The following is a 144,179-nucleotide window of genomic DNA, read 5'->3' as shown; positions in this document are numbered from 1 at the left end:
CAACCCGTAAGGAGCAGTGGTCGACCCGTAAGGAGCAGTGGTCGACCCGTAAGGAGCCGTGGTCGACCCGTAAGGAGCCGTGGTCGACCCGTAAGGAGCCGTGGTCGACCCGTAAGGAGCAGGTCAACCCGTAAGGAGCAGTGGTCGACCTGTAAGGAGCAGGTCAACCCGTAAGGAGCAGTGGTCGACCCGTAAGGAGCCGTGGTCGACCCGTAAGGAGCCGTGGTCGACCCGTGAGGAGCAGTGGTCGACCCGTGAGGAGCCGTGGTCGACCTGTAAGGAGCCGTGGTCGACCTGTAAGGAGCCGTGGTCGACCCGTAAGGAGCCGTGGTCGACCCGTAAGGAGCAGGTCAACCCGTAAGGAGCAGTGGTCGACCTGTAAGGAGCCGTGGTCGACCCGTAAGGAGCCGTGGTCGACCCGTAAGGAGCAGTGGTCGACCCGTAAGGAGCCGTGGTCGACCCGTAAGGAGCCGTGGTCGACCTGTGAGGAGCAGTGGTCGACCCGTAAGGAGCCGTGGTCGACCCGTAAGGAGCAGTGGTCGACCCGTAAGGAGCCGTGGTCGACCCGTAAGGAGCCGTGGTCGACCTGTGAGGAGCAGTGGTCGACCCGTAAGGAGCCGTGGTCGACCCGTAAGGAGCCGTGGTCGACCCGTAAGGAGCCGTGGTCGACCCGTAAGGAGCAGGTCAACCCGTAAGGAGCAGTGGTCGACCTGTAAGGAGCAGGTCAACCCGTAAGGAGCAGGTCAACCCGTAAGGAGCAGTGGTCGACCTGTAAGGAGCAGGTCAACCCGTAAGGAGCAGTGGTCGACCCGTAAGGAGCCGTGGTCGACCCGTGAGGAGCAGTGGTCGACCCGTGAGGAGCCGTGGTCGACCCGTAAGGAGCCGTGGTCGACCTGTAAGGAGCCGTGGTCGACCCGTAAGGAGCCGTGGTCGACCCGTAAGGAGCCGTGGTCGACCTGTAAGGAGCCGTGGTCGACCCGTAAGGAGCCGTGGTCGACCCGTAAGGAGCCGTGGTCGACCCGTAAGGAGCAGTGGTCGACCCGTAAGGAGCAGTGGTCGACCCGTGAGGAGCCGTGGTCGACCTGTAAGGAGCCGTGGTCGACCCGTGAGGAGCAGTGGACGACCCGTAAGGAGCCGTGGTCGACCCGTAAGGAGCCGTGGTCGACCCGTAAGGAGCCGTGGTCGACCCGTAAGGAGCCGTGGTCGACCTGTCAGGAGCCGTGGTCGACCCGTAAGGAGCCGTGGTCGAGGGCAGTGCCGCGCCCGGGGACCCGTCTCCATGATGTGAAGCCAGGCTGATGGTCAGAATCACATGGCTGGAGGATTCACCTATTGTACATGTTTTTAGTGGTAGAGGAAACCGGAGTACCCGGAGGAACCCTACGCAGACACGAGGAGAACATGCTCCACACAGGAAGGCCCCGTCCAGGTGGGAATCTAACCCGGGACCTGTGGAACTGAGGAGCAAACCTCTGGGCTGCCGTACCGTTGAGGACAATGTGGCAACAACGTGAGGTAAAAAAGCTCCATTTAGAGTAATTCTGTAGGTCTTAGCTTTCAAACGAGGCCTATAAATGTTAAGGATTATTATGCAAATTGTGTTTCAGTGCAATAAAGGTAAAAAAAACGTATTTTGGTTGGAGGTGCTGAGGGACAGGATTTCCCCCTGTGCTTATTTCATTTATTTTAATAATATTGCTTGCAAAACACAAACTATCCACCAGGGGATGCTGCAGCCCCCTCAGCACCCTGGGTTCTCACGGCCTTGCTGACATCACTCTCAGGTTAAGCCCAGTTAAGGGAAAAACTGTTGAAAAAGGACGTTCCACATTGTTAAGCAGATCATCATTTTCAAGCAATAAGAGAAAGAAAATGGATCAGAATTCAATGAACAGTTTAGGGGAGGCCGGACAGAAGGTTTATGCACAACTGCAGCCTCTGGAGGGTCCGACACCTTCATGTTCAGAGACTCCAGAGGCACCAGCAGCTTCAAACACCTGTATGCTGCTTTGTAGCTGCTGTTCTCCTAATCTGATGTGTTTGTCTGGCAGAAACCGTCCTCATTGTGCCTTTATCTGCACAAACCCGAGTGTGTCTGAATCATCCACAAATCTCTTATCAGTTCGATGATTACGCTTCATCTTTCATGAAATATCGAAGGTTTTCACACCTAGACCAAGACATTCAACTATTTCACGCTTTTCATCAGCAGAAAGATCCTTTTTCTTTCCCTTATTGCTTGAAGATAGTGATAGTGCTTAATAATGGTGAACGCCCTTTTCAGTCATTTTTCCCTTAACTGGGCTTAACCTGAAAACTAGTCGTCACAGGTAGGGCTGCTCGATTATTGGAAAAATAATAATCACGACTATTTTTGTCATAATTGAAATCACGATTATTCAAACGATTATTTGTTGCCTTTAAAAAAAATCCATCAAAAAAGTGACAAAAATCCAGCAAAAAAAAAAAATAAAACATCAAAAAAATCCAAAAATTAGAAAAAAAAAATTGAAAAAAAAAAAAATTTGAAAAAAAAGTGTATAATCGATTTTTTGCGATTATGCTAATTTTGTAATCGTTTACTGTTGTAATCGAAATCGTAATCGAATTTTGATTAATTGCACAGCCCTAGCCACAGGCGTCTGAGATTAATGTCAGTGATTCAAAGCTTTACCTTAATGGCCCTGAAAAACAATTTGCATAATAATTCTTACCATAGTGCTAGCTGTAACCTTTAACCTCTTAACTGCAGGAGTCTAACATGCCAGGAGTGTGTTGTGACTGCACCCTTAAAATCTATCAGCCCACTTGTTTTTGTCGAGCCGTGATGACATCAGCCCCTTGGATTCCTGCCCATAATGAAATCTTATGTAGCATTTCCCATTAAAGTATTATTCAACGATTTGCCTCTGGGATTATATCGAAATATTCAATACGAGTTCAGTGCGGAGAAGCCTTTCAGCGTCGGGCCTTGGGAGGGTCGCGTCACACAAGCCTTTTCTTTATCCTCCCGGTTTTACCCATAAGGCCTTGAGCACAGGAACGCTCTGTGTAGCCTCGAGTCGCCATGTGTTTCTCATGTTCCGTATCTGCTGCAGGAACGTCGCGTCAATGATGAGATTTGCAGATGCCGCTTCACATGACCACAGTTTATGTTTCCATCCCACAACTGCTGCTGGTCCCAGAGCCAGGACTAAAAACAGTGAGGTCTGAAGATACGGGACGGGCCTCAACGACCACCGTGTGCAAATCCAGGCAGAAAATGGTTCTAAGATCACATGATGAGTAAGAGATAAGAGCTTCTATTTCCTCGTATTCACATTGAGATTCCTTGAACAACTCCGGAGGAAAATAATAAGAAAAAGACGGTAACCAGGCCATTTATTGTGTCTGTGGATCATGGCGACAGAAACGCTGATCACTGTGTCAAATGTGTCAAATCAATCATGAATGTTGAAACGATTAAGTATCTACGAGCATAACGTAAACTTAAATGAAATAGTCGGGCAAAAGGCCTATAGGCAACACTGGCCGATCCTTTGTAAAAGTAAAGATCTACATTGCAAGGGAGAAGAAGTGAACTGAACTTTTCTGGATAATGAGTCGTCAGATGACTCCACATGTAGGTTAAGGTTAAGGTTAAAGGGACTATAGGGAGTTTAAAAATGTATAAACTAAGTATTTTCCTCCCCTCCATGTTCCTCCATGTCCTGATGTTGTGAATGAGCCCAGACCTGTTCACCACAACTGCCTCTAAAATCCTGCTCTGTCAGGAAGGTGTTACTTCAGGTCTGAAGTGCCGTCATGCACGAGCTTAATATAGAAACTGCAGTTACACATATGGCCTGAGGCGGCAGTAGTGAGTATAAAATGGCAAACTTGCATCTAGCCCCTTTAAGTAAAAGAACGGGGGAAAAGAGCAGTGCAGTGTGGGCCATCTGCTCGCTCAGTGGGAAGTTTCAGTTTCGTTTTCCACACGGCAGCTGAGAAACTGACAGAGCGTGGCGTTCACGGCGTTCACGGCGTTCACGGCGTTCACGGCGTTCACGGCGTTCACGGCGTTCACGGCGTTCACGGCGTTCACGGCGTTCACGGCGTTCACGGCGTTCACGGCGTTCACGGCGTTCACGGCGTTCACGGCGTTCACGGCGTTCACGGCGTTCACGGCGTTCACGGCGTTCACGGCGTTCTGCCTGGACACACACGCATGACGCGCCACAGGCTGAAATATTCAGATATAGAAGAGACTGAAGCTGTGACTTCCGTACGGCACGGAGCCTTGTTCCAGCCCTCGCTGTCGTGCAGGAGCGGCTCATTCTTGTTGTTTTCTGACAGACACCTGCCCTTTTAACACCGTAACCACGACGACATGGAGACGCTTTTACTACCGTGATATCGCCATCACATCCCTATCCTCAAACACCATTATCTCTCACAGGCTGGGATTACACACGTGTGTCGCGATCCAATACGTATCACCATACTGTGGGCCTGATACAACAGAACAGACTGAACGAGCTGGTCAGGGGGGCCAGCTCCGCCCTGGGGCCCCCTGGGGGACAGGAGGGTGTTAGCCAAGCTCACCTCCATCATGGACAACACCTCCCTCCCACTGCACAGGGCTGTAGAGGAGCTGAGCAGCTCTCTCAGTGGCAGGTCCTTCATCCCCACTGCTGTCAGACTGAACATGTGCAGTAACATGTGCAGTAACATGTGCAGTAACATGTGCAGTGACCCCTTTGCAGAATACATGAAATAATCCCTGTATTTGCATCACTGACCTGCGTTTCTTTATCAACCACTTGCACTATGATAAACCTGCACTAACACGGACTATAACATGTTTTGTTGTAGTCTGTTCACTTAACTTCTCTACAGAGATTAATAAAGAATAACTTCACTTAATTATTTACTGTTTATACTTGTGTGCCCACAAAGTCCTTGGTAGTCATTGTACATAAGATACCACATAAGATACCACATAAGACACCCTATTTTACTATTTAATAATTTTTTGTTTATTTTTCTCACATTTTCTGCCTGTCTGCAAACCCTGAGTGTTTCTAAGAGCTGAAAGTAACAAGTACATTTCTCCATTGTCAGATCAATAAAGGCTACGGTATCTCCTCTTCTCTATTAACCTCTTAACCCCCGCCTAAACCAAGCAGATCTCCTCTAGTTTGCCATGACCCAGTGATGAAAAAGCCACATAAAAGAAAACAAAAACCTTTATAGGTCTTAGCTTTCAAATGAGGCGTTCTTCTGGCCAATAGGCTGTAAAGTCCAGTGAAGAAGCTTTAAGATTTGGGTAAAGCCGAACTGGAGAAAGTGAGCTTGGTTTAGGCGAATGGTAATTTTACAAGTCTGGCTCTTTTGTTCAAACCAATCAGCTCCAAATCTGGATTTTAACAAAACTATCATGTTTTCAATCCCTGAGATCAGAATCAAATAGTTTCCACTTCCGATGATACACGTGTCACAACAGAGAAGTATTGCAATACTTTGTACACACTACAGAACAGACGGGGCAAGTGAAAAAACAAACTACACCAACAGACGCACATTAGCAACAATCCTGCAGTACCACCACAAATACTCCCCTGGTCCCTTTGCAAAACATTTCCAACGAGCACCGGCGGCGTTTTTTAAACCAATCCACTGTGGCACACGCTCACCGAGGGCAACGGCAAACACGGCGGCAAACGGGTAAATGTGAACAGAGAGAGGAGTTTCCACCTGTAGACGCCGCGAGTACAAACACACTTATGTCGCGATTTAAACGTATAGTGCAGTTTCCTATATTTCCAATATCTTCATGGCTCAATATATGGAACTTCACATACTGTCATCATGACCGGGTTAATGCCAAACACCGACACCGAGGTTGTGGCTTTAATGAAAGGAGAGCTGTGATATGGAAATGAGTGGTTGCAAATCTCTCACGTATTGGCAACCGTCTCTAGGAAGCAACAAAGGAAAAGTACAGAAAGAGGAAGTGGCTAAACAGTGGTGGTACCACAGTGGAAAGCAAAGAAAGCCCCCAACTGAAAACAAAAACAAAGGGTGACGCACAATCAACAGTAGGGCCGGTACCGTGAACGATGCCAGTTAGAATATCGGAAAAAAGGTTTAGGTTCTACTGGTATCGACAAAAGTACAGCCACGTCAAGAACATTTAAAAAACAATTCAATTCAATCTTCAGAACTTAGGACGTTTCTGCTGCTGTGGTGTCTCGCATATAGAATATTGCTTTACAAATAAAACCACTTTTAGACACTTTTAAAAAAAACGTTTGCCCGGAAACCGGTTTCGAGCCACCACTTCTCGTACAATCTTCTGAACTTTGAACATTTTAAATACCTAAAATTTGCTTGCATGGGTTATAAAATACTCGATGGACTTGCACCACCGCCATTAAGGGCATTCATGAAACTGAAATCCTCTTCTGGCAGAGCCACTCGGTCTACGGTTCGACTGAAGAGCCTTCAGACCTCAGGACAGAGGTCGGGGTCTGTAACATCTGGACCAGCATTGCTCTCACTGTAAGAGAATGCTCCACGTTTAACACATTCAGGACTCAATAAAAAACAACGTGCTCATCAGCCCCTAAAGGTCTCCTGGTGCAGGACTGAGATCCTGTTGCTTTGTAAATAATAACTGTACAAATTTATCCTAATAATGTTTGAACTGTATGACCTGCCCTTGCACGAAGTCTGTTTCAGACGTCGTCAATGTCTGAACAGTTGAATAAGTGCCATGTTATGTAAGTCTGTAGCCTCAACTGTTACATTGTTTTATGTTTTATGAAATGTTGTTGTCATTATACACAAAACCCAGGGACAAAAACTAGCTCTGCAGCTAATACTGCAAATAAAATAAAATAAAATTAAATAAAATTAAATTAAATATCGAAAGCAGGAACCAAAAAAAATCATATCTTTAGATCCAAGTTGTGATGCTGTTGGCCCAGGGACAGCATTAAAGTTAGTGACTTTTTCAGCTCAAATAAAAAAATAAAATAATATTTTTTCCGCATTTTGGCTCAATTTTATTTATTCTTTCCTCTATTTTTTGCCCAATGTTTGCCCCATTTTACCATTATTTGGTAAAATAGTTTAACTTTTTTTGCTAATGTCTCCACTATTTTTTTTGGCAAATTTTTTATTACTAATGTTTTCTCTATGTCGCCCAATTGTGCCTCTCTTTTTTTTTTTTTTTTTTTTTTACAAAATGTGTCCTTAACTTTGCCACAATTTGTCCTCAAATGATTCCCTATTTTTCACACATACAGATCTGTAAATGCGCAGATCTCCCGCACGTTATCGTTTTCTGGTTCTCGATGACAACAAATATTTTTGTTTAGGCATCGGGAAAAAGTATCGTTAAAGTATCAGTAACAAAAAACCAGTATCGTTAAAGTACTGGTATGGAAAAAAGATTCCCGGTACCCGGCCCTAAACAACAGTACAAAGCTCTGCGCAATACTCAGACCTGACCTTCAGTCGAATGTGCAATAATAGGGTTATTGCAGTATTTATATCTGTTCTCTGTCCAGTCCGTGGGCAAACTGCAGATCTTACCCGGGGATTTTCTTGTAACGTTCACGCTAACCGCTAACAAACTGTGCGGAGACAGTCAATGGATTTACCCATAAAACGCCTGATCAAACAGCCCATAGAAAACCACCATTTTGCTCCCAATTAGCCGCCTTTATAGCTTTCAATTATTCAACCCCGTCTCTGCTAAACAAGTCGCCGGCGTAGAGTGAAGGCACTTTAGCATCTGCGTCTTTGGGGCGACGCTCGGCCCTGGAGTGTTGGTTTAACCTTGCAAAAAAAAAAAAAGAAATGACACATTGCGAAGCAGCTAAAAACAACCCCGGGCCTGGAGGAGATGCATGTGACCAGCAGCAGATCTCAGGTCAAAACTGCAAACGCTTTCACTTAACAAGACGGAGCGACTCTTCCTCTTTCTGACGTGCTTCCAGTTGTTTGACCTTTGCTCTGATTTTTAATAGGAGGCGGCTTACGATACAGAAGAACTGCTACGACTGCTGAAAGTCGCTGCATCTGAAAGGAGCTGGACTTATTGGATGCTGTGAATCTCAGTAAGGGTCACAGTGGGAGGGCACGTCAGGGGCGGGAGGAGACGGACGGTGCCCATAATCTGACCACCTGATCTCGTGCTTCGTCCGACTTCCTGTCCAGATCAGGAAAGGGGGTCAGATCGCCTCGACATTGACCGTTCTAAGGACACCTTGAAAGCTGGAGTGGGAGGTGTTGCGGCGAACTGGCCTTTCACCCGCCCCCCCTCTGCAGAGCCCAGGCGGAACTAATGTGGCAATTAGTGGAGCTCGCCCGGGCCGCGTTAAAGGAACAGGCCACCATTTTCACATACTGACAAATGTTCTTACTAGGGCTGTCAACATTAATCGCGATTAATCGCAAAAATAATTCGCGATTAATTTAATTATCCTACTTCAACAAAAAATATTTTAATTTTGTCCTTATATTCTACTTCATGAACCTAAGAGTTGCAGTTTCTGTCCAAAAGGTTCAGCACAAAAGAAAATGTCTCTAAAAGTGAGTTATCGATCCCGGGATCTTCAGAAATGGCTGAAGATCCCGGTGATCGGCTGTTGGGCTCTTGACATAAATATGAAACTGTGGATTTGGTCAATGAAATGTGCAATCAGTGCTTTAAATGTAAGTGTTTTATGTGGGATAAGAATTAAAAATGAATATAATTATTAGAAAAAACTGCAATAATCGCGATTAATCGCATTTCATGGATGCGATTAAAAAAAATTAATATATTGACAGCCTTAGTTCAGCGTTAGCATTTAGCCGCTCCTCCTCTCCTCTATAGCTCCAAACGAGGTGAAGATAGAAGCCAAGCTCTTCCAGTGATATGTTCACTGCGCAGATGCCAAACTACTCCTGGTATTATTACGCCTTACAATATAGTTCCCCTTTTATCCGCTTAGAAAATCCACATTGTTTAATTGTGTGTAATTATACTTTGTAGTGGAACACTTCACATACCCATATTTAAATAGGGAAAACGTGGAAGAGCTCGGTCGCTTCCATCTTCAGCTCGTTTGGAGCTATAGAGGAGAGAGGGAGAGGCTAAATGCTAACGCCGTCTGCGCTGTGTTTACGTGACTGAGGCGCGTGTGTAGACCAGACAGGTCCTGTTAGAGAATTAACAATGGTGTTGCAGAGGATAGATGAAGAAAAGGCAGCAGTCTGGATGTCTTATACAGGAGATGTTTATTTACCATCGGTGCGGGACCCGGAGACACGAACTCGAGACATTGCGCTCGTCCTACCATTAAGTCTGTCTATGCTTCTACAGAAAAGGGATAAATACCCTCTCAGATACTGATATGCAACAGTCAGTGGCTGAGAGTCTGAGCCCCACAGTCAAGGCTATGACACAGATAGTACGACTGTACAGCCTGACCCAGTGTGATAAATAGTGATTTAATGCTAACCTCTAACAGGTACAGATGAACTCGTCTAAGCTAAGAACATATGTCAGTATGTAAACATGGCCTATTCCTTTAAATGACGCACCCACTCAAATGTGGAGCTTGTTTTTGCTGCTGCTCAACAGCGCTCGCCGCAGTTTTCAGTCCGGCTGCAGCATCTGTTTTACCGTCCAGGACAGTCCACATTTATTGTTTTCATCATTAAAAACAAAAAAATCAAATCGAAAATCGAGATCGATCGATATGGGGAAAGACATCGAGATTCATTCAAATAAATGGGAAAATTGGAGGAATGTCATTTCCTGTGGAGGTGTGGGGCTGAACTGATCACGTGACTCTCCGCCGCCTGCATTTTATTCATTTTTTAATGTATTAGTCTTGCATATAATAGCAAACAATCCATTATAACATTAAGACTCATAAAAGTGCAGGAAGAGGCAGAAAACCCAAATGGGCTTAAAATGACGCCTCCAGCCATCAGTATATATAAAAGTGAGCATGAAATTAGTTTTTAAAAAGTGAACAAAGATACAGAGCCTCTTGGTGCTAACCGCTGTGCCACCGTGCCGTCTGCAGTGTAAACGACCATTCAAAAGTGTGGGGTCACTTAAAGCAGCACTAAGTGACTTGTTTAGCTTAATAAATCCTTTCCGTCGTCCCTCTGGGGTGATACAAGTGTTAATGGGATGATTGGGGGGTCTTTCAGAATCACGAAGAAGCTAACAGGCTAACGGGTAAAGCTAACTGCGCCAACTTAAAAAGTATTTACAGCCAAGTTTGAGTGAAAAAATGTATTTCCATTGTGTAATTGGATGTTTAATATCCCTCTGTCCCGTTGTCTTTTCTGTCAGCGTTTACTCTCACGAACAGTTAATAAGTAAATACATTCCAACTTGCGACGACACCTGCAGTTACTTAGTCCTGCTTTAAAATGCCCTTATTCTTTAAAGAAAAGCACATTTTCCTTTTGTTTTTTCAGTCTAGACCTTGTTAATGTGGCGATGGCTGGAAGCTGGTGTAGTTTGGGAGTTTAGACTGAAAAAAAAAAAAGTTGTTGAGACATTTACAGAGATTTTATTACACAACTCTCTCAGTGGTTCTAAAATTTTACATGTTTCTCATTTCCTTTCGCAGCTCGACTCCAAATCCCTTAAAGACCTGGATGGTATCTGACTCTCCCGTCTTCATTGAACCTCATTCCGATGCTTTATGAAGCCACATTGTTCCCGCGGCGCTGTCAGGAGGAGGCAGTCGCTCTACAAAAAAAAAATCAATATGGCCACTTCCAATGACAGACATATCACGCAGAAACACGCAGTGGAAAAAGAGGGAACATTGAAGAGTGGAAGAAAGAGCGAAAAAGCCTCCACGAGCCAAAAAGTCAATGTGTATCGATCTATTTTGTTCTCCTCAATGAAAGGAGGGAGGAGGGAACATGGGGCAAGTGGAGCCCACAGGGGAGGAGGGAGGGAAGCCGGTGACAAGAAAGGGCATGTTGTTGAAAAAGCCCATCTACCGGCGGTGACGCTGTGGCAAGCACTAAAGCAAAAGAGGAATTCAGACGTCGAAAGAACACTGGACGATGTGCTGAACCTTTAGTTTAGAGCTTTGTACATTTTCAGACATGCATTAGCTCATGAGCTTCAGCTTGAAACTTCTCTCAGGACCGAGGCTAAAGCATGACAGAATCAAGGCTAAAGTAGACTTGAATCAAAGGCTAAAGTAGACTTGAATCAAAGGCTAAAGTAGACTTGAATCAAAGGCTAAAGTAGACTTGAATCAAAGGCTAAAGTAGACTTGAATCAAGGCTAAAGTAGACTTGAATCAAAGGCTAAAGTAGACTTGAATCAAAGGCTAAAGTAGACTTGAATCAAAGGCTAAAGTAGGACTGAATCAAAGGCTAAAGTAGACTTGAATCAAAGGCTAAAGTAGACTTGAATCAAAGGCTAAAGTAGACTTGAATCAAGGCTAAAGTAGACTTGAATCAAAGGCTAAAGTAGACTTGAATCAAAGGCTAAAGTAGACTTGAATCAAGGGCTAAAGTAGACTTGAATCAAGGGCTAAAGTAGACTTGAATCAAGGGCTAAAGTAGACTTGAATCAAAAGCTAAAGTAGACTTGAATCAAAGGCTAAAGTAGGCTTGAATCAAAGGCTAAAGTAGACTTGAATCAAAGGCTAAAGTAGACTTGAATCAAAGGCTAAAGTAGACTTGAATCAAAGGCTAAAGTAGACTTGAATCAAAGGCTAAAGTAGACTTGAATCAAAGGCTAAAGTAGACTTGAATCAAGGCTAAAGTAGACTTGAATCAAAGGCTAAAGTAGACTTGAATCAAGGCTAAAGTAGACTTGAATCAAAGGCTAAAGTAGACTTGAATCAAAGGCTAAAGTAGGCTTGAATCAAAGGCTAAAGTAGACTTGAATCAAAGGCTAAAGTAGACTTGAATCAAAGGCTAAAGTAGACTTGAATCAAAGGCTAAAGTAGACTTGAATCAAAGGCTAAAGTAGGACTGAATCAAAGGCTAAAGTAGGACTGAATCAAAGGCTAAAGTAGACTTGAATCAAAGGCTAAAGTAGACTTGAATCAAAGGCTAAAGTAGACTTGAATCAAGGCTAAAGTAGACTTGAATCAAAGGCTAAAGTAGACTTGAATCAAAGGCTAAAGTAGACTTGAATCAAGGCTAAAGTAGACTTGAATCAAAGGCTAAAGTAGGCTTGAATCAAAGGCTAAAGCAGGGTTATATCATGACTAAAGTGGGTTAAACCAAGGCTAAAGTAGGAACCAGGACTAATTGCACGATTTCCTTGAGTGGGCGCCACGCTGGAAGAAATGATTAATAATAGTCGACAATTTCGGCCAATCAAAATGAAAGTTCAATGTTCATACAGCGTGGAGGAGAAGTCATTTGAGTAAACAGGTTTGGTTTGAGAAAGTCAGACATCCAGGATATCAAAACAACGTTGTCTGCCGTAAAGATTGAGATTAGATAAGTGTTTGTGAACGACTTTGCCCCGCGTGGCTCTAGCACAGCGCCAAAGTTCCTTTATCAGGAGGTCAAAAGCATTGGGTTCATCAGCTGCTCAGTGACTAATCCTTTCGGTACACAACCACTGAACACACTGTGCCTGATGTTTAAAAGACCCACATTGTAAACAGGAAAGGCCGGATTTTCAAGTTAGGCCAACCTTTATCTGAACGGCATCATCTTCAATGTTCCACAGTCTTGTCTAAGGCAAACAACTCCATATTGACTCAACCTACTGCTCTTCAGCACTAATTAGTGAGCACATGAAACGCCTGGACTTATTCGACTCGCACACGTTCTGCTGGTCCACTTGAGATGAGAAGTGGGGGGGCAGCTGTTCTGAGGCGGACTGAACATTTAGAACTACTGGAACATGCTTGAACGAAACATAAAAACAACTTCTTTTTTTTGTGAGGAAATAATAAAAAGCTGAAAAAAGTATGTTGCATATTCGCCCTTGAAACTGCATGTTTCCGTTTATCAATAGCTTTAATTACCATGAACATTGAAGAGAACGCTAGTACGCTGGAGTGAAAGTGCATGAATGGTGCAAAAACAAACCATTGCAATAATAATCTGGAGATACACAAATAGATCATGTTTAGCTAAAGAAATCTCACGTACCGACATATGAATACTACTCATTTTTGCAGTTTGACCAATATTTGGCATAATTAGTTTTAACATTGATACAAAGTAGGTTGTGAGGTTTATTTATATCAAATTGCAATTGAGATTTTGAATATCGCAACAACCAACAACCGTTTTGTTTTTTTACTTCTGTCTCTGGCGTTTGAGTGACAGATGTTCAGTCAGAATTGTCTCGGGTTCAGCTGCAACAGAACAAAGGTCAGTTTCGATGAAGCAGATGCTTAAGTGTTTAGGTTCTTTTGTTTCTTTTATTCCTTTCATGAAAATGGCGAGTTGTACAAACACAGTTCACACTTTCAGTGTTTTATACATTTCCATAATCAGAAAGGAGCAGATGGAAGAAAAATATTCTTATGTTTATCTAACCCTGTTTTTACACAAACACAACAGCTTTGTGATTCCATCCCGGACTCATGTGAGTCAGGTGGCTGTCCCCCAGAGCTACTCTGAATGTCCAGGAAACTCCTCCAGAAGAGGGCGCTGTCGCATAAAACCAAATATCAGGGCCTAATAATCTACTCCACGCTCGACTCTAAAATCGCACAACACGAGCACTCGCCTTCCCTCAAACATACCCACACACACTCCCTAACCCTAACCCTATTGGAAAAATGAACAAGGAGTAACATAAAGCAAAAAATCACTGTAATCGCCATAAATATTACATTCCAAACAAAAAAACAAAGACCCTTAAAAAACAAGCAGACAAACCAAGGCAGTAGCTCTAGCCGTACTCTGAGACTGAGGGACTTTCTTTGGGCCGATCATCGCCACTTTGAGGTTATTTGTGTATTGTTCTAATGTGGGGCAATTTGACAGTGTTGTTTGTTTCAATGTTGTTCGACTGTCTAAAAAGAACTTGACTTCCTTAATATTAGCAGCTTCAAAAATAAAAATCACTAATTGAATTGCAATATTTGACTGAAAAACTCATTTTTTTTGGTGCAGCCCTAATACACAGCTTTCATCCCACCAGTTAAACCGCTTGTATAAACTCTCGGGTTACAGTCCACCCTGTCATACATGTTAAGCTAACATGTATTTTTCTTAATGTTCTTCTGAAAATGAAAGACTGAATAAGCCCAACCCTATGTTTGGTTCTTAATAACACACATGATGTTCTTTTTAAAGCAGCGTAACCACTGCCGAGCGCCTCCACTAAGCCACAGGGCTTTTTCATGTATGACACACGCATGACATGAGAAAGGAGGGTGAGTCGCAGCACACTCTGCACCGGCCACACAACGTGCCACTCTCTCCTCCTGATGTTTATCTGACTCACAGCTGACTCACCTTCTGACCATGGACTGTCCTGCATTCTGCATGGCAGACCTAGAATAATGTATTCATTAAGTGTGTCTCTGGCTCCGGGGATGTAGCTACTGTCAGACATCAGTGCTCGTGTCTGTAGCTACTGTCAGACATCAGCGCTCGTGTCTGAAGGGGTCGGCAGTGTGTTGTAGTCGTGAGGTTATGCAGTGTGTTGTAGTCGTGAGGTTATGCAGTGTGTTGTAGTTGTGAGGTTATGCAGTGTGTTGTAGTCGTGAGGTTATGCAGTGTGTTGTAGTTGTGAGGTTATGCAGTGTGTTGTAGTTGTGAGGTTATGCAGTGTGTTGTAGTTGTGAGGTTATGCAGTGTGTTGTAGTCGTGTGTTGTAGTCGTGAGGTTATGCAGTGTGTTGTAGTTGTGAGGTTATGCAGTGTGTTGTAGTCGTGAGGTTATGCAGTGTGTTGTAGTTGTGAGGTTATGCAGTGTGTTGTAGTCGTGAGGTTATGCAGTGTGTTGTAGTTGTGAGGTTATGCAGTGTGTTGTAGTCGTGAGGTTATGCAGTGTGTTGTAGTTGTGAGGTTATGCAGTGTGTTGTAGTTGTGAGGTTATGCAGTGTGTTGTAGTTGTGAGGTTATGCAGTGCCGCGAGGGGGGTCACAGATGAACTGGGCGGCTATTTACGAATAACCCAAGGTTGGCATCACTTGTCACATTGTGGATGCCTCAGACGACGCCTGTAGGGCTGGGTACCGTTTGTTTTAGATACCACTACTTTAACGATACCTGCTTTTCGGTACCGGTGCCTAAAATAATGTTTATAAAAGTATCGTTCAGGAAAACAAACAGCTCAGCGGCACAAACACGGAACATCAGCGTCACCTGGAACTTCATGCTTTGAGCAGAATCCCCATTAAAGCAAAAAGTAGAATTATGCAACACTACAACATGAAACAATATCTCTACTCAGGATGAAAAGGAAAGACGACTGATCGTAATCATTGCTCAAGAAGAAAACAAATGCTCAGACGTAGCAGCTCCGTCTGTGGAGCTGCAGCAGGATTTACTAAAGATCTGCTTCACTCTGAAGACTAAATGAAGACATCAAAGAGGACACAGTGATTTCTCTGTGATTTCTCATGTTGACAGAGTCTCAGTTTGAGGCGTTAGCATGCTACCGGTTAGCAAGCTACCGGTTAGCAACTGTCAATGGCTTTAACACACATTAAACATGTGTGGCTCACATGTAGGAACACTGAGGGAAAACTACAGAAACAGCATGTTGTAGGCAAGGCCAGATGTTTGTAGTCCAGGGCTTTCTCTTGGAGAGGTCAGAGCTGTTGAAGCTAAATGCTAACCAGTAGCATGCTAACATCTTAAACACTGACTCACTGGTGTCTTCTTGAGCAATGATTCCGAGTACATACAAATGCCACTGTCAGTCAGTTGTTACATGTTGTAGTACTGCATAATTCTACTTCAGTATTCAAAATGGCCGCCAGAACAACAAAAGTCACATGACTGAAAGGCATGTATAGGAGCCGACAGGTATTTTTTATACAAAGCACACATTGGGAAGTGTCCGAGGGGTTCAAGGGTTGCGGGAAATAAAAGCACTACCATGTAACTTAGTTCTAGACGCCTGCCAAAGGGACTACCGACGGAAATGAGCCTTTCCTGCTAACTCGGGCACATTTACATGGTATAATGTTGGTTAATGTGCACTGTCCTTTTTCAAATACATAAACATTCCTGTTCTAAACAACCCAAAACACAGACTTACATGAAAGTTGCAGTAAATAAAGTCTCATTTGATGAATCATAGCGTGTGGAGGGAGTGAGGGCTGAGGGTTTATTGACCTCTTTGGGAAAAAATTGTCAAATTGATGCTTACTCAAAACTACACTGCGACTACGATATATACATTGACAATTTGTTTATGTTGCCCTGTCACGGAGAAAAAGCAGATGATGTTATCCAGCTGTGCTCTGAGCAGAAGACACTGGTGCTTAGTCAGATACTAAAATGACGCTGGCAGCAATTTCTTCAGTGGTTTAGTTTTCTGAGAAGACACATTTCAGTGCTGCATTTCCTTCTTACTGAAACCTGTTTGTCTTTCATTCAAGTTCATTCATTGCTTGACATGAACCTTACAATATGTTTGGCATTGATAGAGAGCAAGAGTGACGATGAGACAATGACACAGTTTGACCATATTTTACTTGTCATTTCTGGTGTATTCTTGTACAGAGAAAAGAACAGTAGCCGTGTATCTTCCACTGAAAGGCACTGACTGTCTGCACATGTGTCTCCGACGCTTACTCAGAAACAAAAGTGGCACCGGCAGCAATTTCTTAAAAGTACTGTTCCTCTCAAAGCAACAGCACGAGCCGTTTCAATGAGCGCAATCACAGAACACAGAAGCAGCATTGTTTGCCCTTTATCGAACCATCAGAATGTGACGTGCTCACTGTGGAAGGACAGCATTTACCGACATCAACTCTAGTTTTAAAAGTACCATAAATAATAACTGGAAAGCTGTGTGCAGACGCTAAACCAGGACTAAACTCTACACGGATGTTCCACGACAGCGAGCTCTGAAAGGTTGTCCAGCTCTGGGGCCGGGGTCGCCGTATAGGCCTCTCTTTGTGTTTGGGGACGGCTGTGATTCGAACCTGCTGTTGCACACATCACATGACTGCTTTTACGGCGCACTGGGGGCAGACAACACTTCACTGCATGGACCTACAATTACACAGTGCATGGACTGAACACGTGGCGATCCGTCATGGCTATGTAGATTTAAAAGGCCTGAGGTTTTGTTTTTAATACTATGCGCTTTTCAAGTCGAAAACTGAAATGACAGGATAGATTTTACCAGTATTGTTACAGACTTAAGATTGTGCACAGTTTCCTCTTTTTTGTTTATTTCATTCTGTTCCTTTTTGGACACGATATGCATAAAACTGTACATAAGTGAGTCCCAGTTCTGTCCTTGGAATGAGGAACTCTCACTGTTTCTACATCAAAGTTTAAGAGAAATATGTAACTTTTTTTAAACTTTCCTTCATAAAAATTAGACTTCACTGGTGCAAAGCTGTCATACACGGTGAGGTTCTGAAGAGGGTTTACTGATGTTGAGGATGGTCCCAGTGGGGGGAGTGAGGGCTCGGTGGAAGAGGCTGGATGGGTGTTTTTACCCGTGATGCCCGTTTCAGTCGCCAACATGCTGTGGTTGCCTGAGGGAGCGGCGTGATTCTGCCACAGAGGCGTGTTTTTCCAACGGCTACTCTGTCTCCATAACCAACACACCTTTCGTCGTCACGTTGAAACTCCCTCCACAAGGCCATGTTCCTGATTGCAGATCCGTTTTATTGTGGGGGCTTTGAGGGAAACAGGGATTGTGTCCAAAATGCACCGATCCAGCTGTTTTGGTTCCAATACCGATACAGGGGTTTGAACATCTGCCGATATCCAATACTAACCGATACCAAGAGACTTTCTTAAAAGTGTCTTTCTCTGGGTGAAAGGTCCTTTTCTCTCCAGCGTGTTTTCAATGATAGGCTATTCATTAATAAACTGTGATGGACTTATATACGGGACGGGTATATGACAAGCTATTGACTCCTACAAGTCGCCCCAGTGGCATCGAGAATGGGTCAAATGCAGAGAAGGAATTTCCCTACAAGGATTAATAAAGTCCTGGAGCTCTGTGGTCGGGGGCTTCGTGCCCCTGTAGGGTCTCCCAGGGCAAACAGGTCCTATAGGTGATGGGTCAGACGCTCCTTTTGAGAGACCAACAGGCCTGAGAACCATGTGGCCGTCCTTCTGTGGACCCACCACCTGCAGGAGGCGCCATGAGGGGCTGGTGCAATGTGATCCCACCCCCCGGAAACGGAGAGGTGGAAACAGAGAGATGGATGGACGGACGGACGGACGGACGGAATGACCAGACGTGCCGACTCCCAGTAATGTTTACGGTCATGTCTTAAGAGGTGATTCTCACAAAAGTTTGTTTGTACATTTTTGAGGTATTTTTCCAATGATGAAAATATCTGTCATAAAATAAATACTTGTATTTCAGGTTTATGTATTGGGTAAAACTCTACGCGGTGAACGCGGTGAACCAAAACTTCAGCTGAACATTACCGAGAAAACTGCTGCCTCTTGGCCCAGGGCACTCCTGTAAAAGAGATGTTTTTTGTTTTGTTTTTGTATTTCCTGCTTAAATAATGGTTTGAATGAACAAATAAATAGGAGAAGAAAGAAGAAAGTTTATGGACTGGATTGACCCAGATTTAAATGTACGGTTTTATTTTATTGACATATCAGTAATGAAGGATTTTGGGTCTTGTGTATTGTTTTTTTACACAGTGCATTTCCTACACAAGGCAACTCAATGTGCCTAAGCTAATCATCAATCTGCAAAAACTCAAATAAATCAGGCTGGAACTAGATATTAAAAAGGAAAAGGAGCTACTATAGTGGAAAAGTTGTTGCATGAGTCTTTCTTACCACAGGAAGGAAATGACCATATTTGGGTTATAGCGTCATCTCTTGTGAGGACACGTGGATGTAACTTGTGTCAATATTTGTGAATGAATACGCAACAGAGGGACATCTCCAGCTCCCTCGCAGACAAACGTCATCAAATCAACATCGTACCAGGTAAGGTTTGTCAAGTGTAGACTCTGACATGAAAACTACGATGCTAAGGAGAAAACTAGCAAAACAATCTCCACATTGACCACTGCATAAATAAATCAATACTTTCACCGCCGAAAGAAAGAACAGACGATACTCGGACAAAGGCAAACTGGTGGAACACATAGTAAAAGTACATACACAGCTTTACAGCTCATTTAAAACTGTGCGAACCTTGATGAACCTGGTCCTGTAGAAGATGAATTTCCACAGAGCGAGAGAACAATATCAAAACTTAACGATTTTGCCAATTGAGACCATTCCCATTGAGCCAAAGACTCACCAGCTCTGACAAAGATCCCTTTGCTCCAGAAATAGCACATACCTAAGGCGGTCGACTTGATCGGACACAGGGAGGGGTCTGTCTCTGGATTGGTGGCTTCGGTAATGGCCTTCTGGTCGTCCGCCTTGGCACGCTGTCAAACACACGCCTCGTTACACGCTTAAGTCTCCACAGAGTCTCCCAGCAACAGAAAACAGGCCACACAAATAATAAACAACACAAACCCGTCCGCCCAGCGCACACGATCGATACGCAGAGAGATGCGTCCGCCTCGTGGGTAAAGCGTTTACACCGGCGAGGTATAAAAGCATAAATAATACATGCAGCACGTGAACTGAAATCAAACTCAGCCTGGCGGTTTCTCCATGTCCAGTGGAAGCAGCAGAACATCTGTCTCTATGGGGCTTGTGTGGCCTGAGCTCAGCGAACACGCTCTCTCTGGTTTAGTGCTTTCAAATATTGTTCTGATCTCAGGAAAGTGATAACAGGGATTTTTACGACGACTTCAGAGAGTTCCAGCGGAATCAACTCAAACAAAGCAGCTGATGCTGGAGCAGACGGACAGTGACAAATCACACACATGCGGAATAATGATACCAACAGCGAAGGTAGAGATACAGACGCATCTCTGGAATCGCCCATATATGGTCACGTTTGAAAACAGTTAAGGAGGAAAACAATTTGTAGAAAAATCTAAACTTTCTCTAAAAAAACCTGCTGAATTATGAATATAGTTTCTACTAAATGAAGATACAAAGACATGGAGCAAAGTGGTTCAGCAGACCATACATACAGAAATAACAGAGAATGCTAACATGATGCTACATGCTAGCATCGAGCTAATGCTACCGCTAGCTACAACTGCCGCTTTTTTGCTTCTACTGAACGATCTGCTGTGAATAAACATCCACATGGACCTGATTTAGACTTGACTTTATTTGCATGTGATAAATAAGTTTAAATTGTGTTTCTGTTTTGGCCCTCGGCGAGGCCACGCCCCTTCTATGATGATGCCGGCGTGGAGTCGGCTCTGACGTCACACCTCCCTCACCACCTCAGTTTAGAAGTTATAATTCCGGCTTTGAATCAGACTCGTTCTTACTGCCGTGGTCTGAGAACAGGTTTTTCTCGGTGCAGACGTGAAACACAAAACACTTGCGCCGCGTTCTACGTCGCAGGTGGATTTTCCAGTTACCTGGAACGTCAGTTCTCCCGGGCGTGTTTATAACGTAACGTTTCCAAATGAACTTTTTGCTTCACACAGTTTTTTTTAAGCTGGCGACACAATTAATCACAATGGAATCCACATGTCCAATAGCAGCGATTAGCAAAGCACAAAGGGTGAAAAACAGCTCAATAATCCGTCTCCACAGACTCACCAGGTTTAAAACTAGCTTAACCTGGAGTTTACAACTTTAGACCAATATTATCTGAAGTCAGTGTTCATTTGGTCATAGTTCTGAGTATTTGTCAACTAAAATTAGACCAAAAACTAAAGTAAAAGTAGCTACTGAGACGTAAACTGTATGACTAACATATCCAGACATTTACATCGACCAAAAAGGACTAAGTCATCATGAAAAAAAGGAACTAAAAACGTGAACTCCTAATGTCAAAGTGTGAAAGACTCATTTGTCCCTGTGGGAGAAGCTCCAGGAAGCTGTGGACCATGATTACATAGAATTATAATGAATATTTTAAAGCAGTACTAAGTAACTCTTGCCCCTAAAGGCCATAAGCGCAACTACACACAACTTATTAACTGTCCTGAGAGTAAATACTACGCTGACAGAAAAGACAAAGGGACAGAGGGATAATGTTCATCAAATTACACAATCACTCAAACTTAAGGCTGTAAAAACTGTTTAAGTGGTGCTAGCTCACAGTTAGCTTTGCCAGTTAGCCTGTTAGCTTATTCCTCATGATTCATTAGTGTGTATTGGGGCCCCCGACCCGGTAGCAGCGAAGTTGCCATTGTGGTTTTCTGGCCAGAGACACCAGGAGGAGATCAAAGCCCCCCCAGTCATCCCATTAATGGTAAAATGGTAAATGGTCTCAACTTATAAAGCGCTTTTCCACCTACATTAGGCACTCAAAGCGCTTTACAGCAGGATCCACTCACCCATTCATTCTCTCATTCATACACCAATGTACGCAGACACTGGGGGCAATGTGGGTGAAGTGTCTTGCCCAAGGACACAACGACAGTGTACACTTTCAGGAGGTGGGAATCGAACCCCTGATCTTCCGATCATGAGACGACCTGCTCTACCATCTGCGCCACCGTCGCCCAGAGGGACAAGGATTTATTAAGGTAAACTGCTTTAATGTTACGTTGACTGAATTCATTTTATACATTTACATGCACGTTAAGTCAACTAAAATTACACAAATTACTTTTGACTAAAATGAAGTCACATTTTCAAGACTAAATTAAATGTTGTCAAAATTAACCCTGTCAGTTTATATCTCAGTATTTTGTCAAGTGCAAATGCTGATCTTTTGTAAAAATGTGCACTGAAAACAGAATATTAATGCAAAATGTTCAACAAATCACAAACGTATCAGAAAAGTGCAAAGGTCTTGGCCTCTCGGGCTCTGCTCTAAAGCTAAACATCCGCCTGAGAGTTAGAGCGCGGCCTGTTCAAGTCCAGCCCAGCACAAACTGTTGTTGTTCACTCCGGTCTGACAGATCAGGGAGAGGCCGAATGACAAAAACCACAAATACACTCAGTATAAGTGGCATTACAGAACTGTGAGCTTCCCGACGGCATCGCTTTAATGCTGCGAGGTTAATACCACCATAATACTGTGAACTTTGTACATCACTACAGCTCTACCTAGAAACAGATACAATTAGACTTACATAACCCGAATGGCCGGGTTTCTGCTCAAATATCCACAATGCTGCTGCACACAGTCCCACAGAGAAGTGCAGCTCTCAGAGTCTGAACTTCGGGATCCCAGATGGGCTCCCGGGACATGTAATATTTATGAAATGACCTCACAACAGGATGACGAAAACAAGACGGACCGGCTTCAACTGTGACTCTGCGGTTCTGGAGAAAAATCAGTCGATATGAGAGGGTGACTTACGCATGTGGTCATTTCAATGTGTCGCGGAAAACTGGAATGAGAACGGATTCGAGATGTTTAGGAGCAAATCAATTTAATCCTAAAAGGTCTGTAGATTTTGAAAAAAAGTTGATTTCATCTTTCAAATTTGTATTTCCTTTTGAGCTTTTCCCGTCAGAATCTCCTGTGGTGCGACTCATGAAAATGACTTTGATTTATTGAAAAAAATAAACATCTAAAATATAATTATCAATGTTAAACTTTCAGTGAGAGCTTAATCAAACTAAATGCAGTGGTTTAAATATCTTTGGTATTCATTATATTTTGACAGCGTAATCAGAAGTCATTGATTTTATTGCCTGTACATGAAATACGTTTGGATATTTTGGAATAATCATCCATTCAAGTAATTATGTTTTGTGATTAATCATCCTTTGCTGAAACAGGAAGATCTTTGTTTAAAATACAAATTATTGCGAGACTGCAGGAAACACTGTCGCGCCGCAGGACATTTCACAAGCTAACGGCCAAGTAACAAAAGTTTAAAATAAACTTTATCAAAACTTTGTCAGTTTCTTAAAATAGGTTCTAGTTTTCAGGTCACATGGACTCGCTGTTAAATCAACACAAAAAGAAAAATACCAAAAACAATTGATGGGCATCAGGTCAAGTACCCGAATACAGTTGTGCTATAATAGAATATAATATTATTAATGTTTACTCTGTCATTGCCTAAGAATGAGCAATGTTTGTACTTTTCTGGATTCATGAACGTAGAACTTCTGTTGGAAGTTCTGCATTTATTCAGCAGTTGAAGTGTTGTTGGGCCATTTTCAGCAGTAACTTGTATTAACTGAGCCTTGTGATTCTCAGTGCCTGAAACAACACACATCTGTGAGCAAATCCCTGTGTTGAAATTATATCCAGGTGAAACTGACAAATGGTTTTATTATAAGAACAGGTGCTTGTCATGTAATTAGAATATCATGAAAAAGTTCATTTATTTCTGTAATTTAACTTAAAATGTGAAACTAGTAAATGATACAGACTCATCACATGTCAAGCCTTGATTTGTTATAATGTGGATGATTGTGGCTCACAGTCCATTTTCAAAATGTTTAAATTTTATGAGATTTTTAATCATAATAATATAATAATCAAAACTTTGCCAGTAATGAGTCTTTATCATGTAGCAGTTTCACAGTAAGCTGAATAACAGAAGTGAATGGACTTTTTCATGATATTCTAATTATATGACGAGCACCTGTAGAAACATACGTACGGCTGTCACGATAGTTACTTTATCGACTTATCGTTCAATAAAAACAGATAAATGACACCTTTATGATCATCCCCCACCGTCCACTTCAGGATGTGATGATGCACTTTCAGAACAAAGGTTTCAGTCATTTTAATGCCTGAGAGTCGACCGTGTCTAATATCGTTAGAGTCGATCGTATCGTTTATCGCAAGACTTTCCTGCCTCAATATATCAAAGTCATAAAGATAAGAAAGAGCCGAGTGCAGGCCTGTCACCATGACAAAGCTGAAGCTCGATATATTGAGGCAGGAAAGTATCGCGATAAACGATATTATCGACACTCACGATATTACGGTCGACTCTCAGGCATAAAAATGAAAGTGCATCATCATCTCCTAAAACACCCGACGAGCCGCAATAAACACGAAATATCATGAAACTCAATTTGCTTCAGTTGAAAATCTCAGTTTTACACAGACCGACTGGGGGGAAGCTAATAAATGCTAATAAATGCTAATAAATGTACAGACGATAAATATCGATCCCAAAAATGTATCGTTTATCTGTTATTGACCGAACGATAAGTCGATATAATACAGGTCCTTCTCAAAAAATTAGCATATTGTGATAAAGTTCATTCTTTTCCATAATGTAATGATAAAAATTAAACGTTCATATATTTTAGATTCATTGCTCACCAACTGAAATACAGCTCATGAAAACCCAAAATTTCTATCTCAAAAAATTAGCATATTTCATCCGACCAATAAAAGAAAAGTGTTTTTAATACAAAAAAAAAGTCAACCTTCAAATTAGGGCTGCTCGATTATTGAAAAGATAATAATCACGATTATTTTTGTCATAATTGAAATCACGATTATTCAAACGATTATTTGTTGACTTTAAAAAAATCCAGCAAAAAAGTGACAAAAATCCAGCAAAAAAGTGACAAAAATCCATCAAAAAAGTGACAAAAATCCAGCAAAAAAGTGACAAAAATCCAGCAAAAAAGTGACAAAAATCCAGCAAAAAAATGACAAAAATCCAGCAAAAAAATGACAAAAATCCAGCAAAAAAATGACAAAAATCCAGCAAAAAAAGACAAAAATCCAGCAAAAAAAGACAAAAATCCAGCAAAAAAAGTGACAAAAATCCAGCAAAAAAAAGACAAAAATCCAGCAAAAAAAGACAAAAATCCAGCAAAAAAAGACAAAAATCCAGCAAAAAAAAGACAAAAATCCAGCAAAAAAAGACAAAAATCCAGCAAAAAAAGACAAAAATCCAGCAAAAAAGTGACAAAAATCCAGCAAAAAAAAGACAAAAATCCAGCAAAAAAGTGACAAAAATCCATCAAAAAAGTGACAAAAATCCAGCAAAAAAGTGACAAAAATCCAGCAAAAAAGTGACAAAAATCCAGCAAAAAAGTGACAAAAATCCAGCAAAAAAGTGACAAAAATCCAGCAAAAAAGTGACAAAAATCCAGCAAAAAAGTGACAAAAATCCAGCAAAAAAATGACAAAAATCCAGCAAAAAAAGACAAAAATCCAGCAAAAAAAGTGACAAAAATCCAGCAAAAAAAAGACAAAAATCCAGCAAAAAAAGACAAAAATCCAGCAAAAAAGTGACAAAAATCCAGCAAAAAAAAGACAAAAATCCAGCAAAAAAGTGACAAAAATCCAGCAAAAAAGTGACAAAAATCCAGCAAAAAAGTGACAAAAATCCAGCAAAAAAGTGACAAAAATCCATCAAAAAAAGACAAAAATCCAGCAAAAAAGTGACAAAAATCCATCAAAAAAGTGACAAAAATCCAGCAAAAAAGTGACAAAAATCCAGCAAAAAAGTGACAAAAATCCAGCAAAAAAATGACAAAAATCCAGCAAAAAAATGACAAAAATCCAGCAAAAAAATGACAAAAATCCAGCAAAAAAAGACAAAAATCCAGCAAAAAAAGACAAAAATCCAGCAAAAAAAGTGACAAAAATCCAGCAAAAAAAAGACAAAAATCCAGCAAAAAAAGACAAAAATCCAGCAAAAAAAGACAAAAATCCAGCAAAAAAAAGACAAAAATCCAGCAAAAAAAGACAAAAATCCAGCAAAAAAAGACAAAAATCCAGCAAAAAAGTGACAAAAATCCAGCAAAAAAAAGACAAAAATCCAGCAAAAAAGTGACAAAAATCCATCAAAAAAGTGACAAAAATCCAGCAAAAAAGTGACAAAAATCCAGCAAAAAAGTGACAAAAATCCAGCAAAAAAGTGACAAAAATCCAGCAAAAAAGTGACAAAAATCCAGCAAAAAAGTGACAAAAATCCAGCAAAAAAGTGACAAAAATCCAGCAAAAAAATGACAAAAATCCAGCAAAAAAAGACAAAAATCCAGCAAAAAAAGACAAAAATCCAGCAAAAAAAGTGACAAAAATCCAGCAAAAAAAAGACAAAAATCCAGCAAAAAAAGACAAAAATCCAGCAAAAAAGTGACAAAAATCCAGCAAAAAAAAGACAAAAATCCAGCAAAAAAGTGACAAAAATCCAGCAAAAAAGTGACAAAAATCCAGCAAAAAAGTGACAAAAATCCAGCAAAAAAGTGACAAAAATCCAGCAAAAAAGTGACAAAAATCCATCAAAAAAAGACAAAAATCCAGCAAAAAAAGACAAAAATCCATCAAAAAAAGACAAAAATCCAGCAAAAAAGTGACAAAAATCCAGCAAAAAAGTGACAAAAATCCAGCAAAAAAGTGACAAAAATCCAGCAAAAAAAGACAAAAATCCAGCAAAAAAAGACAAAAATCCAGCAAAAAAAGTGACAAAAATCCAGCAAAAAAAAGACAAAAATCCAGCAAAAAAAGACAAAAATCCAGCAAAAAAAAGACAAAAATCCAAAAATTAAAAATTTGAAGAAAAAAAATGACAAAAAAATAATTATAATAGATTTTTTGCGATTATGCTAATTTTGTAATCGTTTACTGTTGTTAATTGCACAGCCCTACTTCAAATACTTATGTTCAGTTATGCACTCAATACTTGGTGGGGAATCCTTTTGCAGAAATGACTGCTTCAGTGCGGCGTGGCCTGGAGGTGATCAGCCTGTGGACCTGCTGAGGTCTGGAGGCCCAGGATGCTTCGAGAGCCGCCTTAAGCTCATCCAGAGTGTTGGGTCTCTCCACCTTCTCTTCACAATATCCCACAGATTCTCTCTGGGGTTATAGGTATATGAGGTTATATATTATTAGGCTTGAGGGTGTCAGTGATGGCCTTCTGGACACTGTCAGGTCACAGTCTTACCCATGACTGCGGTTTTGAGTAATGAACCAGGCTGGGAGTTTTTTAAAGCCTTAGGAATCTTTTGCAGGTGTTTCGAGTTAATGAGTTGATTCGGATGATTAGGTTAACAGCTCGTTTTGAGAACTTCTTCATGATATGCTATTTTTTTTTAGATGGGAATTTGGGGTTTTCATGAGCTGTTTGCCAAAATCATCAGTTTTAAAACAATAAAAGACCTGAAATATTTATTATAACGTTTAATTTTTATCATTACATTATGGAAAAGAATGAACTTTATCACATTATGCTAATTTTTTGAGAAGGACCTGTATTTCTCGTGAGGTCCTCGCAGGGTGAAGCTGCTGTGAAGCCTCAGAAACGTGTTACACTTTCCGGAAAGTTGTAAGAAAAACACAATCTCCACAACAATCCCATTTTACACCAAAGAAACAGAAACACTGCAACCGTGTCTGCAAGTGCTCGAGAACATCTGGAGGAGCGAGAACATCTGGAGGAGCGAGAACAAGGACAAAGAAACTCCAAAGTTGTGTCTGACAGCATCACAGACACACACGACAGGGAGATGTTTCTACACCTCCAGCCCTGCCAGGTGGTGACATGTTCTGACCTTCACCAGAGGACGTGCCTGCGGGGACAGAAGCACCATGCCACCCAGCCTGCAGCCCCGGGACCGGCGGGGGAACCCGGGGGAGAGAGTGAGCAGCCTGGGGGAGAGCGCAGCCTGTGCGACGCTGGTTTGTTTACACCGAGCTAACGAGGCTAGTCCGCTAACACGAGCCCGAACAAAACCCTCCGTAACTATCTCCCCGGGCTTCATTTCCACCTGACAGCTTCTTATTCAGACACTTCTGCTTCCACGCTCCCCCCGGACGCTTTGTTCTCGGTGATCCGGAGCTTTTTGACGGAGTAAAACGCGGGTCTTTGTGTCTAGTTAGCAGATTACACTCGTGTTGTTTTGATTGTAGAGGGCAAAGTGCTAGCCGTGATGTGGCACGCGACTCACGGAACCTCGTCTGATCAAACTGCCGTGAACTCTCAGGGTGTACGGGGGGGAAACGTCCGGTTGTGTGGCGGGACTCACCTTGTTTTGGAGCTCAAAGCCGTGGCGGTGTCGTAGGTACGGGCGGTGATGTCGTAGTGTCCGCGGCTCCGCTTCTCTCTCACACTGAACCTGAACAGACCGGACGAGTAGTACGAGTCAGTGGATGAGTCACGCCCCTCGCGCCAGCCTCCCCTCGGCCAATCACGTGCGAGCGCGGCCGAGAGGAGCCAATGGGGGACAATCAGGAACAGGAAGAACGTGTCGAGAAACGTTTTGTAGTTTCTGGCCGTTTCGAACGTCCTGTTCATGTTTTTCACCGAAGGAAAGTGGGGAATTCAAACGGTTAGCGCTAGATCGTGTGCTCCGGAGGGACGGTCTGTTTGTATAGATCTATGAGTTGGTTTGTCTAAAAATACAAATAATCCTAATCCGTAAGGTTGACCCCTTAACTCCCACCTGAACCGAGCACATTTTCTCCAGTTTGGCTTTACCCCAATCCAAAAGCTTCTGGAAAAAAGCTGTGAAAATAGCAATAAAACAATGATGGAAATGTGACAAAAAAGTGAGAAAACATTGACAAAAAAAGTGACGAAAAATTTATGAAAAAGTGGCAAAAATGTCACAAAAAATGGATAAAAAATGGACCAAAAAATGTAAAAAATGTGACAAAAAATTCCAAAAAAACAATAAAAAAATGTCAAAAATGTGACAAAAAATGTATTAAAAATGGACGAAAAAATGACAAAAATGTGATAAAAAAAATTACAAAAAAGTTACAAAAATGAGTTGAATACCCAACAAAAAAATGTTGGAAAAAAAATGTGATGCCGTGAGGGAAAAAGATCCTCTTGGTTCAGGCGGGAGTTCAGAGGTGAACCATTTCTCTGGCCCTAACCTTCATTTGTGTCATGATATCTCACGTTTTCACAGCAGACTGTCCCTCCGGAGCAGAACATCTAGCACTATTGACCTGAGAGTTTACAGCCTATAGGCCAGTGTGACGCCTCATTTGAAAGCTAAGACCATAGAATACAATTTGAAAGCTAAGACTTGATTTTAACAGATCTTTTTTGTCGTGTTGTTGCCATCTTGTCGTCATTTTTTCACATTCATTTTCATGTCATTTTTGTCACTTTTTTCTCACGTTTTTGTTGCTCTTTTGTGAATTTTGTATTGCTTTTTTTGTCACTTTTTTATTATTATTTTGGCACTTTTTAGTCAGGTTTTAATTCTTTTTTTGTCACTTTTTGTTGCTCTTTTGTGAATTTATGGTCACTTATTGTCCCGTTTTTGTCACTGTTTTTGCTCTTTTGTCACTTTTTAGTCATTTGTTGTTGCTCTTGAGGCACTTTTACTCTTGTATCGTTCCCTTTTGGAGCCCCATCTAAATTACTGCAACGTGATCTGGTGCAACACATTTCCCAGTTATCTTCTGAAACTACAAGCCCTTCAAAACAAAGCCATTCGAGCCGTCTCTGGGGCCAAGTTTACCACTGACTCCTTTTTCTATAAATATAAGCTGCTGAAACTCACGGAGTGCAACTTCTTTCAAAATGCATGTGTAATGTATAATGTCATGTTTAGACCTAAGGACAGACTGACTCAGCTCATCCCAACCTCTGCACCTGCTCATGATCACAACACAAGACATAAAACCCTCCTAAAGGGAAAAACCAGGACACTCAAGTGTACGAGTCTCAGTGCGGCGGAACAATCTGAACACTGACATTAAAACTGCAACGTCTTTGGCCATTTTTAAAAAGAAATTAAAAAATGAGCTTCTTGGAAAATACAATAAACCCTAGATGGACCTCTAAAAACAATAATAAAAAATAAATAAATAAAAAAACACATTTAAATAATAAAACCTGTGTCTGATGGTAGTATGTCCCAATGTGTGTGAGCATATAGTGTGTACTCTTTTAAATTGATGCATTGCTAAAGTAATAAAAGTAAGATATGGTAGCTTTAGATTAGAGTAGGTCAGTTATAGGTTTGGAAGGAAATAGGCAACAAAGGTAATGTTTCCCAGGTTACTAATGTATTAATGTATGTTTGTGTTTTTAATATTGTGTCTTATTGGGCCCCATATATAAGCAAACTGTTGCTTCAAGGGTGTCCCATTTATGAATATGCAATACTCCATGAATGAATGTAAATGTTTTACTGTATATTCATAATAAACTAAACTGACACTGAAACTGAAGCTCTTTTGTGAATTTTGTTTTGCTTTTTTGTCACTTTTTAATATTTTTTTTGGGCATTTTTTTGTCACGTTTTTATTGCTCTTTTGTGAATTTCTTGTTACTTTTTGGGCCATTTTTTTTGCTCTTTTGTTGCTTTTTTTTATTCTTTTTTGGCACTTTTTAGTCATGTTTTTATTGCTCTTTTGTGAATTTTTTGTCACATTTTTGTTGATTTTTTGTTTAATTTTTTTGTCACATTTTTGTTGATTTTTTGTTGATTTTTTGTCACGTTTTTGTTGATTTTTTGTCACGTTTTTGTTGAATTTTTGTTAACTTTTTGTTGAATTTTTGTTAACTTTTTGTCACATTTTTATTGATTTTTTGTCACCTTTTTGTGTGTTTTCATTCTCGTTCTCGTCGCTCTTTTCACTCTTTTTTTCCGAGAAGCTTTCAGATTGGGGTAATGTCAAACTGGAGAAAACGTGCTCGGCTCAGGTGAGGATTAACCGAGTAAAGCGTGAAGGAAAAACTACACAATGTGACCGTATGGTGATTCCCAACCTGAGACCCCAAATGAGGCCCCCCAAAGCTCCACAAGGGTCTCAGATCTGAAGATGTCCCAGTTGATACACTTACCGTAGAATATAACAAAATGATATAGTTATTTTTGGTAAAGATCCTGCAGGTCGTCAGGTCTGGGTTAGGAGGTCACTGAGGTTAACAATATTGAAGTCGTCTGTGTTTCTAAACTATCCAATAACTGACATGTGCACAGACGGTGACTCGACGTCCAAAGTTCATATCTGTTTTTTTATGAAATTGCAAAACCACTTAACCTACTTAACCCCCGCCTAAACCACATGCATCCTGTCCTCTTTGGCTGTTATTTAGGCCTGTGTAACGCCTCATTTGAAAGCTAAGACCCACAAAACTGATCTTTTTCCTCGCGTTGTTGCTGTGTTGAGTCACTTTTTGTATGTTTTTTCTTTCTTTCTTTTTATTTTTGTTGAATTTTTGTCACATTTTTGTTGATTTTTTGTTGAATTTTTGTCACATTTTTGTTGATTTTTTGTTGAATTTTTGTCACATTTTTGTTGATTTTTTGTTGATTTTTTGTCACATTTTTGTTGAGTTTTTGTCACATTTTTGTTGAATTTTTGTTGATTTTTTGTTGAATTTTTGTTGATTTTTTGTTGATTTTTTGTTGAATTTTTGTTGAATTTTTGTTGAATTTTTGTTGAATTTTTGTTGATTTTTTGTCACATTTTTGTTGATTTTTTGTTGAATTTTTGTTGAGTTTTTGTCACATTTTTGTTGATTTTTTGTTGAATTTTTGTCACATTTTTGTTGAATTTTTGTCACATTTTTGTTGAATTTTTGTTGATTTTTTGTTGAATTTTTGTTGATTTTTTGTTGAATTTTTGTTGAGTTTTTGTCACATTTTTGTTGATTTTTTGTTGAATTTTTGTCACATTTTTGTTGAGTTTTTGTCACATTTTTGTTGCGTTTACATCCTTGTTTTCTTCTCATTTTTTGTGGCTATTTTGGTGCTTTTGTCCCAAGGAGCTTTTTGATTAGGGTAAAGCCAAACTGCAGGGGCTCCGTTCAGGTGGGAGTTAAGAGGTTAAAGACAAAAGCAGCACAGAGAGTTTGGCTCGTGCTGAGAATCTCCACACTTGGCCTTGGTGAGTTCCTCATTTTGACGGGTGTCGCCGACAGAACAAACGTGCTCGGACTAGACTGCGGTGACGCCGGCTCAGATTAGCGGCCGTTGTGTTTAAGGCGTGTGTTTCAACATCACACTTAGCTTTAGCTCGCTGTGGAGAATCAGGTTTGGCAAGTGGAACCACAAATTCACCAGAAAGGCAGTTGAAGCTCCCACATGCACTCCGGTGTTGCAGTGCAGTCGAGTATTATGGGATGTATGTGCGATGACATCATGTGGTCTGTGTCCTGACCGGCCGACTCTTATCTCAGGGATAAGAATCGCTAATGACCAAGAGCAAAGGTCAGGCCACGACGAAACACTGTGAAAACTGCCTGTAGATGCAGACGGCCTCGTGTCACTGAAGGGGGCGTGGCTTCGCCGACGGGGAAAGTAGAATTGTTGACATTTATTGAAGAGGAAAAAATCTAAAAGCTTCTTCAAAACAGAGGCAAAAAACGAGAAGAAAATGAGGATGTAAACACAGCAAAAAAGCGCTAAAAAGTGACCAAAAAAAGCGACAAAAATTCTGAAAAAATCCAGAAAAAAGTGACAAAAATCCAGGGGAAAAAATGACAAAAATTCAACAAAAAAGACAAAAATCCAGCAGAAAAGTAATTAAAAAGTGACAAAAACAAATAAGGGAAATAAAAAGTGACGACAATGGCAAAGTGGAGAGAATGCAAAAATTTTGATTATTTTTAGCCATTTTCTGGTGGAATATGAACTTATTTATCACATAAATAAAGTCCAGTGTAAATCGGGTCCATGTGGATATTTTCTCACAGCAGATTGTTCAGTAGAAGTGAAAAAACTGCAGTTGTAGCTATATGTTGTAGCTGAATGCTAACATGAAGCATCATGTTAGCATTCTCTGTTATTCATGTATTTATGGGCTGTTGAAACACTTTGCTCCTCCCCATGTCTTTGTTTCTTTGTTTAGTAGAAACTATATTCATAATTCAGCATTTGTTAAAGGTTCACTGCGTAACATTTTGGACTATACTGTTGCGGCAAAACAAAACCTGCTCCTAATGACACAGAAAATGCTGTTGCTGCAGTGTGTAAGAAAATAATGGATTTGGATGAGAAACTAACCTGTTTAAATCTCAAATTCTGCAGCCTTTCGTCACATCTCCATGGAGACGAGCTGGAGACGCACCCACTCCCGGTAAAGTTTACCGTCACATCTTAGCAGGGCTGAGCCTCATACATGTTTGTTTTTACATTTATGAGGTATTTTTTTCTATGATGAAAATATCTGTCATAAAATAAATGCTTGTATTTCAATGTTATTTATTGGGTAAAATTCTACGCGGTGTCGCTTTAAAGTAGTTTTTGAATAATTAGAGCAAGTTTAGATATTTCTCCAAAGTGTTTTCCCCTTTAACTGCTTTCAAACATGGCCAAATATGGGCGAGTCCAGAGATGCCGCCTGTGTCCATATTTGCTTCGTCCTCACAGGTTTGCGAGAGCCTCCTTTAATTTGTACAGGTGCAATACATTCATATTAAATTCATTCTCTTCTGTTTATGATCTAGAGGGACTGTTAGGGATTCGTATTAAAATCTGTGTTGAATATTTAATAGCATTTGTGGGGAACTCGTGATGCAAACTGTACATTTTCATAAAACAACATGAGCTGTAGGTTGAATAGACACTTTGATACTGTTTTCTGAGAAAGTGCTGCATTGGAATTCATTGTGAGTCATGTGAGCGCCGGTGACGTCACCTGTTCCTGCCTGACGCACTTCTGCCAGAGCCGTTTGGGCGGCTCCCGATCATCCGCCCGGGGGCCGTGCATCCTTTAGAGCAGGGGGGTCCAACCCAGGATTCAGCCACAGCGGCGGCTCGTGGCCCACATATAAAGGCCGAATAAGTAACAACGGCTCACACTTATTGTGCCTTATCAGCCTGTGTCACACGTTTCTCAAAGGGGGTTGCACTACAAAAAGTAAATATCAAGCATTGGCTTAAATGACTGGAATTGAGGAAATGTTTCTTGTTTTGAGCGGTTTTCACTCATTTAGACACTTTTCCTGATCGGACCGAGTTTGCTTTGCTTGTTTGAGGACATTTCAGACCAGTTCTAGGGTAAATCTCGCTTGAAATAAGAAAGTAAAATTGCCAATGAGATGAGACCAGTTTTCTTTCCCCATTGGCAAAGAAAATGACCTGAAATAAGGACGAAATGTATCGAAACGAGTCAGAAACATCTCAGAACAAGTGAAATAATCTGGGACAAATGCCCAACAACTTCTTAACCAGTCAAAACAACAAACATTTGGATTATTGTGCTCAAAGTGAGATGTTTATACTGATCTAGTTAATTAGTTTTTGCAGTGTAGACTGACATTTACCACGTGGCTCTAATATGCTGTTTAAATCCTGATTTCTTATTATGTCAGTGCACTTTCCTTTTTTATATGTAAGCTGCCCCCTAGTGGCTGGAGTCAGCATTCTGGCTGTTTCTTTAAAAATTCATAACTCAGCACAGGAATGGGCTCGGGACTGACTCTTTTTGTTTATGCTCTACAAGAGGCCACGTTAAATCACCTCGACACATGTGCTTTACCGTGTGTATGTTCCCCTGGTGGAGCAGCGACACATGTGCTTTAGAGAGTGTATGTTCCCCTGGTGGAGCACATGTGTGTGAGTGTGTATGTTCCCCTGGTGGAGCACATGTGTGAGTGTATGTTCCCCTGGTGGAGCACATGTGTGAGTGTATGTTCCCCTGGTGGAGCACATGTGTGAGTGTGTATGTTCCCCTGGTGGAGCACATGTGTGAGTGAGTGTGTATGTTCCCCTGGTGGAGCACATGTGTGTGTGAGTGTGTATGTTCCCCTGGTGGAGCACATGTGTGAGTGTGTATGTTCCCCTGGTGGAGCACATGTGTGAGTGTGTGTGTTCCCCTGGTGGAGCACATGTGTGAGTGTGTATGTTCCCCTGGTGGAGCACATGTGTGAGTGTGTATGTTCCCCTGGTGGAGCACATGTGTGAGTGTGTATGTTCCCCTGGTGGAGCACATGTGTGAGTGTGTATGTTCCCCTGGTGGAGCACATGTGTGAGTGTGTATGTTCCCCTGGTGGAGCACATGTGTGAGTGTGTATGTTCCCCTGGTGGAGCACATGTGTGTGAGTGTATGTTCCCCTGGTGGAGCACATGTGTGTGAGTGTGTATGTTCCCCTGGTGGAGCACATGTGTGAGTGTGTGTGTTCCCCTGGTGGAGCACATGTGTGTGAGTGTATGTTCCCCTGGTGGAGCAGCGACACATGTGTGAGTGTGTATGTTCCCCTGGTGGAGCACATGTGTGTGTGTGTATGTTCCCCTGGTGGAGCACATGTGTGAGTGTATGTTCCCCTGGTGGAGCACATGTGTGTGAGTGTGTATGTTCCCCTGGTGGAGCACATGTGTGAGTGTGTATGTTCCCCTGGTGGAGCACATGTGTGTGAGTGTATGTTCCCCTGGTGGAGCACATGTGTGTGAGTGTATGTTCCCCTGGTGGAGCACATGTGTGAGTGTGTATGTTCCCCTGGTGGAGCACATGTGTGAGTGTATGTTCCCCTGGTGGAGCACATGTGTGAGTGTGTATGTTCCCCTGGTGGAGCACATGTGTGTGAGTGTGTATGTTCCCCTGGTGGAGCACATGTGTGTGAGTGTATGTTCCCCTGGTGGAGCACATGTGTGTGAGTGTGTATGTTCCCCTGGTGGAGCACATGTGTGTGAGTGTATGTTCCCCTGGTGGAGCACATGTGTGAGTGTGTATGTTCCCCTGGTGGAGCACATGTGTGTGAGTGTATGTTCCCCTGGTGGAGCACATGTGTGAGTGTGTATGTTCCCCTGGTGGAGCACATGTGTGAGTGTGTATGTTCCCCTGGTGGAGCACATGTGTGAGTGTGTATGTTCCCCTGGTGGAGCACATGTGTGTGAGTGTGTATGTTCCCCTGGTGGAGCACATGTGTGTGAGTGTATGTTCCCCTGGTGGAGCACATGTGTGTGAGTGTGTATGTTCCCCTGGTGGAGCACATGTGTGTGAGTGTGTATGTTCCCCTGGTGGAGCACATGTGTGTGAGTGTGTATGTTCCCCTGGTGGAGCACATGTGTGAGTGTATGTTCCCCTGGTGGAGCACATGTGTGAGTGTGTATGTTCCCCTGGTGGAGCACATGTGTGAGTGTGTATGTTCCCCTGGTGGAGCACATGTGTGAGTGTGAGTGTTCCCCTGGTGGAGCACATGTGTGTGAGTGTGTATGTTCCCCTGGTGGAGCACATGTGTGAGTGTGTATGTTCCCCTGGTGGAGCACATGTGTGTGAGTGTGTATGTTCCCCTGGTGGAGCACATGTGTGAGTGTGTATGTTCCCCTGGTGGAGCACATGTGTGAGTGTGTATGTTCCCCTGGTGGAGCACATGTGTGAGTGTGTGTGTTCCCCTGGTGGAGCACATGTGTGAGTGTGTATGTTCCCCTGGTGGAGCACATGTGTGAGTGTGTATGTTCCCCTGGTGGAGCACATGTGTGAGTGTGTATGTTCCCCTGGTGGAGCACATGTGTGAGTGTGTATGTTCCCCTGGTGGAGCACATGTGTGAGTGTGTATGTTCCCCTGGTGGAGCACATGTGTGAGTGTGTATGTTCCCCTGGTGGAGCACATGTGTGTGAGTGTGTATGTTCCCCTGGTGGAGCACATGTGTGAGTGTGTATGTTCCCCTGGTGGAGCACATGTGTGAGTGTGTATGTTCCCCTGGTGGAGCACATGTGTGAGTGTGTATGTTCCCCTGGTGGAGCACATGTGTGAGTGTGTATGTTCCCCTGGTGGAGCACATGTGTGTGAGTGTGTATGTTCCCCTGGTGGAGCACATGTGTGAGTGTGTATGTTCCCCTGGTGGAGCACATGTGTGAGTGTGTATGTTCCCCTGGTGGAGCACATGTGTGAGTGTGTGTGTTCCCCTGGTGGAGCACATGTGTGAGTGTGTATGTTCCCCTGGTGGAGCAGCGACACATGTGTGTATGTTCCCCTGGTGGAGCACATGTGTGAGTGTGTATGTTCCCCTGGTGGAGCACATGTGTGAGTGTGTATGTTCCCCTGGTGGAGCACATGTGTGAGTGTGTATGTTCCCCTGGTGGAGCACATGTGTGAGTGTGTATGTTCCCCTGGTGGAGCACATGTGTGAGTGTGTGTGTTCCCCTGGTGGAGCACATGTGTGTGAGTGTGTATGTTCCCCTGGTGGAGCACATGTGTGAGTGTGTATGTTCCCCTGGTGGAGCACATGTGTGAGTGTGTGTGTTCCCCTGGTGGAGCACATGTGTGTGAGTGTGTATGTTCCCCTGGTGGAGCACATGTGTGAGTGTGTATGTTCCCCTGGTGGAGCACATGTGTGAGTGTGTATGTTCCCCTGGTGGAGCACATGTGTGAGTGTGTATGTTCCCCTGGTGGAGCACATGTGTGTGAGTGTGTATGTTCCCCTGGTGGAGCACATGTGTGTGTGTGTGTATGTTCCCCTGGTGGAGCACATGTGTGTGAGTGTGTATGTTCCCCTGGTGGAGCACATGTGTGAGTGTGTATGTTCCCCTGGTGGAGCACATGTGTGTGAGTGTGTATGTTCCCCTGGTGGAGCACATGTGTGTGTGTGTATGTTCCCCTGGTGGAGCACATGTGTGTGTGTGTATGTTCCCCTGGTGGAGCACATGTGTGAGTGTGTATGTTCCCCTGGTGGAGCACATGTGTGTGTGTGTATGTTCCCCTGGTGGAGCACATGTGTGAGTGTGTATGTTCCCCTGGTGGAGCACATGTGTGTGAGTGTGTATGTTCCCCTGGTGGAGCACATGTGTGTGTGTGTGTATGTTCCCCTGGTGGAGCACATGTGTGTATGTTCCCCTGGTGGAGCACATGTGTGAGTGTGTATGTTCCCCTGGTGGAGCACATGTGTGAGTGTGTATGTTCCCCTGGTGGAGCACATGTGTGAGTGTGTATGTTCCCCTGGTGGAGCACATGTGTGAGAGTGTATGTTCCCCTGGTGGAGCACATGTGTGAGTGTGTATGTTCCCCTGGTGGAGCACATGTGTGAGTGTGTATGTTCCCCTGGTGGAGCACATGTGTGAGTGTGTATGTTCCCCTGGTGGAGCACATGTGTGAGTGTGTGTGTTCCCCTGGTGGAGCACATGTGTGAGTGTGTATGTTCCCCTGGTGGAGCACATGTGTGAGTGTGTATGTTCCCCTGGTGGAGCACATGTGTGTGTGTGTGTATGTTCCCCTGGTGGAGCACATGTGTGTATGTTCCCCTGGTGGAGCACATGTGTGAGTGTGTATGTTCCCCTGGTGGAGCACATGTGTGAGAGTGTATGTTCCCCTGGTGGAGCACATGTGTGAGTGTGTATGTTCCCCTGGTGGAGCACATGTGTGAGCGTGTATGTTCCCCTGGTGGAGCACATGTGTGAGTGTGTATGTTCCCCTGGTGGAGCACATGTGTGAGTGTGTATGTTCCCCTGGTGGAGCACATGTGTGAGAGTGTGTATGTTCCCCTGGTGGAGCACATGTGTGAGTGTGTATGTTCCCCTGGTGGAGCACATGTGTGTGAGTGTGTATGTTCCCCTGGTGGAGCACATGTGTGAGTGTGTATGTTCCCCTGGTGGAGCACATGTGTGTGAGTGTGTATGTTCCCCTGGTGGAGCACATGTGTGAGTGTGTATGTTCCCCTGGTGGAGCACATGTGTGAGTGTGTATGTTCCCCTGGTGGAGCACATGTGTGTGAGTGTGTATGTTCCCCTGGTGGAGCACATGTGTGAGTGTGTATGTTCCCCTGGTGGAGCACATGTGTGAGTGTGTATGTTCCCCTGGTGGAGCACATGTGTGTGAGTGTGTATGTTCCCCTGGTGGAGCACATGTGTGAGTGTGTATGTTCCCCTGGTGGAGCACATGTGTGTGAGTGTGTATGTTCCCCTGGTGGAGCACATGTGTGAGTGTGTATGTTCCCCTGGTGGAGCACATGTGTGTGAGTGTGTATGTTCCCCTGGTGGAGCACATGTGTGTGTGTGTATGTTCCCCTGGTGGAGCACATGTGTGAGTGTGTATGTTCCCCTGGTGGAGCACATGTGTGTGAGTGTGTATGTTCCCCTGGTGGAGCACATGTGTGAGTGTGAGTGTTCCCCTGGTGGAGCACATGTGTGAGTGTGAGTGTTCCCCTGGTGGAGCACATGTGTGAGTGTGTATGTTCCCCTGGTGGAGCACATGTGTGAGTGTGTATGTTCCCCTGGTGGAGCACATGTGTGTGAGTGTGTATGTTCCCCTGGTGGAGCACATGTGTGTGAGTGTGTATGTTCCCCTGGTGGAGCACATGTGTGAGTGTGAGTGTTCCCCTGGTGGAGCACATGTGTGAGTGTGTATGTTCCCCTGGTGGAGCACATGTGTGAGTGTGTATGTTCTCCTGGTGGAGCACATGTGTGAGTGTGTATGTTCCCCTGGTGGAGCAGCGTGAGGAACAATGGCACCTGCTGTTTCTACTGCTCTTTCCTCATTCCTAAATGATGGATGACACTGGTCATTCCAGATTAACAGGAGTCCGGCCGTTACCGACTCACTGACTCGCGTTGTGACATTCACTCGCTGTTTGCACATGGCCCATAATGCATTGCACACCAGGTTAATGACTTTTCATAATCAACAGATGAAAAGGTACAGATTTTTTAAGCTTTGGTTTGGGATATTTGCATTTTTTTAATGGTATTTGGAAGATTAATATTAGTCTCGAACCCACCCAAGGTGCAATGCATTCTGGTATTGCGTAAGTAGCGAGTGACCGGATTCAGCTCTCACCAGATCTCGACCACAAAAAGAGACGGATCTGTTTTTTTTTCTAGTCAGTTTTACTGTGACTCGCCGGAAAGAGCCCAAGGATCATCATCAGCGGAGCAGGAAACACAGCTGAAAGATTTAGCACTAAAAACAGCTTTTATGAATTTCATCACACAATTATATTCACACACATGTAAAAATCAGTCCCACTGTCGTTTTGGATGATTTCAGACCAAAAGGTGCCTGTAAGCGAATCAAACATTGTCACTTACGGCTACAGACCCCAAACCTTAAAGGAACAGGCCAGCGTTTTTCCATACTGAGATATGTTCTTACCTGAGCTGTGCCGAGTTCTTTAGGACCTGTCTGATCTTCCCCCGTGCCTTCAGTCACGTAAACACAGCGCAGACGGCGTTAGCATTTAGCATTTTAAAAGGGGGACTATATTGTTGGGCGTAATAATACCAGGAGTAGTTCGAAATCCGTGCAGTAATCATCACTTTACTGCGCGGATGCCAAATTACTCCTGGTATTATTACGCCTTACAATATAGTCCCCCCTTTTATCCGCTTAGAAAATCCACATTGTTTAATTGTGTGTAATTATACTTTGTAGTGGAACACTTCACGTAACCATATTTAAATAGGGAAAACGTGGAAGAGCTTGGTAGCTTCTATCTTGACCTGTTTTGGAGCTATAGAGGAGAGAGGGAGAGGCTAAATGCTAACGCCGTCTGCGCTGTGTTTACGTGACTGAAGATCAGACAGGTCCTAAAGAACTCGTCACAGCTCAGGTAAGAACATATCTCAGTGTGGAGAAACCACGGCCTGTTCCTTTAAAGCAGCACTAAGTAACTTTTTTTCCTTAAAGTTATTATATGACAGATATTTTCATCATTGAAAAATACATCTTCAATGTACAAAAAAATATGAGCTTTTGCTGTGAGCCGCTCACCCCTCCTCAGATATGACTTTACCGGGAGTGGGTAAATAGGTTAGGTTCTCATCCAGATCCTTTCTTTGATCACCCACTGCAGGAATAACATGTTCTGTGTCGAGATGGTCATTAGCCGCATGTTTTTTATTGATGGCTACTGTATCGTCCAAAAGGTTACTCAGCCTTTAATAAATCCTCCCGTCGTCCCTGTGGAGGTGATGCAAGTGTTAATGGGATGATTGGAGGGTCTTTCATCGCCCCCTGGTGTCTCTGGCCAGAAAACCACAATTGCAACTTGACTGCCACCGGACCGGAGTCACCAATACACACTAGTGGAATCATGAAGAAGAAGCTAACAGGCTAACGGGCAAAGCTAACTGTGGGCTAGCACCACGTAAACAGTATTTACAGCCAGGTTTGAGTAAAAATCATTACTTCCATTGTGTAACTGGATGAACAATCTCCCTCTGTCCCTTTGTCTTTCCTGTCAGCGCAGGATTTTCTCTCACGGACGATTAATGAGTAAAGAAACGCAACATACGACACCTGCAGTTGCGCTTATGGCCTCCAGGGGCATGAGTTACTTAGCACTGCTTTAACCATAACTGACGCCTCCACTGCCGGGTCAGACATGAAGAAGCCTGCGACCCCAATCCTAATCCTAATCCTTAATCTGAGGCCTTGAACCTGAGGAGAAACTGCAGGATCCACTAAGATGCATACAGCTCAGGCGTCTGGAGGGAAACCGATGCTCCGCGGGAACAGCTGCACAAGGAAACATTGTCTTTAACCCATGGATGTTTCGCTCATTTAATCTTTTAATCTGGAGCAGCATGTAGACTGCCCCCTGCAGGCCGACACGACCCGTCTCACTGTCAGGAAATGTTCTCAAACATTAGCGTTGTTCGTCTGTTTAAAGGGACCTTCGCCTGACACATGAGAGACTCCACCCAGACACACTTTAGATTTCGAGCGTTCTGAGCTCTTGAGAAGCAGAAAACTGAATATTCATAAAGCTCAAACAGGTGAGACGACCAACCCTTTGAGATGATTTGTGCAGAGGAGACTTTATCCTTTCTCTGAACCCGCTGTGCTGCAGCCGGCCCTGCGCTTGCATAACCTTCATTGCTTCATCTTCTTATTCCTAATCTAACGTTTGCACACGCTCTGTCTCTGTGGGATCATGACCCCCCACTTCTAACGGCCATTCACAGATAATCTGCTATATTTGGCACTTAAGGAGAATTATGTTTGATCCACGGCTGCATTTCTATTATTAGCATCCACTAAAAATAATTACAAGGAGAAGCACGGGCAGGTTTCCATTGAAAATAGTAGCAACATCTCGCAATGGTGTTGAGATTAGAGGCCATGTTTCCTGCTAGAGTAATTCATATTCTTAAAAGTAAAACATATTGATTCTTTTTTTTTTTTAATTGCAAGTGATAATAAAGATATTAAAGATCCTATATCATTCAAAATCCACTTTTTGGAGCTTTTGTCCATGTTGTTCTGCAATAACACCCCCAGAGTGTTTTTGTGGCTTCATTCACACAGTTCTTAGTAATCCTCCTGAATCCTCCTGAATCCTGCTCTCTGAGGCTTCGCCCTCTGCTGGTGAACCTCTGAACTGTGACTCTCTCATGTTTTATACGTCATAGTGTCAAACAGGAAGATGTAATGTAAGGCCGTACAGCCTGATTTTAATTTATAAAACAGCATTTTCATTATTTCTGTCGTAAGAAAGAAATAAAGAAACAATTAACGTGTGTGTTAGCATGTATGTGTTAGCGTGTGTGTGTTAGCATGTGTGTTAGCATGTGTGTGTTAGCGTGTGTGTGTTAGCGTGTGTGTTAGCATGTGTGTGTTAGCGTGTGTGTTAGCATGTATGTGTTAGCGTGTGTGTGTTAGCATGTGTGTTAGCATGTGTGTGTTAGCGTGTGTGTGTTAGCGTGTGTGTTAGCATGTGTGTGTTAGCGTGTGTGTTAGCATGTATGTGTTAGCGTGTGTGTGTTAGCATGTGTGTTAGCATGTGTGTGTTAGCGTGTGTGTGTTAGCGTGTGTGTTAGCATGTGTGTGTTAGCGTGTGTGTGTTAGCGTGTGTGTTAGCATGTGTGTGTTAGCATGTGTGTGTTAGCGTGTGTGTTAGCATGTATGTGTTAGCGTGTGTGTGTTAGCATGTGTGTTAGCATGTGTGTGTTAGCGTGTGTGTTAGCATGTATGTGTTAGCGTGTGTGTTAGCATGTGTGTTAGCATGTGTGTGTTAGCATGTGTGTTAGCATGTGTGTTAGCATGTATGTGTTAGCGTGTGTATTAGCATGTGTGTTAGCATGTGTGTGTTAGCATGTGTGTTAGCATGTGTGTTAGCATGTGTGTTAGCGTGTGTGTTAGCATGTGTGTTAGCATGTGTGTGTTAGCATGTGTGTTAGCATGTGTGTTAGCATGTATGTGTTAGCGTGTGTGTGTTAGCGTGTGTGTTAGCATGTGTGTTAGCATGTATGTGTTAGCGTGTGTGTTAGCATGTGTGTTAGCATGTGTGTGTTAGCATGTGTGTTAGCATGTGTGTTAGCATGTGTGTTAGCATGTGTGTGTTAGCGTGTGTGTGTTAGCGTGTGTGTTAGCATGTTGATGTTAGCGTTTGTGTTAGCATGTGTGTGTTAGCATGTGTGTTAGCATGTGTGTTAGCATGTGTGTTAGCATGTGTGTTAGCATGTATGTGTTAGCATGTGTGTTAGCATGTGTGTTAGCATGTGTGTTAGCATGTGTGTTAGCATGTGTGTTAGCATGTGTGTTAGCGTGTGTGTTAGCATGTGTGTGTTAGCATGTGTGTTAGCATGTGTGTGTTAGCATGTGTGTTAGCATGTGTGTGTTAGCATGTGTGTTAGCATGTGTGTTAGCATGTATGTGTTAGCGTGTATATGTTAGCGTGTGTATGTTAGCATGTGTGTTAGCATGTGTGTGTTAGCGTGTGTGTGTTAGCGTGTGTGTTAGCATGTGTGTGTTAGCGCGTGTGTTAGCATGTGTGTGTTAGCGTGTGTGTTAGCATGTGTGTGTTAGCATGTGTGTGTTAGCATGTGTGTGTTAGTATGTGTGTTAGCATGTGTGTTAGCATGTATGTGTTAGCGTGTATATGTTAGCGTGTGTATGTTAGCATGTGTGTTAGCATGTGTGTGTTAGCGTGTGTGTGTTAGCGTGTGTGTTAGCATGTGTGTGTTAGCATGTGTGTTAGCATGTGTGTGTTAGCATGTGTGTTAGCATGTGTGTTAGCATGTGTGTTAGCATGTATGTGTTAGCATGTGTGTGTTAGTGTGTGTGTGTTAGCGTGTCTGTGTTAGCATGTGTGTGTTAGCGTGTGTGTGTTAGCATGTGTGTTAGCATGTGTGTTAGCATGTATGTGTTAGCATGTGTGTGTTAGCGTGTGTGTGTTAGCGTGTCTGTGTTAGCATGTGTGTGTTAGCGTGTGTGTGTTAGCATGTGTGTTAGCATGTGTGTTAGCATGTGTGCTAAAAAAACATGCTAATTTTTCTTGTAACAATTTGAATTGAATGAATTTCTTCAGTTTTAGACAAAGAATATGTTTTCTTATTTGAAAAAATGAAAAAAATGCTGACCCCATTGGCAGAATGTGTTCCTTAAAACAAAACAAAATGTCTCATTTAAGATTTTTTTCCTTGTTTTTAGTCGGGCACTTTTTGCAGTGCATGATCTCAGAATATCAAATGTGGAGACTAGTATTTCATATTAATGCCTATAGTTTACTTTGGGAAGGCTAAAAGAGCAGGATACAGATTACACTTTAAAACTTCCACATGAGTGTAAAGAAATGTCCTAATCTGAAATCCCCAAATGATAAATGAATCTATAAATAAACGAAAAATCCTGAACGGGCTGATGACACATAAGTGCCAACGGTTGTGGCCACACCTCACGAGGACCACACCTCACGAGGACCACGAGGATACGCCTCACGAGGACCACACCCATTTAACAGTCACACAACAGGCTCCGCCCAGTGACTGGCACTTGGGTCATTCAAAGTTTGATGGGATTAAAGGGGCTTTGTGAGATATTGTTTTACATTAAAGCAGCTGTTTACCTTAAAGGAACAGGCCACCGTTTGTCCACACTGAGATCTGTTCTTACCTGAGCTTAGACAAGTTGATGCGTACCTGTCTAGTCTTTACGTATGCGCTCAGTCACGCAAAACGACCAAAGATGTTGTTAACATCTGGCCTCTCCCAATGTATTCCTATAGTTCCAAACGGGGGTAAAGTTAACGAGGCTCTTCCACCGGCACAAAGATCAGACAGGTACATGAGAACATACAGAATGGAAAAACAGTGACTTGTTCCTTTAATAAACCCTGTTCTCGTCCCTCTGGGGGTAAAACAAGTGTTAATGGGAGGATCGGGGGGTCTTTCATCGCCCCCTGGTGTCCAGTGCAGGTTTCAGTTAGTTTTTAGTCAGTGGTTCCCAAACTGGGTCAGGGACCGAGGTGAGAGAATGTGACCTTTTATTTTAAAAAGTACAGGGAAAAGAGACTAGCGTCGTCCTAACCCCCCAGTGTGACGGGGGCTGTCAGGACCCGGAGGTACAAGGATGACATCATCACTTAACAAACGTACATATAAAGTTCTTATTTTTATTAGTTTACTTTATTTATTATTATTACTATTATTTTTATTTATTAAAAAAAAAACAAATTATTACTATTTTATTTTGTTTTTTAGTCTCAGAACCGAGTTTTCTCTCTCTTAATTAAAAAAAAAAGTTATATTTTTTATTTTTTTTGCTGACTTTTTTACCTTTTTTGTCGTCACATTTAACACTGATTTTTGTTACGTTTTCAGCCAATCTTTTGTTGTGTTTTTTGCCACTTTTTAATTGCGTTTTAAACTTTATTTATTTATTTTGTCTCTTTAGTCATATTTTTGTCGCTCTTTTGTTGTATTTCGTTACTTTTATGTTGGTCTTTTGTGGCATTTTTGTCACTTATTCATCGCATTTTTTTTTATTTTTTTTTATTATTTTTATTATTTGGCGCTTTTTTTGTCAAATTTTTGTCATTTTTTCATTTATTTTTTTATTTACTTATGTATTTCATTTTATTGCAGTTGTGTTTTTTTCTTTGTGTTCTGTTAAAATGTTGTAATGTACCACATGTGGACTTTTGCTCAGGGCGCCTGAAGGGCAGCACCGGCTCTACGAGGGCCAGACTGATAAAAACACATTCAGATCTTCTACACCTCGGACTCTGCCAGACTTTTCCTGGAAAAACGCTTTTACAGAAGGACATCCCTGACTGAGGATGTGGCCAAACATGTGGAATCCGATCTGATCATTTAAAAATAAGCCGTAACCCGACCCAGAGGAGAGTGCGAGGACTTCCCACGTGCTCACTCTGGCCGGGATACAGGGACGAGGGTTTGGGTTTCCTCTGAGAGCGCGACCTGTAGCTCAGCAGGACTAAACGAGAACTTAACGTAAAGCCTGAACCAGCAACCATGAAAACAAACAGGAGTAAACCAGAGCTAAGGGAGCATTTCTAAAGAGCAAAACGAAGTATTTGACCACATTAGTTATAGCAGTGACTGAAAGATCTGGGAACATGGACTAAATAAGGACTGGGCCAAAATGGATGGGACTAAAGCAGAACTAAAATGCTGGTAATGTCTCTGTAATGGCTGGACCACATGAAACAAACATCTCTAAGCTTATATGAACTAAGGCGTCCCAAAGTGGAGACAGTGCTCAAAAAGATGTGACTTTCAGCCATGAGATGAACGTGTCAGTTTGTGAATCCAATCACCACAGAGCACCTGAGGCCAATCACTTATAACACCAGACTAACCATATACATGTCTGTGTCCATAGAGTCATGTAAAATCACTTATATTTGAGCAGCATCAGCTTCGTGGTTGTATAAGCTACGCAGCGGCGGAGTGATCTGCTAGAAAATAGTCCCTCAGAATGCGCTCATTCATGTGATGCAGGTCAGTTATATTCCAAACACAGACATGTATATGGTGAGTCTGGTGTTATCAGTGATTTGCCTCAGGTGCTCTGTGGAGCGGGTCACACTGTTTTTAATGCAGGCTAGCTGATACCATAGACATGCACTAGCCTTGCATTAGCCTAGCGCCACGAAACTCTTCAAACATAAGAACTGCATGAATTATATCTCCAGAAATCAGCAACACTCTGGACCACACCCTATGTCAAACATCCTGAAACATCCCTTTAAGAAGTATATGAACACACTTGCAAAGTAAAAAACATTTCCTCTGTTCCCTTGTAGTCGCTGCTTTGGACCCTGAGACCCTGAGACCCTGAGACCCTGGGCTGAATAAGGACAGAGTGTGAACCAGGGTCACAGTTGGAGAACCCCCCGACCGACTGTAAGACGAGCTGTGAGGGACAGATAAGACTCTGGGTTCACTGACTGTCCCGGTGCAGCCGATAAGAGGCTCAACGCCGGCTGTTACTGAAGGAGTGAAGTGTTCATGACCGAGGCCACAAACGCTAACGAACTCAGTCTGTTTGAATGCAAGAAAGCACGACGAGCTGTGGAGGAAAACAGTTTATCCACGGCACTGTCGCGTGTGGAATCAGCAGGGATCAGATTAGAAAAGACAACGATAAAACTGATACTGGAGATACTGGAGATACTGGAGACACCGGGGACATCACCTGGAGTCACTGTGCAGTTACTGAGCCAAGGGAGCAAAGGTCACAGTAATGAGAGTCACAATCAGGCTCCAGGATAAACAGATTGTGACTTATCGGCGACTAAAATTGTTTAAAAATTAAAAGAGTGATCTAGGTGTATTTTTGAAGAGGGAAAAATGTGATTACAACAAGGTTAAATGTGCCTCCTTTAGGTAACAGATCATTTCAGCACTCAAAGAGCCTCCACTACAAATCATTTAAAACCACTTAATCCCCGAGTGTATTTTCTCCAGTTCAGCTTTACCCAAATCTAAACGCTTCTTGACTGCAGAGCTTAATATGTGTAACACCTCATTCAAGTGAGTGGAGTAGTAAGTAAGTGCTTTTTACTGAACAATCTGCTGTGAATAAACATCCATATGGGCCTGATTTAGACTTTACTTTATTTGTATGTCATAAATAAGTTCATATTTCACCAAAATGGCTACAAAGAGTGAAAACTGTGTTTCCAGGAGATTCTATTTTCTGTTTTGTAGAGTCAAGTTTGCTGAAATGGAAGAGACATGAGGTCAAATTAGCGAGTTCATCAGCAGCAGATGGTGCTCAGGTGCGGAGGATTACAGGGGATTATCACGGCCCACTTTCACTGCTCACATAGAGGCCGGGACGTGACCAGGACGAGACCGGGACATGACCGACCGGGACGGGACCGGCCGGGACTTCACTTTACATGAGAACCGCAGCATTAACCTCTTAACCCCCGCCTTAACCCAGCACAGTTTCTCCAGGTCAGGCTTTACCCAAATCTAAAAGCTTCTTGACGCCTATAGGCCAGTGAGTGCCTTATTTGAAAGCTGAGACCATGATGTCATGTTTAAGAGCTTTTGATATTCTTTTTTATTGTCATTTTTGCCACTTTTTTTTGTCACTTTTTTGTCACTTTTTTGTCAATTTTTTGTCACTTTTTTGTTAATTTTTTGTCACTTTTTTGTTAATTTTTTGTCACTTTTTTGTCACTTTTTTGTTAATTTTTTGTCACTTTTTTGATAATTTTTTTGTAATTTTTTTTGTTAATTTTTTGTCATTTTTTTGTCAATTTTTTGTCATTTTTTTGTCAATTTTTTGTCACTTTTTTGTTAATTTTTTGTCACTTTTTTGTTAATTTTTGGTCATTTGTTGTTCTTTTGTCACAGCTTTGACAGCTTGTTTAAGCTTTTAGATTTGGGTAAAGCCAAAGGGCAATAATGTGCTGTGTTCAGGTGGGGGTTAAGAGGTTTCCACGGCAACAGGACGGGAAACGCGTTTGGAATAACAAAGAATAAGAGTTTTACATCAACATTACCATAAAGTTTATATTTGTTAAAACCTCCGCTTTAACCGAGCACATTTTCCTAAGTTCGGCTTTACCCAAATCTAAAAGCTTCTCGTCTGGAGCTCACAGCCTGTTGCTGGGTTTCAGGTGACGTCACAGCGTTCTAAAGGCCTGTAATATTATACAGAGGTTAAAAAAACGGAAGGCTTCCATCTGTCGCCCCCTGCTGGCGAAGGTGAGGACTGAACTCTATGGAGAAAGTGTCCAATGTTTACTGTCATTTTTATGCCACAAATGCAGAAAGGAATCGGCCCATATTTAATTTATTAAGATTTGCAAACATTTAATCAAACAGAGGAAAGAACCGGGCAAAACGGGAAACTTTGAGCTTTTTACTTTTCCTCATATTTATTCTTTGAAATCAACATTTTTATACAAATGTAGATTTAGTGCCAGTTTGAATCCAGTTTAATGATTAGTGACATTTGAGGTCTTTTTAAAACTGTAATTGTTAAGAAGAACCCGATTCCCAGCTGGTTCCCTTCACCTTGAGTACAGAATGGTACAGCAGCTTTCTACCTTCATCAGGCCCAAAGCGCTTTACAGGAAGGAACCATTCACCCATTCACTCATTCATACACGCAGACACTGGAGGTAAGGAGGGGGAAGTGTCTTGCCCAAGGACACAATGACAGTGTGTATCTTCAGGAGCTGAGATTCGAATTCCAAACCTTCCGATCCTCGATTCGGCAGAAACAACAGGAAGCAAAGACCAGCTGTCAGTTCAGAATAATACGAGGCCTTTAATGATTTACAAGCCCGTCCCAAACGACAGGAGATACAGTTATGTTTCCATTTCAAAGGCGTCGCACAGTCAGTCTGGCCAGTCCATAAATTACACCTGACTGTCGCGCTTTATTTATTATTTATTATACATTTATCTCAACACTTTGTACACACACACACACACAAACACAAAAAGAAAGGCGATGTAGTGAGGCCGTGTAGGAAACATCTCGCAGCTGTCTTCATGAACACTCTTTCGTTGTGTCCATGGCGGTCACGAAACTATGGTTTAAAATTGTTACAGTCAATGAACAAATGTGTCTGATTAGGGCGGCACATGTCGGCAAGTTCTCATTATCCCAGGATTAGGTGACGGAATATCGCAGGAAATCACAACGTGTGTCCCTGAGGTCGTCGGTCTGATAGACATTTGCACAGCCTATAACAAAACAAAGTATAGCTTAAAAAAATGTGCAGAAGTTGAGTTTTTGTCCTGATTTTCCTCGTTTTGGTGCCGATTTCTGTTTAAATTTAATGGGACGTACTATGTTGGTTTGTAAAGCATCATTATTGCAATATTCAGGACCTGTTATCGAATATCGCAGTTTCTTTTCGATAGGTTCATCATTGTAAACGGCCTATGATTTAAAAGGGAGTTGGTGCAGCTGAGAATTATACTTTGGTAACTACGGTAACCCCCCTCCTGGAGCCGCCATCTTAACGCGGTGGAGGGTCAGAAGCTCCTTATGAGAGACCGACAGGCCCGGTGAGAACCATGAGGCCGTCCTTCTGTGGACCCACCACCTGCAGGAGGATGGAACTGCGGCAACCATCAAAATGCTGGTTGGTTTATAGTTAATACTATCTCTGTAATGGTTGGAGCGATCCACATGAAACAAAAACTGTCACAAAGTCCAACGTCGCCTCCATCAGCACATATGAACTAAGGTCATGTGACGGCCTCGTAACCGTGTCCAAAGGTGGAGGCGATGTACAAAACGATGTGCTTGGAGTTGGGCAGATGGATGACTCCAGTCACTTCCAAGAACATTTGGACTGGAGGGTTTTTCTAAGGCCGATGCCGATCTGCTCAGCCTCTGGTCTATAATCCTGTAAAAACACCTGGCCGCTCCAGCAGTGGCCGATATTGTTTCACTACTTTAGGTGATCCAATCAGAGTTTCTGTCCCAGCTTTGATTAGTTGGCATTAGTGTTAGCATTAGCGTTAGCATATTGTTGTTAATGCTACATTTTCCCCCGTGATCAAAAGTACAATAGTGGAGGTTCAAACTGACTCAGTGATGGAATTCTCCAGGTTCTGCACTTCAAAATGACACACAGCAGGTCCATATTGCTGGGTTTCAGTGACATCACAGCATTCTTAAGGCCTATAATATTATACAGAGAGATCATGGACCCAGTGACTGATATTAATGATCATTTTTGTAATCCATACATTTTCTTTTTAGATACGACTTGTGTAAGTTAATAGGAAAAACTGGCTCCTCCCCCACTGGTTCCTGTGACATCATCACACTCTAGAACCTGCAGCCCATTAACAAACTGGAAGCTAAACAATTTTCACTGCGATGTTTCTCACGTCCCCTGAGACCTGGGGAGTTGTGGGAGGACGAGCCCTGACTTTGCTCTTTCCAATGCAAAACACGGGAAGTCTATATCATTTTCGGTCCCTGAAATATCGTCTTTGTCGGCGCTAGATCGGCCGATTGCCAATATTGTAAAATCCCCAAATATCGGCCTCTGATTTGGACGCTTTCTTTCCAAAACTGTGTCTCTCCCATTGGGTTGTATCAGCTCCAGCTCCCACTGAAACTATCACCAGACGTTCTCGAAAGTTGCCCTATTTCCTGGGACCCGTTTTGTAGCCGCCTCCTCCTCTTTGTGCCCATGTAGCCTCTCTCTCCACTGGCCTCAGAGACGTTATGAAGAAATGTCAGTGCATTCTGGATGCCGTCTTGAACATGAATCTGTGCTCGTATTGTTCTGAACAAACCAATGCACTGTCGATTCATCTTCTCGTACGTCCATCCTGTGACCACGTCCAAGTCTTTTCAACGGCCTTGATTCTAACAATAGATTTATTTACTAATTAGGACATTTGTGAAGAAATGTATACGATATGTGAAGACTGAGAGGCTTGAACGGCCTTCTGGATCGTACGCCAACACTGAGACGTTGTGGGCAAGTCTCTCATGACGACGTCGCATCCGCAGCGTCTTTGATCGCCGTCGTTTTTGCAGAAGGAGAAGTTGTCCTTAAATATCCTCCCCGCCCCCGGAACTGCCTCCCGCTCGTCTTCATTTGCAAACGTACTGGTCCACGAGCGACGTGCAGCGCTTGCACTTGACGTAGCAGCACCAGTGGAACTTGCAGTGGCAGCGTTCGTGCTTGTACGTCTTGAACTGGTCGTAGCCCCGCCCACAGCACATGAGCTCGCAGCCGTCCATCCCCTCGGAGGTCTTGTTGCACAGCCGCCCCGTGGTGCCCAGGGAGCCCGTGGTCTCGTTCCGGAGGCAGTAGTCCGGGCTGGGGTCGATGTAGACCAGGTCCTCGGGCGTCGGGGTGTTGAAGCGCTTGTCCAGCAGCTCCAGTTTGCCCTAAGAGAGAACGGACAGGGGTGAGTTTCAACGGAAGGAACGCTTTTGTCCCGGGACGGTTCTCTTGTTGGACGGACGCAATGCAGTGATGAAGCAAATACCATAAGCCCAGCCCAAATATCCGTACCAAAAAGAAGTATACTTTAAGTACACAGGCTTGTAAAGTGCAATACAAGTGTATGCCGTTGTTATTGATGAAGCTACAGTCACGTTCAGGCTTTGAGCAAATCACAGCTTATTATTATTCATTCTTTGGGAAAATGGTCTCTCACCCCTGCTTTAAAGTAACCTTCTGGTATACTCTTAGTTTAATAGCAGTATACTTCAAAGTGTACTTTAAGTAGTCTTCTAAGTTTACTTTTAGTCTACTTCTAGTACACATTTAGTATACTTTATCTTTGAAAGTACACTTTACAATATACTTCAAGTAACCTTCTGGTATACTCTTAGTTTACTATATACTTTTAGTCTCATTTTTAGTTTATACAAATACACTTTGAAGTACAGCCAAGTACAAGTATAGTCTAAATGTAAGTAAACTTTAGTTTAAAGCTACGCTGCGTAACATTATGGACTGTACTGTTGCCTTCAATACAAAACATGCTCCTATTGACCCGCTCAACACAGAACATGCTATCACTGCAGTGGGTGAGCAAAGAATAAGAACCAAACCCATCTAAAGCTCTAGTTCTGCTGACTCTGGGTGACGTCTCCATGGAGACGAGCTGGAGGCGTCGGTCATGTCTTCGGACAGATGAGCCGCTCACAGCAAAAGCACACGTGTGTTTGTGCATTTCTGAGGTATATTTCAATGATGAAAATATCTGTCATAAAATAAATGCTTGTATTTCAATTTTATTTACTGAGTAAAATTCTACGCAGTGTGGCTTTAAGTATATATATATTATTATTAGTATACTTAAACTTTACTTGGTGAAGTATACTTCTGATAAGTACCATACAAGTAAACTGGAAGTACACACAAGGTACACACAGGCTACATTTGTCATATTGAACCGAGCGCTGCCTGACGTCAGGGCTGGACGGACGATCGGGGTTTTCCTGATGGGCCGACGCACTTTTGGGCCGGTGAGTCCACACGACTGATCAGGCCCATGTTGCATCGGCCACAGTAGAAACTCCTGCACTGACTCTGACGCCGCCTCATCCCTCCCTTTGTCAGGCTGAGTTCTGGTTCACAGATAATCTCGTATATAATGATGGGACACATGTCATGGATGTAAAATGACTCATGCCGCTCACATCATGTTTGTGCTATAAGTGAAAGAGTTTATTATAACGCCCTCCAGGACTCGCACCTTAACGACCAGCAGCACTAACTACACAAATGATCAAACTGCTTTGGAACTTTACCTCTATGTATGTCACTTCCTGTCAGTAGCTTAAAATTCAATAAAAAATTACTTTTATTCCAGAAATGTCTTCATTACATTGTTGCATCACTAAAATAAATGATCATTTTGACTTACAGCAGATCCACCTAAATAAGTCATGTTCCAAATATTCAAAAGCATTAAAACCTGTCATTTGCATTTTATTTACACTGAAAGGCTAAATACGCAGTAATGTGAACTCCCCCCCCCCCCATAAAAAGCTTCGTAATGCGCCTTTAAAGTGATAGTCTGTAAGGTTAACTGTGCGTATAATGGAGCGTCTGGTTCTGCAATTTGACATAACGTGATATTGAATAAAGAGTCATTTCCTTTGCTGATTTCAGACACTAATCAGAATCCCCTGAGCCGTCACTTTGACCAATGAGACGAGCTTTCCCATAAACCAGCCTGTCAGGCCCAATCAGGAGGGGAGGGGGCGGAGCTTGATTGTTCACTTTTAAAAGTTTGTTCCCATTTTCCTCATTTTGCAAACCAGGAGGAGAGGGAGGAACTTTGGTTGTTTTCTGTCAAGTGTCACTCTCTCCTCTCCTCCAATCTTACAGACTATCCCTTTAATTGTGTCAGATCCCTTTAATTGTGTCAGATGCTTAAAGGCGGCGTGTCTGCGGCGAATACCTTCCGGCCGATGCGCATGGCGGCCGCGCTGTCGTACTTCTCCTTCAGGAACTCCCCCACTCGCCTGAAGTCGGCGAGCTGCAGCCAGCAGGTCTTCAGGCTGCACGAGCCCGACACGCCGTGGCACTTACACGCCACGTTCGCCAGGTTATAAACCGCCTGCACAAAAACACACAGCAGGTTAGTACAACTCGGACACCGCTGTTTATTCTCAAAAACACAACTGCAGAAAGTCATCCTGAAATAAGTACTTTTGCTTTGATTTGAGTCGAATTTCAAGAAATCTGACCATGGGCGAGATGTTTACACTTAAGGGGAGACACTGCAGGCAAACTTTCAGGTTTTGGGCCAAATCTGTCTCTGAACATATAAGCTTTTACCCGGAAACAGAAAACATGCCTAATCTTCACAATAACATGTTTAAATATTGCGCTGGTTCAATGTTCCCCCATAGACTTATATGGGAGAACACAATTTCAAGGGCCTTTTTCTCCAAACACATGTTTCTGTCATTGTGGCGACACTATGTCCACGTCAGTCGGACCTAAAGACTTCACATTTTCCAGCCTTGGACTGAACAATATTTGGAATGTCCAAAAATAAGGCGAAAATGACATTTTTACACATTTTTCCACTAAAAACAGCTTATTTTAAAACTAAACAAGAAATCCTAAATCCGCTCTGAGAAAGTCTTGGCAACTCATTCATCAATAAAATGAAACCATAAGTTTGAATGTAGCTCTGTCCATTATTCAGATTTCGTCGCCGAAAAGACGGGAAATTTGGGGCATTTTTAGGCATAAAACACCTTGTTCTTAAATGAAAAGATAAAATGACATAAAAATTGCCATGTATTTTCTTCTCACATTTATGCCAGTGATCGACAGCAACAGCTTCAAATTGAAATCTGTGAATATACATGTTTCCCCTGTTCACCTGCAGGGTCTCGCCTTAAGATAGGATTAAATAAATCTATGGAAGTGCAGGTTGTCTCATGATCAGAAGGTCGGGTGTTCAAATCCCGCCTACTGAAGGTACACACAGTCCTTGTGTCCTTGGGCAACACACTTCACTCACTTTGCCTCCACTGTCTGCGTACGCTTGTGTATGAATGAGAGTGTGAATGGGTGAGTGGTTTCTTGTCAAAGCCTAATGTAGCTGGAAAAGCGCTGTATAAGTTGAGACCATTTACCAAAACCTTCTCAATGACAAATTTACTTGAACAGTGTTTAGTTTGAGGCAGTGCAGTGTGTTTATCTAAAGAGTGTTTAGTTTGAGGCAGTGTGTTTATCTAAACAGTGTTTAGTGTTTAGGGAAATGTGTCAGGGACAGTGAACATGTGACTTTTTTCTCATTTACATGTTCAATATCTGATACCTTGGAATAATATGTTTAGTCAATAAAGACTTGTAACACGGGAAGCTGCATTTCTGTGGAACTGGCGCCATCTGGTGGTAAACACATTTGAGTACATGAGCGTCTACATAAGGCCTGGGTTTGTAATATTTCCTTGGTTGACCCAGACATGTTACAATTATATACTTTTGTATCTGTGGAATAGTTATAAACAACCAAAGATAATAATGAAAGTCTAGATCCTCCATTTTTAAATCAAGCTTATTGCCAACACATAGGATTTTTAGCGTGTCTGTGGCTAAATCTTTTTGTTTTGTTTTAATAGAAAGCGTTTCGATGCACGACAGAGGCTAATCTGCTTTGTGTAAAATACCTGTAACTGTCTCTCACATTAAGTCTTACTTCGTCCATATCTTTCGCTCCTACGCCCTCTAGTGGTAAAGTAGACGGAATGATTATTTGAATATTTTGGTTCCTTAACTGATCCACACTCAGCCAGGCCAAGCTACAGCAGCAGCTGCTTTTCAGCAAATTAAAAACAGATAAGAAAGAAACCAAAGCAACAACAAGGAGAAAAATATTGGAGGTTTGTTTAGTTTGTTTATTTTAGTTACTACATCGTCGAATTTGTATTTAAGGTTTATTTTATTTCTTAGAAGACAAGTAAGAGCTCATGGACATTTAACCCCGTGGAGGTCAGATCACGAGGTGTGTCTTAAGTTTATTTTATTTATTTGTTTGTATTTCTTATTTGTGCCCAGTTCTCACGGGTTTCCAAGGTTGTCAAGCCAATAAACCTGTGTTAGCCTCGTGCTAAATCCTTGACGGTGCAACAATACTGACCAGAGCATGTGTGTTTTATGAGAAAGAAAGTTCATTATACTTGAAAATGTGGCAAAAGGCTTCTTGGTTTCTTAAAGGGATGTTTCAGGATGTTTGACATATGGCCTCATTTCCTAGTTATCCTGAGTGTTGCTGATTTCTGGAGATATTTTTTCTTATCTCTTATATTTGAAGAGTTTCGTGGCGCTAGGCTAGTGCAAGGCTAGTGCATGTCTATGGTATCAGCTAGCCTGCATTAAAAACAGTGTGACCCGCTCCACAGAGCACCTGAGGCAAATCACTGATAACACCAGACGAACCATATAAATGTGTCGATGATCGCATTTTGAGGGACTATTTTCTAGCAGATCACTCCGCCGCTGCGTAGCTTATACAACCACGAAGCTGATGCTGCTCAAATATAAAGTATTTTAAATGACTCTATGGACACAGACATGTATATGGTTAGTCTGGTGTTATCAGTGACTTGCCTCAGGTGCTCTGTGGAGCGGGTCACACTGTTTTTAATGCAGGCTAGCTGATACCATAGACATGCACTAGCCTAGCATTAGCCTAGCACCACGAAACTCTTCAAACATAAGAACTGCTTGAATTACAAAAAAAATATCTCCAGAAATCAGCAACACTCTGGATAACGAGGAAATAATGTCAAAACTCCTGAAACATCCCTTTAAAGTTTTAGATAAATCTTCAATGTCATTTTGTCGTTTTAATGTGTGTGTTTTTTCCACCTGAATTGCTGCTTTCTTTCTTTTAAACCCCGGACATTCATTCTTCTTTTTCTTTCCAAAGGAGCAGGAGGAGCCTGGACTGTTGTGAGTTCGCCGTGTGTCTCTTTGCTCGGTGCTTTACAACCCGAGTGACGTGCCCCATGTGAAAGGCTCTTCCCGAGTATGAGCCTTCATAAGAGATGTAAAGATACTGCATATTCACTTAAACACCGGTCGAGTCTCCAGCCGTGAAGACTCGCTCACAAACAGCCTTTTCTATCCCAGCACTAACAGTAGATGTCGGTAAACTCCCTTCAGTCGTGGTCATTGGTCATTTGTCATCTGAACTCTCTCTCCTCGCGTTGCCTGATCCCAATTACCTTCTCACCTCTGTTAACCTTTGGCCCCGGGGCAGCCGTGACCCCCCCCTTCCTTCTCCTTACCCAGCAGGCTTAGCACTCGGCACCCGCCAACCCTGCAGCTGACCCACTGACCCATCCACACACACATGCACACACTCACCCATTAACAAGACATGCAGGTAAAGTAACCATATTACTGTCAGGAGAATAATGGGGCAGAAAAGACAAAAAAGACAAGGAAATATATATTGTAAAAACGTTTGTCATGTTTTGTCTGACCTCGTCTTTGGCTGATCTTTATATCACCAGAAGCCGCCACATTAATTGGGCATGAACTTATTCCAGATGTCCTTCCTGCCACCCACGTCCATGAGGCTGACTGAAGAGGACGACTGCCCAGATATCGGCCGATCTAGCACCGATAAAAGCCGATATCTCCGGGACCGAAAGTGATAGAGACTTCACGTTTTAGTCAGGGCTTTAAAAGGGGGGGGTATTAGCTTTCCATCCTGTTATTCTGTCACTCCCTCATTAAAAACATGGCTGAAGTGTTGCCTTGGCACATTCACGTATTTCTGAGTAATCTGTAAAAACTCTGATGGCGGCCATTTTAGGGATAGGTTTGCCTGAGTCCTCCTAGGAACGCCCCCACCTCCTGGAGACGCCTCCGAGCTTTGGTCACCAGCCGAGTAACCAACCACTGCTCCTCAGCAGAACCCCCTCCCCACTGATGCCACAGACAGCGTGTGGAGGGGGCGTGTCTAAAGGCTCAGAGGTTCTTAAAGAGACAGAGGCCTATTTCAAGACATTCACTACAGCCATTTTGAGAGAGACATTTTATACAAGGCAGTTATTCTAATTTACTGCATTTACAGACCAACAGAAGGTTTGTCATCATTGTAGTGAGATATAGACTGGTGCTAAGGGACTGACAAAAGCAGAACACCCCCTCTTTAAAGCAGAACACCCCCTCTTTAAAGCAGAACACCCCCTCTTTAAAGCAGAACACCCCCTCTTTAACCTCTTAACTCCCGCCTGAACCGAGAGGATCTTTTTCCTTACGTCCTTCCCATCATTTTTTTGTTGGGTATTGAACTCATTTTTGTAACTTTCTTGTTATTTTTTTTCGTCACATTTTTGTCATTTTTGTCAATTTTTTATCAAATTTTTGCCATTTTTGTGTAATTTTTTTGGAATTTCTTTTGTCAAATTTTTGTATTTTTTTGTTAAATTTTTATCACATTTCTGTCACATTTTTGTCAATTTTTCGTCACTTTTTTGTCACATTTCCATCATTGTTTTCGTCTCATTTTATACAAGGCAGTTATTCTAATTTACTGCATTTACAGACCAGCAGAAGGTTTGTCATCATTGTAGTGAGATATAGACTGGTGCTATGGGGCTGACAAAAGCAGAACACCCCCTCTTTAAAGCAGAACACCCCCTCTTTAAAGCAGAACACCCCCTCTTTAAAGCAGAACACCCCCTCTTTAAAGCAGAACACGCCCTCTTTAAAGAATGTTTTTGTAGTTTCTCACACGTCTGCGAACCCGGAAGTAGAGCTGTGACGTCACCACTTAGGACGGGTTGTGAAGATTGCATGCGGCTGACTCAATAAATCTGGTTCTGGTTGCCTGTTCAACAGTGTGTGCTTGTAACTATGGGCAGAACTCATGTTGATTGATCTCGTTGTTTGATTCATGAACATTTGCCGTGTTCATGTGGTCACACTCGCTCACCTTGGGTCAAAACCACTGGGATACTCGGGTCGAGCTGTTGAAAAAGTAACTGCACAGGTCGACCATAACAACAGTTGACAAACGCGATGGTCCAGCCCCAAAGCCTCCCGTCATTGTGCACCCAGGAATGTACCTCGTTGTTCCGCCACGACAGGCGCTGCCTCATTTCGTGTGTATGAGGCGGACGCGCCGGAGCCTTACAAACCCGGGCGACTGTGACCGACACCACCCCCCCCGCCCCGTCTAAGTGTGCGCCCCATACTCTACAAACGCACAAAAACAAGCCACAGTGCCAACAACATGGGCCTAATGAAGCTCAGCGCGGGCCCCCCATACAGGAAAAGTAAAAAGGCACCTTCCAACAAAAGCCCAGCAGTTTGCCCCCACACCCGCCCAAGCAGGACGAACCCTGCCCGGGACAGGCCTAGCGTGTCCCCGGAGCAGAAATGGAAGCAATGGGATGAAGTCAGAAAGCTGCAATACAAGACAAAAAGAAAAGCCTGGGGGTGGAGGGGGGGGGACCGGCTGTCTCCTGTCTCCTCGCTCTTCCGAGTCACTGAGCGCTCGACAATGAGAGCTATGGATCAAAAAAGGGCAGTCAAAACAAGCGAGGATGCTGCGGACGCGCTCGCACAAGGAGCAGAGTCGCCCTGGAGTCCAGGACGGGAATCGCCTCAACATAAATATGAATAAACTGGGAATGTAAACACCTGAGGGTCGCTTCAATCAACCGCAGCGTAAGAATCTGATACAATAGTTATGAAGTGAAGTCTAGCACAGGACAAGTGACAACTCAAACATCTCCAATTGTTTTAAGACCAATACAGAGAGGGACTTTTGGAAATGTACTCATGTGTGTATCTGTCTTGATACATTCACAGAGTCTGTACCAGGGTTGCCAGATGTGCGGTGAACACTGGAGCAGCAACTTTACAACTCTTTGAAGGAGAAACAGAATAAGTTTCATTGATGCCACAGTATACAGTTCTGCTGGAAATGTAAGCGTCTGGAATGTGATATTTGATGCTTATGGCAGGTTTGGTCCAAATATGATCGTTTGGGGGATCTGGTGCACACAGTACCACAGTATTATACAGTCCTAAGAGAGTGCAGATTGTTCTAGATTGTGGCCAGACCTTTGCTCTGCCCTCCCATCCCTTCAGACCTGGGAAGCTCAGCAGGAAGGGCCTGGCAGGGCTTGGATGGGAGACTGAAGTCTGGGGCGAATGTAGTGAGTGAGTGGGTGGTGGTCGGATGGCGCAGACTGGTTGCCTCGCTTCCGTCAGTCTACCCCAGGGCAGCTGTGGCTACAATAGTAGCTTACCACCACCGAGTATGGAGTGAACGAATAGTGCAATGTAAAGTGTCTATGAGTGTCCAGAAAAGCGCTATATAAAACCAACGCATCATTATTATAATTCAAGTCTGTTCGGTTTAATGCAGCTCTGTGTCCGACTCAAGCCACGCCCACTCCTTATAGTATTAGTCACATGATCTGAGGGATGAAACAGAAAGATGAAACAGAAAGAGTAATAAGCAGATTCTAGGTTCAGGAAAGTGGATTATGTTTTGTGTTTCGACGTGACGACGTGGAGCCTCACACGTCTTGTCTGGGTCGGGTGTGACATGAGTAACTGTAGGAGTTTCCCTTATTCACAGTCCCGCTGGGAGCCTCTCCAGATCACGACCTTTGACCTTTCCCCACACGACCCCCGAACCCACAGACGGACTCACTAAACAGACACACGCGCACACGAGCCTCGTGAACCCAACAATAGACAAACAGTCCCGGAACAGTCCCGGAACAGTCCCGGAACAGTCCCATAAACAGTCCCGGAACAGTCCCATAAACAGTCCCGGAACAGTCCCGGAACAGTCCCGGAACAGTCCCGGAACAGTCCAGGAACAGTCCCGGAACAGTCCTAGAAATGTACAGTTCAGTGCCTCAGACACCAGAGTTTGAACGTTTGCTCAAAGCGGTTTTTCAGTTTGTATTTCCTGGCCTGGTTTATTGAGCTTTGACAACAAAAACAAGGCGAAGTTTAAATGTTTACTTTTTTCTCACAAATAACTAGCTTACTCAAAATCTAAAGATAAAATCTTTACTGAAAGTCAATCAAATATGCTCTAACCCAGGAGTCTCCAACCTTTTTAACCCTGCGAGCTACGCTTAAAAAGGGTTGAGCTTCGAATAAACATGTGTATCTGCGACATAGTGAGTTCACCATAGTAATTACAGCTAATGACTTCAGTTTCCTCTTTATACTTAGCTACATAAAAGGAGAACTTACTCAAAAGGTTGAGATCTAAAACATGACTTTAAGTCTTAGCAACAGCTCCTGAGCCACTTGTTGAACCAGCTCTAAGTCACATGACCTCCTGTAGCCTCATCCAGCTGCTCTTAGGGACAGATAGCATGTTAGCTTGTGCTCACAAAATAGGTTTAGTTTAATGATTTTAAATCTAGACATGATAAAAGGTCGCGTTCATGTGACATCAGAACATTGTACGGATCCAAGGGGGCGTGGCTTAGCCGAGCTTCTGGCGGACTATACACACATTTATCACACACCAATAGAGTCAAGCCAACATCGGGTCCACATGTCTGAGTAGGCTCTCGTTCGTACAGGAGTTGTTGAAGTGTAGAACGTTTCGCTTCTCATCCAAAAGGCTTCATCAGCGACACTAACTTAAAGCTCAGCCCACAGACTATATATAGACCAATGGGAGGAGTTTAGCTTGGCTAAGTCCCTCCCCTTCTTTAGCACGACTCTTACCTGTGGGTGAACACCTTTGTAGTTTTATGCTGCATATCCTGCTTCAGGGGCCTTCAGCTTCAGGGGCCTTCAGCTTCAGGGGCCTTCAGCTTCAGAGGCCTTCTGCTTCAAGCATTTAGGGATCAATCTATTCTGTCAGCATCTAAGATTGAACCTGAGGTGGTTTCTCACGTCTGCTAGTTTTCTAGTTTCCTGGTTTTCTAGTTTTCTGGTTTTCTGGTTTTCTAGTTTTCTGGTTTCCTGGTTTTCTGGTTTTCTAGTTTTCTGGTTTCCTGGTTTTCTGGTTTTCTGGTTTTCTGTGTGACGAAGGCGTCTGGAGAACTACAAAGGTGTTCGCACACAGGTGAGAGTCGTTGCTAACGTTAACGTGAACATTTTTACCTATTTTGCCTCTTAAAATCTCCAGTAGTTTATTATTGCTGCAAATCCCATGATGCTTTGCGATCAGACATCTCTGTCCTGTACTCTTTATGTCTTACTTTTTGGCTAATATCTCTGTTGTTGCTGGAAGAATCTACATGAAACAAAAACTGTCTTGAAGTTCATCGTCTTCTCTGTCAGCGCGTATAAACTAAGGCTTCCAAAAGAAGTGACAATATTCCAAAATATGAGCCTGACGTGTCCATTAGAAAGGACTTTCTGCTATAAAAACACGGCAATTTTCTTATTGGTGATCTCTTGCGAAAACTTCTTTCTACCATAGAGTTGTTTTGTTTCCAGCCCTGAGTTTGCACCACAGGCGCAGATTAACCGTCAGACGAGGCCATTGTTGCTCAAACCCAAGGAATCCGAGCAGAGAAACCTGATCAGCTCATCCATCTGCAGATCGCTCTCTCTCTTAATCTCCATCAGTCGATCTATCCGTCACTGTTTCAGCTCCAGTTTCCACGTGCCACTTCTGAACCTCTTTGTACAATCTAACATGGCTCCTTTTGTTTCAGGGGGGGGGGGGCAGCAGAGGAATGTGACGTGACCCGCTGACCCGAAGAGGCTGCCAGGGCGTCACGAGGCACCATTTGGACCCTCCCCAATAAATAACACACACGCAGCCAGGGCGCGGTAACAAGGGACCACCAGCAGGCAGCGGGGCCGCCCTGACCGGGGAGGAACCAGGAACCAGGAACCAGGAACCAGGACGAGTCGCATCTGGATTGGCCACTGTCAGCGAAGAAAAGCCTGTCACTGTTTATAGAGAACAGTGCAGTATCTGATCCATTGTGTGGGTTCAACTGCATTTTATTTATTTTGCAGTGTTAAAATATCTAACCAGGCAAACAACTTTCTATCATTCTCAGGGACATGAGATGAAATATGCCAAAATGAAGGCCTTAAAAACTCTGGTCTGAAACTGATTCAGCTGCAGTTCTGACTGAACTTTTACACAATCTTTTGCTCAAAAGTATCCGTGGGGTCCAATATATCATCATCATCATCAACCTTTATTGCAGACTCGAGGTCCAGTTAAAACGAAAACGAAAAACAAAGATAAACACACAACAACATTTAGATACTCTGTGCATAACTTAAAATCATAACAACGCCGGCCAAGAAGTGACTTCCTGTTTCGATCCAGCCAAAATAAAAGCACAGCTCGTCTCATTGATTCGTTCAGCAGCAACATCACAACAATATAATAAAATACACACATTTGAAGTGTTTTGTCTGTTTATAGTTAGGCTGAAAGAAAGTTGAACTAATGAATACGATGGTGCTTTTATTTTGGTGTGCTGGATCGAAACAGGAAGTCAATTTGGATTCAAATATCAACATTTACAAATCATATGAAATGAAACAAGCCAATATAGTTTGCATTTGTAGCATTATTAGACTTTTCTAAAGATTGTGCCCAGTTTTCTTTAGTTAGGCTGTTTTTGTGATGTTTATAGTTTCACTTCCTTATTAGACCCTGACAGGAAGTGACATAGAAGAAGGTAAACAATGTTAAACTGTTGCCGTGCCGACCCTGTTACGTCCATAGCACTTCCGGGTCCTAGCATACCGGCTAATATGCCCCTAAGAAAAACAACAATCAGTATTTCTGGAACTCAACAGGGAAAAACTGAACCTACTTCTTTCAGAAATATTGATGTTGTTTTAAAGAGTTGTTTTATAGTTTTGCTATGGAATGTTAGCGCCTCATTCCAATCCAACCGAGTGAAGCCATAAGCCACGCCCCCACAAATTCTGATTGGATGTTCATTCCAAATGCAGCTTTTACAGTTGACAATTACAATTAGTTTGGACGAGTCACAAAGCCACATTTACCACTTTCCATCTTTAGGAATATGTCTAGTCAATATTTGGTTTATATAACGAGAACTAGGTTTATTACTGGTTATAAACATGATGACATCACCCAGAGAAATGAATGGGAAACGTGATGTCATTTTTTGTAATAAAAATGATGTCACGGGAATCCAAAATCTTATTGAGCAAAGAAGAAATTAGGGCTCGGAATACTTGGATTGTATCGCAATACTTTTCACTGCTTATTCTTTTTACACATTTAAAGGTAAACGTGTTATTTACTGTATCGGATCGTGACAAAAGCCCTATAGAAAAGTTATTATGGATATCTGTTAATCTATTATGGTTTATACGAGTGAAAACTGAACTAGAGATATCTGTGTTCCATGTCTGTTTATCAGATGTTAAAGCTGGAGAACGGCTGAATAAACATTTATGTCAAAACAACACAACAAGGTCTGTTTTTTTGCTGTGTTTACAACAGGAGACAAAAATACAAAAATATATCTACTCTACAACAAACACTCAGGGAGCCCAGCTTTAAAATGGTCTTGCCATAAATGCATCTGATTCCCACCTGGACGGGGCCTTTCTGTGTGGGGTTTGCATGTTCGGATGGAAATTAGCCAATAAATAAAAGAAATAGGTATCGTGTTTAAGGAACTGTCCTATTTAGAAATCCAACTTTACTTTCCTATTCACGTGCAAAGGTAAATGGTCTCAACTTACAAAGCACTTTTCTCCCTTCATCAGGCCCAAAGCGCTTTACAGCAGGATCAGTTCACTCTCATTCATACACCAGGGTACCAGGGGGGTGTAGTGTCTCTCACCTGCCCGCCTCATTGTTCTGGATGTTCATGAGGGTGTGGGGGTGTAGTGTCTCTCACCTGCCCGCCTCATTGTTCTGGATGTTCATGAGGGTGTGGGGGTGTAGTGTCTCTCACCTGCCCGCCTCATTGTTCTGGATGTTCATGAGGGTGCGGGGGTGTAGTGTCTCTCACCTGCCCGCCTCATTGTTCTGGATGTTCATGAGGGTGCGGGGGTGTCGTGTCTCTCACCTGCCTGCCCGCCTCATTGTTCTGGATGTTCATGAGGGTGCGGGGGTGTAGTGTCTCTCACCTGCCTGCCTGCCTCATTGTTCTGGATGTTCATGAGGGTGCGGGGGTGTAGTGTCTCTCACCTGCCTGCCCGCCTCATTGTTCTGGATGTTCATGAGGGTGCGGGCGTGTAGTGTCTCTCACCTGCCTGCCTCATTGTTCTGGATGTTCATGAGGGTGCGGGGGTGTAGTGTCTCTCACCTGCCCGCCTCATTGTTCTGGATGTTCATGAGGGTGCGGGGGTGTCGTGTCTCTCACCTGCCCGCCTCATTGTTCTGGATGTTCATGAGGGTGCGGGGGTGAAGTGTCTCTCACCTGCCTGCCTCATTGTTCTGGATGTTCATGAGGGTGCGGGGGTGTAGTGTCTCTCACCTGCCCGCCTCATTGTTCTGGATGTTCATGAGGGTGCGGGGGTGTAGTGTCTCTCACCTGCCTGCCTCATTGTTCTGGATGTTCATGAGGGTGCGGGGGTGTAGTGTCTCTCACCTGCCCGCCTCATTGTTCTGGATGTTCATGAGGGTGCGGGGGTGTAGTGTCTCTCACCTGCCTGCCTGCCTCATTGTTCTGGATGTTCATGAGGGTGCGGGGGTGTAGTGTCTCTCACCTGCCCGCCTCATTGTTCTGGATGTTCATGAGGGTGCGGGGGTGTAGTGTCTCTCACCTGCCCGCCTCATTGTTCTGGATGTTCATGAGGGTGCGGGGGTGTAGTGTCTCTCACCTGCCCGCCTCATTGTTCTGGATGTTCATGAGGGTGCGGGGGTGTAGTGTCTCTCACCTGCCCGCCTCATTGTTCTGGATGTTCATGAGGGTGCGGGGGTGAAGTGTCTCTCACCTGCCTGCCTCATTGTTCTGGATGTTCATGAGGGTGCGGGCGTGTAGTGTCTCTCACCTGCCCGCCTCATTGTTCTGGATGTTCATGAGGGTGCGGGGGTGTCGTGTCTCTCACCTGCCCGCCTCATTGTTCTGGATGTTCATGAGGGTGCGGGGGTGTCGTGTCTCTCACCTGCCCGCCTCATTGTTCTGGATGTTCATGAGGGTGCGGGGGTGAAGTGTCTCTCACCTGCCTGCCTCATTGTTCTGGATGTTCATGAGGGTGCGGGGGTGTAGTGTCTCTCACCTGCCCGCCTCATTGTTCTGGATGTTCATGAGGGTGCGGGGGTGTAGTGTCTCTCACCTGCCTGCCTCATTGTTCTGGATGTTCATGAGGGTGCGGGGGTGTAGTGTCTCTCACCTGCCCGCCTCATTGTTCTGGATGTTCATGAGGGTGCGGGGGTGTAGTGTCTCTCACCTGCCCGCCTCATTGTTCTGGATGTTCATGAGGGTGCGGGGGTGAAGTGTCTCTCACCTGCCTGCCTCATTGTTCTGGATGTTCATGAGGGTGCGGGGGTGTAGTGTCTCTCACCTGCCTGCCTCATTGTTCTGGATGTTCATGAGGGTGCGGGGGTGTAGTGTCTCTCACCTGCCCGCCTCATTGTTCTGGATGTTCATGAGGGTGCGGGGGTGTAGTGTCTCTCACCTGCCTGCCTGCCTCATTGTTCTGGATGTTCATGAGGGTGCGGGGGTGTAGTGTCTCTCACCTGCCCGCCTCATTGTTCTGGATGTTCATGAGGGTGCGGGGGTGTAGTGTCTCTCACCTGCCCGCCTCATTGTTCTGGATGTTCATGAGGGTGCGGGGGTGTAGTGTCTCTCACCTGCCCGCCTCATTGTTCTGGATGTTCATGAGGGTGCGGGGGTGTAGTGTCTCTCACCTGCCTGCCTCATTGTTCTGGATGTTCATGAGGGTGCGGGGGTGAAGTGTCTCTCACCTGCCCGCCTCATTGTTCTGGATGTTCATGAGGGTGCGGGGGTGTAGTGTCTCTCACCTGCCTGCCCGCCTCATTGTTCTGGATGTTCATGAGGGTGCGGGGGTGTAGTGTCTCTCACCTGCCCGCCTCATTGTTCTGGATGTTCATGAGGGTGCGGGGGTGTAGTGTCTCTCACCTGCCCGCCTCATTGTTCTGGATGTTCATGAGGGTGCGGGGGTGTAGTGTCTCTCACCTGCCTGCCCGCCTCATTGTTCTGGATGTTCATGAGGGTGCGGGGGTGTAGTGTCTCTCACCTGCCCGCCTCATTGTTCTGGATGTTCATGAGGGTAAGGGGGTGAAGTGTCTCTCACCTGCCCGCCTCATTGTTCTGGATGTTCATGAGGGTAAGGGGGTGTAGTGTCTCTCACCTGCCTGCCTCATTGTTCTGGATGTTCATGAGGGTGCGGGGGTGTAGTGTCTCTCACCTGCCTGCCTCATTGTTCTGGATGTTCATGAGGGTGCGGGGGTGAAGTGTCTCTCACCTGCCCGCCTCATTGTTCTGGATGTTCATGAGGGTGCGGGGGGGTAGTGTCTCTCACCTGCCTGCCTCATTGTTCTGGATGTTCATGAGGGTGCGGGGGTGTAGTGTCTCTCACCTGCCCGCCTCATTGTTCTGGATGTTCATGAGGGTGCGGGGGTGTAGTGTCTCTCACCTGCCCGCCTCATTGTTCTGGATGTTCATGAGGGTGCGGGGGTGTAGCGTCTCTCACCTGCCTGCCTGCCTCATTGTTCTGGATGTTCATGAGGGTGCGGGGGTGTCGTGTCTCTCACCTGCCTGCCCGCCTCATTGTTCTGGATGTTCATGAGGGTGCGGGGGTGTAGTGTCTCTCACCTGCCCGCCTCATTGTTCTGGATGTTCATGAGGGTGCGGGGGTGTAGCGTCTCTCACCTGCCTGCCCGCCTCATTGTTCTGGATGTTCATGAGGGTGCGGGGGTGTAGTGTCTCTCACCTGCCCGCCTCATTGTTCTGGATGTTCATGAGGGTGCGGGGGTGTAGTGTCTCTCACCTGCCCGCCTCATTGTTCTGGATGTTCATGAGGGTGCGGGGGTGTAGTGTCTCTCACCTGCCTGCCTCATTGTTCTGGATGTTCATGAGGGTGCGGGGGTGTAGTGTCTCTCACCTGCCCGCCTCATTGTTCTGGATGTTCATGAGGGTGCGGGGGTGTAGTGTCTCTCACCTGCCTGCCCGCCTCATTGTTCTGGATGTTCATGAGGGTGCGGGGGTGTAGTGTCTCTCACCTGCCCGCCTCATTGTTCTGGATGTTCATGAGGGTGCGGGGGTGTAGTGTCTCTCACCTGCCTGCCCGCCTCATTGTTCTGGATGTTCATGAGGGTGCGGGCGTGCTCGGGGCTGCCTCTCGGGTAGTTCTTCTCCCTCTCCCTGGCGTCCACAAACTCGCGGGCGAACCTGTACCCGTAGTGCACGTTGTCCCCGCAGCCGCCCCACAGCCAGTCCCGCGGCAGGTCCCGGGGTCGGGCGGCCCGGCTGCAGCCACACGTGGACAGCTCGCCCTCGCGGCAGGCCCGGCTCACCGCGTTGACCACGCCGGCCGCGCTGATGGCGTAGGTGAAGGCCGTTTCTCTGGAGCCTGAAAAGTGGGGAGGGGGGGGTTCAAAGTAAGTACAGAGTGTAGACTTTCTACAACTGAACTCGGACAAAACTGAGATCATTGTTTTTGTCCCACAGACACAGAGACACAGTGTTATCAGTCGCCTTCAGTCTCTCTCTCTCTCTAAAACCAAAAAATCAGGTCAGAAAGTCTGGGAGTGATCCTGGACTCAGACCTGAACTTAAAACAGCCACATCAGAGCAACAACATCAGCAGCTTTTTACCATCAGAAAAACATTAAGATCAGAGGAACAGTGTCAAAACCAGACTTAGAGAGACTGATCCATGTGTTTGTCTCAGCAGGTTAGACGACTGTAACGCCTGCAGAACATCCAGAACCAGGAAATACGAGCATATTAGTCCAGTGCTCCGGTCTCTGCACTGGATTCCTGTCACTCAGAGAATTGGCTTGTTGCACAATGTGGCTACGCTAGTTCCTCTGAGCTGAAGCTGTGGGCGTTAGTACTTCCTGTCCGTATTAATTTCCATTAAGATTAGCTTAGACCTGTTCGAATCATCGTATTTCCTAAAGATTCTGTGGTGGTCAGTGAGTTCCTGGTAGATAATCACTTCCTGCAGGTGAACGAGTTGCTGTACAGTGTTAATATTTCCGTAAAGGAGACGTCTATGTTTATAAGGATCAGTAAGTTTGTCTTGAAGCTAAAGGCTAACATTCATTTCATGCATTATACAATTTAAAATAGTACCTTTTATAAAAAAAGAAATATATAGCATGTTAGCCTTTAACTTCAAGACAAACTATCAATCCTTTATGATCAGGTGTCTCCTCTGAGCTCGTTACATCAAGATTTGAACACACAGTAAATAATCATCTACTGGGAAGTCACTGCCAACCACATAATCTTTAGAAAATATGATTATTATTCCAGGAAAATAATACAGACAGGAAGTACTGGCGCTCACAACTTCAGGTCAGAGGAACTAGCATAGCCACACCGTGCAACAAGCCAATAGACTTTAAAACAGCTCTGCTTCTGTACAAGTCTGTTCATGGTTTAGCACCAAAGTCCATCTCTGACATGTTAGAGCCGTATGAACCATCTCGGGCCCTGAGAACCTCAGGGAGGGGCCTCCTGGTGGTTCCCAGAGTCAGGACTAAACACGCTGGAACAGTCTTCATGAGGATGTGAGACAGGCCACGACTCTGACAATGCTCAAACCCAGGCTGAAAACAGTTCTTTTTGCCCGAGCATTTGGCACTGAAAGTATGTTATCTGTTTTCTGGCCTTTTTACTGTAATTATTTTCTATGTTGATGTTTTATGGATTGATTTGATCTGCTTTCTTGTAATTTTATCTTCTGTATGAATTGTGCTCTACAAATAAACTTGCCTTGCCTACACTGTCTCTATGCAAGTCGGTCCCTGAAGGCTTTCCACATTTCTACTTTCCCTGATGAGAAATGACTGCGTGACTCATAATCACTTTGAAGAGAAGATGATCTGTAGGCATGAGCTTAGGGTGGAGAAGGTCCTAACCCTAACCCTATGAACTTCAACCATCACTGTTTGAGTTCCTGTGGACTCCCAGACCAGGGAAGCAATGGCCAAACATGCCCACAAGCATCACCATCTCTTTATTTTATTTGATCAGTTGGGTTTTTCAAGCAAACCCTTCACAGACACTTGGTGGTGGTACATCTTAGGTAGCCATGGCTGCCTGATGACTTGAACCCTAACCCTAGAGTTTTTTCCTGATCTGATCAAGATTACTTTGCATGTTTGAAGACATTTCAGACAAAGTTAATCTCGCTTGAAATAAGAAGGTAAAACTGCTAATGGGATCAGAGAGATTTTCTTACCCCATTGGCAAATAACTACATTTATTTACCCACATATTGATATTTTGATAGAGGAACCGATATCTAAAGTACTAAATGTATATCAGTGTGGTTGTGTAAAAGTGATTCTAAAGCATCTCTGGAACTGGAGCATGATTTACCAAACTTGACCTCACAAATGTTGCCATATCAGTTCTAACAAAGACAGCAGTCTGAGCTTTAATGGGGCGGCTGCAGTTATTTACAATGGGGTTTTACTGAGGTGCATCTGTGCGTTTGGTGCCGTCCTGGTTAATCCCTCGGCCACATGGCAAACAGACACACCCCCCACTTGACCCGCTAATGGACCGGTCTGTCCCAGCTGCTTTGGAAGGATGTTGGGTCGTTCTTTATATTACTGATCGTCTGTCTGAATGTTCATGTCATGTCTGCACTGAAACACACATCATTACGCTCGTGTTTCTGTTTCAGTTATTACTCGCTGCGGTGAATGATTTACCAGCATGTAATTAGCTGACTCCCTTCTGTGAGGTCACTGCCCCGAGTCAACCAGGAGAGGACAGGACATGGGCTAAACCAGATCGAAACCACGACTGAGCCGGAGTCAAGGATACGATGCACAAGGTCAGAGCCGAAGGTCTGAGCTCCTCACGATACGATTCGATACGATTCGATACGATTCGATACGATTCGATACGATTCGATACGATAACCTCACGATTCGATACGATAACCTCACGATCTGCCGATACAGCGAGAACCCAACAGAACAACATGCGATGTGTCACTATGTTCAGTTTAGAATCATTTTTAACAACGGCCTGAACCAAAGACAGAGTCTCACGTTTGGCTTTATCCAAATCTAAAAGCTTCTCTAAACCAATGTCAAAATCAAAAACAAGAAGAAAATGAAGATGAAAACCAGCGAAAAAGAGCAACAAAAATGTGACAAGAGCACAATAAAAAAGTGTCAAACATTAGATGTGAAAGAATGTGAACACGACAACAACGTGAGGAAAAAGATCAGTTTAGCTCAATTTAGATTTTGTAGGTCTTGCAGTGGCCTATAGACTGAGTGAGTGAGTGAGTGAGTGAGTGAGTGAGTGAGTGAGTGAGTGAGTGAGTGAGTGAGTGAGTGGTGATGGTCAGAGGGGCCAATGGCACAGACTGGTTGCCTCGCCTGAATAATGGCTTGTGTAGCGATTTGAGAAACTTGGAAATACAGGCTTGTAAAGCGCAATACAAGTGTTAGCCAATGTTATTATTGTGATTAACTTTAAAAACAACTCTGCTTATTATATATTATATATATATTGTTTATGGCAGACATTTGTTTTCATGTAGCTTCGTCTCAAATAAATAAGTTTAAAAAATGACTCGGGAAAATGGGCCTTGACCGTCTGGAGTCAGTGACGTCACATCATTTACATTTAAATAAAGGAAAACCTGAACCTAATCCTTATGATTATAAACACGACCATTAAGAGTAACTCATTCTGTGTGATATTTGCTCCACTCTGTCCATGATGTTCACCATTATTAGCCTCTGCTGACGTGCTGGTGCCGGTTTGTTGTTACACATGCCCCTGTTGCCATAGCAACACGTTGGGAAGTCAGTTGCTTCATAAAACAAGGAGAGTAATATCTGTTTCTAAACCTTCTGTCTTTTAATAGCACCGTTTTTGTTTGTTGTTTTCCTGGAAAAGCCACTGATTGAGTCAACTGGTTCAGATTGTGCACCGCCAGAACCGGCTCAAAAACTGGAGCTGCCCCAGAACCAGAACCAGCACCAGAACCAGAACCAAAACCAGAACCAGCACCAGCACCAGAACCAGCACCAGCAGCAGCACCAGCACCAGAACCAGAACCAGCAGCAGCACCAGCACCAGAACCAGAACCAGCACCAGCACCAGCACCAGAACTAGATCCAGCACCAGAACCAGATCCAGCACCAGCACCAGCACCAGCACCAGCACCAGCACCAGCACCAAATCCAGATCCAGCACCAGCACCAGCACCAGAACCCGCTTGGTGGGAAAGGCCAAAGCAGTGAGCGCTTCATTGTCTAAGCTTTGTGAACTGTAGCCGTAAGTTCAATTATAAATGTCTGGCCACGTCCACAACACATCAGAGCAACTAAACTGTGACAGAATGTCCATGAACACAAAGATGAGATCACCAACAGATCACTTTTTGGGCCCTTTGGCTTTAATATTAGGACATGTAGTGGAATTAACATCTCCATGGAGACGAGCTGGAGACGTCCCGCTTCCATGTTGTTCCATGAAATGTTATGAATGGCCGTGAATAAGAACTTACAAAGGTCAGATCCAGGGTCAGATCCAGCTGGACTAAAGGTTACACACATTCATGCTAGGGTTAAAGATTTTTTATCAGAGGGAATTTAAAGGAATAGGCCACCGTTTTTACATACTAAGATATGCTCTTACCTCACTTTAGCCGAGTTAATATATCCCCGTCTGGTCTTTGTCCGTGCGCTCACACATACGCAGCCTCTCCCACATGTCACATAGCTCCAAAAAAGCTCACGATAGAAGCTACCAAGCTCTTCCACGTGTTCCCTATTTAAATAAAGTTACGTGAAGTGTTTTCAAGTATATTTACACAGAAATGTAGCACGTCGATTTTATAAGCAGATAAAAAGGGGGACTATATTGTGAGGCGTAATGATACGAGGAGTAAAACGTCCGCGCAGTAACTCCTAAAGACTCCCCCACTCACTTCCGTCAATAACCTTTAGGAGTTACTGCGTTTTACTCCTCGTATCATTACGCCTCACAATATAGTCCCCCTTTTTATCTGCTTATTAAATCGTCATGCTACATTTCTGTGTAAATATACTTCGCATGAAAACACTTGACGTAACTTTATTTAAATAGGGAACACGTGGAAGAGCTTGGTAGCTTCTATCGTGAGCTTTTTTGGAGCTATGTGACATGTGGGAGAGGCTGCGTATGTGTGAGCGCACGGACAAAGACCAGACGGGGATATATTAACACGTCTAAGGTTAGGTAAGAACATGTCTCAGTGTGTAAAAACGCTGGCCTATTCCTTTAAGATTACTATTTTGTCCGAGTGAACGGCCACAATGGGGGGAAAAGCCAATGATGTTTTTCTGTGGTGAGTATGTTGAGAAACACTGACGCTTGTGTCGATCAGGCCATGTTAATATAAATATATCAAGACAAAATGACCCACAAACCGTTTTCCCTGCAGCCTCTTTCAGCTTTCACAGTTTCGCGCGTAAATGCCTCACATCTGGGATTGTGCGCGCGCCACTTTGTCCCGGTCTCGCTCATATTAGCCCGAATCAACACTCGCCAGACAGTCAGGCAGGTATGCGCGCGCGGGGCGTGGCGCGCGAGCCTTTCTTCTGCCCGGTTTATCTCTTATGGCCGCGCACATTATTCAACAGCCGCGGAATAAAAGGAGCGACGCGCTTTACGAGCGTGAGCGCGCACTTCAGATCACAGGGCCGGATCTGCCGACTCCGTGTCAGCTCATCAGCGCATTTCAAAAGAGGAGCCCGGGGACAATGGGCCCGCCTCACACCTCCGTATACAAACCACAGAGAGGGAGGGGGGGGGCAGGGGGACAGAGGGAGGGGGGGCAGGGGGACAGCGAGGCAGCGATCCGCGGAGACACAGAGCGCACAAAGTTACACCTCGTCTGAGCGCCCGCAGCGGATCTGACACGTACGTGTTGATGAGGCTTTCCCACATCTCCCGCTGGGAATTAGCCAGAACGAACATATACAACCCGCCGCCGCTGCCGCTGCCGCCGCCGCCGCTGCCGCCGCCGCTGCCGCCAAACTCACGCGCTCAAGAGAGAGACCGGCATCTCATCCATTTACGCACGGCGTTGCGCAAATGCGTAAAGGTGGAACGAACGGTTTGGAGCTAATGGGCAGATCTAGATGTGATCGAGAGTTTTCATGTTAACCTCTTAACTCCCACTTAGACTGAGCACATTTTCAACAGTTTGGCTTCTTCAAAGAGCGCCAAAATAGCGATGAAAACGAGACATAAACGAGGGTGACAGTGCGGCAAAAACGTGCCAGTAAAAATCAACAAAAACGCAAAGGAAAGTTACAAAAAAACAAAACATGGTAAAAATGCAAAACGAAAAAGTGCTAGAAATAGAGCAAACAAAGTGACAATGCAGCCTTAGCTTTCAAATGCGGCGCACAGGCCCAGAGGAACTCTCCAGTCAAGAAGCTTTTAGAACATGGAGAACATGTGCTTGGTTAAAAGACACAACTTTGGGCTTGTTTTATAATTCAATGGTTCAGACGTGTTTCACTGATGGAAACGCTGCAGAAAAGCCACAAAAGGAGAACAAAAAAAGTGACAAAAACGCAATGACAACAAGGAAACAACACGAGGAAGAAGATCCGTTTTATCAGGGCTTAGCTTTCAAGTAAAACATGGCCTGTTGAGAGTGAGGAGTCACGTGCCAAGTGTGTGTGTGTGTGTGTGTGGGGGGGGGGGTCTGAGCCGGTCGGCCATGATGGTGGTGCACTTGTGTCCCGCCCCCAGAATTTCATGCATTCCTCAAATTTCAAAGCACTTTAATTATTGCGCATGTATGAGACGGATCGAGGAAGACGACGAAGAAAAGGAAGAAAGTAAAAATCAGCCAAAGAAAAGGAACCTTAGAGGAACAAGCTCGTACCGAAAACACAGCGGTGTTTGGAGAAGCTCGCGGACGTCCAGAACATCGACCCGTACGAGCTCCCAGAGCGGCTCAGAGACCTGGAGCATTCACCTCCGTGCACACACATGAACACAGCAAATGACCTTGTGTTTGGTGTGAGTTACTACACGACACAGGAGTTTAAAAGCCACAAGTCTTTGGAAAGACTTTCTGCTGTGGGTTCAGGACTCGGCCTTTTACAAGCCTCCAGCTGCTGAAAACAGCTGTACTGGCAAAAGTCACTTTCCTCACATGCGTTTTAGTGTGTTGTAACTACATGGCCTTCAGCAGACACTTCTGGACCAAAATGATGAAGTAATAATTCTGCTGTGTCCTGTTCTGTATCCCATGTGTATCGTGGGAGGTTTTGGAGCAGTGACTTCCAGGCCAAACCATCATGGCGGAGAGGGGGGGGTCGGGGGGAGGGGCTCTGCGCCATGACGACAACTCCTCACTCTCAGTTGGCTGCAAACTCCAGTCGAGAAGCTTTTAGATTTGGGTAAAGCCAAACTGGAGAAGATGCACTCGGTTAGGGCGGGGCTTAAGAGGTTAACAATCAATGCTACAGCTCAAAGCACAAAACTTTGCTCTGCTTTTTGTGATAAAATTGCACCACTGTAAAAGTCCCAACATTTAACCTTCATATTTAGAAAAACTTCATTTTGATTGAATCCAACAGTCACATTTTCCTTTGTCATATCTGCAAAATGTAGTGAAAGTTCTCAAACAGAAACAGGCAAAGCACTGATATAAATAACATCTTGTCATCAAATTAAATTCTAGTTATAAATGACGCCACAAGCCAATAATGTTCAGCCAGGTTTTGTTTAAACGGTCACATTTACAACAACTATCCCAGGATGGGACAGTTCCATATGTATCCAAGGATAGAACAGGGACTCACTCATGGCCTCAGTGAAAGGATTATTCATGTCTTCCATTGTTTAGACGGATGAGCGTGAAGGAGAAACATCTTCAACTCAAACAACCAAGTCTAGTTGACGGCTTTGAAAACCTCTGACGTGAAGCTACAGCAAATAACAAACACTTCTGTGCTTTATAAGCGTAAGATGATTCAGATTCAGATAAAACCACAGTGGAAAGAAGGTGCACGTAGCTCAAAGTGCACTGTCAAACATTCATTCATAAAACAGAAAAAAGACAGTCTTAAGAAGTTTGTCTCCTCAAAAGCCTCCACAGTAAAAGCTTCTTTCCACGAGCTGTGAGGTCTTTGAGTGGCACACTTTGATCCAGCTTCATTACCATGATTTGTCATTTTAAACTGTACTGTGACCTCTTTTAACTTATTAACTATGTGGTTTGTTTTTTGAAGTGCTACACTGGAGATATTCTTCATTCACAGGTCAGTGACGGTCACCATGGAGACCAGAAGGAGAAGCTGCAGCTCGTCCCGGGAACCTTTCAGAGCCCGTTAGCTGCTCAGTGTATTTGTCCTTTAGCCGTTAGCATTTGCCCGTTAGCCTGCTCAGTGTATTTGTCCTATAGCCGTTAGCATTTGCCATCACACTTCGCGAACTACGACCGATCCAGATGTTGTCAACCCATCGACCACATTCAGGTCAAAGCCTCGTTAGAAATCATTAGTGAACGTACAGACCTTTCCAGATTTTATGTTAGACACAAACTAGCATATAGGAAAAAGCGTCTCTGAGCTAAATGCTGAATCAAATTCAGTTTAGTTTCTGCTTAATGTGGTGTTGGATAAAAAGGACACAACATACCCACCCTCTGTCTGGCTTATATTCTTTTGTATGGGGATGGAAAATAAAGTTTTAAACCGGCTGACAAAAAGTACACATTTGTAGGAATAGGTTCAAAAGGCTAAAGGCCTTTCTATGATGACTATGATGGTAACCATAGCAATAATAAAAACAGTGTTAGCGGGGTTAGCTAGCTGAGCTTGTAAGGCAAGGCACATATATTTATACTGCACATTTCACCCAAAAGGCAGCTCAATGTGCCCGTACAGATGCATACTTCTGTTACATACATGTGAACTGTGAAGCCTAGCCCTATATTTAAGTATGGCCTCCTCATGGCAGTGATGTGTTGTTTGCAGTTTCTTGATCATTAACATATAGAAAGATGGTTTAGTGGTCTTTGGATGTGTATCCGACACCACAAAACGCAGAAAGTTAGTATGTTTTAGCATTTAGCTCTTTCAGATGCTAATTCATATCTAAAATGAAATCTGAACATGTCTGTACATTCATTAATGATTTCTAACCTCACTTAAAAGTGCTCCATTAGCTTAAAACAATTTGATCTTTGATAATGTAAGATGTGTGAAGGCTGAATGCTAACGGCTATAGGGAAAACACATAGAACAGGCTAACAAACGCTGAAAACTTTCCTGGACACCATCAGTCCCTTCGATCACCACACACCCACTCACACAGCGCGTCCACACCGAGCAAACCAAGCCCACACAAGGAGCCGGAGCATCAGCCGGAACAGGCACTGGAACCCTGGATCAACACTTTCATCGACCCTCAAGGACGACTCAGAGCTCACACAAACACTTCTCACTCAGTCACATCCAGTGTTTACTATGACGACATCTTAATTTACTTTTGCTTGTTAGACTAAGTCAAACAATTATCTTTTAGTTTCAGCCTAACATTTCAGATGAGTCAACAAATGGAATCTCGTTCTACATTTTATGAGGCTATATTCATAACCTGACTTATTATATTATTTACTTATTGGGACTGAAGTATCCACATTGTTTACAACATAACAACAAATCATCAGCATCATGTTTATTGTAAAGCCAGTTTTGTTGTATGTCTGTCTTATTTTACCAGCCAAGGGATTATATAGAAATCGCAAACAGCTTAGGAGACAATGGGCAACCTTGACAAATGCCTCTTTTTAACAAACATGATTCAGAAGTTTGGGAGCTCTTCACAAAGTTACTAAATTGTACTGGCAATTCAAATGTTTCAAGCACAAATAGGACCATTCAAGGCAGTCAAATGTTTCATGCAGCTTCTCCACATGAACAAAGCATTTGGTGTTGACTTTAAATTATATGAGGCTTTTTCAAACGGTGTCACTGGAAGTTCACATGTTTTTTGTCCCTTCTTTTCATTTTCATTAGGTTTTAATTGGCTGGTTGCACAATGTGGCTACGCTAGTTCCTCTGAGCTGAAGTTGTGGGCGCTAGTACTTCCTGTTTGTATTCATTTCCATTAAGATTAGCTTAGACCCGTTTGAATCATCGTATTTTCTAAAGATGTGAGTTCCTGGGAGATGATCATTTACTGCAGGTGAACGAGGTGCTACAGTGTAAGTATTTCCGTAAAGAAGACGTCTATGTTCATAAGGATCAGTGAGTTTGTCTTGAAGCTAAAGGCTAACATTAATTCCATGCATTATACAATTTGAAATAGTGCCTTTATAGCATGTTTGCCTTTAGTTTCAAGACTAACTATCAATCCTTTATGATCACAGGCGTCTCCTCTGAACTCGTTTCATCCTACATCAAGATTTGAACTCACTGCCCACAACGTAATCTTTAGAAAATAAGATTATTATTCCAGGAAATGAATACAGACAAGAAGTACTGACGCTCACGACTTCAGGTCAGAGGAACTAGCATAGCCACACCGAGCAACAAGCCATTTAAATGGGTTTAAAGTTGACAAAAAAGTATGACAAGAATATTGCTTTAGTCGACGGTAGAAACCTACAATATCACTTTGACTAAATGAACCCTTTTATCAAAAACAGTGTGAGTGATGCTGAAATCTCACAGCTCTACGCTGGACGCCGTCTCGACACTGAGAACGAGCCGACTCACCGATGTGCATGATGCGTCCGAACACGGAGGTTTTGTCCACGGTGCTGCAGTTCCACCTCCTCTGTCTGAACTGATGCTGGCACTCCGTGATCCCGGTCTTGGCCCCGTCTCCGATGTGCATCATGTGGTCCTGATACAGCTGGCAAAGTTTCCTCTGACCCTGCAATGGCGTCACACAGCAAGAATAGATATCGTAAGATGGCACCGGATATACTCGGCTGGTGTTGATTTTCGATGGTTTCTACCTGAGAGAGGCCGGAGAGCTGACTGCAAAGAGGCTGAGCTCCGATGATGTACATCTCCGGGCGCTGGATGGGCGTCATGGCCATGGACCTGAGACGGGAAGAGAAATGCAGTCTATGAAGTTCATGTTCTGGGGTGGACGTAAACCTATGTCGCGCTACGAGGGAACGTCAGTGTCGGAACGCAAAACAACAACTAAACTCTGACAAAACTGAAAAAGCCCACAGAAACAAAGAGCAAGAGCATCAATCAATACAGTTTTGTTTGTATAGAACCGTACAACAGCCAAAAGGGGCAGGAGACGCTTTTCAAAGTCAAAACAAGAGTCACAAACATCAATAAAGCAGTCGGGTCAGGGGCTAAGTGCTGAAAGCTCGTCCCGGACATTGCTTAGATCAGAGGTGCACTGTCTAACCCAGTGATTCTTAAAGAGGGGGTGTTCTGCTTTAAAGAGGGGGTGTTCTGCTTTAAAGAGGGGGTGTTCTGCTTTTGTCAGTCCCATAGCACCAGTCTATATCTCACTACAATGATGACAAACCTTCTGTTGGTCTGTAAATGCAGTAAATTAGAATAACTGCCTTGTATAAAATGTCTCTCTCAAAATGGCTGTAGTGAATGTCTTGAAATAGGCCTCTGTCTCTTTAAGAACCTCTGAGCCTTTAGACACGCCCCCTCCACACGCTGTCTGTGGCATCAGTGGGGAGGGGGTTCTGCTGAGGAGCAGTGGTTGGTTACTCGGCTGGTGACCAAAGCTCGGAGGCGTCTCCAGGAGGTGGGGGCGTTCCTAGGAGGACTCAGGCAAACCTATCCCTAAAATGGCCGCCATCAGAGTTTTTACAGATTACTCAGAAATACGTGAATGTGCCAAGGCAACACTTCAGCCATGTTTTTAATGAGGGAGTGACAGAATAACAGGATGGAAAGCTGGAAAAAGTCCATTTTGCAGAACACCCCCTTTAACCATAGGGCCGCCAGCGCCTCCTTCAGAGCCGCGGGGACGAAACACTTTTGCACCTTTGGGCCGTGTGGGCTGTAGAGCCGCACGACGGATCACTTTGAATTAATGTTCCTGAGGATATTCACTTGCAGTACACTCTCCAGCCACTAGAGGCAGTCGTGCGCTTGTCAGTATGTGCCAAAAAGAATGAGTCTTTCCAAGTCTGGTTTAGACACGAAACCAGACTTGGAAAGATGAATTCATGCATTTGTCTCCAGCAGGTTAGACCAGGGTTTCCCGCCCACTGTAAAATATTATGACTATTTATAATAAAGACCATTTAAAGCATGGTTTAATGATGTTACTTTGGATTGACTTAATCACAATAAAACAGCAAAACTAAGTCTGTTAAAAAAGTCACAAAATTATCTTCGACCCCCAATTCAGAGCCTCATGACTCCACTGTGGAAGCCCCTGGGTTAGACTGCTGCCTGCTCACTGGCCTCTGTAAACACAGGTTGAGACAGCTGCAGTGCATCCAGATGCTCGAGCTCTGATCAGACCCAAGGAATACGACCAGATTAGTCCAGTGCTCCGGTCTCTGCGCCGGCTTCCTGTCGCTCAGAGAGTAGAGTTTAAACAGCTCTGCTTGTTGTTACACGTCTTTCCACGGTTCAGCACCAAAGTCCATCTCTGACATGTTAGAGCCGTATGAACCATCTCGGGCCCTGGTGGTTCCCAGAGTCAGGACTAAACACGCTGAGGCTAAAGCTAAACTCTGGAACAGTCTTCATGAGGATGTGAGAGGCTGAAAATAGTTCCTTTTAGCTGCATATGACACTGGAGGTTATTATCTGCACTCTCTGCTTTAAATGTAATTACTGAATGATTATAGTGATGCTTTGTGGATTGATTTGATTCACCTTCTTGTAATGCAAGGGTGAGGCACTTTTGTGAAAGAAAGGTGGAGTTTTAATGTTCTAATCTAAACAAAGGAGCGGAAAGAGACACTCAGCAGATTGCCAGGGTGGGACTCAAACCCACAGCACTGAGGACAGAAGAGTGTGAGGTCCGTCGCTTCTAGATCTGTCCCAGATTTGAGTTACGGATTTCAAGAAGTTTGTCCATGGTATAAATTAAGAAAACAGTGCAACAAATAGCTATAGAAAAACATGACAAAATGAGATTAAAAAGAAGATGGAAAAATTGAAAACAACGCAAAGAAAAAGATCGGTTTGGATCAGCTTTGTCGGTCTATGCACCTCGTTAAGGCGGATAGTAAGAGGTTAAGACTTGACTGTAGGTGACGGTGGCTGAGGCTGCAGTTCTGTCCTGCAAACGTTGTGAGTTCGAGTCCTGGCTCTTCATCTCGTCAAGTCAAAATCTCTCCTCTGCGTTTGACCCATCCTCCAAAGACGCTGGGGAAACCTGTCAGGTTCAGTGCCAGGTCTCCAGCTAAAGTAGGTTCAGATTAGCCTATGTCCACAGTATGGTCTTTGCCCGTCACATCCCGAGCCAATCAGGAAACAATGCAATAAACAAAATTTAGTTTAAAGCAAAACCTGGATTCTTAAAGGCGTTTACAGAGTCCAACAAATGTGACTTAACCAAAGGGCAAAACACTTTAGTTTAAACTACATAGCGTTTCCTTAAAACTAATGCCCAAATGTTCCACTACTGAAGTTTAGTTGACACAGTCTGAAATATGGCACTTCAGGGCAAAAGGCCGAGCTGTTTGGTGGAATTATCCCACTTTTTACACCTAATGGCCTGATGATCGAACAATGTGGGCGTCTTATAACTCTTGCTCTACACTCGAAGAAACCGTCCCTTTAATAACTGGCCCAGTGGCTAAATTCAACTTCTGTAACGTGTAAACCTGTCCTGGCTGATGAGGGGGAGCAGCAGGCCGCCGCGCGCCATTTGGGCCGCAGGGTAAATATTGTGACAGAGCCCTCACATTTGTCCCTTCGGCGTTAGTGCCCTTCCCTGGCGAGAGGGACATCGCGGCATGACGCAAAACAACCCCCCCAAAAAGCGCAACGAACACGACAGACAGCGCGACTCTCTGTTGATGCTTTACAGTGCACGTGCGTAAAAGGGTTGGAACGTAAGGTCTTAGATTGACGACTCTAAACACACCGACAATGACAGAAATCGGCGTTCACGTGACATTTGGAGAGCGTGTAACTCACCACCACGAGCTGGCGTCCACGCGCAGCCGCTGGGAGCCGCACGTGAGGAAGGTGAGGGTCAGCAGGAGTTGTCGGGCCGCGCCGCTCGCCCTCCGCCGGACCGGCCTGGGCTGCATTCTCCGCCGGGGACTGGTGCTCCGCTGTGGGGACATGGCACAATGAGGCACCGACGTGATGACGCGCTCCTCTCCGCGCACGGTCTGCCCAAAAAACGTGTCCCAGTTTTGGAATAACCGAGTGGATAAAAGCACACACTGTTAAACTGCCATGTGATGACCCAGACTGGCTGTCGAGGGGGATGTGTCCAGTTTGAAAGTTCAAACAGCGTGCGTAAAAAGGGACGATGTGGTGGTTTTACGCACAGCCGGCACAGAGACACTAAATCGCTTTCCTCTCAGGATATTCCTCAAGCGCGTGACGAAGTGAAAGCGCGCGCCTCCGCAGTGTCGGTGAAACAAATCAAAGATCACTTTGAGCTGAAGCACCTTGAGCGTCTGTGGCTGCGCTGCGCTCTCGCCGCCGTAAAGTCTCCTTCTGACTCAACCCTCACTTCGTCTCGACCCCCCCCCCCCCTTACCCTTCCACCCCCACCCACCATCACCTCCCCGTCGTCCTCCGCTTTATGGGCCCGAACATCAGATCTGCGCGTGAGCGGAGCGGCCAGAGCTCGGCACCTGCAGCATAATGTCAAATATCATACACTTAACCTCTTATTCCCCGCCGTAAACGAGCGCATTTCTCTAGTTCGGCTTTACCCAAATCTAAAAGCCTCTTGACTGGAGCAAACAGCCTATAGGTCTGTGTCACGCCTCATTTGAAAGCGACACAATTGATCTAAATGGATCTTTTTCCTCGCATCAAGTTAACTTTTTATTTGTTTATATCATCTCTCTTCTGTCCCTTTTTTGTTGCCTCTTTGTCAACATTTCAAATCTCATTTTTCGACCTGTTTTTGGGTCTTTTCTCGTCAATTTTTCATCACGTTTTGTTTCTCAAGAAGCTTTTAAATGTGGTTAAAGCCAAACCGGAGAGAATGCGGCCGCCTCGTGCGTCGCTTTACGCGCGGAGTGGTTCCGTGCGCCGCCCACACGATGGCGCACGGCTGAAGACGCACGGCTGAAGACGCACGGCTGAAGACGCATGGCGCAGGGACGGGGATGCCTTGAAGTGCCCAAACCAGAGGCAAACGGAGATGAAAGCCACGTCGCTATTACCTTTACTCTCGTGTATTCGGGCGAGAACAGACACGGCGTGACCTGTTGCGTAAAAAAAAGCCAAAACAACAGACCCACGTGTCATTGTTCCCGTTGTTTATTCAGCCATCCAGCCTGACTTTGACCCAATACTCGCCCCGGTGTGTATTGAACACAGCCAGTTAGGTCACTCCGCTATTGTCATGCAGAGACGGGAGAGACATCCGACCATCCGCCACCAAACACCTCCCCAGTACAAGGGGCTTACAAGCGCTTTCACAGATAACACGGGGCGAGTCAACAGCGCAGATAAGGATATAGGTCCTAAAACAAACTCCCGCGCATGTTTGTCGCAAAGGATGGGCGGCTCAAACAAAAAGGCAACGCGTTAACGGCGCGGGATCGATACAACTGCTGTGCGTAATCGCGCGTAAACCTGTTCACCAGCTCTTGATAGACCTTGATCGGTTTCAGGCTTTGTTTGACAAGGTTTTAGGCACAGCTTCAGGAGATCAAAGGCTACCTGACAATAAGTTACAATCAATGAAGAATATGAGTCGAGACCATTTACCATTTGGTTATTTTTGCTATTCTGCAACGTCTTGGTTTCCAGCCTTTGGGCCAGTGCAGCGCCTCATTCGAAAGCTAAGACCTTGTAGTTTCTGAAAACAGCCCACCTGAAAGATCTGCAGGGGACAGGTTTAGGAGAGACTGTTCTTCAAAGCAGGAAAGATCTTGGGGTCTAATGATTGACAAAGTGATGCCAGAAGTTTACACCTGGCTCTGTCTTTTACTTTAGGTTCATCTCCACAACTGGCCATGGTTTAGCATTCAGTGCCCTATTTTACATGGGAAATATTCTCTGCGTAATTTGGCTTATTTATGTTGGGTCCACAGTTACGCCTCCAAAATGTGCTCCACAGACGGGTTGTTTACAGATCAGCCGCTTGGACGTAAGGGTTAGGTTTGCGTGCTTTATATCCATGGGCCCCCGGGGGTCATGGCCACCTCCGCTCCTCTTTCGAGACGATCGTTGAGCCAGATCAAAGGGTTGACCGCACACCGACCCGCGCGCGCGGTTTAGTCTTTGGCTCAACGTTGTGAATAAGAGGTGAGGAAGGGTCGGACAAAACAGCTTATACTGTCGGCATCGCGTCACACAAGGGGGCGTGGCCTCGCCGAGGGTGAAGGAAGTATCTTTTGGAAACGCAATGTTTCACTCCTTTTAGTTTTCTGGCAGAAAATAAAGTTATATATATTTTTGCTCCTGTCCGTGTCTTTGTATCTTTATTGGGTGTAAACTATGTTGATAATTCAGCATTTGTTAAAGTAGCCAATAGTTTAGGAAAATGTAATTTATTTTTGTTTCCCCTTCAAGTGCTTCAAACATGACTATGGGCTGATCCGAAATGAGCGGATTGGTAAGAGGTCAGTCCGCCAATAACCTTCCAGAAGATGAACAGCAGCTGTTGGTGATGTCACCTCCCCTTCCCCTGGGTAAGGACGGTCGAATTGGGCAAATGCTGCTGAGGCAAAAGTTCACGAACTGCATAGATGTAACAGTCGACCCCATGAAAGGTTCAGGATCAGGAGCTAGAGTCGGGACATAGAGGCTATGGCCGTTTCTCAATCAGTGCACTTGTGTGTACTTGTGTGTACTTGTGTGTACTTGTGTGTACTTGTGTGGACTTGTGTGTACTTGTGTGTACTTGTGTGTACTTGTGTGTACTTGTGTGTACTTGTGTGGACTTGTGTGTACTTGTGTGGACTTGTGTGTACTTGTGTGTACTTGTGTGTACTTGTGTGTACTTGTGTGTACTTGTGTGTACTTGTGTGGACTTGTGTGGACTTGTGTGGACTTGTGTGGACTTGTGTGGACTTGTGTGGACTTGTGTGGACTTCTGTGCTCGTGGACTCGTGAAACGTCATCACGTGCGGCCCAAGTCCTGTTCCAATTCAAAGTTCGCTTCTCAACAAGTTCGCTGTAAATCCCCGGATGAGAACTTGCTCCGCCCGTTTTACCCAGGATGCATTAGAGTAGACTTGTGCGTCTCCGCCAGCTATATTTCCCACAATCCGTTTGGTTTTGAGCACGTGGCTCACCGCGAGCCCCTGCCTGCAGCGGCCCCTCCTCCTCACACCGAGCCACTTTCCACATAGCGCCTTATTTATTGGCTATAATTGTAAAAATAATGTGAAATTGTGTAAAATGTAAACATTTATTTTTGTTTATTGCAAAAGTGTATAATTTATGTCTTTAAAAACATATTTCCACTTCGCCTGCAGTGTCACCCTTTTAATTTCACATGAGGTGATTTAATGTTCTAAAAGCTCACAGCCCTGTGTTCAGGAGCGACTTCCTGTGATGTCATCGAGTTCACTCGTTCCAAACACTGAAAAAGCCGAGTCCAAACTCGTGAACTCCTCAAGTCCGTTCTCCGAGTCTGCACCCGCAAGTCCGTACCCCGGAGTTCACAAGTACGGAGTCTGCACTCTGCCCTCATGCCCCCAGAGACGCCTTCTGTATTCACCTTATTCCAGAGGCTCGCGTGGGCGTCGCCATGAATTGTGCCCGCCCCTTTTCTCTCCTATTAAGTAACATGGGACTGGAGAAGTCGTGATAAAATCAGTCACTGCACGAAAACAAAGCCGTTTTAACAGTGCAGAGAAACAGTGCAGTGTCGACATGTTGGTTTAAGTGAATATCGGACATTTTACACAAATCAATCGACTAAACATCAGGTTTTAGTGGTGAACGTTTTCCCTCGTTCCCCGTTTACATGAACGGTGTCAAGACAACAGAAGTCATGAGACAAGGCAAAAAGAGGAGAAAGTGGGCGGGGCGGAAACATTTATTGAATAAAGAAGCAAAAATGCAACAAAAGAGCAACAAAAACATGACAAAAATGTGTGATGAAAACACAACCACAACAACACAAACAGAGCAACAAAAAGTGACGAAAGTGTGGGACGAAAACGCACCAAAAATGCAGCAGAGAAAAAGAAAAAAGTGATGCTGGATCAGGGAACCCCATCAGGAAGAAGAAATGTATATATTTATATATGTATATACAGTATGTGCTAGTTTTGAGCATAGATTTGTACCAACTCTTATTCAATATCTATTAAAAATAAAAATAAAAATAAAAATAAAAATAAAAATAAAAATAAAAATAAAAATAAAAATAAAAATAAAAATAAAAATAAAAAATAATAATAATAATAATAATAATAATAATAATAATAATAATAATAATAATAATAATAATAATGACCAATTCCTTTAAATAGAGTAAATTATTTATGGGGGCCCTGAGGGATGGCTGGGTTAGGACAGTTTGAGAATTCTGCTTTAAAACATGACGTCATCAACAAGTAAAAAAAACAACAAAATGACAAACTCCTTGTTTGTTTTGAACATTGCAGCACCGTAAAGTTGGCACTAAAATAAAAGATGATGATGATAAAGTCCCTGCACGCGCCCTGAGCTGTGGATGTGACGCACCTGTTTGGACACAAGGGGGCAGAGATGAGCCGCAGTTCACACGGCGACTGAACAAAAGGCTGCAATGAGAAGAACTCTTTACCACGCACCTTAACCGAGCACGTTTTCTCCGGCTCGACTTTACCCAAATCTAAAAGCTTCTTGAAAATAGCGACATAAACGAGCTGTAAATGAGGATCCCAAAAAAGCATCAAAAGAGCAACAAAAAAGTGATGAAAAAGCAACAAAAATACAACAGAAAGAAAGATGACGGCGCAAGGAAAAAGCTTAGATCTGTTCTGTAGGTCTTAGCTTTCAAATGAGGTGCTGGGTAGAACTGAACGACTGCCATTGTCATCATGGAATATGTCTGTGCCATCAGGGAAGAAGTCCACATGTGGATGGATAAGCAGGTCATGCAGGTAAACGGACCTTTTTGGCTCAGAGTTTCACGTAAACGTCCATCAGTTCCTGGACATGGATGCGCTGGATGAAGGGGTGCGGTTTTCAGCGAGGGATGGGACAATAATGACATTTTAGGTCATGATAATGTCGGCCAAAAGACTTGCCATTAACCATACAATATTTGCCTATGGTTTCAAAATTTCACTGAAACTTGCAGAAATTATGGGAATTGGGAACTGAAACATTCCTCTTCATTGTTTACTATAAATGTCATATTGGATGAGACCTGTATTTCAACAAATTCAACTCTTTTACAGTAAATTAAAAGTATCGAATGAAAACCAGCTGTACTTTTTGTAGCTACAATCAAGTGAAAGTCATTGTTGCTGGTTTTATAACGCAGCCCTTTATGATAGATCTGTAAATGGACATTATAGCCAATACCAGTGTTGATTTCACAATGGGAAACAGCTCCAAGAGAAGGGCTTGGTACCGTTTTCCAATATCAGTTTTTAAACCATACTTGGTTTTCGATCCTGACAACTGAACAATACTTTTTTAAACACCTATATTAAACTATTTCTCATGTAGAACCATAAAACAGATTGAAAATGTTAATTTATTCATTTTCCTTCCATTTAAAGCAGTACTACTATAACTCGTGCCCCTAGAGGCCATGAGCACCACTGCAGGTGTCGTAGCAAGTGAAGTTTTTTTTACGCATTAATTGTCCGTGAGAGTAAATCCTGCACTGACAGAAAAGACAAAGGGACAGAGGGAGATTGTTCATCCTGTTACACAATGGAGATCATTTTTGTCACTCAAACTTGGCTGTAAATACTGGTTAAGTGGCGCTAGCTCGCAGTTAGCTTTTCCTGTTAGCCTGTTAGCTTCTTCTTCATGATTCCATTAGTGTGTATTGGTGACTCCGGCCCGGTTGCAGGGAAGTTGTAATTGTGGTTTCCTGGCCAGAGACACCAGGGGGCGATGAAAGACCCTCCAATCATCCCATAAACACTTGTATCACCCCCACAGGGACGACGGGGAGGATTTATTTAGGTAAACACGTTACTTAGTGCTGCTTTAATTTATTTTGCATTTGTATCATTATTGGAGGTGAAACAACCAAGAAACTTCCATTAACTATAACAAAAAAGGGCAGACAAAACACTTTCCAAGTTTCTCTTATCCCCCGCCATTTTTTTTATAAGAGGGGGTGTTCTGCTTTAAAGAGGGCGTGTTCTGCTTTAAAGAGGGGGTGTTCTGCTTTAAAGAGGGGGTGTTCTGCTTTAAAGAGGGGGTGTTCTGCTTTAAAGAGGGGGTGTTCTGCTTTTGTCAGCCCCATAGCACCAGTCTATATCTCACTACAATGATGACAAACCTTCTGTTGGTCTGTAAATGCAGTAAATTAGAATAACTGCCTTGTATAAAATGTCTCTCTCAAAATGGCTGTAGTGAATGTCTTGAAATAGGCCTCTGTCTCTTTAAGAACCTCTGAGCCTTTAGACACGCCCCCTCCACACGCTGTCTGTGGCATCAGTGGGGAGGGGGTTCTGCTGAGGAGCAGTGGTTGGTTACTCGGCTGGTGACCAAAGCTCGGAGGCGTCTCCAGGAGGTGGGGGCGTTCCTAGGAGGACTCAGGCAAACCTATCCCTAAAATGGCCGCCATCAGAGTTTTTACAGATTACTCAGAAATACGTGAATGTGCCAAGGCAACACTTCAGCCATGTTTTTAATGAGGGAGTGACAGAATAACAGGATGGAAAGCTTGAACAAGTCCATTTTGCATAATACCCCCCCTTTAAAGACATTTTTAAACGTTTTTCCTCAAATCTTCCCTAAATATTCTATATATTTCTTTTCACTTTTTACCAAATTTTTCCACGTGTTTTTCCTCCAGCATCCCCTAACCCAAAATATTTTTCCCCCTTTTTTCTTCTTCAATTTACTTTCCAATTTCCCCCCAAATTTTCCCACTGTTTTCTCCCGTTTTCTCAACTTGTGTTTCCCTTTTAAACAGCATCGACACTTGAATATTAGGATTATATCTTTTCGGTGCCTTTTTTTCTCGATACCAGCAATAATTTAACCTTTTTTTCCCTAATACCAGACTGGTGTTGTTTAGCGGTAACCAGTCCTATCCAAGGGGGGGTAAAACCCGCCATCGTTTCTCCACCAAAATGGAAGACTTGACATCTCTGCCTTTAATCTCTCACATGTGCAGCGGTGTTTGTAAATGTGGCCTGCTCGGGGAGGACGGGCCCTCCACGGTTTGACGAGGAGGGTTTCACTGATGAGACAGAGCGGGAGTGAGAAAGATAAAGAGAAGCAGAGACAGACAGACAGACAGCCCCTGGAGGAAAAGTGCAATAGCCATGCAACAGGGAGTAACGGCAGAGCGAGGCTGGCTCGGGCTCTCTGGTCTGAGCCTGCAGAGCGAGGAGCTGGTCTGGTCTCTCTCTGGTCTGAGCCTGCAGAGCGAGGCTGGCTCGGTCTCTCTGGTCTGAGCCTGCAGAGCGAGGAGCTGGTCTGGTCTCTCTCTGGTCTGAGCCTGCAGAGCGAGGAGCTGGTCTGGTCTCTCTCTGGTCTGAGCCTGCAGAGCGAGGAGCTGGTCTGGTCTCTCTGGTCTGAGCCTGCAGAGCGAGGGGCTGGTCTGGTCTCTCTGGTCTGAGCCTGCAGAGCGAGGAGCTGGTCTGGTCTCTCCGGTCTGAGCCTGCAGAGCGAGGCTGGCTCGAGCTCTCTCTGGTCTGAGCCTGCAGAGCGAGGAGCTGGTCTGGTCTCTCTGGTCTGAGCCTGCAGAGCGAGGAGCTGGTCTGGTCTCTCCGGTCTGAGCCTGCAGAGCGAGGAGCTGGTCTGGTCTCTCTCTGGTCTGAGCCTGCAGAGCGAGGGGCTGGTCTGGTCTCTCTGGTCTGAGCCTGCAGAGCGAGGAGCTGGTCTGGTCTCTCTGGTCTGAGCCTACAGAGCGAGGCTGGTCTGGTCTCTCTCTGGTCTGAGCCTACAGAGCGAGGCTGGTCTGGTCTCTCTCTGGTCTGAGCCTGCAGAGCGAGGAGCTGGTCTCTCTCTGGTCTGAGCCTGCAGAGCGAGGAGCTGGTCTCTCTCTGGTCTGAGCCTGCAGAGCGAGGAGCTGGTCTCTCTCTGGTCTGAGCCTGCGGTGCCGTTTGGAGCACAGAGCGAGGAGGCAGCCAGCGCTCTGCGGGGAAACCAGCTGCACCACTCCAGATCCAGCTCTGCTCCCGCGCTAAGCCCCTGGAAGAACCACGAGCCAGAAAATGTTCTTTCTCTCGGAAACGTGGATCGCCTTTGTTTTTCGTTCATTAAACACACGTCTGATGGAGAGCAGGATTTTGAAACAGATCTACAACCAGAAGATCCACAAATGTCTCGAATGTGTATGTTTTTAATAAAGATCATCACATACTTTAGACGACTATTAAATCACTGATAACACCAGACTAACCATATACATGTCTGTGTCCATAGAGCCATGTGTGGAATATAACTGACCTGCATCACATGAACGATCACATTCTGAGGGACTATTTTCTGGCAGATCACTCCAGTTCTTTAAACGCAAAATGGTTAAAACTACTCTCAGGCCTCTATGTTTTTAATGCAGGCTAGCTGATACCATAGACATGCACTAGCCTTGCATTAGCCTAGCGCCACGAAACTCTTCAAATATAAGAACTGCATGAATTACAAAAAAAAACATCTCCATAAATCAGCAACACTCTGGATAACGAGGACATGAGGCCCTGTGTCAAACATCCTGAAACATCCCTTTAAAACACAGTCCAGCCAACACCGATTATCACATCGTTTCCACAGTTTCGTACAGACTTTCAGCAGCTCTTGAGAGCATGGACAAAGTTGAACTCGTTTTCGCTTTTGGATCCATGATTCACGCGGGTACGTCATGCTTTACACACTGGCCCGTGAGGAACCACACTTCCCACCTCCAGCACCAAGAGCCCCAGGCTACAGCACCTCCACACCTCCACACCTCCACACCTCCACACCTCCACACCTCCACACCTCCACACCTCCACACCAGGCAGCCAGACGGAAGGAAAAGGGGTCAGAGGCTGAACGCAGGTGTAGGCTGTGCCGTTTTACTCGGGGGGAGTTACACTACACAGACGGCGCCTACTGTTACCATAACAACTATCTAACAATCGAAGTTAGTCTTACATCACTTTAATGCAGCTGAGTTCTGTTCAGTGGAAATTTGTGGCTCAACAGAGGCGGAGCTACTGCATCGAGCTAGGCTAATCGTTTGCATGTTCGAAACTGACTCAAGCCTATATGATTGTGCGTCTGACTAATAGGCTAGTTGTCCGTCCGTCCATCCATCCATCCACATCCATCCATCTATTTTCTTCCACTTTATCCGGGGCCGGGTCACGGGGGCAGCAGTCTCAGCAGAGATGCCCAGACTTCCTGTTCTCATTTCGGCCACTTGTATTTGCGATCTTGTCCTTTCGGTCATTACCCAAATCTCATGACCATAGGTGAGGATCACATGACCATAGGTGAGGATCACATGACCATAGGTGAGGATCACATGACCATAGGTGAGGATCACATGACCATAGGTGAGGATCACATGACCATAGGTGAGGGTCACATGACCATAGGTGAGGATCACATGACCATAGGTGAGGATCACATGACCATAGGTGAGGATCACATGACCATAGGTGAGGGCGGGAACGTGGATCGATCAGTAAATCGAGAGCTCAGCCTCCTCTTCACCACGACAGACCGACTCAGCTCCCTCTTCGGGGTCTTGTTCACAGGCTCCTTGTGAATAAGAGATTATTTTTCAAACTTGTACACTCATGTGGAAGTGTCGACCATTGTGCTGCCATGGGGGCATGGGCAGGAAGTAAGCAAAGCACTTCCTGTTACGTAGAGCAGCAGGAGGAGGAGTGTTGTACAAACCACTACAAATCACCACCGGATTCAAAACTCACTCTCTCATTTGCAAATGGCTCCAGACACAACTCACAGTCGGGTTTTGCTGAGGTAACAACACCGTGACGTGGTAGAAAATCGCAATTTCGCGCAATGTCCACCCCTTTACGATAACCCGGCCTCCAGAGGTGACGGTGGCATCCTTTTGTGAGCCTCATCTCTCACACAAACACTCCTCCATCGGTGCTTCATACTGGAGTGGAGGAACATCAAAGCTCCCGCAGCCCCCCCTGCTTCAGTGTGAGATCTATACTGTGTCTTTGTGCTGGTGCCTTGGCCGTCATCGCGCCTCTCTGGTCTGAGCAGCACGTGAACACATATGTGCAGTAACCCTGTGCCAAAGCAGCTGCTGAGGCCAAACACAAACCAAATGATCCGTAACGTGAAGCGTGTTAGTGGCTCAAGGTACGAGAAGATATCGTTAAAGGGATGTTTCAGGATGTTTGACACAGGGCCTCATTAGTTATCCAGAGTGTTGCTGATTTATGGAGATATTTTTTGTAATTCATGCAGTTCTTATATTTGAAGAGTTTCGTGGCGCTAGGCTAATGCGAGGCTAGTGCATGTCTATGGTATCAGCTAGCCTGCATTAAAAACAGTGTGACCCGCTCCACAGAGCACCTGAGTCACTGATAACACCAGACTAACCATATACATGTCTGTGTCCATAGATTCATTTAAAATCCCTTGTGTTTGAGCAGCATCAGCTTCGTGGTTGTATAAGCTACACAGCGGTGGAGTGATCTGCGAGAAAATAGTCCCTCAGAATGTGATCATTCATGTGATGCAGGTCAGTTATATTCCAAACATGACTCTATGGACACAAACATGTATATGGTTAGTCTGGTGTTATCAGTGACTCAGGTGCTCTGTGGAGCGGGTCACACTGTTTTTAATGCAGGCTAGCTGATACCATAGACATGCACTAGCCTTGCATTAGCCTAGCGCCACGAAACTCTTCAAACAAAAGAACTGCATGAATTACAAAAAAAATCTCCTTTTACAATTTAAATAACTCAGGTTGGAAGTGCTTTTAAATGTTTGTATTGATGTCTGAACAAAAACTCCCCTCAAATAAAATGCAGAACCAAATCCAGTTGGACACTGGTGTATCAGATCTGCAGCTGCGTGTAGCTAATGTCGCCTGTGAAAACGGCGCAATTCATCATCCAGGCCTGTGTGAGGCGCTGTGACGCTAACACAGATAATAGATGTAGAGGCGCATGTGCAGTAAACTTGAACGTAAACAGTGAAAATAAAACTGGTTCAAGGATGTAGGATCTGCAGAAGAGACGAGGAGGAGAGTTTATTCTTCAGACGTAAAAACCTGTGACTTTTACTGTCAGTCCAAAAACACAGACTGACTCGTGTTTTTCTACTTGTGGACGACAGTGGAGCAAAGAGGGGCGGAGTAAAACCATCATAGATCCATGAGTTAAACCAATGGCTGCTCTGCTCACATAGAGGCCGCCATTGCTGTAGTGCCTCCATATCGCCGCTAGTCTCCCAATGAAAAGCATTGGACTTTAGTCACGTTAATTAAAGAAATTAAAGAAACCAGGCTGGATTTCATTTAAAAAAAATTGAAATCTCGTACTAATGACGATCGAACTGTTAGCATTGAAGCTGCACGAGCTACACGTCACGTAAGGGCGGAGTCTACAGTGAAGATCAGTAACCCTAACCCAAATTCACAATGTACAAAACACACTTAACATACTTTAACCTCAGTCTGTGAATACAGGCATGTGTTTACTGATCTGGGGTCACTCGTTATGTGCGGACCCCGAGTCTTTCTATCATCGCTTAAATAAATGAATCCTGTACTTTGTGTTTTCAGAATCTCCGAAGACAAATCGTGCAGCGTTTCCTCCGCTCACAATGAAGTCTGTCTGTTTCAACTTCTGCGGCGCTGAGTCTTGGCCTCTCTGTCCGTCTCCTCCTCCCTCTCCTCCGTCCTTCTGTCCTTCTGTCAGCTGGCACAAGATGAGTCATGCCTCTCGCTCCAAGGCTGGCTCTCTTTCTCCCTCTCCCTCTCTCTCTACCTCTCTCCCTCTCTCTCCCTCCCTCTCTCTCTACCTCTCTCCCTCTCTCACCCCTCCCTCTCTCTCTCCCTCCCTCCCTCCCTCTCTCTCTCCCTCTCCCTCCCTCCCTCCCTCTCTCTCTCTCCCTCTCCTCTCTCTCTCTCCCTCTCTCCCTCTCTCACCCCTCCCTCTCCCTCTACCTCTCTCTCTCATGTTGGGTTTCAGATCCCTCTCACCTCCAGACTGTGTCCCACTGCGCCTCATGCAGGCTCCTGTATAAAGCTCCGTCTCCCTCTCCCCTCTCTCTCTCCCTCTCCCTCCCCTCTCTCTCTCCCTCCCTCTCCCTCTCTCCTTCTCCCTCCCTCTCTCTCTCCCTCTCCCTCCTCCCTCATGTTGGGTTTCAGATCCCTCTCTCCTCCAGACCGTGTCCCACTGCGCCTCATGCAGGCTCCTATATAAAGCTCCCTCTCCCTCTCTCCTCTCTCTCCCTCTCCCTCTCTCTCTCTCCCTCTCCTTCTCCCTCATGTTGGGTTTCAGATCCCTCTCTCCTCCAGACTGTCCCACTGCGCCTCATGCAGGCTCCTATATAAAGCCCCGTCTCCTGATGCCGGTGCTGATGCCGGTGCGAGGGGCTCCCGCTGTTCCTGCGTTTTGTACAAAAAGGCGGCGTGGGCTCAGCTTTGAGAGTTAAGCGTCGGCAAAGTGACTCACATTCGGCGCTACAGCAGCGCCGGGTGGCATTTGAAGCAAGTCTCTGAGTTCTGCCCTCCCCGTGAAGCACAAAGAGCCTCTGAGATCAGGCCATTAGAAGAACATCATGTTACAGAAAACTATTTCATATGAAGAAATGCATGTATGAGGATTGAGCCTTTACTGCCCATCACAGACGCTCTGCTGATCCCGGGGCACTTGGTTTTAGAGCTTCTGGTAGGTTTTCTCCACCGTGATCTGCATAACCTCTAACCTCTTAACCTGTTCAGGACGCCGTCCCTGATCAGGGACTGATTCCAGTTCCATTTACTTGCATACAGTATTTAGACAAATTATATTTCGACCAATATAAACATGTGGCACAGATTTTTAAACAGGCACTTCTCCCCAAAACATCTATTCCAGTCATGGAACATCATCACATACATCAAAACATTAATTAAGGACAGAAAAATAAAAAAACATGAAAATTGAGCATTAACATTAAGCATTTCTTATCCATATTAAATTATTTGTGGTCCAATCATAGGTTGACTGGATTTTTTTGGTCCAAAATAAAAATAAAAAAATATATAAAATATAATTAAACAAAAAATTCAACAAAATACTATTTTTGGAAAATTTGGCTCATTATTTTCCATTTTCACTGTCAGAAATTACCTAAAAATACTCACAAATGAGAAAATCTTCTTGTAAACAAACTTTTTGGCAATTCCAGTTCTGTTTCCTTAATCCTCATGACTCTTCTCTTCAAAATGAGCCGTTTCCCAAAGAAATACATTGATATTTGAGCTGGCAGTGCTCAGTGCAGGCCAGAAGCACATGTTAGCCACATGTTAGCCACACGTTAGCCACATGTTAGCCACATGTTAGCCACATGTTAGCCACATGTTAGCCACATGTTAGCCACATGTTAGCCACATGTTAGCCACACGTTAGCCACACGTTAGCCACACGTTAGCCACATGTTAGCCACACGTTAGCCACACGTTAGCCATACGTTAGCCACACATTAGCCACATTAGCACTGATTTCCCAGGTGACAGTGGTGCATCTGAGTAGAGGTCCAGTGAATGAAGACGTGTAAAAGCTGTTTTCTGAGTAAACAAGGCGGCCATTTTGTTTCGGGGGAAGGTGTGACTGACGCACCTTTGTGCACTGAGATAAATACTTCATTTTTCTTTGATTTAGTCCATTGGCAGGTTTGTTGTTGCTGCTGCACTTTGTTTGACACATTTGTGAAAATATTTTTGCTTTTATAACATTTGGCACTTTGGAGAGGTTTGTGCACGATGCTAATGAGATAAAGCACCAAAAAATGGAAAAGTTTACAAATCCAACATACTTGGACCTAGACTTCTGAAACTTTGCACACATGCTGAGCACCAGTAAGGTTAACACTGTACTCAATTTGGAGTGTGTGCTCAGAAGTATATTTTCAGGAAAGATATTTCAGTTTATGTGTAATTTTCGATATATAAAAAAGCTATATTTTTATCAATTTTATAACTAAAGAACCTTTTTACATGTTTTTGTCACAATGTCTAAATGTACAAAGAAGCTACGTCTTGTCCTGATTCCTATGATGGTTCACATCAGCAATTTGGACAAAGTCTGTTGTTTTAACAGTCATTTTAATATGGAGAGGGGACTGTTTGATTTAGCCAGGCGAGAGGACATCAAAATAGGTGGTCCCCCCCACTTTAACAAAACGCATTTTCTCCAGTCCAGCTTTACCCAAATCACAAATCTAGGGCAATCACAAAATTAAACATGTCGATTTTCTAAGTGGATAAAAAGGGGAACTATATTGTAAGGCGTAATAACACCTTGGAGCACTTTGACGTCCGCGCAGTAATATCTTCACTCTTAAAGGGGCTGGATCCAAGTTGGCCATTTTATACTCACTACTGCCACCTCAGGTCATATGTGTAACTGCAGCTTCTATATAAAGCTTGTGCATGACGGCACTTCAGACCTGAAGTAACACCTTTGTGTTTTATTTTAGAGGCAGTTGTTCATTCTACTCATTAGGACATGGCTGGAACATGTAGGGGGAGGAAAATACTTAATGTTTAAACTCCCTATAGTCCCTTTAAAGAATTCTGAAGATATGACTGCGCGCACAAAGACCAGACCGGTACGCATCAACTCGTAGGTAAGAACATATCTCAGTGTGGAGAAACGGTGGCCTGGGGGGTTAAGAGGTTTTATTTCCTCCTGATGTCAGTGAAAGGTGCTCCACACAGGAAACAAGGCGCTAAGATAGCATTCCTTAATTAACAGACATTATTATTCTTAAAAAACACGCTGCAGTGTCCGAGTTCTGTTCTACATGTTCACATTAGGGTCTCTCTACGTTGCATCTGCGTCATATTTTTCAATCCCTGAAGCAAATGCCTCACAGAGAACCTGGCGTCTCATTCTGGGCTGACCTGGTTTGGTGCTGGGCTGGAACTGCAGGGGGGCAGGGCCGGATCACCAAGCCCCGGGACGAGGCACCGTGGCTGGGCTGCGATCCCTGCTGCCTGGAGCTCAGCCGGTCAGCCGGTCAGATCCCTGCAGAAATCAACACAGACACACTGATGAGGAGAGGAAACTGGTCCTGCTCTCCTGTGAAGGCAAACCGTGGCTCGCTCAGTTTAAAGAGCAAAGTAAAAATGTGTGTGCTTTATATATTCTTTATATATTCAAGTCTGTTGGTTTCACATGTTCCCTTTATAGTTGTAAATCTTTAAGGACACAAACGCTTCTAATTCAGCCCCAGATGTTTGGATAAAGAATGCAATCCAAAGTTTGAGTACGTGCTAAATATATGTATGAAGATCGACTGTAATGAAGCCTGTGCCTTCGGGAGAGAGTAAAACCCTCGGTGCAGAAATGTAATGGTGCTTTTAATGTTCGACGACGACTGTAAAAAACATTTTAGGACAGTTTAAGACGTCAAATGGGGCAAATCTTTGAAGAAACATAACTGAGGGGGCGTTGGAGGCAAATAGAGAAGTAAAACTTTTTCATTGTTGTTGCTGCCCCTGTTTCAGAATCAGACTTTTATTGCCAGGGTTTGAGAACAGGTTCACAAACAAGGACATTATCTCAGGGCTAAAACATATAACACAGAATCTAGATAAAACTGTAAACGATAAGGCTATGGGGGCTTAAGAATATTTAATGTAATATTCTTATGAGATCAAAATTAAACATGGTGATTTTCTAAGTGGATAAAAAAGGGGAACTATATTGTAAGGCAGGGGTTAATCATTGCCAAATCTCACCATTGTACATTTATCTGAACTGTTTCCATGCAGTTTCAGATGGAACATTTTGATTTGATCTGATTTTTGACTTTGGTGCCGCACCCCACTTTCTGGTCCCGGCCCACGAGTTGAGAATCCCTGTTTTGCATCATCTATGACCACCGCATATTTAGAGTAAACGGGTATTTGATTTCTCATTTGCACAATATTCTTTCTCAAAATGAACTTGGGGGCCAGAGGTTCTGTGCTGTCAGGCCGGATTTGGCCCCCGGACCTGACGTTGCCCTTGTTGTGAGGAGTAATAACACTTCGACGTCCGCGCAGTAACGTCTTCACTGCTTTATCTACAGAATCCACATGTTCCATTTGCTGTGATAGACTTGGATCATGTAAATACTTCTAACTTCACCCCCGTTTGGCCCCAGAGAGGAGGAGAGGCTAAACGCTAACAACATCTCTGATCTTTTTGCTTGACTGAGCGCACACGTGAAGACCAGACAGGTGCACGTCAACTCGTCTAAGCTCAGGTAAGAACATATCTCAGTCTGGAAAACGGTGCTGCTCCTTTAAGTGTCCGTCGACTAAAACTAAACATAGGGCGGCTCGATTATTGAAGAAACAATAATCACGATTATTTTAGTCATAATTAAAATCACGATTATTCAAACGATTAAAAAAAAGTCTTTATTTTATTTATTCACAACAAAAACTATGCTGAATATTTTCTTTTTTCTGGACAGTCATAAAAGTACAAATGATTTCAAGTTTGCCTCGATTAAGGAGAGGTCTCTGTTTCACACCTGCCCCCTGCTGGTCAGCCCTCACACCTGCCCCCTGCTGGCCAGCCCTCACACCTGCCCCCTGCTGCCCTCACACCTGCCCCCTGCTGCCCTCACACCTGCCCCCTGCTGCCCTCACACCTGCCCCCTGCTGCCCTCACACCTGCCCCCTGCTGCCCTCACACCTGCCCCCTGCTGCCCTCACACCTGCCCCCTGCTGGCCGGCCCTCACACCTGCCCCCTGCTGCCCTCACACCTGCCCCCTGCTGGTCAGCCCTCACACCTGCACAAGTAAACTGAGCAGCGCGGCCTGATGACATCATCACACAGCGCCGTTTGTTTTCATGTCAGACAAAAAATGTGAAGGGAAAATAATCCCAGCGCCTGAAATAATGCAAGTCTGCTTTACAAAAAACAAATAAAAATAATAATAAAAAAAACATAATAATAATAATAAAACAAATAATAATGGTAAAAAATAAATACATAAATAAATAAAATAATAATAAAAAAAAAAAAAAACCAAAAAAATCGATTATGCTAATTTTGTAATAGTTTAGTGTAATAATCAAAATCGTAGTCGAATTTCGATCAATTGCACAGCCCTCACTCAACACATTTAGAAATGACTAGATGGTAGAGCGGGTCGTCTCATGATCGGAAGGTTCGGGGTTCGAATCCCAGTGCACACTGTCGGCGTGTCCTTGGGCAAGACACTTCCCCCACATTGCCCCCAGTGTCTGCGTACACTGGTGTATGAATGAGAGAATGAATGGGTGAGTGGATCTTTGCTGTAAAGCGCTTTGAGGGCCTCATGTAGGTGGAAAAGTGTTATATAAGTTGAGACCATTTACCATTTAGAAATGACTAAAACATGATTTAAAAAAGCATTTCCTTCATTAAGAAGAGACGCTGCCAAAAGCAACTCCGGTGCTAACGTTTTAAAATGAAGTGTCAGCCCTGTGGAACCAGGCCTGCAGAGAAAGAGGAGCCTGTCCTTTTATGCCCTGCTGCTTTTGCACAAACACCGGCCCGTCCAGTTTAGGATCTGGGTCACCTTCAACATGGAAAGACTTCGTCCCAAAAGAACGTCTATACAGTGAGATTACGAGAGAACAAAGCAGGTTCAGAGGAATCGATCCAGTATTTGTTTCCCTTGATCGGATCGTTGGTTCTCCCGGCCAGTGTTTCTCAGTCCTGTTTAAAAGCATAACGACTTAAAGCTAAAATGAGCCGTTTCCGTCCGGCCTCGGTTTCTGCGCGAGCACCGGCAGCAGCAAACAGAAAACAGCAACATCGAGAGAGTCCAAACCCCCGGCAGAGCCAAAAACGCAGCCTGTTCATGCCAACAGACGACAGCAGTGGACGCGGGGGGGGGGGGCAGAATGCTGACTACAGGGGGGGTGAGGGGGGGCGGGCAGTGGGATGAGACGAGCTGTCACAGGGAGAGAGGCGGAGGACAGAAACAGGAAGATGCAGGAAATGCAGGAGAAGAACGGACGAATGGAACTCAGAGGGATGTGTTGAACAGTTTTGGACACTGTCGGGTGAAATGTTACACAGTGTGGCTTTAAAGGGACTATAAGGAGTTTAAAAATGTTAAAATTAAGTATTTTCCTCCCCCTACATGTTCCTCCATGTCCTCATGTGTAGAATGAGCTCAGACCTGTTCACCACAACTGCCTCTACAATCCTGTACGGTCACTCAGAAATGTGTCACTTCGACCCGAATTGCCGTCATGCAAGAGCTTAATATAGAAGGTGCAGTTACACATATGGCCTGAGGTGGCAGTAGTGAGTATAAAAGGGCGAACTTGCTTCCAGCCCATTTAAGATTGCGATGTTACTGACTTACTAGGATCGAAAAACCAGTCGCCTCATGTAAAGTCAAATAAAATGGATGGAGATTGTCAGGCTAAAGATTCGACTCTGTTATGCTCGGCAGCCGCCAGGAGGGGAGCAGTGCAACTCCCGGCCAGCAGGGGGCAGCACGGGTTGATGGCCATTCACTTTGGCCCAAACGTCAGGCCCGTGGGCCAAATCCGGCCCTCCAGCACAGAACCTCTGGCCCCCAAGATGATTATGAGAAATATTATTGTACAAATAAAAGATCAAATACCTGTTAAAGTAAAAATAAAAACATGAGAAATAGTGTCAGTGTTTTAAAAATGTCCTGTCAGAACATCCCGTTTGGTCAAATAATGTTCAATAGTGATTCTCTGCTGGTGGGTCGGGTCACGAAAGTGGGTCACGAAACGTGTGTGGAAAAATACATAAATAAATGATACGATATATGACAAGTTTTATTTGGGTCCTCGGCTCGTCATCCACGGGTAATGGTTGATGGAAACATTGGCATTTTACTGTAGGGTACATTTACAATGTGGAGGTTCGGCCCTTGGATGTTTTGGTAATGATGAAAACTGGCCCTGCATGAGGCAAGTTTATTTGTGGAGCACAATTCAAACACAAGGCATTTCAAAGCTTCACAGCAGCATAAATACAAGAAAGCAAATAGAATCAACAAAAACATCAACATAAAATTAATCAATATGCGGCGTTCACGATTTAGAATGTGATGATGTCATAATGTCAGGTGGAGGGCGGGGCCAATACAACTCTATGGGAGAAATGCAGTTTTTGTAAGAAATCTCCAAAATGAAAATTGACAAATGTTTTTCCTCTTCAGTGTCTGATCGTGATCGGATTCACAAACTGTGATATTATTTTATGTCTGAAAGTCCTTTCTTTTGGACAACATCATGGTCATGTCTTCGCATATTGTCACCACCTTTTGACATTTTTTGGAGAAAATAATTGTACATTAGTTCATATGAGCCGACAGAGGAGACGATGAACTTTGTGACAGTTTTTGTTTCATGTGGATTCCTCCAGTAATGACTGAGATATGAGCCAAAAAACAAAGACATAAAAATATGCATTTTGTCAGTTACCACAGTTACCATAGTTACCGTCAGTTGCTCCACCTCAATGTTAAACTACAGGCTCTTTAGAATGTGGTGATGTCACGTCAGCGCTACATATTACAGTAAAAGGCGAGAGTGCAGATAAAATACTTTAGTCATTTACTCGGGTTAAAAGAAGTGTTTTCAGCCTGGATTTGAACGTTGTCAGAGTCGAGGCCTGTCTCACGTCTCACGTCCCAAACCTCCCGACCCCGGTTTGGGCAACGCTCTCCTCAGACTTGGCGAGAGATCTGACTCTCCCTCCGTTCATGTAACCACGACGACGATGTGTTTGGGCTAAACGAGCGACGATTGGACGAGCTCCGGTCACATGTTTCTGCTGCTCTACCTTTGGTGATGAGGCTCGTCTCTGATCGTGCTTCATCCTGAAATACACTCAGCTCCTCTTCCTCTGACCTGCTTCATAGTCCTGTCTGTGCCCGACTCCCCTATCACAGTGTGGGTGTGGGGCCAGCGGTTTCCTATGGGAGCCTCACACACACACAGAGACACACACACACACACACACACACACACACACACACACACACACACACACACACACACACACACACACACACACACACACACACACACACACACACACACAGACACACACACACACACACACACACGCACACACACACACACACACACACACACACTCGCAGCTGGAGGAAGGCAGCCTGTGAGGAGGTCATGCAGAGACAGCCTGCAGCAGCTGAGAGGAGCTGGAGCAGCGGCTTCTCCATCGTTCATGTCTTTCACCAACAGGATTTCGTTTTGGTGCAAACAATGATGCTTCGAGACGGTGGATTTCCAGGCTTTGTATAACACAAATAAACATTACTGACACCACAGGCTTTGTAAGCAGAACAAGTACGTTCACATTTTACTGTGGGAGTGTCCAGTTCTTTGCATTATATTTTGAGAATAAGACTGTTTATTATTGGTATTTATTTAGATTTATTTTTGCTGACATAACATGACAGCAAACTCATCCACATTTAAAGACCCAGCTTTAAAGGGACTATATGGGGTTTAAAAATGTTAAAATGAAGTATTCTCCTCCCCTACATGTTCCTCCATGTCCTAATGTGTAGAATGAGCTCAGACCTGTTCACCACAACTGCCTCTGAATCCTGCACGGATGTGGATGGATGGATGGATGGATGGATGGATGGATGGATGGATGGGCGGGTCGGCTTTCTTTCTGTCCCGCACCAACCTGACCCACCGTAATTTAAACCCGACCCGACCCGACCCGACCCGACCCGACCCGACCCGCGCACATTAAAAGCTGCTGCATGAGTCTCGCTGCAGCTGGATTTCACTCAAACACGAGCGCGTCACATGACCGCGAGTTTACAGGAGAATCAGCACCTGATGCTTTGTTTTGCTCCTCACTGCACCTGAGGAACCTTTGAAATCATGAATGGACCTATCAGGAAACGAGGAGCAGAAACTGTCACGAGGCTTTACTTTAACCACGTCATGGACGAGTTTTTCTGTCAAAGTAAACACAGTTTGGACTAAAGTGCTTTAACCTGACACTCCGAAGCTGCTCCTCAGGTCAGTAAGAGGCTTTTTAATTTGGGTTTTTTACAAGCTGTGAGCCAAAATGAATCAAAATTAAAACAAACAAAGGCTTGACATTTGTCACTTTACATGTCATGAGTCCATATCATATATTAGTCTCACGTTGTAAATGTATTATTGTTGTATTAGAGAAATAAATGAACTTTTTCACCTGTTATTTCGTCTTAACCTGGTTTGATTCTGACTAAACACTGATCGAGCCCTGACTCAGAAGGTCACGTGTTCTAAGTACTTCTAGAAAACGTTGAAGAACTTCTGCTGTAGAGGAATAATTCCTGTTTAATCTGCCCCCGTTTGAAACTCAAGGTGTCCTGTTGTCTTTGCAGAAGCTCTGCATTCTGGTCAGGAGCTGCTTTAGTGAACGCACGTCACACTCGCAGAACAAGGGCAGGTGTTGCAGCCCCCGGGGACCCGGCGCTTTGAAAAGCACAGACGCACTCGCATGGAGGCATTATCTGTATTTGGTTTAAGTAAAACTGTGAAAAATGCAAGAAGCAAAAAGTTCTTTGAAAGTGTTTGGAATCCGGAGTCAGATTAAACGCTGTGGCCGAGGAGCCTTGGAATTCTTCCTTACTAAAGAATGGGAACATAATGTAAAAAGTTGCACCACAGAGAAATACACAAAGATATTTGAACTTAAAGCAAAGCTCCGGCTGAGTCGGTATAAAGCAAAACATTCCGACATATGAATTTCAAACTTTTAACATTTATAAAAGAAAAATAAAGTTCCGGAAAAAGTAATGAAAAAGTAATGAAAGCCGGGATTCACGTCTCCTGGGACGTTGTTTCAGCTCAAACTGGGGGTTTGGGTTCAACTCTTTCATGTCAATCCAACCAACATTCTAAATGCAGAGCTCGTCTGCAGCCTGTGGGGGCGCTATATCAAAACCTCCACCCATCCCCGAGGCCACACCTCCTCCAGCTGTTCTGACCCCGAGGCCACACCTCCTCCAGCTGTTCTGACCCCGAGGCCACACCTCCTCCAGCTGTTCTGACCCCGAGGCCACACCTCCTCCAGCTGTTCTGACCCCGAGGCCACACCTCCTCCAGCTGTTCTGACCCCGAGGCCACACCTCCTCCAGCTGTTCTGACCCTGAGGCCACACCAGGCCAGCTCGGAGACATAGTCCCACCAGCGTGTCCTGGGTCCACGAGGCCTTGTCCCACTAAGACATGCCTGGAACACCTCCCGCGGGAGGCGACCAGGAGGTATCCGGAACAGATGCCCGAGCCACCTCAGCTGCTCCTTTCGACGTGAAGGAGCAGCGACTCTACTCCGAGCTCCTCCCGGGTAACTGAGCTCCTCCCCCCCCCCCCCACCCTGCGAAGGAAACTCATTTGGGCCGCTTGTATTCGCGATCTCGTCCTTTCGGTCACGACCCAAATCACATGACCATAGGTGAGGATCACATGACCATAGGTGAGGATCACATGACCATAGGTGAGGATCACATGACCATAGGTGAGGATCACATGACCATAGGTGAGGATCACATGACCACAGGTGAGGGTCACATGACCACAGGTGAGGATCACATGACCATAGGTGAGGATCACATGACCACAGGTGAGGGTCACATGACCACAGGTGAGGATCACATGACCATAGGTGAGGATCACATGACCACAGGTGAGGATCACATGACCATAGGTGAGGATCACATGACCATAGGTGAGGATCACATGACCATAGGTGAGGATCACATGACCATAGGTGAGGATCACATGACCATAGGTGAGGATCACATGACCATAGGTGAGGATCACATGACCATAGGTGAGGATCACATGACCATAGGTGAGGATCACATGACCATAGGTGAGGATCACATGACCACAGGTGAGGGTCACATGACCACAGGTGAGGATCACATGACCATAGGTGAGGATCACATGACCATAGGTGAGGATCACATGACCACAGGTGAGGATCACATGACCATAGGTGAGGATCACATGACCATAGGTGAGGATCACATGACCATAGGTGAGGATCACATGACCATAGGTGAGGATCACATGACCACAGGTGAGGGCGGGGTCGACTCAGCTCCCTCTTCACCACGACAGACCGATACAGCGACCGCATCACTGCTGACGCCGCACCGATCCGCATCAAAACCGTCAGCAGGAAAAACACACTTCTCTGATTGGTCGATTCAATTCCACTTCCTGTTCCGTGTTTTGTTTACCAAATGGACCTAACAAAGCCTATGTATCTGCTGCAGCACAACTTTATCTTGCCTGTGTAGCTCCACAGGTAGAGCGCTGGACTCCCATCCACGAGATCGTCAGTTCAATTACAATACTTCTTTTTTTAAACTGGGCGCCCACTTACACTAATATAACGACTTGTAAAATGATGTCATTTCCTCATAATCACCCAAACAGCCAGGCTCAGTTTAAATTATTGAATTAATTGGCTTGTTGCACGATGTGGCTACGCTAGTTCCTCTGAACTGAAGCTGTGGGCGCTAGTACTTCCTGTTTGTATTAATTTCAATTAAGATTAGCTTAGACCAGTGAGTTCCTTTGTCTTGAAGCTAAAGGCTAATTATTTTTTTTGTTGGGCATTCAACTCATTTTTGTAACTTTTTTGTCATTTATTTGTCACTTTTTTTTTTTTTTTTTCGTCAATTTTTTATCAAATTTTTGTCACATTTAGTAACATTTTTGTCATTTTTTTGTCCAATTCTTTGTAATTTTTTGGGTCAAATTTGTATCACATTTTTGTCCTTTTTTTCGTCAATGTTTTAATCAAATTTTTGTAATTTTTTTGTCACATTTTTGCCTCTTTTTCATCAATTTTTCGTCACTTTTATGTCAATGTTTTCTCACTTTTTTGTCACATTTCCATCATTGTTTTCGTCTCAGTTTTGTTGCTATTTTCTCACCTTTTTCCCAGAAGCTTTTGGATTGGGGTAAAGCCAAACTGGAGAAAATGTGCTCAGTTCAGGTGGGAGTTAAGGGGTTAATGCATTACACAATTTGAAATAGTGCCTTTTGATGTATATTTTTTTTATAGCATGTTAGCCTTTAGCTTCAAAACAAACTATCAATCCTTTATGATCACAGGCGTCTCCTCTGAACTCGTTACATCATGATTTGAACACAGTAAATGATCATCGAGCGGGAACTCACCGCCCACAACGTAATCTTTAGAAAATATGATTATTATTCCAGGAAAAGAAAACAGACAGGAAGTCCAGGTGCTCACACCTTCAGGTCAGAGGAGCTAGCATAGCCACACCGTGCAACAAGCCAATTGGGATCAGAATTGAACTGACAATCTCATGGATCGGAGTCCAGCGCTCGACCTGTGGAGCCACACGGGAGAGAAATCGCATTGTGAGGGACTATTTTCTAGCAGATCACTCCGCCGCCGCGTAGCTTATACAACCAGGAAGCTGATGCTCAAATATAAGTTATTTTAAACGACTCTACGGACACAGACATGTATATGGTTAGTCTGGTGTTATCAGTGATTTGCCTCAGGTGCTCTGTGGAGCGGGTCACACTGTTTTTAATGCAGGCTAGCTGATACCATAGACATGCACTAGCCTTGCACTAGCCTAGCATCAGGAAACTCTTCAAACATAAGAACTGCATGAATTACAAATAAACATCTCCATAAATCAGCAACACTCTGGATAACGAGGAAATGAGGCCCTATGTCAAACATCCTGAAACATCCCTTTAACCCCTTTGAGGATCTTCTGGAGGTGCTGGATAAGGCTTTGCACTGTGGTCTGACTATCCCACCATCGATTACAGATCTTAGCCTGAAAACGACAGCAACAGAAGATGTAAATGGCTCCTGTGACGCCGCAGGAGCTTATGCTAACAGGGATGTGCCGCAGATGCCTCTACACCTCCTCAGCTCCTCTTCTTTTCTATCTTCCTGCGCTGCCTCTTCTCTCTCCTCCGGCGCGCTCCGGTGCTTTCCTCAGCCACTCCGACACACTTCAGCAGCCACAGCAAACAACTCCTCTGTCAGACGCCCCCCCCACCCCTGCACCCCCTCCTCTCGGGCGCCACGAAACTGCAACAGCCTGAACGAGACGAGCGAGCAGCGAGCGAGCAGCGAGCACCATTAGACATTTACACTCCCAAAATGCACACGCGTGTTTCCCGGATAAAGTGACAGTTTTGCCTCACATATTTATTCCTGTTCCCACAAACCCCTTTCCCCCATTGCTTCTTTCTATTTTTCCAAACTCGAAGGGAAGTTTGCAGCTCGACCCGTCCTTCGAGGCCGCCGGGACCTCATGTCCAAACCCGGGACTGCGACCCCTTTAGACCGGCCTTCTTTACCGTCGCCTGGTCAGCTCATCCAGAAAATCTGCCTTTGACTTGGACAATGCGGGGGGGACGATGTGTCTTTTCACAGGGCGCTGCCAAAGGGGAGGGTCTAAGAATACGGACTCCCAGCGCCGCCGCTCCCTGTGCGCTCAGAACGCGCTGCATGTCGGGCCCCGCGGCTCCGAGGCCACAGCGGCTCCGGGGCCACAGCGGCTCCGGGGCCACAGCGGCTCCGGGGCCACAGCGGCTCCGGGGCCACAGCGGCTCCGGGGCCACAGCGGCTCCGAGGCCACAGCGGCTCCGAGGCCACAGCGGCTCCGGGGCACCGTGGCTCCGTAGTACAGTACAGTACTTACTTAATGGCATTTCTATGATCTCTGTGCTTGTTAACCTGGACCTATCCATATGAAACAAAACCTTTCACAAAGTTCAACATCTTCTCTCTGCACATGACTCAGGTCAAATGCAGTGGTGGAAGAAGTATTCAGTAATCTTACTTAAAGGGACAATACGGAGTTTAAAAATGTTAAAATTAAGTATTTTCCTCCCCTACATGTTCCTCCATGTCCTAATGTGTAGAATGAGCCCAGACCTGTTCACCACAACTGCCTCTGAATCCTGCACTGTCAGGAAGGTGTTACTCCGGGTCTGAAGTGCCGTCATGCACGAGCTTAATATAGAAGCTGCAGTTACACGTATGACCTGAGGTGGCAGTAGTGAGTATAAAATGGCAAATTGCATCTAGCCCCTTTAAGTAAAAGTGCTGATACAGGACCAAAAATGCACTTAAGTAAAAGTATATGAAAACATTTTTACTGAAGTAAAAGTATGAATTGTAAAATGTACTTTAGAAGTAAAAATTAAAAGTATTTACTTACTTATTTATAGGTTAATGTGCAGGATTCTTTTTAAATCATTTGAATCAAACCTACTCAAAAACAGGAACTAAACCAGGTCTAAACTGGAACCAGTTCATCGTAGAGAGTTCACTTTGGAAATAAAATACTTTTAACCCAATTTAAAAATATAGTGGAGTAGAAAGTACAGACACAGGCTCTAAAGTGTAGTGAAGTAAAAGTACAAAGTATTCATCATAAAACTGACTTAAGTAAAGTAAAAGCACCTATAATTTGTACTTTTTACTTAGTTACTTTCCACCACTGATCAAACTACTGTCTCATAAACAGTGTTGGGCAAGTAAAAACTGTAATATATTCTATATTAGCAGTTACAGCTAAAACAATGTAATATGTTTGTATTACACATTACTGTTTCAAGAATGTAGCTGAGTTACTTTGAGTTACTTTGATTTACTTTGAGTTACTTTGAGTTACATTGAGTTACTTCTGAGTTACTTTGAGTTACATTGAGTTACATTGAGTTACATTGAGTTACTTTGAGTTACTTCTGAGTTACTTTGAGTTACATCTGAGTAACTTTTGGCAAAATATAAACTGAAAAAAGCAATAATGCCACTGAACAGAAGTATTTCCCTTCGCTTCCCCCACTCTCTCGTGAGTTGACGACATTAATCACACCTTCTTCACCAGTGCTCGTTATTTGGGGCGAGTCCGGCCTAATAATACAAACCTTTGTGTTTCTTATATCGACACTGGTCCGATCTCAGATGCAAAAACAGCTCATTTTCAATGACATGATGAAGATACAAATAAAAGGACGGCTTAAACGTGCGAGGCTTCAATGAGGTTATTTTGGTTCGGAATGAAAAGGCTGCAGATTAGAGACTTTTCTTACATATTTCCTTTGGTCGATGGAGGCATTTAGGGACGACTTCCTCTATTTATACTGAGGCGGAACAATTATAGAAACAGCTGAAAATCAGGCTCCAAATGAGATGTGGCTGAGCCTTTGTAAGAGCGGCGGGTTTATAATGGATTATGTACATGCGGACAACTTTAACCTAACACAATATTCTCCAGTTCAGCTTTACCCAAATCCAAAGGCTTCTGGACTGGAGTGTAAAGCCTATAGGCCAGTGTAATCTTCTACAGAGGGACTATAGAGAGCATCCCGACCAGCTCCATCACTGTGAGGTTCTTCTACAGAGGGACGATAGAGAGCATCCTGACCATCACTGTGGTTCTTCTACAGAGGGACTATAGAGAGCATCCTGAGCAGCTCCATCAACAATCACAGCTTTGTGGCTAATATCTCTGGCACCTCGATGCCTCTATTGCACTATAAAAAAACACATTTTCGTGGTTAAACTTGGAATAAAAAGTACCATCTCTGGCGATGTGTGCCAGTTCATCAACACTGGTCTGAGGGCCACATTTGGGCACCCGTGGTCAAAGTGAAGTACTAGCTACGTGTAACGCTCCATATCAGTTGGAGAGATACCATGAGGTGTTTACAAGGACTCCTGATCCTGATCTGTGCTCGCACGACATACTTGTTTTCCTTTGTAATTGTGACAGTGTGAGAGTCGTTTAAAGTGCTCGCCTTTTGTTCTTGGGTAAAGCATGTGGAGCTGGAGGATCAGCGCTTCAGTACAATAACACATACTGCTTTGTGAAAAAGGCCGACTGAATCTCCCATAAGCTACGATTTGGCTACTTCATGAAGTCTACATGCTCAGTATAAAGCCTGGGCTATGTTTCCCCTTGTACTAAACAACTCTCTAACCCATCAGTCCCTGTACAAACGCATCATCACTGTTACAGAAGCTTCATTCAGTTGGGAAAACATGGTCAAACTCTCATCTCTGCCTCACCTGTAAAATAACACATGGTTTGTCATCGCCCCGACTCAGGCAGGTCATTCACACCAGAACAACAGAACTCAGGAGAACCAGGGCAGCAGCGAGACGCGACTGCATCTCTGGTCAAACCACCTTTCCTGTCCGAGCTCCATAACAAATAGAACAATCACTATATAATTCATTTAAAATACAGTTGAATAAGTCAGAGCTGTCACAGTGACAGGATCACCTCTGACTTGTCTCTGTTGTTGAGCTTGTGTTATTGAGAGAGATATTTATTCATTTTTATATATTTTACTGTATTGTATTTTATGGCATTGTGTTATGTGTATGATTGTAATTTTATTGCCTTCAGGATGACACATAACATCTGTCCCGGGACTACAGATGAAAAATAGCCCCTGGTATATTTATAGAAATGTTAATAAGCACTGTCCCGATAATAATAAATACATGAGCTTGTATAAGCCGCCTTTCCACTGAACACGGTTCTACCACACGCCGTAATCTATGTACTCGCCTTGTCACGTATCAACTACACACTTACTACACGACTGCAGATGTGGTGGCAGCGCCTCCGCAGATGTGCACGCGGTGCAGAACGTCATTAAAGGTTTGGAACGCACGATGAGAGAAAATATGGACCAATGCTGCTCTGGAATCACTCAGAGGTGCCAAGGCAAATACTAGAGGAATCAAGCAGCTATAAGACAAACTATGAAAGTAAGCAACATGCTAATGTTATGCTAACATCAGCTAGAGCTGCGCTAGCAGCGGCTAAATGCTAATATTGGTAAAATCCCCCTTTAGAACAGAGATGTTGTGAAATATTAAACCCGCATGACCTGGGTGTTAATATCGAGGGCTGTTCTCGCTCTCGTTGCCGATCAGAGCTCAGTCTGTTCACGTGACATTAGTGTCGGCGCTTTGGCCACAGCCAGAGGTCAGCGCCAAAACCTATGTGACCGGTGGACGACTGTGTTGTGTTGTTTGTGTTGTTTGTGGAGCATAAAGAAGCCACGACAAACAGCGGTAACTTTTACAATCCGCAAATGCCACTAACAAGATCCAGCCCAAACTAAAGGGGAGGAGACAATGGACATGAAGACATTAAAACATCGGGGTCTGGACGAAGCTCAATATCAACGTAAATACAAGTGAAATATGTTTGCAGAAGAAGATAAATGTTCAGATTTGCAAAAGGGAGAGGCAGGGGTCCGAATATATACGATGGGCATGTCAAAGGTCACACAAGGAAGAAACACAACATAGAAGTGGCTGGAGGACCAAGTCTGCCCAGAGTATCAAACGAAAAACAAAATTCAAGTTACAAAAAGGACAGTTTTGTGTAATTATAGCGATATTACTTATGAACGGGTTACACTTATACCTGGTCAGACCAATGTGGCTCGAAAAGCCCAACCGGGTTGACTGGGCACTGGGCTGAGCAGTGTTTGCCAGTGGAAAAGTGGCTATAGCTGAAAAGCTCCTCCAGGCTCGACTTCTGCAACAGCAACACACTCCTCCTCGAGACCCCACGAGTTTTCAGAGAGTCCATCCAGAAGAGCACAGTCCTGATGATCTCACTCCCCATCCAACAGAGAGTCCACTACAAAATCTGTCTCCTCACCCAACAACGCCTCCACAGAACTGCCCCATCATCTCACAAACTCCTGACCCCCCACACCCCCCACACCCCCACCAGTCACCGCCTCCGCCAACCCAAAACCAACCTCTGCACCCTGGGAGACGAGCCCTTTCAGGCCACAGCCCCGCGGCTCTGGAATGTCCTTCCAGAAAACCTTACGGCCACAGACTCTTCTAAAAAACATCAGAAAACGTGTTTATTTAGTCAGTGCTATTGCTGAACTTTTAAAACGCTTTTATTCATTGGGTACAAATGGTTTGACAAATGTTATTTCATATATTTATTATGATTTTATTATTATTCTGTATAATATTCCAGACTATCTGCCTGGTTTTACATCTATGGCTTTGACTTTATGCTGTTATTTATCCAGGCTTGGGCAGTTGAAGAGGAGGGTTAACACTGACTTCCTGTTGCTCAGAGGACAGACTTTAAAACAGCTCCGTTATGTTCAAGTCTTGTCTCGGTTTAAGTCCATCTCTGACATGTTAGAGCCGTATGAACCATCAGGCCTGAGAACGTCAGGGAGGGGCCTCCTGGTTCCCAGAGTCAGGACTGAACATGCTGAGGCTGAACTTTGGAACAGTCTTTATGAGGATGTGAGACAGGCTGAAAACTGTTCTCTTTACCCATATATATATATATATATATATATATATGACACTGAAAGTAATTCATTATATTCTGTAATTAATTTGTAAGTCGATGGATTGATTTGCTTTCCTGTATCTAATGCATCTGTGGAGGAGCTGAGTGACGGAGGGTTTTAGCCAAGCTCACCTCCATCATGGACGACCCCTCCACCCACTGCACAGGGCTGTAGAGGAGCTGAGCAGCTCTCTCAGTGGCAGAGACACCCTCAGGTCCTTCATCCCCACTGCTGTCAGACTGTGCAATAAGACTGTGCAGTAACATGTGCAATAACCCCAGTATCAGCGTCACTTATTCACATCCTGCACCAGGACATTAACTTTGCACCTCGATATTCTACTTTATATAATCTGTTCTACTTTTTATCCTACTTTTATTTATTCTTATTTCCTTAATGTTATATTTCTGCCCTTAAGATCTTTGCTTTTACTTATTGTACATAAGACACTTTGTTTTGCAGACTCTGAGTTTTCTCACTGAGCGACTGTAACAAGTGAGTTTCTCCGGTTTATTTGATCTTATGAATCTTGCTCTACAGATAAACTCCCCCTCCCTGAATAAGACAGGCCTGGATCTCAGATGGAGATATTCACTTGTTACAGTGTCTCCAGAAACACTCCGGGGGGGCGAGAAAGAGCCTTTTCTAAACGGGCTGAAAGGCTCGGCTATAGTGTCGTCCTTTGTATCAAGTAAAGTGAGTTAAAAACAACAGAACGGCAGTAAAAGGAGGGGGGGGGGGGGGGGGGGGGGGGGTCTGTCCCTCTGGGGGGGGGGGTCGGGTCTGGGGGGGGTCTGCCCCTCTGGCCGCCCCGGCTCTCCTGTGTGGTGTGTGGTCCGCTCAAAGGGTTAAAGCCCAAAGTGACTGAATGGTAAGAAGTTGGTTTCCAAGGGAAACTGTTCGCCCCGCTCCAGCTGAGGCGGGCCGTACCATCAGCTGACACGGGGGGGGGGCGGGGGTGTCCGGAGCCGCTGCGAGTTCCAAAAGTCCCCAAACGTCGCGGATGTTTCCAGTAATGACTTGTATTGAGCGCTGACGTCACTGATAACGCGCGCAGAGTGACGTCACAGCGGTCATACGTGTCCAGGCGCCGCTCCCCGCGCGCGCTGCGCTCTCCCCCCCCTCTCCGCGCGCGCCAGTGACGCGGCCGCTGCCAGCTCGGTTTGAAAAGAGCAGACAAAGGCTGGAGCTCAGGACGCTCCTCTCTCTCCTCACTCTGCCCACAAAGCCCGACAGCGCCGCTCCTCCGCCATGGACGCCCCAGGACGCGGCCCGCGCTGAGCCCCCGCCCGGTCACTTTCTGCTCCTGAAATGTACGACCGTCTGGACCCCCGCTCTGCCGCCGGAGGAGCGCCTTCCGTGGGCAGAATCCGAGGAAGCGTCGTGTGAGCGGGGGGAGCGCGGGGACGGGCTGCGGTTCTCCTCCTCCTCCTTCAGCCTCGTCTCTGTGGCGGAGCGAGAGGGAACGCGGGATACGCGCCTGTTCGGGTCTGTTTCGGACTTGTTTTTACGCATTTGAGCCCAGCTGCGCCACCAGCGCGGGTCACGTGGGGCTGGGGAGAGTTGGATCGATTTGCACAGTTCTCTGCGAAACTACTGCGTGTGGATTCTGGGACTGTTGCTGCTTTGGAACTAGCGCGGACTTTTTCTGCCCTGGGGAGTGGAGTGTTGACTTCTTTTATGCCTGGGGCTTAAAAAACAATGGAGACGCACATTTCGTGCCTCTTCCCAGAAATCTTGGCAATGATTTTCAGCTATTTGGACGTGAAGGACAAAGGCAGGGTGGCCCAAGTGTGCGTTGCTTGGAGGGACGCGTCCTACCACAAGTCTGTGTGGAGGGGGGTGGAGGCCAAGCTGCACCTCCGCCGGGCCAATCCCTCCCTGTTCCCCAGCCTCCAGGCCAGGGGCATCCGGAGGGTCCAGATCCTGTCCCTGCGCCGCAGCCTCAGCTACGTGATCCAGGGCATGCCCAACATCGAGTCCCTCAACCTGTCGGGCTGCTACAACCTGACGGACAACGGGCTGGCCCACGCCTTCATGCAGGAGATCCCGTCTCTGCGCGTGCTGAACCTCAGCCTGTGTAAGCAGATCACCGACTCCAGCCTGGGCCGCATCGCTCAGTACCTGAAGAACCTGGAGGTGCTGGAGCTGGGCGGCTGCAGCAACATCACCAACACGGGGCTGCTGCTGATCGCCTGGGGCCTCCACAGACTGAAGAGCCTGAACCTGCGCTCCTGCCGCCACGTGTCGGACGTGGGCATCGGACACCTGGCCGGCATGACCCGCAGCGCGGCAGAGGGCTGCTTAAACCTGGAGCATCTCACCCTGCAGGACTGCCAGAAGCTCACAGACCTGTCCCTCAAACACATCTCCAAAGGGCTGACCAAGCTGCGGGTGCTGAACCTCAGCTTCTGCGGAGGCATCTCTGACGCCGGGATGATCCACCTGTCTCACATGACCTCCCTGTGGAGCCTGAACCTGCGCTCCTGTGACAACATCAGCGACACGGGCACCATGCACCTGGCCATGGGCACGCTGCGCCTGTCCGGGCTGGACGTGTCCTTCTGCGATAAGATCGGCGACCAGACGCTGGCGTACATCGCCCAGGGGCTGTACAAGCTCAAGTCCCTGTCGCTGTGCTCCTGCCACATCTCCGACGACGGCATCAACCGCATGGTGCGGCAGATGCACGAGCTGCGGACGCTCAACATCGGGCAGTGCGTGCGCATCACGGACAAAGGACTGGAGCTGATCGCCGACCACCTGACGCAGCTGGTGGGCATCGACCTGTACGGATGTACCAAGATCACCAAGAGGGGGCTGGAGCGCATCACTCAGCTGCCCTGCCTTAAAGTGCTCAACCTGGGACTGTGGCAGATGACAGAGAGTGAGAAGGTCAGGTGATGGACAGCTCTGTGCTGCTTTAGGACACAGGGGAGACTTTGTTTGGAACAGAAGCTCCTGTTCCTCCTGCTCTTGTCTAAGGTGTGTATCTCCATGACTTTCTGTCCATGTTTTATATGGCCTCCTGATTCTAGCATTTACAGAGCTGTGGCTATTACTCATAACAGTCTTCATCTCATCCTGAGTTTTACTGATCATTTGATTCGTAGTAAATACAAGTTTGACCTAGAGGTAAAGAATCTGCGTCATGCACTGACATTTGCTTCTCGACAAATTCTCAAATGTAACACGCATTTAATCCAAGTGGCTTTTATTTCATCGCAGTGAGATTTTAAAACCCATTTTGAGACAGGAGTTGAGAGAAAGGAATCGCCATCACGCCTAATACTTTTGGCTACCTCGTAAGTGCTTGTTTTCAGAGGGTGTAAACGCTGAAGGAAAGCGGAGCGAGTGAGAGCGAGTGGGAGAAATGTGCCTCTGGGACTGTGTCTGACCATCCCCCACCACAGCCCTCCACAGCTAACTACCTTTGTTAATTTACCCAATCTTCAGCGCGACTCGCTCACAGCAGCCGCACAGGCAGGGCTGCCGGGACGGCTCCGGCGGGGACGCATGCTTCTCCAAACCCGCTTTAAACTGAGCTTTAGCTTCACCGTCGCCACTTTCTGAACCTTCATTTAAACGGTTCACGGCGTTCTGGGGAGTTGAGGGGTCGATGTCGCTCTGCGGACGATTGAGGCGAGACACTGCAGGTGAATCAGGAAAGATATCAACATTTAGATCTGACGCCTTTGCTGTCGAATACTTTCATCCTGTTTGTGCTCAGGCAAAGAGAAAAAACAACAAATCCCCCTGTGGAAAAACTCAGCGTCTTGTTTTGTTCCGGGTTTTTGTGGGGCATTAAAAATCAGCAAATCAAACTGGCTTTAAATCTACTTGGAAGGGTATGATGTTGCTCAACAGTTTTTAACGTATAAGTTCATCGAAAATACCAAAATGATGGTCAGTGGTTCTCAACCTCTTGGAGCCGCGACCCCCATTTTAACAGTTAAAGGGGTTCGTGACCCCCCGTCCGGGTCACACTGTGAGAAATCAGAACATTAGCCGACATAATTCTTAAAAAATAAAGAAAAAAACAAATGGCAAAAATAAAATGTATCAAATTACGAACACATATGGCACAATAGCACAGACATGCGGCACTACAAATTATAATATACGCTAATAAAAATATGTTTATTTTATCTGCATGATCTGGCGACCCCCCCAAATTTGTCTCGCGACCCCCAGGTTGAGAACCACTGGTCTAAACTGTGGTCTTGTTCCCACTGAGTCTTTCATTTCTACTCAAAGTCCCCTAAACTCTAAGGTGCGGCCAAATCCCTTAGAAAATGACCCACTAAACTCAGATTTATTGGTATTTAGTCGAGTATTGTGTTAAAAACAGAAGCTAAAAGACTCTGGAATACAAATCTTTTACTGCAAAATATCTAAAATACTTTTCAGATCTGAAGGATTTGCAAGTTCCCCCTGCTAAACGCTTGGGTTTGTCGTATTGACATGTAGTGTTTTCGGCGTTAAAATGGCATCAAAATGCATTAAATTTGGCTAATCTCCCCTAGAAATCTATGGAGGAAAGTCGATCTGGGGAAATAATATAAAGGATTAGTGCGTAGATTGAATAATATCTTTGTTTCTAAATGGAAGCACATATTAAGAAACCAATCCGAGTGCCTGAAGTGGAAAAATCCCTGTTCAAACTTACATTTGTGTCCGGTCAGCTGACAGCTTCTCCACCGCATCTGTGTGATCGATCAACGCCGCCACTTTTTAACCCGGAATTGGAAAAAGAACCTGTTGCCAGTTCTCGTCTCGTGTTGCCAGTCCTCATGTGGCTAAACCCAGTAATAAAAGAGCTCCCTGTCCCGCCTCGATCCCCCGTCAGCGGCTCGACTCCTCGCGAACCCGTCCGGACCCTTCGCTTCTTCGACCCGTTTCCCATCGTTTTCCTGGAGTTAAAATGCTGCGAGGGGGTTGTATCCGCACAGAGTGTCCTACTTCAAATTGAAGTGATCTTATAGTTATTCCAATTCCCTTTACTGACTCAAGTAACCAGGGTTTCCTCGTCGCCCACGCCTTGTGATATCGGGGTGTGACGTCGCGCGTGGTCGTGGCGGCAAGTTCGCTCTTTTCACCGTTTCTGTAATGTTTCTGTGCTCGACTTCTCCGGCTGAGGAAGTGCGTTTAATATTTCTGGACAAATCTTTCAGTTTCACGAATCATGTGCGATCAGGCTAGTTGTTGTTAGCATTAGCGTAGCCGCAGTGGCCCCGGAAAGTTGGGAAATGAGCTTAGAATATCATCTCTCTGTTAATTACTATTATTACAATATAAAAGTATTGAAAGCAGGAACCGAAAAGAAGAAATCTACATTCTTTAGATCCACATTTGATTCTAATGGTCATCAAAATTGTAGTATTTTTTTTTTTTTAAAGGGTTACATTAGGGGGAAAAACTCGGGGCAAAATTGGGAATTTTTTTAAATTTCTTTTTCTTTTTTGAGGGAAAAATTAGGAAGAAAGTGGAACATTTGGTTTAAAAATGGGAGGAGTTAAAGGAAGTTTCTTGGTCGTTTCACCTCAAACAAATGATACAAATACAAAAGAAATGAAACAGGAATAAAATAACATCTGTTTTCCGGTGTGACAAATATTACACCATAGGCGTCGAAAAAAGTATTGTTTAGGTACTGATGGTATTGAAAAATTAGAAGTTTTAAAAGCAGGAAGTGAAAAGAGGAAAACAAAGTCTTTAGATTCAAGTCTTGATTCTGATGGTCATCGACATTTTAAAGAACATTTGTGATTTTAGGAAAAAAGTGGAAAATTTGGTTAAAAAACAACTTGTCGTGAAAGGAAGTTTCGCCTCAAACAAATGATTCAAAGGCAAAAGAAATTAAATGGAAGGAAAAGGAATAAAAAATAATTTTCTGGTTCTTTACTGTATAAGACAAATATTATAGCATAGGTATTGGAAAAAAGTATTGTTTATGTACGACTGGTATTGAAAAATTAAAAGTATCAAAAGCAGGAACCGAAAAGAAATATAAAGTTTTGATTCTGATGGTCATTTTAAAGAAAGAAAAAGTGAAACACAAGTTAATTTTTTTTTTAAAGGTGTACGTTGGTGGAAAAACTGAAGATTTTGGACAAAATTGGGATTATTTTTTTATTGAAGGAAAAATTAGGAAAAAATTGACAATTTGGTTAAAAATGAGAACAAAATATAAAGAAAGAGAATTAATGGATATAAAGAAATTAAAGGAATAAATTAACATTAATCTGTTTTCTGCTTCTATATGACAAATCGAGCATAGGTATCGTTCAGGTATCGTTAAAGTACGCGATGCTAAGACTCGGCGCTAACAGCAGCTAAAACAAACTCCTGTTCGTCATGAGGAGGAAAAGCCGTGATTGTTCTGACTTTTACATCATCGCTCGATTATTTTACTGCGGCGTCGTTTTCACCAGACGAACGACTCGCTCACAACTTCTTTTAGTGAAACTTTTGAACGAAGCTTTCAGATCGATCACTGAAATGTACAAACACAGGCGGGAAAACAAATCACTTCATGATACTTTACCAACGGAAACGTTTTTTACAAGTACAGAATGTTAGAGGTTAGAGACGTGTGAGGAAAGTTAGGATGAGTTTGGACACGACAGTCTTTAAACTTACCAACAATAAAAGGAAACAAAAAAGTAAGAATCAGGTGTTGGGCCTTTAAAGTGCACGACAGGGTTTAACACTTAATGACTTACAGTATTTAGATGGACGACATCTGGTGCAAGTCAGAATTATAGTTTTATTTCAGTAAAGCTGCGATTTTAGTGAAGAAATGTTGGGAAGAAAAGTTATTTTTATAAAAAAAAATTAAGCTATAGACAGGAAGTGACTCATTTCCCATAGATACAGACGCATCTCTGGAGTCGCCCATATATGGTCATGTTTGAAAACAGTTAAGGGGGAAACAATTTGGAGAAAAATCCAAACTTTCTCTAATTATTCAAAAACTACTGTAACAAATGCAGAATTATGAATATAGTTTCTACTAAATAAAGATACAAAGACATGGGGAGGAGCAAAGTGGTTCAACAGCCCATAAATACATGAATAACAGAGAATGCTAACATGATGCTACATGTTAGCATTGGGCCAATGCTAATGATTAGCTAGTGCTAGCTACGACTGCTGTTTTTTCACTTCTACTGAACAATCTGCTGTGAGAAAACATCCATATGGGCCTGATTTACACTGGACTTTATTTATGTGATAAATAAGTTCAGATTCCACCAGAAAATGGCTAAAAAGTGTAAAAGATTGTGTTTCCCAAAAGATTCTATTTCCCCCTGGGCTAAGCCACGCCCCCTTCTATGACGAGATGCGTCTGTATCTATTGACAAAACATGGTCGGCACGGCAACCGTTTAAAATTGTTTACCTTCTTCTCTGTCACTTCCTGTCGGTGTCCAATCAGGAAGTAAAACTAAAAACATCACAAAAACGGTCAAACTAAAGGAAGCAAAATCTTACATATAATTGTGGTAACTATGTTTTAGCAAAACACGTGTCATCTGCACTTTAGTAAAACTGTTTCCAACACAGATTTTGAGTTTGATTCTAAATTGCGTCGTTGGAAAACGTCAAGCGCGGACTTTTGTTTTCAGGCTTTTATAATAGTTTTTTCAGAAACATAATGAGAAAAAACAGTTGTGCAGCTGTAGATTCACTGAGGTCACGAAGAGGTCAACGTCAAAACAAACGTGTTAAAAGTAAAGATTCTGAATCAAAAGCACTTTAACTTTACAGCAGTGAGTGAGGTCACAGGTTAGTGACAATAACTACATTCCACACGTCTCGTTTCCTGCTTTTAATCCTCAGAACTGACCTGGACTCAGGGCTTCTGTGGGGCATTAAAAACATTAAGTCATTTAATAAATTGTGCCAAAATCAAGGCCGTTTTCCTTACTGAGATATGTTCTGAGCTGAGACGAGTTCATGTGTGCCTGTCTGGCCTCCACGCGTGCCCTCAGTCGGCGTTAGCATTTAACCTCCTCCTCTATAGCTATTTACAGTGTAACACCTCACGTAACCATATTTAAAGTGTAATTACACAAAATTAAACAATGTGGATTTTCTAAGCGGTAAAAAGGGGAACTATGTTGTGAGGCGTAATAATACCAGGAGTAGTTCGACATCCGCGCAATAAAGTGAAGATATTATGGTTAAAAACATATCTCAGTATGTAAAAACGTGGCCTTTTCCTTTAAATATCATTTAAAAGAATTAGATTTGATTCAAACTGGCTTTAAATCTAAAATTATTGGAAATGTACGACATTGTTCAACATTATTTACTGTGTAAGTTCATCTAAAACAGGTCTGGCTGAAATTGAGCACTATTTTGTGGAAAAAGTCGCCTCGTTTGTCCAATTCTCTTTCCTCCATCATCTTAAAGCTGCATTATGCGACTTTTTATGCGAAAATAAAGTTGATATTTGTGTGTATTTGACTTGTCGTGACCCAGCGTCTGTGGGTGGTCCGCGTGGCGCCTTTACTCTCCATCAGGGCCGTCTCTACAACGCTCCAGGATCAGTCGTTTTGTAGGTTTATCTGGCGGGATTGTCCGTCAAAGGCGCCACGCTGACCACTCACTTCAGTCACGACCAGGTCAAACACATACAAATATCGACTTCTTTTTCCCCCACGCAGAAAAAGTTGCATAACGCCCCTTTAAGAGATGATATTTTCTGCGTTTGTGGCTTTAAAATGCAGCGTTTCCTCGTTATAAAGCCTGAACTTGGACTTGTTTAAACCCCGCGGACTGAAACGTGACGTCACACCCCCTGTTTCCGAAACATTCACCCAAAAACACGCTGAGAATCCGCAGAAATCGATCATTTTCCCTCCTGTTCCGAGCCCTTTCTTACTCGCCTCACGTGCGCGACACAGGCTCCCGTGTGTGCGTGTGCGTGTGCGTGTGCGTGTGCGTGTGCGTGTGCGTGTGCGTGTGCGTGAGCTAACCTGCTGTGGGAAACGGGGATGACGGTCCTGCTGAAACATGCTGTGGTCAGTGTGCGTATGCAAATGTTCTGTTATATTACGTGTTTGTAAAGAAGAAAATGCAAAATGGCCAAATTAAATTGTTTTATATTCTTACGGTTAAAACGATTAAAAGATATTTATATAATGAACGGACGCCGTGGTGTCGACTGCTTTTGTTTTGTTTGTCTTTCTTGCACCTTTTCTGTGTTTTTACTGTTTGCTGCAGAGGTGAGGAGCAGAAACTAAATGTGAAATTAAGCACAAAAAAAGAGAATTAAGGCAATTAAAGGGATAATTCAGGATTTTTGACCATCATTTCCTCGTTATCCAGAGTGTTGCTGATTTCTAGAGATATTTGTTTTGTAATTCATGCAGTTCTTATGTTTGAAGAGTTTCGTGGCGCTAGGCTAATGCTAGGCTAGTGCATGTCTATGGTATCAGCTAGCCTGCATTAAACACAGTGTGACCCACTCCACAGAGCACCTGAGGCAAATCACTGATAACACCAGACTCACCATATACATGTCTGTGTCCGCGTAGGTTTCCTCTGGGTTCTCCGTTATCCCCACCACTAAAACATGTACAACAGGATTCTACATTTTACAGTGCGCTTTGGATGAACCCAGAAAGCAGCTCTGCTCTGTTACCAAAACTGATCGTTCATAAATAGTTCTGATATCTGAGATCCACAGACCCTGTGATGAACTACTGCATTTTGATATAAAGTCCTGCCCTTTAACGCGAGTCCAGTTATTCATGAAAACCTCGTCGATGATCTCGCTTAGACCCTGGACCGACTGAAACTGTTCACTGGGGCCGGTTTGCTTATTTGAGTTATTTCACTTTTTAATCAGTTTTACCTGAAAGTAGTTCCGGCTCAGTTGTTTATCGTTACTATGGAAACAGCTGCAGTGGAGTGATACAGAATGTGATTTAACTGTGATTTAAATGATGCCGGGCTCGGGGTCAGAATCGAGTATAACCCAGACCACGGTATCAATGGAGTTACTGAAGACTTGCCTTAAAATGTATTGAACGAGTACTGTATTCTGAATACTTTGTATTCTGAATACTTTGTATTCTGAATACTTTGAACACTTTTAGAATACTTTCACATTGATTGTCATTATGTTTCTGTAAATATGGCGAGTAATTACAAAAGTGAAGACTCTGATTGTTGGAGCACCTGTTTTAAACTCACTCCCCATAAAAGAGGAACTCTTTAACTCTTTAACTCTTTAAGTCTTTAACTCTTTAGTCTCAGATACAGAGTCATGTGACGCGTCTGTATGAACTGTGGCAAAGGCGCTTTAAATCTTTATTTTATTTTAAGAGGAAAAACGTTTGTTTGTTTGTTTGTTTGTTTGTTTGTTTGTTTGTTTGTTTGTTTGTTTGTTTGTTTGTTTGTTTACTTTATTGTCCCTGTAGAGAAATGAGTCCTCTGTATTTACCCCATCCTTCGATGTCACTGGGGCGACCCGTCAGGACAGCACTTTCTTAAAGCCACACCGCGTAACATTTCACCCAATAAACTAAACAGAAAAACAAGCATTTATTTTGTGATGGATATTTTTCACCATTGAAAAATACCTCATGAATGTGCCTTTGCTGTGAACAGCTCTCCTCTCCTAAGCCGTGACGAACTTTACCGGGAGGGGGGACGTCTCCGACTCGTCGTCATGGAGATGTGACTAAAGGCAGCAGAGTTTGATATTTAAATATCCTTATCCAGATCCATTCTTTGATTACCCAAAGTGCAAAAGCTGCATTTTCTGTGTGGAGCTGGTCATTAGGAGCATGTTTGTGTTGAGTATAGCACAGTTACAGTGTGGTCCAAGATGTTACACAGTGCGCCTTTAATAATGTGCAATATGGAGCTAACGTTGATACTGGGATGTTTTTTCCTTGATATTTGGAAAGTAACTGTATTCTAAATACTCTCCAATGAAAGTGTAACTTTACTAGAATACAGTTATGAGTAATGAGTATTCTAAATACTTCCCAACACTGACTGTACGTGACACAGAAGATCGTTCCAAACTTTAGGAGATTCACTCGTGTTTGTGCAGCGTTTGGTTTCACGTTTGCCCCGACACTTTGGTTTCTCTGTTTGTTTGTTTAATCCTTTATTTAAACGGCTTTAAAGGGATGTTTCAGGATGTTTGACACAGGGCCTCATTTCCTCGTTATCCAGAGTGTTGCTGATTTATGGAGATATTTTTTTTTGTAATTCATGCAGTTCTTATATTTGAAGAGTTTCGTGGCGCTAGGCTAGTGCTAGGCTAGTGCATGTCTATGGTATCAGCTAGCCTGCATTAAAAACAGTGTGACCCGCTCCACAGAGCACCTGAGGCAAATCACTGATAACACCAGACTAACCATATACATGTCTGTGTCCATAGAGTCATTTTAACCATTTTACATTTATATTATTATTATTATTTATATCTGAGCAGCATCAGCTTCGTGGTTGTATAAGCTACGCGGCGGCGGAGTGATCTGCTAGAAAATAGTCCCTCAGAATGCGATCATTCATGTGATGCAGGTCAGTTATATTCCAAACATGATTCTATGGACACAGACATTTCTATCGGATAAAAAAAACACATTCCATCTGATTATTATTTTACAACTTTCTTACAATTTGTTGATTTCACAAAGTACTTTTTCTTTACCTTTACTCGAGTAGTCTTACCGGTTGATGCTTTTTACTCAAACTTAAGTACAATCCTTGCTCGAGTAAATACTTGCTCCTAAACCTGGAAACTGAATCTGGATTTTTCACAAAGAATCCCAAACCAAACATGAGGAAAAATTGCAATTATACTGTTTATACTACTAATTATACTGTTTTCTTTCCTCACAAATATCTGCGAGACCTGGAGGTGAACGTTTGCGTTTGTAAATGTTGTTTTGTGCAGAAACAGAGGAGGATTAAAAAGGCCAGCAGGGCAGAACGCCTTCCTGATAATTAACTACACGAGCGACGCAGCCGATCAAGACGGCGGCCATTTTGAGGAGAGTAAATAATGGCGGCTTTTCTCCTCTCGCCTCCACAGGGGTTATGCAGATGACGTCCCATCGATTTGTACTTGTGGAAGTTACTGCACTTCTTGGAGCACTTTTGTAACGCAGTACTTTCTCTTACTCTTACTCTTTCTGACTTTCACATGGTCATTATCGGGAAAACAAGCACAGACTGAAAGTGCTTATTTTCCCGATAATGACCAGCGTTCTTTACATTATCCGCTTATTATTCGGCCATTTGCAACTTAACACACACAGCATAAACTTCGTACACTTTTATGAAGGTCCAAAGGTTTATTTAATGACTTCCGCGACAAATAGTTCCCAAATGTTTGCGCGTTGCTCGGCAACGTTTGGCTAGGCTAGAAGCAGCTAGGCTAACAGCTAGCCTAGCTACTTAGCTGAAGGTGCAGTTGGAGGAGGTGGTGAATCTCTGGGTAAGTTGAAAGTCAGACTCACGATTCCCCGACTTCTCTCTCAGTGACGGGACAGATAGTGTCGCTGCTACGTACGAGCGGAGTGATATGAAAACACCAACTCAGACGTCCTTTATCAGGAAGTAATGACCGGGAGAACGTTGGGAAATCCCATTCAAATCAACGGAGCTTCTACTTACGTTGTGAAGAGCCGGATAATATAGGTGCATAATGTAACTTCTTCTAATTGACCTTTCGGTGACTTTATGTCTGAGTGGTTAACACGGCGCCTTTACTTTAGAGTAATAATAATAATGGCTTACACTTGTATTGTGCTTTATAAACCAACCAACCGACCGACCACCCACCCAACCCACCCACCGACCGACCAGCCACACAGAAAGGCTCCCTCTGGTGGCGGAACCAGCCCGGGACCTTCTAAGCTGAAGCACGAGCACTAACCACTGTGCCACCGTGTCGCCCCAGCGCAGTGGCCTCAACGCTCCAGGATCAGGTGTTCTGTAGGTTTCCTGGTGAGAGGGTCCGTCCGCAGTGAGAGGGTCCGTCGGCAGTGAGAGGGTCCGTCGGCAGTGAGGTGGTGGACAGTGAAGGCTGAGAGGGTCCGTCGGCAGTGAGGTGATGGACAGTGAGGTGATGGACAGTAAAGGCTGACCTCCTCCAGCCGGGTCAGTGAAGCCACTTCCACCCACTGGCCGCTGAAAGCACTTCCACCAAAGAACCATGGATATGAAAAGGTCAGTGGAGTCAAAATGGCAGAGCACCTGTTCAGGCACTCGCTTTACATGAAGGACCCCTCCTCACAGGACGCTTCCCCTTCACCCCAAAGGTGGAGGAGGAAGTGTGTCTTGCCCCGGGACACAAAATCGACTTTGTGTTGTTCTCTCTGAAGGTCTCACTGGAGAGACTTGGAGACGTTAGTCACGCCCAGCCTGGTGACACCAGAATGATTCCCCTTTATAACTCGGACTGAGTGCCGATCTCACCGGCCTGGAGACTGGTTGGAGACTGGAGTTGGAGACTGGTTGGAGACTGGTTTGAGACTAGAGTTGCTGCTCTTAAAGAGTCATGTGGAGGCTCTTTGAGATCTCCTTGGAATCCGACAGGTCTCAGAGACATTGCAACAATGTGCAAAACATTGTTCGTTTTGCACAGGACAATTTAAAGGGGCTAGATGCAAGTTAGCCATTTTATACTCACTACTGCCACCTCAGGTCATAAGTGTAACTGCAGCTTCTATATTAAGTTCTTGTTTTTAGTGACAGGGCAGGCTTTTAGAGGCAGTTGTGGTGAACAGGTCTGGGCTCATTCTACACATTAGGACGTGGAGGAACATGTGGGGGGAGGAACAAACATCATTTTAACATTTTCAAACTCCACTTGTCCCTTTAAATAAATAAATAAATGATAAATTCACCCCTGTATGTTGCTCGATGCGGCCATTCGAACTGGACTTTCGGTAAAATCCCAGTTAATTCTGCTGCCTTTGAGATGACCAGAGGGAGACAGAGAATGGAAAGCTAGAGTCCGGCCTGTAGCCATTGTCTCTATAGAAGTTGGAAAGGCAGGGTTTCTCCTCCTCTTGTTCAGTCATGCATACCAGATCCGAGACCCCCCCCCTGCCTCTCCTCTTTCTTTTAAAGCCCCACTGTTGCCCCCTCTCCCCCTCTAACTTTTTAGCATTCCGCACCATCATTCAAAGCATTTAAAGCAGTTTCTTCCCCGTCTCCTCGGTCCCTCCGGACTCCCCGCTCGCTCGCTCGGTCCGGGGGGGTTTGCCGGATATAAAAGGCCAAAGCAACAGCGCTGGGATGGTGGAGCACAGGGACCACAGGGACCACAGGGACCACAGGGACCACAGGGACCACAGGGACCACAGGGACCAGAGCGAGGGAGAGGAATGTCACACTTTTGATGCTTTTAAGTTTGCTCGTGCCGCCCTTTGGTCTTGTGCAATAACAGAGCAACGACCAAGCACCGAGATGGTTAAAGATGGACGACACTTAGGACGAGCCCGGAGCCACGAAGAATAAAGCCAAGTTCAAGAATCAAATGTTGTTGCTGTTTGGCTGATGTTTCTTTTAGACAAAAGGCAACATGGGTCCCTTAGATCAGTGGTTCAGCATCGGGGCCACAATCACCCCAGGACGACAAGCCGCGACCCAAATATGGGCAACACTTCATAATAACGTTACATGACGTTTCATGATGTATTCATGCATGACGATATCATGACTCATCATGACTTAACATGACTTCATGTTCTTTCATAGATGACTTCATCCATGAATTATTCAGTAACTACTGTAATGAATTCATGAGAGAATCTCGTTAATACATGATTTCCATCCATCCGTCCATCCATCTTCTTCCACTTTTCCGTTTCCGGGTCGTGGGGGCAGATGCTGGAGCCCAAATCACATTGCACCAGCCCCTCATGGCTCCTCCTGCAGGTGGTGGGTCCACAGAAGGTCGGCCTCTTGGTTCTCACCGGGCCTGTCGGTCTCTCATGAGGAGCTTCTGACCCGCTGTTTGTCTGACCCGTCACCGAGGACCTGTTTGCCCTGAGACCCTACAGGCGCAGGAAGCCCCGACAACAGAGCTCCAGGATCATTCGGGCTCAAACCCTCCACCACGTTAAGGTGTCGGTTCATCATAATCTTAGAATCATGATGAATTCACGCGGCGAGGGGCGAGGGGCGAGGGGCGAGCGGCGAGGGGCGAGCGGCGAGGGGCGAGCGGCGAGGGGCGAGCGGCGAGGGGCGAGCGGCGAACGGCACTTCGGTGACGCTCTCCCTGCTCTGAGTGGCTCTGCTGATGAGCCGGAGCTCCGCCTCTCTCCTCCACTCAAGAGCTGAGTGAGAAAAGTGCGGGAGAGAAGAGGCGCTGCCTAACACAGATCTGAGAGGGGTCTGGAGCTCCTCCCCCAGCACTCTTTAACAAAAGGACAGTATTTCAGTGTGTTTGTACTTCAACAGGTGTTTTTACTATTTTATATTTTGTTCTAAGTTCACATTCAGTTTCCTTAGTGTAACTGTGATCAAGCCACAAAAAAGTCAACAAAATATGTACCAAAAAAAGACATGATGAAAACACAACCCAAAAGGACGAATGTGACAATCGTAACGAGGAAGAAGCTTAGTTTTGTGGGTCTCAGCTTTCAAATGAGGCGTTACACTATAGTCTGTAAACTCTCCAGTCCAGAAGCTTTTAGATTTGGGCAAAGCTGAACTGGAGGGTTAGGGTTAGGCGGGTGGTAAGAGGTTCAAAGTAAACTATGAGCTAAAGACGTACGAGACCTACAACATTCTCCTTCTGAGACGATGAAAAAGCACCAACGTGTTTGCTCCATGTGAGTCTGTGTTTACGAGATTAATCAACTTTTCAATAATGGATGAGTTGTTTCAGCCCTTGTTATGTGATACTTTCTACCTAAGTCAATACAATATAAGTTTCCGTGCCTGTGAACTGTGCAGCCACAAAGTGTTGCCAGGCCATGAATGTTTCCATCGGTGTGTTCTGCCACTGTACATTTCTCATCCAATCAGAGATGTATTAAGACTAGGCCCCAGCCCACTAACCTTTAGGCTATAGGGCAGGGTCAGGGGCCCCATAGGGTTAGGGTCAGGGGCCCCGTCCGAGCTCTTACACCAAACCGGATGTGCGTCAGCGTCCGCTATGATAAGAAGCCTCCGAATTGGTCGGTCAGTGAGGAAGGAGTTAAGAAAAGGAACCTTGTGAAAGGGGGGCTTTCACCCCTCCTTTCACTGTATGTGGGAGTGGTCTGTTATTTTGCTTTTTGTATTGTTTGGTCTAATTTAGTTTGTTCTGATTGGTTTAGTGCTGTCAGCTCAGCTGGGTGATCAGTGGTGACACCTGGGGATATGGGGCTGCAGCACTGGGATTGATTTAAAGGGGGGGATGTCATGTTTCATTTGTTATGTATGGTTTCTTTAAGGTTCCTGTCGTCAAGTATATTGCTTTAATATAATTTGATTATTGTTTGTATAAGTTATGATTGTTTATTGCTTATCTTTGTTTTGGTTTGGTTATGTTAAAGACCACTTGCCCACCTCCCTTCCCTGTGGAGTGGTTGCTTCCAGGTGGGTGAGGTGGGGCACTACTAATCTTGGTAGGTTGTGATTGTCAAGAGAAGAGCAGCTTGCCGTGAGGCTGCACCCAGTTTTTTGTGTTTGTCTCCTTTGTTTCTTTAAGTCCTAGGCTTTTTTGTTTCGCTTTATTTTGCATGTTTTTTGTAAATAAATCATTTTTTGAGCACGAGTTTGATGCCTCCTTGCCTGCCTTAACGGGACAGCCGGTAACATCCCTACAAGCCTCAATGCTAACTATCATAGCCACTTTAGCATAGGGACCTCTGGTGCTAACTATCATAGCCACTTTAGCATAGGGACCTCTGATGCTAACTATCATAGCCACTTTAGCATAGGGACCTCTGATGCTAACTATCATAGCCACTTTAGCATAGGGACCTCTGGTGCTAACTATCATAGCCACTTTAGCATAGGGACCTCTGATGCTAACTATCATAGCCACTTTAGCATAGGGACCTCTGATGCTAACTATCATAGCCACTTTAGCATAGGGACCTCTGATGCTAACTATCATAGCCACTTTAGCATAGGGACCTCTGATGCTAACTATCATAGCCACTTTAGCATAGGGACCACTAATGCTAACTATCATAGCCACTTTAGCATAGTGACCTCTGATGCTAACTATCATAGCCACTTTAGCATAGGGACCTCTGATGCTAACTATCATAGCCACTTTAGCATAGGGACCTCTGATGCTAACTATCATAGCCACTTTAGCATAGGGACCTCTGGTGTCGTCCCCACAGCTCAGCCACATGTCAGAGTTAAAGAGGAAACTCAGGAAACAGATTAAATGCTTTTGTTTTCATTTAGTAGAAACTTAAGCCACATGGATCATTTGCTGCTGTCGCTTTAAGAAACAGCTGCTGAAATAAAATAACACTAAAGGGAAATGTTTGGATCATTTGGATTTATTTTCTCCTTAAATGTCTTTGTTTGGACACTATGTTGTTGTTGGACACTAGGGGGCGACATGCACTTTTGTTTGGCCTGCACTCCACCAATAACTTTAACCACTTCCCCTTCCCCGGGGTAAGGACGGTCGAACTGGGAAAATGCTGCTGAAGCTCTAGTTCCCACTCACTAGTTCCCCTCACGTCCATCACTACTAAAGATCTGACATCATATAAACAAGTGTCTGAAATCCCTTTTTCCTGCATCACTACAAGCTCCTCCCTCCTCTAGTACAAGCTCCTCCCTCCTCTAGTACAAGCTCCTCCCTCCTCTAGTACAAGCTCCTCCCCCCTCCCTCCCGGGTGCGTTTTACCTTTTTACTGAGCATCATTAACAGCTCTAGTTCCACATTAAAAGGGGAAATTGGGCTTCCTGACAAAGCGGGAGGGGGTGTTAGCGCCGGCGTGCCAGCCCCTCCCCCTCGGCCCCCCCCCTCGGGCCCCCCCCTCGGCCCCCCCTCGCCCCCCCCTGTCTGTGCCGCGTCTGCCGCTCTGTCTGCGAGTCTGTCTTTTAACGCTTTCATCCGCTGCAGCTTTGTTCTTCCGAGTTCCTTTTGCGCCGGGTTTTTTTCCCCTGAAACACGTTTGAGACGACGAAGAAAGACAAAAAAACACACACGATCGCAGCAAAGACGGGAATCAGGAGGAAACAAAGCGGCCTCTCGGTTTACCCATTCCCATTCTGGTTCAAACTCGGTCCAATTCAAGCCGTGGTGGAGATTTGTGGAGCTGTTTAGTTTTCTCAGATCTTGTGACAGAAAATCCACTTCCCCTTTAGGCCTCTAGCTCTTCAACGCCTAAAAGAAAGAGTGAGAGAGAAATGGAGGGCGGGCTTTAACACCCCCTTTTATTTGGAGTGTGTTTTACCTGGCGGAGGTGGTTACCGGTTGACAACGGTATCTATGGATACAGACGCATCTCGTCATAGAAGGGGGCGTGGGGAAAATAGAATCTTTAGAGAAACACAATTGTTCCCTCTTTTTTGCCATTTTCTGGTGGAATATGAACTTATTTATCACATACATAAAGTCAGGTGTAAATCAGGCCCAGATGGATATTTTTTTCCCGATGCTAACATGTAGCATCAAGTTAGCATTCTCCATGTTTTATGTATTTATGGGCTGTTGAACCACTTTGCTCCTCCCCATGTCTTTGTATCTTTATATAGTAGAAACTATATTCATAATTCAGCGTTTGTTACAGTAGTTTCTGAATAAATTGTTTTCCCCCTTAACTGTCTTCAAACATGACCATATATGGGCCATTCCAATATATGGTTTGTCTCTGTGATTTTGGTTATTTTACTCAACTTTATATCAGTTTAATTTGTTTTATCTGTAACATAACACTGTTAAATCTATGTTTTAAGCGATTATTTTGGATTTTTATAGACCCTTTAATACGTTTGTTAAGCGGTGACGTCACAGCTCGACTTCCGGGTTCGCTAATGTTCGAGAAACTACAAAAAACTCTTTAATATCACAATCAATATTTCTGAAACTCAGCAGAGAGTTACTGAACAGACTTATTTATCAGGCCCATGAGCCAAACATGCTGAACCTACTGCTATAGAAGTCATATTTACCAAAATCGCTACATCTGGGTTAGCGGAGATAAATGCTAACGGTGCAGCAGCTACGCTAACCCGGAAGTAGAGACTTTAGTAAATATGACTTTTTTAGCAGCAGGTGCGGCATTTTTGGCTGATGAGTCTGAGGAATAAGTAGATTCAGTCTCTCTCTGTTGAGTTTCAGAAATATTGATGGTTGTTCTTAAGATTTTTTTAAGGTTTTTGTCTCGCATATTTGCCCGTCTGCTAATAAGGGAAGCGGAAGTCGTGACGTCACACTTAACAAACGTACAGTTACAGACGCATCTCTGGAGTCGCCCATATATGGTCATGTTTGAAAACAGTTAAGGGGGAAAACAATTTGGAGAAAAATCTAAACTTTCTCTAATTATTAAAAACTACTTTAACAAACGCTGAATTATGAAAATAGTTTCTACTAAATAAAGATACAAAGACATGGGGAGGAGCAAAGTGGTTCAACAGCCCATAAATACATGAATAACGGAGAATGCTAACATGATGCTACATGTTAGCATCGTGCTAATGCTAACGCTAACTAGCGCGAGCTGTGACCAAGGCCGGATTCATGCAGGGGCTTACAGGGGCCCGGCAGGTTAAAGGGCCCCTGGGCATACAGAGACAAATGCGTGCTCAGTGCGGGCTGTAAACTAGTTCCCTCTCTTTGCAAACTCCCTCACATTCAGCAGATGATTTCTTTTTATCCGAGAATAAACCAGGACTAAACCAGGACAAAGCCAGGACTAAACCAGGACTAAACCAGGACAAAGCCAGGACTAAACCAGGACTAAACCAGGACAAAGCCAGGACTAAACCAGGACTAAACCAGGACAAAGCCAGGACTAAACCAGGACTAAACCAGGACAAAGCCAGGACTAAACCAGGACTAAACCAGGACAAAGCCAGGACTAAACCAGGACTTAACCAGGACTAAATCCAGACTAATGCAGGACTAAACCAAAAACTCCTTTATCCATTCATTGTAGAGAGAGAGAAATCCGACAGACATACAGTATATGTACAGATGTTGTTAAAGCGCTATATAAATAAATATTGATTGATTATGGGGGGCCCTGAAAAGGTTTGAGCCCCGGGGCCCATTTTATTTAAATCCGGCCCTGGCTGTGACTGCCTTTTTTTCACTTCTACAGAACAATCTGCTGTGAGAAAACATCCATATGGGCCTGATTTACACTTGACTTTATTTATGTGATAAATAAGTTCATTTTCCACCAGAAAACGGCTAAAAAGAGGGAAAATTGTGTTTTCCAAAATATTCTCTTTCCCCCTTGGCGAGGCCACGCCCCCGTCTATGACGCGATGCCGTCGGTACCTATGGAGTATTTAGGGGCAGACGACACTGAGACCACCTGATCTTCAGCTTCTTCAGCTCTTCCGGAAACGTCAATACGAAGGAAGTGTTGAGGCAAAAAGAGAAAAGTGGGCGGGGCAGAACAAGGTGAATACTGCGCTTTTCTACCGTAAAGGTCGAGCTCGAGGTTTAGTTATACAGTAAGGCACATTTCACCACAGAGAACTGCCCCTAAGTGCTCGACATATTGCAAAATTACTACAACCATGTACAATATATTTTAACAATGACTTGAAGTCGTCACCAAAGGAGCCGCTCTGATCCCAGAGAGGTCCAGAGTTTAGGGCCGGTTTTTCAGTCGGACCGTGGGCTAAAGTCTAAAAGACTTTAGCCCCCCCCGGAGTTCAAATTCAAGCAAGTTACGTCTGTAACTACATTACAGACGTCGGACACTTCAGAGCCAGAGACACGTCAGAGTGTCACCAGGAGAGGGCGGAGCTTAGAAGTCGAGAATGAGGTCAGAGTAGTAATTATGGGGCTCTTTTCTTTGTTATGCTAATTTTTTCTTTGTTATGCTAATTATGTGTAAACAATCACACCTCCCTAACCCACGTGGTGTCTAGACACAATGGCGCCACTACAGGTGCAGGGGGGCACCTGCATGCAGGTGTATGGGCAAACCGGTTCCCACCACAGCAGACCCCCTCCTCTCACCCTTCCCCTGATGATAAAGCATGTGACCCAATAGCTGTAACGACAATTGGTTGACGATGTTGTGTGTGACAAACTGTTTTTAAAAGTTTACTTTTAAGTAACATTAAACAGCTATGCTTTAAGAGCTAAGCTGCAATGTTTCATTTTTATTAGTCTTAACTTAGTTATATTAGTTTTGGCTATTCCAAAGTCATTTTGATTGTTAGTTTGTAAGCTTTACTTTTTATTAGTCTTAACTTAGTTATACTAGTTTTGGCTATTCCAAAGTCATTTTGATTGTTAGTTTGTAAGCTTTACTTCTGTAATGTTTCTTTAGTGGAATAATACAATACTAATAAGAATAGTGATAATAATATATTTTGTTGTTTTCATTATTTTATTTTAGAGAAATGTGTGCGGGCGTAAATACGGGATTCTGTAAACAAAACAACATAAAAATAAAACGGTTTTGTTTACCGTTTTCCATAGGAAAACAAACACTGAATTAACGTTACAGATAGAGCAGTGTTTTTGTGTCTGACTTGGGTGTCTTTGAGCTAATGCAGTAGTAGTAGTTCATTCCTTTAAATGTAAAAACATTTCCAATTCTTTGTGTACAACACGACCGAAAGGGTTTAGGCTGAAGTGAAAACTTATTACGTCTAACCCAGTGTACAGACTTCCACCAGAGAAAAACAAAACACAAACATTAATAATGAACAATATCAAGTGTCAAACAGAAGAGAAATAAGCATGTATCTGGAGTTAGTAACATAAATTTCTGTATTCCAACAAATATGTATACACACATTTTTAATTTAGTTGAAACTAAATCATGTCATTATTATTTTTGATTTATTTTTTCTTACTTTATTCATCCTAAGCTGATATATTCTTGAATTTTAGCAGCTTTAAACAACTTTTTGAAAGCTTTGACTGTTTGGGACAGTTTTAACTGATCTTCCACAGATTAACACCTCTTACAGAAATACATCCACTCTTTTTATTCTTTTTAGCTTTTTTGAAAATAGCAGTTCCTCGGAGGTTATACTGACTTTTCCTGTGTTTAAAAAGCTCCTGGATGGGAGGGGGGAGAAGATTATGCTTTGTACACTATTACTAATGTATTTAGATCAACAAGATCATGGATTTTCAGTAGGCTCAGCTCTACAAAGATAGGGTTCGTTGGTGCATAGAAATCTGCTTTAGTGATAATTCTTATTGCTTATTTTGGAGTACGAAAATAGGATGAGTATTGGATTTATTATTTTTCCCCATATTTCCAGGCCATCATTTGGGTAAGGAAGTATGAGTTATACAGTAATAGAAGAGATTTTTTATCGAGTACAGTTTTCAATTTGCCAACTACAGCAATGTTTTTTTCTAATTTTGTTTTTTAAGATAAGATAAGATAAACCTTTATTGATCTCACAAAGGAGAAATTCACTTGTTACAGTCGGCGTTACTTATATATATATATATATATATATATATATATACTTATATGCGATTTCCATTCAAGTTTACCATCAATGGTAACTCCTAGATACATGCATTGTTTTGGCATGGCTGTAGTGATGCCTTTATCACTGTGTCTGTCTTCTCAGACTACTTAACTCGCTTAGCTGATGAATATGCATGTGGGCTCACGTTGCTAAAGCTAGGGGTCAAGAAATCTGTTGTTTGAAGCCTCTTCAGAGGGATCATGTCCCAACATAGATCTGAAGTGATTTTAATCTGTCTGTAAATAAAAACCCATTTTTAAAAGTTTACTTTTAAGTAACATTAAACAGCTATGCTTAATATCCAACGTTTTATTTCTGTTAGGGTGCTATTGTTTCTAACTTTTAATCGCACAAACATGCTGATGTAAGAACTTTTTTCAAAGTATGCTGCACTTTGGTTGTTTTTATAAGTTATATTGTATTTTGCTTCAAACTGTGTTCCTTTTGTGGTGAGAATGGGGACATAATGGCTTTTACAATAATTATAACATTTCGTTTTTTTATTTTAGTGAAATGTGTGCGGGCGTAAATACGGGGTTCTGTAAACAAAAACAACATAAAAATAAAAACGGTTTTGTTTACCGTTTGAACCAGCTGAAGAGTCCTGACCACCTAGGTGTCTAGACAAGGCTGACACCTGACATTAACATACAGTATGCGCATGATCCTCACCCCCCTCGCCACCTGCCCGGTGATAAGGAGTTTGCTCAAGGTTCTATCTGATTCTGAAAAAAGAAAAGAATGAACTATGGATCAAAGCAAAGCTTTTGCATGTCAAAGACTGACAAAGACTACAACTCCAACCCAAACCAAAAGTCATGCAAACTGCAACCACTCTTAACATAATGGAAAGTACACAAACCAAAGAAAGCACTCCAAACATCCAACCTGCGATCAACGCAGCAGACCTTCACCACCAAAATTTGACAGAGATCACAGTTTACTGGTATATTTTTCTTTAAAAGCAAAATGAAATATCAGACCTGCTCATCAAACGACAAAAACAACTCAACTACCACACCTAAATGAGCTCAATTTGTCAACCAAAACCATAATCACAAAGCTGCCAAACAAACTGAAAGAACAGTTCAGATATATTGCATGTGGCGTCCAAGAAGCACTTTCACTGACATTATAATTTTTGTTGAGTGTCAGTTAAAAATCATCACTGATCCCTTATTTGGTGAACTTCAAACTCAAAGTGTCGACTAAGAAACTGTGAAACCAAAAAACAAGACACGAACCAATCTAATATCAGATCTGTAAAAGTTAATAATCCCAACTCTACGTTTTTGTTCACAACCTGAATCTCATTATTTAAGTTGTTGTCCCAAGTTCACAACCCTGCAACATAATGGGAAGATTAATTTTGTTTAGGAAAAGAGACTTTGCTTTAAATGTTTTGGGTATGGACATTTTACTGTTTCATGTAAATGTTTCAGTGGATAAATCTATCAAACAGTGATCTGTCTGAGCTCAGTCCTGATGTCCATAGTACTTTCTCAACGCTGAATCACAGCAAGCCCAAACGGGGACCAGTGGAGTTGGTAAATTTTCAATCATTCCAGTTGATGTGAAATCAAACAAAGACAATAAAATAGTTCAAACATATGCATTTTCAATAACATCAACATCAAGTTTCTGCACAGAATCACTTCTGCAAAACTCAACTTGAAAGGACAGAAAGCAATTAGCAAACAACGTCACCTCAACAAACACAATCTACTTAACCTGACAATTGATCTTTCAGTTTTCCAGTTGTGATGGTAATGACTTCTATTCCGGGGAGTCAAAAGACAATACCAGTGACAAAAGTGAGTTTGCTTAAGTCATGTGGATCTTCCAGAAATTGAGTCAAATGTTGAATTGCTAATCAGATTGACTGCTCCAAAGTTGCACTAGCCACAAAAAACAGTAAAAATGATGGCCCTTTTGCTGTTAAAACGTCATTAGGATGGATTGTAAATGGTACTTGTACGTGACATAAACATGTCAACTTTGGTCAAACTGTTCAATAATCTGCTCTATGTCACTCTGGTCTGTCCACACTCGTATTTGCTGCAAACACTTACTTCACATGCACATCTGTGAATACACTCACACTGTTGTTCTATGTTCTATGTTCATGTGTTTTATGTTTCAAGTTGCACGATCTAACGAAAAATAATTCCTAGTTGTGAACCTGCTCATAACCATGACATTAAAAACGATTCTGTTTCTGATTCAAGCAAAAAGGATTGACAAAACGGGGAAGGAATGAGAGACAAAAGTGGCAAATAATGTATACGGGAAAAACGACAATGCTATTAGCAAATTGAGTTGTTTATGGTATTGTAAAGGTTTCGAAAAACAAAGATGACAAAATAGCAAAGTATGAACATTAGTTTAAGGAAAATCTAAACTAAATGTCCTAAAGTTAAATATGGTTGCCGATGGTTAAATATGGTTGCCGATGCACACAATCTACATAACCTGACAGATGATCTTTCAGTTTCCAGTTGTAAAAGCAGTGAGCGTGTTGTAAACTCAAAAGACAAAACCACAGTGTCCAAATCCAGTGTTAAGCCTAGACCGAAACACATGTCAGCAGCAAGCTGAATAATCCAACGTACTGAGAACAAATCGTAACCATTTTCACCATAATTGCATAATGTTGCCTGAGGAAGAGTCCCAAAAGAACTATATTGTAATTAGAGTAAATTCATGAGTCACAAATTAGAGGGAATATCTTATTATAAAAAGATTATTCACACCAGTTTGTTTTTCATTTGATACAGCTAATAATATTCTATTACCTATTTCTTTTACATAAGATGAAAGTCATAATGATAACAGGCTGATTGTTCAAAAGGTTTTCTTTTAAAACAACTCTTAAATAATCTTATAATCATATAATTTCTTGTTTCTTTGTTGTGAGCAACACGGTAAAGGATTTGAGAATTTCTCTGTACTTTCTTCCTTAATTTCACGAATAATCACAAAGGTGCAACATTTTTCTTCACAATAATCGTAATTTAAAATTTTAGGATTGTGTAATTCATTGTTAAAAAATGACTCAAAATGGAAAGGTTGTGTTTCTACTATGGACGCATTGATTGCCTCTTGTTTATTTTCCATAAGTTGGCAAACCTTGGATTTCTAAATGTGTTTGTCTTCAAGGGGACGTCTGTGTCACTTAGACAGTATCATGAAAACAAAAAATTGGAACATGAATATTTACAGTATAGCCAGGTTCATTACAGCGCTATATTAATCAAGCTGCACAACAGGCAGAATATTACGTAATACTTACTATTCACAAATATAAAGAAACCACTTTTCTGTGTTTTTTTTATCATGTACATATCATAAGACGATGTTTACTGTCCATTGGACATGTATTTGTTTATCCAACTCACAAAACGCAGAAACTTCAACGTGATTCAGCATTTAGCTCAGATTACCCTTTTATACGCTGGTACAAGAGGTAAAGGCAAATCTTACATTAGAAAAAGTTGTACTTTTTAATATGCTTTTATATGTTGTGATTTATATTTTGCTTAATTTAAAAGTTTGTTGTTAAATGTGCACAGGATACCAATGTTATTATTTTTTTGTTTCATTCGAAAGTAACAATAAAAACAGCTCCCCAAAAGTCTGAATGAAAAAGAGCAGAAAACAAGAACATGAATCTGTTACTTTACAGTCCCTTAACATCTGTCTGTTATTTTGTTCACGTCCAACTTTCTAAATATTTGCAGTTTTACAGATGTCGTGTGCATTTTATGTACAGTATATACAATATACAAATAAACATGTTTGTTCAAAGTAAATATCGCATATTATCTATGTTCAAGTCTAATTTACATCCTTCTTTAACATTGCATTCTTATGCATTCTTGAATGCCATGAGAGTTCCTGACTCTTTTACTTCTTTCTGAAGTTCTAATTCCTTTCACAGTTTGTTCCATTGTTTTGGAATTGATCCTGTGTGTGAAAGTTTTGAAGACTATCTAGTCAAATAGTTTTTATTTGTAAAAAGAAAAGGTTTAGTGTGCAATGTGCATAAAGGTTAAATTGTTTTATCTTTATAAACTTACTAACATTTTAATTACATTTGAATCAAGTTATAGGATTAGCAAGACAACGTGAAACTATACATGTTTTACTAAGACAAAAAATTCAATTGATATTGTAACATTTAGTTCTGTGGTAAACGGCTGCCTTAAGATTTACATTTCTGCTGAATTATCAGGGTAAACTGTGTACAGACACGGTATTATGGCGTTAAAAAATATTATTTTGTATTTCTTCAGGGCCATCACTAGCTTTCTGCTATCGTTATATGTTGTTTGGGATGCCTATTTGCCAAACTATTGCACAATGACTAGGCTAATTGCTAAAAAATGCTATTTAAAACAGACAGTATGGGAGGTAAACTAAAACGTTTTTGTTTTTGTCTTTTTAAAGGAAGATGTTGAAATTATATTTTCCATACAACTAAGATGTATTTGAGTACCATGACCTCCAACAGAACCACAAAAATTGCTTTGTAAATAATCAGCAGTGTTTTAAGATAGGCAGTAGCTGGAGGTTAAATAAAAGGCCAAAAGGTCTAACCTAAAAAACGGTTGAGATTCACTACCTTGCACGAGCCACAAGCAAATAATTTTATGACCTATAGTACATTGGGCAGAGACAATAATGTGCACTGGGCCCCTCATAGATCCAAATATCCCGAAGCTACCGGTTATCCCGAGCTAACTTCCAGCTATATAAATTCACTTCACAAAGAATGTTATGTGTTTTTCCTCATAAATCTCTCAATTGCCATAACAATTTACAAATAATCAAAACCAAACACTGTTTGTTCCTTTGAAACTTGAGTTATTATTATGAGTAGTCAACCTCTGACAACTTGTTTGGTTGTGTCTCCCTACATTTCACTATCCGGTTCCATAAAGTGATTGGACCAAAATGAATCTAAAAACAAAATGAAGAGCGAGACTTTCCACTTCATATAAGATAAAACTGAATTGATCTCAAATTGGAGAGACTCTCTTGATAGCTGCTCCTACACTGTGAGGTGCATATAAGAAAACGATGCAATCAAAGAACTAGGTAACGTGCACAAACAGGTAAAGTAAAGTATTTTGTATAAATAACACACTGTAAAAATAGCCTAATCCATCACTCTGTTACATAAAGTCAATTTCTTGCAAATCAATCTTCTTGATTAGCTCTGAACTAAATTTTACAATATCAATTTATTACATTTTTTGTCTTAGTAAAACATGTATAGTTTCACGTTGTCTTACTGATCAAGTTATAATTATCATATTATAATCTTAAAAACACTGCTGATTATTTACAAAGCAATTTTTGTGGTTCTGTTGGAGGTCATGGTACTCAAATACATCTTAGTTGTATGGAAAATATAATTTCAACATCTTCCTTTAAAAAGACAAAAACAAAAACGTTTTAGTTTACCTCCCATACTGTCTGTTTTAAATAGCATTTTTTAGCAATTAGCCTAGTCATTGTGCAATAGTTTGGCAAATAGGCATCCCAAACAACATATAACGATAGCAGAAAGCTAGTGATGGCCCTGAAGAAATACAAAATAATATTTTTTAACGCCATAATACCGTGTCTGTACACAGTTTACCCTGATAATTCAGCAGAAATGTAAATCTTAAGGCAGCCGTTTACCACAGAACTAAATGTTACAATATCAATTGAATTTTTTGTCTTAGTAAAACATGTATAGTTTCACGTTGTCTTGCTAATCCTATAACTTGATTCAAATGTAATTAAAATGTTAGTAAGTTTATAAAGATAAAACAATTTAACCTTTATGCACATTGCACACTAAACCTTTTCTTTTTACAAATAAAAACTATTTGACTAGATAGTCTTCAAAACTTTCACACACAGGATCAATTCCAAAACAATGGAACAAACTGTGAAAGGAATTAGAACTTCAGAAAGAAGTAAAAGAGTCAGGAACTCTCATGGCATTCAAGAATGCATAAGAATGCAATGTTAAAGAAGGATGTAAATTAGACTTGAACATAGATAATATGCGATATTTACTTTGAACAAACATGTTTATTTGTATATTGTATATACTGTACATAAAATGCACACGACATCTGTAAAACTGCAAATATTTAGAAAGTTGGACGTGAACAAAATAACAGACAGATGTTAAGGGACTGTAAAGTAACAGATTCATGTTCTTGTTTTCTGCTCTTTTTCATTCAGACTTTTGGGGAGCTGTTTTTATTGTTACTTTCGAATGAAACAAAAAAATAATAACATTGGTATCCTGTGCACATTTAACAACAAACTTTTAAATTAAGCAAAATATAAATCACAACATATAAAAGCATATTAAAAAGTACAACTTTTTCTAATGTAAGATTTGCCTTTACCTCTTGTACCAGCGTATAAAAGGGTAATCTGAGCTAAATGCTGAATCACGTTGAAGTTTCTGCGTTTTGTGAGTTGGATAAACAAATACATGTCCAATGGACAGTAAACATCGTCTTATGATATGTACATGATAAAAAAAACACAGAAAAGTGGTTTCTTTATATTTGTGAATAGTAAGTATTACGTAATATTCTGCCTGTTGTGCAGCTTGATTAATATAGCGCTGTAATGAACCTGGCTATACTGTAAATATTCATGTTCCAATTTTTTGTTTTCATGATACTGTCTAAGTGACACAGACGTCCCCTTGAAGACAAACACATTTAGAAATCCAAGGTTTGCCAACTTATGGAAAATAAACAAGAGGCAATCAATGCGTCCATAGTAGAAACACAACCTTTCCATTTTGAGTCATTTTTTAACAATGAATTACACAATCCTAAAATTTTAAATTACGATTATTGTGAAGAAAAATGTTGCACCTTTGTGATTATTCGTGAAATTAAGGAAGAAAGTACAGAGAAATTCTCAAATCCTTTACCGTGTTGCTCACAACAAAGAAACAAGAAATTATATGATTATAAGATTATTTAAGAGTTGTTTTAAAAGAAAACCTTTTGAACAATCAGCCTGTTATCATTATGACTTTCATCTTATGTAAAAGAAATAGGTAATAGAATATTATTAGCTGTATCAAATGAAAAACAAACTGGTGTGAATAATCTTTTTATAATAAGATATTCCCTCTAATTTGTGACTCATGAATTTACTCTAATTACAATATAGTTCTTTTGGGACTCTTCCTCAGGCAACATTATGCAATTATGGTGAAAATGGTTACGATTTGTTCTCAGTACGTTGGATTATTCAGCTTGCTGCTGACATGTGTTTCGGTCTAGGCTTAACACTGGATTTGGACACTGTGGTTTTGTCTTTTGAGTTTACAACACGCTCACTGCTTTTACAACTGGAAACTGAAAGATCATCTGTCAGGTTATGTAGATTGTGTGCATCGGCAACCATATTTAACCATCGGCAACCATATTTAACTTTAGGACATTTAGTTTAGATTTTCCTTAAACTAATGTTCATACTTTGCTATTTTGTCATCTTTGTTTTTCGAAACCTTTACAATACCATAAACAACTCAATTTGCTAATAGCATTGTCGTTTTTCCCGTATACATTATTTGCCACTTTTGTCTCTCATTCCTTCCCCGTTTTGTCAATCCTTTTTGCTTGAATCAGAAACAGAATCGTTTTTAATGTCATGGTTATGAGCAGGTTCACAACTAGGAATTATTTTTCGTTAGATCGTGCAACTTGAAACATAAAACACATGAACATAGAACATAGAACAACAGTGTGAGTGTATTCACAGATGTGCATGTGAAGTAAGTGTTTGCAGCAAATACGAGTGTGGACAGACCAGAGTGACATAGAGCAGATTATTGAACAGTTTGACCAAAGTTGACATGTTTATGTCACGTACAAGTACCATTTACAATCCATCCTAATGACGTTTTAACAGCAAAAGGGCCATCATTTTTACTGTTTTTTGTGGCTAGTGCAACTTTGGAGCAGTCAATCTGATTAGCAATTCAACATTTGACTCAATTTCTGGAAGATCCACATGACTTAAGCAAACTCACTTTTGTCACTGGTATTGTCTTTTGACTCCCCGGAATAGAAGTCATTACCATCACAACTGGAAAACTGAAAGATCAATTGTCAGGTTAAGTAGATTGTGTTTGTTGAGGTGACGTTGTTTGCTAATTGCTTTCTGTCCTTTCAAGTTGAGTTTTGCAGAAGTGATTCTGTGCAGAAACTTGATGTTGATGTTATTGAAAATGCATATGTTTGAACTATTTTATTGTCTTTGTTTGATTTCACATCAACTGGAATGATTGAAAATTTACCAACTCCACTGGTCCCCGTTTGGGCTTGCTGTGATTCAGCGTTGAGAAAGTACTATGGACATCAGGACTGAGCTCAGACAGATCACTGTTT

At 43.6% G+C, this 144,179-nt stretch overlaps 2 protein-coding genes across 2 annotated transcripts; one reads left to right on the top strand and one right to left on the bottom strand.

Annotated features, from left to right (window-relative positions):
• Positions 1 to 51,735: 51,735 nt before the first annotated feature.
• On the bottom strand, positions 51,736 to 97,751 carry wnt5b (wingless-type MMTV integration site family, member 5b). The gene is made up of 7 exons (XM_079552513.1): positions 97,634 to 97,751; positions 82,405 to 82,544; positions 79,275 to 79,362; positions 79,030 to 79,189; positions 68,374 to 68,666; positions 54,103 to 54,261; positions 51,736 to 52,072 (listed from the first exon to the last, which is right to left on the bottom strand). The coding sequence occupies exons 2-7, from the start codon at positions 82,518 to 82,520 to the stop codon at positions 51,773 to 51,775; spliced, it is 1,116 nt and encodes a 371-aa protein (XP_079408639.1). The 5' UTR covers positions 82,521 to 82,544; positions 97,634 to 97,751; the 3' UTR covers positions 51,736 to 51,772.
• A 17,001-nt stretch (positions 97,752 to 114,752) lies between these two features.
• On the top strand, positions 114,753 to 116,627 carry fbxl14b (F-box and leucine-rich repeat protein 14b). The gene has a single exon (XM_079551843.1). It carries the CDS (start codon positions 114,821 to 114,823, stop codon positions 116,021 to 116,023), a length of 1,203 nt encoding a protein of 400 aa, XP_079407969.1. The 5' UTR covers positions 114,753 to 114,820; the 3' UTR covers positions 116,024 to 116,627.
• Positions 116,628 to 144,179: the final 27,552 nt, after the last annotated feature.

The sequence above is a fragment of the Gobius niger genome, assembly GCF_951799975.1.
Source record: "Gobius niger genome assembly, chromosome: 2".
Taxonomy (NCBI): domain Eukaryota; kingdom Metazoa; phylum Chordata; class Actinopteri; order Gobiiformes; family Gobiidae; genus Gobius; species Gobius niger.
Note: the sequence above shows the minus strand (reverse complement) of the source record. Positions and strands in the feature narration are given on the sequence as shown.

Coding starts and splice junctions, on each gene's coding strand:
- wnt5b (XM_079552513.1), bottom strand. CDS start 82,520: ATGCAGCCCAGGCCGGTCCGGCGGAGGGCGAGCGGCGCGGCCCGACAA. Junction 79,190..79,274: donor AGCTCTCCGGCCTCTCTCAG/GTAGAAACCATC, acceptor ACGCCATTGCAG/GGTCAGAGGAAACTTTGCCA. Junction 52,073..54,102: donor CCATGCGCATCGGCCGGAAG/GTATTCGCCGCA, acceptor GTTCTCTCTTAG/GGCAAACTGGAGCTGCTGGA.
- fbxl14b (XM_079551843.1), top strand. CDS start 114,821: ATGGAGACGCACATTTCGTGCCTCTTCCCAGAAATCTTGGCAATGATT.